At 30.3% G+C, this 104,666-nt stretch overlaps 1 protein-coding gene and 1 long non-coding RNA gene across 3 annotated transcripts; one reads left to right on the top strand and one right to left on the bottom strand.

Moving 5' to 3' along the window:
* Nucleotides 1-9,666: 9,666 nt before the first annotated feature.
* Nucleotides 9,667-16,786, bottom strand: LOC129960211 (uncharacterized). Its single transcript, XR_008783560.1, has 2 exons — nucleotides 16,572-16,786; nucleotides 9,667-9,863 (listed from the first exon to the last, which is right to left on the bottom strand). It is a non-coding gene; the product is annotated as an uncharacterized LOC129960211 (long non-coding RNA).
* An 81-nt stretch (nucleotides 16,787-16,867) lies between these two features.
* Nucleotides 16,868-100,053, top strand: LOC129960210 (7SK snRNA methylphosphate capping enzyme bin3-like). 2 transcript variants are annotated; one of them, XM_056073445.1, is made up of 5 exons: nucleotides 16,868-17,122; nucleotides 17,595-19,076; nucleotides 61,723-61,941; nucleotides 96,642-96,765; nucleotides 99,692-100,053. In XM_056073445.1, the coding sequence occupies exons 2-5, from the start codon at nucleotides 17,808-17,810 to the stop codon at nucleotides 99,955-99,957; spliced, it is 1,878 nt and encodes a 625-aa protein (XP_055929420.1). In that variant the 5' UTR covers nucleotides 16,868-17,122; nucleotides 17,595-17,807; the 3' UTR covers nucleotides 99,958-100,053. The 2 variants fall into 2 exon arrangements, with proteins under 2 accessions (XP_055929420.1, XP_055929421.1); XM_056073446.1 differs by lacking the exon at nucleotides 61,723-61,941 and having other exon boundaries at nucleotides 16,868-19,076.
* Nucleotides 100,054-104,666: the final 4,613 nt, after the last annotated feature.

Genomic DNA, 104,666 nt, shown 5'->3' with positions numbered 1-104,666 from the left:
TAACATGCTTACAATTTTAATACTTGCGCACAATTCTTTAATTTCCACTAAATTCATTTCAACGTGAAAGTCTTTTATTTTTTGCCCTTGGGAATTATTTCACATAAATTTTTCATTTTTTCTGCAGCAAACTTATACATAATATAGTATAAACCAGCAATTCACATTGGAAAAGTTATTATCAAGACTTGGATATGTCATCGTCTCTTGCTTCCCAATACCTCTTATTTTTGTGAGAAATTAAAAACAAATCTTCATTATACATTCTTTATGAAGAAATCCCGTGACACAATTCGTTATGTCATCAACGGTCTCCCAACAACCATTTTTTTTTTTTTGAGAGAGAACATTATTGTCTTTATAAGGAAATTTTGTGACAAAGTTCATTAGCTCTTAACACCGTATTGATTTGAGAAAATATTATGAAAGTTCATGATCCTTAGATATATCGCGAGAGGTTGTCTGCACCCTCTCCACCTTTCATTTTTCTCTTTTTGAGAGAGAAAAATCGAAAATATACTACTATTTTATTGAAGTAGTAGTATTCTAAGGAGAAAACCTCGACAGAGTTTGCAGCCGAAGCTGAAAATGTTTCATATGAAGATTCATAAATGCCATGTCTTCAACGGTCGTCAGTTTCCTTGCACTCATTTTGAGAAATGCTGCACAATAAAATTTTTGAATTTAAATGAAATTTAATCATTCGATATTTTGGCGTCATTATTAAAATGCTTAAGTTACACCAGCGCTTTTAGTAATTAACAAAGGGGCTGCGATTGCCTGGTGGTAAGATCTCGCCTGCGGAACCGGAGGGTTTCAGGTTCGAAACCTGATTCCATCGAAGAACCGCCGTGTAAAAGGGTCTGGTGGACGTTAAATCCGTCGGGGCCAAACGTTCTCTCACTAGTATGGAGTGGAAATTTGGAGAGGGAGGTGCCAACTCACGTGTCGTCCTCGTCGTCTGTCCGCGGTTCAAAATTACGAGGTCCGTCCCAAAATAGCCCTTGTGTTGTTTTAAAACGGGACGTTAATATAACTAGAAGTTAACAAATTATACGAAACAATTATTTTCTCTCATAGTTCTCTTTTATTTGTATATAATCTGGCATTAAGAAATATCTCAAATTTTAATTCTTAATCGGCATACATATTTGTAAATATAAAAATCTCTTAAAAAAATTATGCTAAAATATTTTTTATGAAATCAAGTTTTTCGAAAGTAATGAGGAATCAGTATCTCTCCCCAGATTATTATTTTTCTATAATCATAAAATAAGTATTAATCTTTTAATTAAAAATATATTTTTATCTTATTTGTCAAAAATCAGTTTTTGCTCTTAATTTTAAACAAATGATTTGTGTTTGAATTTACCCTCGCTCTACAGAGAAAAAAAATATCCAACAAGCGTATGTTTAGGAAGGACATTTTCAAAAATTGCGGGGCAAGAAAACTGCCGATTAAAAAAAAAAAAAAAAAAAAAAATCGATGAGTAAAGGTACAGCAAGAATAAAACATTCTTCTCCATAGGAAATGGCGGCTCGACAGCATCTCAGAAATCAGAAACACACACACAAAAAATCAAGAGATGCCAGGTAAAAAACCTATTTTACTCATAAATAACCGAGAATTTTTATTTCCAAAGTCATATATGAAATTTGTTGCATTCCAAACATATTAAACAACCAGTGTACGATATAAATTCCTTGCAGTTTTATCATTGGAAAATTATGTAAATGTTGAAGCGATACTGCTCCCTCCCCCCACACACTTACATCTTCGTCTAATCAGATCGATGAACGAACAAAAAATAAGTCCGAAAGTAAATATCAAAGATGCAATAAATGATCTGTGTTTTCATATGTGATAAATAATATGTATGTAAATAATATTTTCGTCAGAATAATATTTTAGGAAGTTACCCACATACCGTTTTTCCTATTCGAAGAGTAATCTCTAACGAAAAGAAGACTGAATATTCATCAAACCAGATATCTCTTTCTGTCGAGGCAGCAAGAATTGAAACCGAAGCTCAGAAACGGCCAATGATTAAAAAAGAAAATGAGAGAGCAAACTTCGGGATTTTTTTTTTTTTTTTTTTTTTTTTTTTTTTTAAGGATTAGTTGACCGAGCTCTAAGCCGAGTCTGCATTTTTCCAGCTGTAGGGCCTCTAGATTCAAACGAAGTAACGGTTGCTTTTGGCCTTTAAATCAATTAGTTGTGCGCGCAAGCCACTTTCATGAGTTGCACGACGGATAGTGCCGAATCGCATTTCTCCAGTTTGTCGCTTCATTATCTGTCTTATTTTTACATTTTAATTACTTCCTTTCCTTTTTTGTTTGATCATCGAACTTTCATAGTGAAAGAAATAAACAAAATTAACCGAACTCTCAGTGGGAAAGTAAGCAAATTCAATATAAAAAATGAAAAAGTAACCTTTCAAAATACTTTCAGGGAGGGCTTCAACTCTAAAGCTGTAATAGGCGAATCACCACCCTTCCTCATTTTATACCATTGACATGGGGGAAAGGTGTCACAAGTATGTGGATGAGATGTCTTATAAATAACAAGGTCATCGTTTCCCTTACGAGTAGAGACCATAGAAATGATCGGATCGTGTTTGTGATGGTTGTTAGGACTTCACTCTCAGTTTCAGCTTATGCTGTTGCGAAAACGGTCAGTCGGACTATTCAGGATGTCAGGTTGCTAACACACAAATGAAATTACGAAGAGTGAGCAGCTTTTCGCATACGACCTTGAGTGCAAAAGGTGGAGATACCAGTATTCAAAAAGACAGTCCCAAAACGAAAGGCTCGCTATGATAATTTTTATTGCTTCTTAGGCGATTCTCCGTTGCTTTTATTTGCGTCCGCGTTTTCGAGGATTTTTCATTTTCGGTTCTGGTTTGCACTTCTTATTAACACATTTTAAATCAGACTACTGCCGGCGTCCTGGCTTAGGGGTAGCGCGTCTTCCCCGTGACCTGGGTGTCCCGGGTTTGAGTCCTTGTTCGGGCATGGTTGTTCTCTCCCCTGCATTCTATCAATGAGGTATGTGAAAGAGCTCCCCTGTAAAAAGGGGTTGTGCAAGCGAGTATGTGTGTGTCATCTTCATACGAGCTAGAAGTCAGACTTCTGCCCTCGGGTGCTCAGGGGTCTTTACTTTCAGAAGCTATTGCACCCCTCTTTCCGTTGTAAAGCTGACACGACATCATCAAATCAGATCACTGATCAGTCCCCAAAAAATGTTAAGAGATACATTTTTTACCTATCTCAATAGTATTGGTGCTGTTTCATGGCAAAAAGATTGCAACTATTTTTTTGCCATGAAAGACTATAAATATAATAGATATTAGTTTGTGAAATTCGTTCTTATCTTGTTTGATAATAAATTTTCACTTTTTGTGGTTTTTAATATATTTAATGAAGCTAATTGCAGCTGATTGTTGTAATTAACAATATAGCTCATTCACTTATATCTGTTATATTATTTTCTCATATATCATGTCTTAATAATATATTTCATCTTATGTCAATATTTTGTTTTTTGCAGCTATGCGATTTTATATTTATCTATGTAGCTTGAAAAAATATATAAAACTATTGGAATATTACTTATAAATAACAAAAATACTTATATAAATAAAAAAAAAACCACAATTAGAATAATGAGTTAATTATATATTTTTTAAAACTTAAGGATTATTTTCCAAATCAAAATATTATTATCAACTATTCTTTTATATATATTTTTTTGCTTAGTATAAATGCACTTGGCAAATCGCATAGTTCAGTCAGTATGTTTTGCTTTTTTTTTTTTTTTTGCAATTAGTACATCTTTTTCTAATAGATTTTTTTTTTTTTTTGGTGGACGTGTCAAAAATGGTTCTTTTAGTAAATATATGAAGTATACAAAATACTTTTATACTATCGTTCACAGAATAATCTATCATGCTTTAAAAATATCTTTTCTTCATTAAATGGTTAAAAAAATGAAACTATTATGCACTAAATATTCAGTTATAAAAGGTTCAGGAAATAAACTACCATGTTTGAAAAAGTTAAATGGATTCTTTCAAATCTTAAACTATATAACACCAGCAATGACGTCGATTCGGTCGAAAATGATTTGGTTCATTTTCGAGAAGCAAATATTTCGATGGCCATTTTCTGACTAGCGTGAAAATGCCCATCATCCATTTCGGTGTATAAAAATAGGAATTAGACGGGCAAATCTAGAGATTGTACTAGCTCTCCTCGGTAATTTCCCCAGTGTTGGACGATTGGAAAAATTTCGACAATTTTCGTCGTCATCTTCATAGCTCCGGCACTCTGAAATATAACTAAACAAAATGCTCAATCATAGTTCAACTTCACTGTTATTACTGTAGCTATACTTGTATTCTTAATTTACCTCATCGAGCTTTTAGTTTGAACAAATTCTTCGTTCTGCAGATTATTTACCGATATGAAGTGACGAGAAATTTAATTTTCGTTTTCAAATATAAAAATATGTTATACTGAATGTAAACCCGATTGATGCAAGAATAAAGTTTCGAGTCTACTGTTAAAATATATAATCAGGGTTTTTATCCATTGAAATAGTAATTGCTGATAACTGAATACCAAAATTAAAGCAATGCATTTTTTAATACTTATTATAGTACACTATTACTATTAAAACAATTAAAATTACTATTAAAAACAGTATCATTTTATAAAACTAAATACATTAAAGTAAACTATCTACACTGGGAAAAAATTGATTGAATTTTAATCGTTATCTTTCAATCAAACTTTTTTTGACAGGATTCAGAATTATATCTTCTACAAGGACTGTTAGAATTATATGGACTACAAGAATGTTCTACAAAGAGAATTTCAGTGCCATATTTCTAATTGAAAGCCCCATTCACAGACACTTCTATTTTATTATTCAATAATTTTTTACAATGTAATAAAATAATAGATAATTTTATTAAAAAATGTTAGCTGCAGTTAAAAACATCTGCAGTAAGCTGGAGATATTTTTTAAGCATACAGTACATTTTTTTAAAGAAAATTAACACACACATAAGCAGCAATTATCTCCTTGTTGGTAACCGTTTGCATCCCCTCCCCCCGCCCATCGGCAGTTTCATCGGAATAAGTCTTCACTGCTTCAGAACGGTTCGGAGAGCTGGGTGTTAACGAATATAATAACATCTTAAGGTCAATAATAGAAACAACCAAGTAACTATTTAAGTCGGCAGAATGACTCATTTGGTAAAATAATCAAAAGGATAACAATACAACGTCGCATTTTGCCGATAATTTTTGGTCGGTCGATTAAGAAATCAATGCGATGGATTTCGAAAATGTTAAGTCAGTAGTTTAATATATATCACATTCAAATGCGGTTCATTTAGTATATAATTTGCACTACTTTTGGCAGAATAACCGACATTTTATTCACAATGTGACAGGCGAATAAAATGTCAGATTTTTGCTCACTGTTCTTTGTCTTTCGGCTAGAATCTTCAGGAATTACGAAAATTTGTTTTTATTTTTTTCCACTCTTTTGTTCATCTGTCGGTGGAACTGAAGAATTTGTATTATATATGAATAGGACAATACGGTTGTTTCCAGTTATTCTGAATTCATTAAATAGTTCCGAAAAGAACCGTCATTTTATTCATCCAGTTGTTAATTCCTCGGCAATGAATTTAAAAGTTTAAAAAAAAAAATCTATTATGCTTATTTAATTATGATAATTTCGTTAACTAAAATCTGGTTAACGGCTAAAGTAAATTTCATAAAACACAGGCAACTATCGTTAACACTTTTGCAATATGCTTGCTAAAATTTTAAGAAAGTTACTTTGTTGTCGTCAAAATATGTGAATTCATTATAAATAATTGGAGTAAGTAAATTATGTAAATGTAAATTAGATTAATTTAACAGTAAAATATCTTTTGCAATCTTATTTAATTAATCTGCGATTATTTCACTAATAAAATATTATCGGTTGCAACTGACGATAAAAAAAATAAGTCTATGTGATTGATAGCTTCGTAGCTAAAAACTAAAATAGTTTTTCCAAGTATGCAAAAATTGTTTAATAAATTATTATCTAAATTACCGTTAAAGTGCAGAAATCAGTTAATATGCAGATTAGCTAACTAATCTGTATATTAATGAGGGTGATCCGTTAAAATGCAAAAAATCGTTTTATTTCTCAAGTTACCTAGGTAATCTGCGAATTACCTAAATAATCTGGACATTACCTACTAGGCACTCTTTAAAATGAAAATAAAATGTTTGCTAGAAAATAGCAACCTTTCTGTACGCTTGAATTAAATGTTTATTTATTTTCTGATATCTAAAGAATCAAATTAATACAATCGAACAATCAACACATAAGTTGACAGAATCAATCATCAATCAATTGAAAAACTATAATACAAAGAATCAAACGGTTTAATGTAATATTACAACTAAGGAAATGAATTTGTGAAACGTATGATAAAATTATGCGTACTTATTAGTACAATCTAAAGTCTGGTGACACTTTGAATTGCATAGCAATTGGTTTTTGCGACAAATACACTTATTTGTGGTACATTTAGATTTTCAGTCATATTTTTTGAAACCCTGCTCTGTACCAAAGGGTTGTTTTATTGCGGTTTGACCTACAGATATTTCTACAGCAGGATATCTTCTTTTGTTAAAAATCTCTCTTTGCAAACACTGAATTCAGATCTCGCCTACATCTGTTTTAAAATAACCGTTTCAAAGTACCCATGTACCAATTTTTGAACTTTAACGATACGGAAGCCGATAATGCGCACATTACCTTGTTAAAATGCAGAAAACTTTTGATTCCGCACTTTCACGGAGAAAATCAGTTAATCTGCACATTAATGGCGCTCTAGCTTTAACGGTAACATCTAAATGTTTTAGATTCTACATTCAATATTATTGTGGATGCATTCCCTGATTGCATAGCTTTCTTTTTCTTTCAATTACTCTTCACGACAAAAACTGTAGAATTGTAAGAGTTTTTACATTTTGGATAAAGGTGTCTTAGTAAAAGTCGATTAAAATAATTACTCATAGTATATTTATATATATATCACATTGAGAAAAACCAATGCATGCAATTCGGGGAGGGGGGAAATCCTCATATTTTGGAGACTATTTAGCTTGTAACAGATCTGAGGGAAAAAAGTATTTAACGATAAGAAAACAAGCCTTAAAATAAAAACGGGTGAATTCAAATTCAAGATATAACTGTTTTTAAATACAATTCATTGAATTAAAATCTAAATATACACATATAAATTGCATGGGAAATCTAAAGTTTAAGTAGTTCATTTTTCATACCTAATTAAGCATTACATAAAAAAATAAGTTTGTATGTATATATATATATATATATATATATATTTTAAAAAATATTTTCTTCAGCCTTCTTAAAAAACAGTAACATCTTTTCTGCATTTTATATTGTTGGCGTTCGAACAATAGTTAATTTTTGTACGTATACTCGAGCTTATTGACTTCAAATTTAAAACAAATCTGAATTTCAGCTCATCGTTGCAATCCTTATTTAAAAATTCACTCAGGTAGGTGACAAGCTAAAAATTCGATTTTTGGCGAACATCGAATATTTTTTTAATAAATTATTCTGGATTTTGTCTTTTATAGAACCGTTTGAATTTTGTTTCCACATTCGTTTTACATAACCTTCATTATAAGAGCAAACATTCGTTCATTTAGCATGGCATGTAATCCAGAAAAATTGAATGCATTTTTTTTTTTTTTTTTTTTTGTGAAAAATACCTTGATACCGATTACACTAAATGACATACGAATGTGAAGCAAAATTAGAACAACAAAATAGCGTAGCCCGGTCTTAGAAGTGGAAGTTACGGATAGAAGGAATCATTGGAAATTGGAAAGGGTTTATAAAAATAAATATACAATTTATTTTTTCAGGGTTTTTTTTTTTTTTTCTTTTTTTCCTCGCGTTGACAGTGTCAATTCTTTTCATACAAATATATACCGTAGAAACATTATCCACTTTCAAAAAAATTAACTAAACAAGAAAACTTTGCGAATTTTTAGATTTAGTTATTTCATTTTATTAACTATTATTTTGCATATGCTATTATTACCCAATAATATGCATTTATAAATCAATCTAGTCCTGGTCAATAAATTCATTGTTGTTGTAATTGAAATATAAGTATTAAAAAAAAAAGAACGAGAAGAATTTTGTTAAATTCGAACCAAATTCAAAGTAGTTAAAAACTTATTCCACATCAAAGTTCGATTAAATATTTTCATGATCATATTACAACAAAGCAAGGTGATTTAATGATATAACCTGTGCTTCGATCTTTGTACTGTTATCCAGAATGAAATATAGTCATATTTTTTATATAATTAGATCTTAGAGGAAAAAAATCTGAGCAGTCTCAAAGAATAGACTCAAATATGAGCAATTTTTTGATGGCCAATAAAAGAAAAATTTTAACATTGTGAAAAAAATTAGGGCCAATATCTGATTAAAAAAGAAAACTAAGACAGTGAAGTATTTCACTGAGCTGATTAATACTTAATTGGCTATAATTAAATATGAAATTAATAATGAGTTATTCTGAAGCAAATTAAAGAAATTACGCTTGCCTCCCTGTCGGATTTCTTCGGCCCTCAAGTCGATAAATCTGTCGCTGCCTCTGAATACACAGGAGCTTTCTTTAAAAATAGAGATAAATTCAATAATAACATACTGAGGGAAGTAAATGCTTTAAGAGCAAAATACCTTTTTCTTTTTTACCTCTAAGATACTGCAGCTTCATCACCGCCATTTTTCAATCTTTTAAAATAAATCTTTCGGCATAAAAAAACAGCATTTTTGAATTTTTTTTCTTTTATTCAAAATGCGAGATTTTTTTATCAAATAAAAAAAGTACCATATATCAACACATTTTTTGATTACTTAAAAATCTAAATTTAAAATTTGCCCTTTAAAAAAACTGTAGTTACTAAATTATAAAGTATTTCATCTTTAACTTTATGAAATAAATAGAAAACAATATGTTTGATGGTTGGAATTGTACTTTGAATTTTGCCTGAAAAGGCATTTTTCAGAGCAATTTTTACTTATTTTTAATCAAAGTCTAACCAAGTGTTATTTTCATACATATACCAATCGTGTTTTGGATGTACGAATATAATGAAATAATTTATAGAATCTTTTTCAATATTAAAAGCAAAATTCTTGTAATGAGTTCAAATATTTTATCCAATCAAAAGTGATTCATGTAGTTAAGCAAATGTTATAATTACTAGACGGTAATTAAATGTAACAACAGCAAGATGATACTTGTATCAGAGTACGTACTGATTAAAAAATTAAGCCTTTTTTAAGCACCTTAATAATAATAATAATAAAAAATCTTTATACATGCACGCAAATGTAAATCTGCGTATTTTCCAAGCATAAGATGTTTTATGTTTTAGAATAATGCACAGTTTTTATTAATTTTTTTTAAAAAAATCAATTTTAAATGTATATTTTTTAAATTTTAATTTTCATTTCTGTATTTGCACAGCGTCTTTTACTGCAACATAAATTATGACTTTTTGGTTTTGACAAAAATAAAAATGAAAAAACTATCATTACCAAATAATAATAATTTTTATGAGATTAATAATAATAAAAATCTGTTATTTTTTCAACCATTCTTAAATTAATAAAATACCAGCTGATTTGGATGGTTGTATCATTTCTGAAAATGACGGCATTGATGTAGAACAGGTTTGGGCAGACTTTCCCAGTGTACGGGTTACTTCTAAGTTTTTCATGGTGTGGTGAGCTGAAAAAAAAGGTCTACAATATTTATTATAACTTACTAGTAAATACGAAATATGTACTTACATACATATCTACAAAAATAATAATACACCACAAATATAATAATATCAAATGATATATTTAATATCAAACATTTCAAAATACATTAGAAAATAAATCATTTTCATCTAAAGTTACTTTGCTGAGTTATAGTTAGTAGAAGACTTAATATGCACACACTCCGCCAATCTTGAATACCTCGATATATAGATACTAACTGCTAATCTTGAAATGGATTCTAAGTGGTTGTCTGTAAGGCGGGAACGATATGTTGTTTTAATTATATTCTCCGTTGAAAATGCAGATTCGCACAGGTAAATAGAGTCAAAGAACGATGTTAATTGTTATGCAACTTTTTTTTTTTAATTAAGATATTTTACTTCATCCATTAGATTCCAAAAGTTATTCTTAGATTCTGAACTATGTGCTTTTAAAATTATGTGATTTTAAAAGAGAAAACCTTCGTTCACCTCCGGAGATAAAGCGAATATATAATTTATATTTTCAGTTATTTCTTCCACGTTAACATTGCCAAATGGGTAACACATGAAAATAACAATTGGTTCTAATCTAGTAAATTCTTGAAAATGTCCCTCGAATTCGGAGTGAAGTTTTATTATTTCATCATAATATTTCTCCTTGTTTAATGTGTCTCAGTTTTTAAACAACTTGCCAGAAATATTTTTGAATTTTTTCGTTGGTGTTCCATAAATATGTTTCTATTAGTATGCGGGTCTAAGTAAAGGAGGTCATTCCAAAATATCTTGGTGGTCCACCGGTCGATCGCGATCGTCTTAATGCCCACTCCTTATGTAGAAGCATAGCATGACCAAACATTTTGTATTAAATTATTATATACGCAACAACAAATAAGATTCGACATGGCTGGAATAGAAAGAGTAAATTTCCTCTTGTGCTAACTCACCATATGCAGCAATCTAAAACAATTTATTTACAGCCTTATAAAGCTAAGAGCTGCTGGATGGCAACCATTATAAGATTGGAAAAACTGCCACAAAATAGAAGATAAAACAATGTCATGTTATAATTAAATTTTTTCAATCAAATTTTCTTAATAGAATAGAATTGAACGTTTCACATTTCGAAAATTTAACAAAAACCTGCTTTCTAACCTACATAAAAAAAAATAAATTTCATATTTTAGTTTTTAAAAAATTACGGAAAAACGATTGGATATTTTATGAAGAAATGAAAATGATTTAACAATTCCTAATTTTCATAAATAATGGAACCAAATCCCCGAAGTTAAAAAAGATGCCAGCTATGTAGTTAGGGGAAGAAAAAAAAAGCTAGGCGATATATTTTTGAAGAATACTTTTTGAAGCCAGCACAAGACAATATATCTCATTGCCACAAAATTTAGCCTACTCATCAAGTGAAGAAAAGTATCTTATTCAATTAACTGATTAAAAATTTTTACGTTTAAATTAAAGCAAAGAAATGCTTTTTTCTTTTCTTTTTATCATGATAATAGCGGTGAAATCACGTGACTCAACAATATGACGAAGCAGTGATATTGCTTTAAATTTAAGTTCAATAAGAATAATTCTTGCAAATTATGTCCAAAACTAACTTTTCAAAAATTACTAAAACTAAAGAAGAAATGCATTCATTCAAACAAAAATTGATATAAAGTTACTTTTTTAATCTTTGAGGCGGTATAAAAATAATTTTTGTATATGCTTTGATGTTAATAGCAGAAAATATTTATTTTTTATTAATAAATTACTATTAATATTTTTTTAAAAAAATTTCTAATTAAAAATCGGTTCTTAGCGGATATTTAATACCCAAGAAGCAACTTTCTGCCAAATTTCATGTTCTTCACTTCAATGATTTATACAGCGTACTGCTCTGTCAATCAGAACAAACCTTTAGCTAAACCTGTACAGAGAGACTTCATCGGAAAACAAAAATTCTATAAGGGTTACACTCAAAACAAAAATCTTTAAAAATAATAGAATTAGAATATTAAAAAATAAAAAGTTTCAAAAACTTTAGTTTACGTACCATTACTTAATATTTTTCAAAACATTTTAAGTACCAGATTCAACAGAATTTTTTAACAAATAAAAACTAAAACTCGGCGAGATAGGTCCAAAAATAATAATTTTTTAAAGAATGAGAACATTTAAAAAACGTACCCCGCGAAAGAAATCGCCAGCATTGAAAGCTTAATGGCTCCAAGTTAAAATTGAATTGCACTGGATTTTACCACCACACTGGAGATTACTACCACAATGAATTACAATAGAGTAAAGTAAAATCTTTTTAACAGATCGTTCACGGGATTGCTCCAAAACGACGTATTAATGAAAATGATGATCGAAAAAGCTTCCTATAAGCGTTTGTAGAGCACTGTCTCCCATGTTAAGTATATGTATCTCTTTGGTGTCTCAAATTCATCTTGCTTTATTCTTATTTTCCGTGATCGGACCAAATTGCGTATATTTCCTAAAGAGCAATTTAAAGTTTAAACGCTTATATTTATCAGGCATGACTAAAATAAATTCTCCGTTAATGTTAACAGTGAATTTATTTTAGAACGTGGCAAATAAAACGTTAAAAATTGAAATTTGAATGTTTTTCGAGTCGCAACATATACGACACAATACATATTTCGTATTGCTCTTTTGGGATAACCATTCCAGTATTTAAACAAAGGCGATGAAAGTGTTGAAGAAAGAGAGAATGGGGGGGGGGGCATTAATCGTTATCTTAATTATGAGTTGGCAATAGCGGATTTGTTTCACCCTGGATTACTTCCCATTTGTTGGTTTTCTCCGAAAAACAAACTCTTAAGACTATGTTTTCGATTCATCGTATTTTACACCTAAAAAAAAAAAAATCTCTATACTTTACGGGGAAATTAAGCATTTTATAAGCAGTCTTTTTCGAAATTAAGCACTTTTAAAACACATAAAAATGGTTTTCAAATTTAAGCACTTTTCATAATGTTACATACCATGTTGCACTGAATCTCTATATAGCAAGAAAGCATTCCGATTTTTAGTTCAAAAACCTTTAACTTTCACTTTTAAGTTCTGAAAGAATCCTGCAATAACCTTCACAGCCCTATAGTATTTAATAATTTCAATAAATCACATTTGGTAATACTGGATCATTTCATTAACTGACTACTCTGACCGTCCGCAGGCACACAGATAAAACTGAATGACTAGACCACCGCGACAGCACCACTGGCGGTAACTGTGGTTGAGTTCTAAGGGCCATCACAGGCCACGGCACAACTCTTCCCTAGGGAAGTACATCCCGTCATCGATGGGAGGTAGGTAATGCTGGGTCAAGGAAAAGTTTTCTTATATTTCACCAGCAGACAAAAAAAATTTTCATATATCTGTGCTGCTTCTTGTTATATTGGTTTGAAAAATAGCAAATGATTGAAGATTGAAATATGTCTTTTTTGTTTTATGTTCCTTCAATATACTTGGAAATTATTTCACCAAACTAACATTCCCTTGGTTAAAATTTTTTTAAAAAATTGATTTTCTTTTATAGTTTTATTTTTCAAAGAATGTAAAGAAACGCCTATTTGTTTATATATAATAAAAGCTGAAATAAATTGTATGAACAGCATTTCCTTATTTCTAAATAATATAAATTACATCTTGTGTTTCTTCTGCTGTTTCTAAAAATAAAACTACAACTTAATGATAATTGATGAACTTAATTACAGTGCTCTATATATTCTTATGAAGATTTTAATGGATAATATCTATGAAATGCAATTTATTTCCTCCAGCATGTAGTTAGTTCTCCCCTGATCTGATTGACACTGAATAAAGATTTTTTTTTTTTTTTCAAAACACATAAGGATATATTTATATGGAATGAACTAATATCAAAATAAGCTAAGTTTTAAAAAGTTGTTTACTAAATGATATAATAAACATTTATCATCAATTTCTAAAATGTTGATGTAATACAGATTAGACAAACTAATTATAAAAGAAATATACTATAACTGCTGCTGAAAAAGTAATCTTAAATGCATTAAAGAAAATGATATAAAATAAAATAGAAATCGATACTTCTAAACTATAAATTCAGAACTAATGAGGCAAAAAAAAAAAAAAAAAATCACATCAAATTATTCCAATTGGAAAATGCTTTTCTTAAAATAATCAAAAAATTGGCTTTATGGTCCACAGAAAGAAAAAAAATTCTAGCTATTATGAGCAAATATTCCAGATGTGCAGAACTGCCAGAATTTCGATTAACACTCGTCATTTGAAAATTGTCAAACATCAATTGACTTAGTGAATATGATTCTCGTTAAAGGTTAGCAAATTCTGAAACAGAATTTTATAACTTCATTTCAAAAACCAAAGTTTGTTTTCAGCTTTCAAAATATAATAGGTCTTCAGAATATACACACAGCTTAGCCTTAAAAAATATGGTTAAAATTCATCATATGTCTATATATATTACTGAAATCATTAATTTATTACATCATATATGTTCCAGTTGATCTTGAATAACTTTTTTCTGGAATATTATATAACTAGAACTGATCAACTTTTTATCAAGTATCTCTTTTGCTTAAGTTAGAATTATTAATAAGTAAAAACAAGGGGGAAAGTTTACAATTACAAACAAAATGATTTAAAAAATTAACAATCTTTAAAAATAATAATAAAATGTATACATAGTATGTATTCTAAATCACAATACTTTGTTTTTATTTTAAGAAATTATCAAAATCGCAGAGACCTAAGGAAAAGCAGCCCCCAAATTAGGAGACAGAAATGGTGAAAGTTGAGAGAAACAATAAGATGGGGATCCTACTACCATCCATTATTCAAGGGCCTTCAAAGTCTTTAGTTCTGGCTATGTTAAGCTACAATTTTTTAATCTTTCAAAAATTAAATGTTTTGGAATCGGGCTGTGACCCATGAGTAATTTACATTTAGATAAGGCATAAGAAAACTGAAACATGTTTCTAATAAATTATGCATCAATGAAAAGGGGGAAAAAATTCTAGAAATTTAATAGTAACTATGTAGGTGTAGAAACAAATATACAAGGGCTTTTCATTTCAGTGTGTCAATAGAAAAAAGATACATCTAGCTATTTTCCCATGTGATGTTGAAAAATACGATATTATATATATAAAAGCAATAATTTTAATTATGAACAGGAAGTTTCACTACAATTGTGAAGAATTAGTTTAAATTTATAGACTTTATATAATAGTACAAGGGACAAAAAATGCTTGATAAAATACAAAATTACTAGTAAAATTTTAGAAGTCATGTATTTGCATTTTGAACAGTTTTATTTCATATAATTTTGCTTACGAGAGTACTTTCAATGAGCCTATCCTCTAAACCATTGAATAAAAAAAAATTTAATACTCTATTTAACAAAAATTACCAAAATTTTTCATATATTATGTAAAAATATTCTTGGATGAGGCTTCTTCTTTCATATTTAAGGATAGGAAGGTTTTTACTTATCATGACCCAAATTTAGATAAATTACTACAATTTTTACTTTAATTAAATAGGCCATGAGTTTACAAAAACATTTAATTGAAGCAGCTCTCATTTATTTACTATAATACAAATGAAACAGAGATGATAGCAACTACATTTCAAAATTCTGAAAATTAGCATGTAATAAAAATTCTATAGAATTTCACATAATCCAGAATGTTAATGTGGTGCATATACATGTTAAAACATCATCAGTGTGAGAAATAGAACAATTTTGAATATATATATATATATATATATATATATATATATATAAATTAACAAGTACTTCACTGATGAGCAAAATTTTTAATAATTTCGTGATGTTCAAACAATTTCACTTAGCAAAGAAGTGCAATTTTGAAAATAATTATTCGCTACATCATATCAAAATATTACTCATTATTTTATTTTCCGCTTATCTTTGAAATAATTGCTAAACTTATTTTTCTTTTTGATAATGCAAGCAGTTCTACAAATTGCTGTGTTTGTATTTTTCTTAACTAATAAATGAAAGTTTAGATTGATCAAGCCAATGGTAGGCATAAGTTTTGTGATAAATACTTGGTACAGGAAGACTTTTTCAGTAAGAGCAACCCAGATTTTTAATTAAAATAAAACATGGAAGAATAATGCGATGCTAAACAAATACCTTATAATTCTCAAAACAATTTAAGAGCCATGATTTTTGAAATAGGATTATGAGTTAATTCAAGAGGTAACTCTAAATTTATGAATAAAATGCTCATTTCAAGCAGAATTAAAATATAAGAACCATATAATTAAACAAACGTCAAAGTAAGATATTAACTTAATTACTCCTCAAGCAAACCCACACCCAAATCTTTGTTTGAAATTAGGCATAGCTTTAATTACGTGACAAAGCTATTTTGATGCAAGATTCCATTTACATTATTCTAATAATGAATGCATGCAAAACAGAAACGTGACTATAAAATAGGATTATAAGTTAACTGATAATATAAAAAGATAATACAGTAGAATAGAATAATTCAGCACGTGGTTATGACAACTGTGGTATCATATAAAAATTAATAATAAAACTGTAAGAACTTTCTACTATGACATATACAAATTATAATATTAATTTTTCCCCATTAGACTTAGATATAAGTTTTTAATTAAAATACCTCATAGTACTCTTACGAATAAATTTCACAACATAAATCGTTTTGGTTCCAGACAATCATTTTGGCGATATTTGGCACAGGAAAGAAATGAAATGTACAGTTAAAGGAGCATTCCGATAGACTAACTATTGCGAGCAATAAAGACCGCGCCTAACTTAAGCAGATCACGTGGTTGAGATGGGACATTGGTATGTAGTTGTCGCATTTGAAAAACTATTTGCAATTATTCCAACAACATCATCTTAGTTCGTTAAGACAACAATAGATACCCAACTATTGCGCATAATAGTTGTTCTCGTAAATACGCCCCTTAAAGGAACATGAAACTACATTATTCCCAAATTTGGCGAACTTCAGCGAAAGATATAGCAACCTTTGTGTTGCCACCTAAGAAACGAACCCTTACTTCCGCGCGTCACCGCCAACTCCGTACTTAAAATTTGCACAGTTCCATTGAGTTCACATTTGCACCGTGCCCAGAGGAGGAGCGCTATTCGTGAAGAGAGGATCTAGGTAGATGTACGCGTTCCCAGACCAATCGGATTCATGTAGTAGGTTTTTCTCTTTATTTTAGCGCATTTGTTCCAATTACTTAATTATTTCGTTTATCAAAACTGCTTATGCATTAATGAGCTTACTGTAGTTAAAATTGCTTCGAACTTTTAATTTAATAATCATCCTTGCAGTTGCGTTGCCACGGCAGCCATTGTTGCTATGTACTCCTGAACGTAACACGTCATATCTACGTAAGCAAGTAAATAGAAGCACGTGAGGTGTGCCAATTTTGAATTTTGCTCCTTCAGTTATAATCCTTTAGTGAAATTTTTAATTTTTTTTTATTTATTTTCGTCATTTATATGGTATTTGTTTAAAAGAGCATTTATCTACTAGCTGTTAAAGTTTCTGTGTGTTTTGAAATTTTCTAAATAATCTTTGAGAATTCACGTACTGTTAATTATCAGCAATTGAATCTAGAAATGAGTTCTCTGAAGATGATTTTAACTGGTACTTTTTTCTTCTTAGCTTTTGCTGGAATTTTTTGTATAAATGAAGTTAGCTTCAATTTATTATCTACAAAGAAGCAGGAGAGTGTCTTGAAAATACTTTAAAATATTATATTTTCTGATTCATTACTATCGTGATCTTTTCTTATACATCTGAATGAATTGTTACTAATCAGTGAAAGTTAAATTTTTGTTTTTGTATGCATCTAAAATATTGTAGTTGTAAGCTGCGATGCCTTCAAGTCCAATTCATAAATTTCCATTGTCTGATGATTCTGCAAATAATAGTTTAGAATGTACTGCAAATATTTCTGATAATTGTGAGGAAAAAGGAAGTGCAAATGACATGAAGAGATTTACAAAATACAGGCTTAGTCAAGGCCATGCTTTACTTCGGAAGCAAGTTCAGAGACCAATAATTCTACATGCTACAAAAGGTTTTGGAGGAAGAAGAAGATATACATTTTCTGGTCAACAAGATAATAAACTTTTATATAAAAAACGCCGTCGATTCACCAGCATTGCTCTGCCGACTAAATTTCTCCTGGGAGGAAACAGAAATGATCCATTAAATTTGAGTAGTCTGCAAGATGAAAAAATAAATCAACAGTTAAATGCATTTTCACCTGCATCATCACCAATGCCTTTGCCAGATTGGCGGACTCAAGTGCAAGTTGTTATTCCTCAAAATATTTATGACCCTCTAAATTTAAATACTGGAGAGGATATAGAATTTAATTTGCTATCCTCTAAACCTCGAAGGCGACGAAGGCATCGGAAAGGTAAAAAAGACGATGAAAACGTAGAAGATGCAAATCAAATATCGCCTTCTGAAGAAGTGCCTCCATCTGATATATTGACCCTCTGCCATGTTTCTGTGGATGATCCCAATGGCAAAGATAAAATTTCTTCAAAAGTAGAATTTTCTGATGATCAAAACAAAATAGTTTCACCTGTTGTACCTCAAGGGTCTCCAGTTAAGACATTTAAAAAATCTGTCTCTCGAAGTATTTCGAGAGAAGCAGAAGAAAAACCATCTAAGTTGAACCAACTTGTGAAATATAGAAGTCCAAGATCAAGGGATCGTCAAAATGATACTATAAAGTTTAGAGTTAATGCTGCTAAATTTTGTTATGGCAATCATGTTGCAAATATTGCAAACTGGAATTTTGGAGATGACTTTGGTACTGATCCAAGATTACGGTTTTTTAACCAGGACATGTTTAGAGAGGCAGATGTTTTAGACATTGGTTGTAACACTGGCCAAATTGCATTACACATTGCAAAGCATTGGCATCCAAGGAAAGTTGTTGGCATTGATATTGATAAAAAATTAATAAATAAGGCTCAACGTAAAGTGCGTTTATATTTGAGTGAACATATTGCACAAGAAGAGGACTTTCCTGACTCCATGGCTGTGATGTATGGGCCTTTGTCTAAGCTAGTAATTTCCAAATCTAAAGCAGAGATGGACTTTCCAAATAATGTTACCTTTTTTGAGGTAAGTTAATTTAAAGTTTTAATTGTGCAATGATTTAATATATATTTTCTTTGTCTTATTTTGTGAAATGCATAAAATTGATATGAATATTGGAACTCGTTATCTTTTTAAGAAAGAACTTAGATTATTGTCAGTAGTTTTAATATACTGCTAATCTTTATTTTGAAGAGGGGGAAAATGAATTGCATATTTAAGATAAAGGGATGATTTGTTGACAGAGTGATCAAATGCAGATTTAATGTGAATATTTTTAATAGATATTTAATGCACTCTTATTCTGTATTATAAGATATATATTTGTAAATTAAATTTTGATCATTCAAACTTAGGAAATGAATTCGTAAAAGAAAATGATGAAATAAAAACATCTTCTTGATAATAGCATTTTTTAAATTTTTATTATGTAAAAGATTAAGCATAGAAATAAATGCATACTAGATTATATTATGAAAGGCTGTTAATTTAAATGCTTAAAAAATCATATCCGTTAGACAGATTATTAATGAGATGACCAATAATACTTGGTTGAATGAAGTACCTGATACTTTAATTTCTGTCATTAAGTACACGAATGTGTCATTTTTCAAATAAAAATGTGTGTGTTCATGAAATATTTTTTAAAATCCTAATGATTAGCTATAACTTATTTTTTTTTTTTAAATACTTCAGTCTCCTACTATTCTATATAGCTTTTTATTTATCAAAATATAAAATTGGTATATTATAATATGTGTATTAAATGATGTTTAAATGAAAGCAAGTCTGATGTCAAAAAAATTAGAATCTAAATTGATAACAGTCAACATTGTGTTTAAAAATTTAATTGATCTTGTGAATGACGAAAAAAACTAGACTACATATTGGGTTCGAGTTTGTGTTGCTTTTTTCTTTGTTCATTTGGTTCTGGCTAAAAAGAAATATTCAGTTTTGAAATGTTATATATTGATAATTCTTCAAACATTACTTTAAAGCAATTTTTAGTAATAATTAATGCTTAATTCCAAGTTAACATCTTGCGATATTGTTTTGCATCAAACCATGTAGCAATTTAGGTTAAGATTCTACTGCAATCATTTGATCTATAAGGGTACATATGATCAATTACTTAAACTAAATGTTGTTTGAAAATTTAAAGGTTGTGTTGTACAATATTATTTAAAAATAACTGCTCAATAGAGTGAAAAATGGCATGCATTATCAAAATATATAAGGATATCATAAAATATGAAACATTATTAAATATTTATTCTGTAATCAAATCAAAATTGCCTTGAATAAATGCATTTGCACCAATAAAATTTATTGATGGAGGATAAAGCTGTATTGCAGGTAAAATCTTCTCCTGGTAAGTTTGACCTAAGTGATAGCTATATGAAATCTAAATTAACCATTTTGTTACAGTTTTTGTCTCCCTTTAAAATCGCCCCCCCCCTTCTCTCTCTGTGTGTATACAATACAAAAATTGGTGCCAATTTCATTTTTTAGTTTTGCAGTTGATCCACAAAAGCTAATACAAATTGAGGAAGTCAAGGGATTTGGATGTAATAAAATACTATTGCAATAATATTGGGGTTTATGCTTGGTGTGTGTGCAAGAAAAGGTAAATGCCTTTCTCCCCCCCCCTCTAATTTATTTAACCTGTGGTGGACTGGATTTGAAGATAGTGGATACCAGGTGGGGTGGGGACATTCTTGCAGAAATTGAAAAATTAATATAATTTGTTCCCAATTTAAAAAGATATAGTATTAATTATCATATAAAAATATTGTACATATATACGGAAGTAAGGATATCAAATATAAATGCAAATTTTATGATTGAATGAATTTTTTTACTAAGTGTATAAAGTATTGACTTTGCATTATCATCTTAAGATTTTTTTTAAGCTTAAAATGCAAACTATCTACCAACGTCAATATTTCTAAAGAAGACTTCTAATTGCCCAATTAACAGCTCAAAAGTGCAGAGACACTGCTCATTGCTTTAAAACTTCACTTTTAATATTAACTATTTTTTTAAAAATCATCTAATATTTTTTGGTTGAAAAGCGATGAATATTATTCCCCCGAGTTCTCTGACTTCTCCCCTGCAACTGGACGTTTTTAATTTTGTAAATGACCTGTTGCAGTGCACTTGAGTGACTGATAGGATGCAGACGACTTTATAAAATTCCCAAAAGTTGTCATATGCTTTATCATGAAGCCTGCTTGGTATTAACTTCTTTAATACACATGCTGTGCGAGTGCTACAACTTTTGCAGTTATTGCCAATAGGATCCATTCTCGTCAGTTTTCAGTGGTGCCAGTTTAGTTTCATACCGTTTTGTTTTTAATCGTGGCAATTCTATAAAAAATTTTCTATGCTTAATTTGGAACAATGTTTCGTAATAAAAATCGAATCAATTTTATTGTCCCAGTTCCTTCAGAATGGTTATTATGTTACTCTTCTGTTAAAAACGTGAGTTCAGGATTTAATTCTTACTGTTAAAAAATTCTCTTGTGTGAATAAAATGCAATTCATCATTGTCTCACCAATGTTTAGTCCAATTTTTCTTTCTTTGTTCATTCAAATAAAAAATCTTTTTAGATAGTTAATATTATGATAGTTTTAGTTTTTAGTCGTGCTTTTCATTTGTGATTCCCCTTTTTTTAAATAATCTTTCTAGATTATATTTTTCTTTTATTTGTTATTTAGCGATTTTTGATATCCGGCTAGTTGGCCGAGATTGATAATTGCATAAAATATTTAATTAAAAATTTTAGTAGCTTCATTTAATGATTTCCTCAACAAATTATTTTTAAATTTCAAGTTTTACATTATTCTGTAAATCGTGCTATGTATCTCCTTAAATTTCTCCATCTTACCTAAAATGTGAGCTTTAATTTGATACAAAAATGATTAAACTGTAACTAATGCAAAAACTTTCTTGCGCAAGCTATTTAAAAACAGGTGAACCGTAAAAATTTCTAATTATTACTTAAAGTTAAACTCAATTGTAAGTATATTAAAATTTCAGTTTTTTTAAAAATTTATTTAAAACGAAATCTGCTCACCATGGTAAAACGTATTTTCATACCTCCATGATCTCCAATGGAAGAAAAACCCTGAATGAAATATTTGTAGCAACAAAGGAAACAATTAGTTTCTTTATAAAAATGAAATATATTATTGTAAAGTAAGCTTTAAAATGTTTGTCTGTTTTTAATTAGTTTTCAAAAATAACTGTACAGCAAATAAATTGGTATAATTGAATGGGTAATCATTTGAATTTCAAAATGGCATGTAATTCTCTTGTTTTATAAGAATTCTGCAATTATGGGAGAATAACGTTAAAAATTTTGATTCGTGATTAAGATAAAATATTATAAGGTTCATATTTCCATTTTCCAAAGTATATTTGTGCCAAATTTGGTAGCTCTAGGTCTAACGCATCCTTTTCCTGGACCGCCTCCTTTACAAAGAAAAAATATAGTCGTACGCCCCCTGTCCCATAATTGTTTATATCAAATATTGTTGTCTCTGAACCCGCTGCTGACTTCTTGGTAGATCTCCGCGCCCAATGAGGAAAGTACCGCCTCCTTTCTGAATCTATAGTCTAACGATATGTCCGGAAGAGCGACCACACACCTTTTATTAATAATGGAGATTTTAACTTTTTTTTTATAAGTTTAATATTAAGCTTGTAGTCTAAATTATATATGGTTATATTAAATTAAATACTAAATCCAGTATTAAAAGGTTGTAGTAATTAATATAAAATAGCTAAGTAAGTTGTATAATTGCAATTTAAATTCGTTTGATGTATATCCAAAAGAAAAATAATCGTCATTAAATATTATAATTTTTACATTATTTTATTCTGTAAAAAATTTAATACCAATACATTTTCTATTTATCTATTGTGTGTATGTAACCAACTCATTTCTTGTTTTGTAGCAATTAATTCTTTGAACTTAAGAAAAATTAAGCTGATGAATTAAAAATTGTTTGACTCAATTAATGCAAATAAGGTTTGCGAATCGAATGATTGCGAAGGCTGCAAGTGTTTAATATAGCAAAAAAAAAAAAAAAAAAAAAAGTGAAAAACACAAATTTTTAACTCCTCTTAAAAAAAAAAAAAAACCCACAAGATATGCATTTTATTCTGCTCATTAAAAAAAAAAAAAAATTTTCCTCCAATTGTTTGCTTCGAAAGAATCTCCAGAAATGCGTCTAAGGTTGAGGCCTCTTTGCCTTTTCGATAACACTGTAAAAATTATCAAATAAATGTCCCCAAACTCATAAATGTAAGAAAAGGCGTGTTGGTTCTTTTTCTCAAATTTTGTTTTGGTAATCAAATTAACCTCGTTCGGATTTTAGGGGTCCAAAGAAGACTTTACTAACTTGCCCTTCAACTTTGACAGTAAAATAATGCAGTTCTTTAAAAAAAAAAGAGAGAGAGAGAGAATAAATGTGCATCGTGTAGTCATCACTCGAAAGGACCACACACTTCAAAGAGGGGTTGCATCCCTTCTGTTTCGCCGCAGGACATTGGCAGTTGTGAAAATCCAAGAGGTCATGGCAGCCAGGCCTTGCACAGAACAGGTTGTGTGTTTGTACCAAAAATTTCTTGCTGTTTGGAATTTCCTTTTCCTTTATAAATTAAGTGTTCTCTGCTAGAGCTGATCTTCCCTGTTTCACACACGCCATCTTGGGAGCCTATATTGTCTTACGTTTAAAGGGCGATTTGCCTTTGGGCCAGTTGGCAACCAAGCCGCTACCGAATTTGACTAACAAGAGGAGAGTAGTCTTCCTTCCCTTACCGATTCATTTTCAAGATTTATGCGGACAAGGCTTAGGATTTCAACAGAGGTGATTTAAAGGCTATTCTGATAATTATTGCAAAACGCTTTTTTTTTTAAAATGATCATAACATCACTCTCCCTCTTTCAAAACAAACAAGAAACTTGCCCTGATTAAACGAAAAATTTACTTCATTTTTTAAACTTTTCTTTATATGCTTTAATTTGAATTTAAAGAAAGATAATGTGATTAAATTATCTTCTTGTAATTTCTGTAGGGGCGAAGGTTTTTTTTTTTTTTTTTTTTTTTTTTTTTGTGGAAGTTATAAATTTTTGTAGAAATTCATTATTTAATTTTGTAAAAATTAAGTAATATATTAGAAGCAGCTCATTGAGACAGAAATTTAAATTCATTTTACTGAATTTTTGCCCTGCAGGTGTTATGCCTTCGATTAGAATGACTTGAAATTAAGGGAGGAAAAAATAGTTGTACACGTATGTGACTGAGCTAAATCTCTTCCTTCGAATGTTCAAATTCTGTAATGTATCCTTTTTAGTAAACTGTTGTTGCTTGGTTAAATTTATGTATATTTCAAATTTCTGTTTATCTTGAACTTCAATGAGGATACAAATACATAATGTTTTGGGCGAGAAGAGACTGTATTCCCATCCCACCCCCCTCTACGGGGACCTGGCACTAACCCAGTGCACTCGGCCTTGAATCTACCCTTGCTTAAAAATAGTTTTCATCGATTAAAATGGTATGCTATTTGAATTAAGACGCCAGATTAACAAGTTTTAAATAAAACTCCTAACACTTTTTAAACAGTTTTGCAGTTTTGTTTACTTGCCAATTTTATTGAGCTAAATTTTTCTATCGGGACTTTTGGAATAAAATTAATGTTTTTGAGAAGTTAAAATGCACTCTTAATGAAATTAAATATTCACGTAAATGTAAGATTTTTTGATTGGATTGAAAAATAGATTTTAAATTCTCGGTTCATTCTCGATCTTCTTTGAATCGGCGTATGTTCCAGTGTTAAAATTGCATATTTTATAGAGATATGCATGTTTGAGTTGATTTCTATGTCTCTCATTTTGATTTTCTTTTCCAAAAATCCTGTGCAATATATTATAACCGTAACTTGTTTATTGTATTTTTTAAGATGAGTATTTCCTAAAACTAAGTATTTACAGTGCTTTCTACACCATTTTTAGGAATATTCAGATTATTCTATAGCAGCTGTGCATTTATTTTGGAAACAGCATATACTTTCAATTGTTTAGTTAATGTCGAGTCTAGTTTAAACAGCGAGTGACTTAGAAAGCTCCTAAAGTTCCTATACACTAAATCGAACATTTATCTTCTCCCAACAAAAGGTTTTTGGCAGTTCATTATATTTATAACTTACTTTACTACTAGTGAAAATTGCATAAATATTTTGTTCGGATAAAATTTAATATCAGGGGAGTCTTAATAAAAGTACAGAATGATTTTGATTTAAAATAGGTTTCGCATTAAATTTGTAGAGGTTTTCAAATGGTGAAGTTCAGATGCCGTGGAAATTAAGATTGTTATTAATTTTTCAAACTACTAATGTAATGCGATAGTGAAATATAGCTAATAATTGGCAGTTTTCGATAATTCATAAAAGTGGAAATTCTGTTTTTGAAACGGTTAAAATAATAATAATAAATCTTAGAGAAGTTATTGCAGTATTCTCTAAAACATACCTCCAAGAATATTGGCAGCCATCCCTGTATCATATATTCATGATTATAGTGAAAAAATGGAAATTTATTTTTACGAAATCTTAAAAATCCGGTTTCATTCATATAATTAGGTAAGTGTGTGTAAACCATTTGGCGTCTATGTTGGTTGCAGTTTTGAAATTATTAGTCATTGTTCTGTATGGCTGATTGTCTAGATTTTTTTTTTTATTGTACTTCACTGTATGTGTAGTATTTTTTTTTTTTTTTTCTAAATGAATAAAATTTCTTGCTTACGATTTTCACGTTTTGCATTTGTTATCTTAATTGATTTCTAATCTTTTTAATCAAGATTCCTGTAGATGTCTTCGCACATGTGTTGCATGTTCCGATTGAAAGAATTTTTCTCTTAAAATCAAGCTATTTATCTTGTTTATTAAGTGCATTTAAAGCTTGTTAGCAATTATAAATCCACAAATTATTTCGTGAATTAAAATCTTTTAGGATATATGTTTGTTACCAGGAGAATTAAAACGTTTTTGTTTATTCCGAAGTTTGTTGGATGCAAAATTACTTGACAATCAAAATAACTATGTTAAAACTAGATTCAATTGCTTGGTCCATTTTGTTCTTTCTACTCTTATAATTTAATTTTTTTGTAAACTTTTATTATTGATTTTATCTTTGTTTCCTGTTTCTGTTGCTGTCGTGTTTTATTGGATAACTTTTCTTTATGCCAACTTTTAAATTGTGTTATCAATTTTAAGATTTCATTCATTCGTATGTTCTATTCCTCATTTTCGCATGTTCCTTGTGTAGAATGAAACGTTAATGAAGGAGGGAGCAGTGTGCTTTGTACTTTTTTTTTTTTTAATTAATACATTGCCTTTGAAGACCTTATGATACTAGTTATCTGTCGCGTCATTTGTTGAAAATTTTCCCGAATTATCGTCGAATTACTTGATTTCAATTAATGGTTTGATTATATCTGATGGGAAAAAATTATTCGAAGCTCTTATTAGACATCTGATGATTCGTATCGAGATCCGAAGTGGACCAAGACATATTGTGTTTTTCACTTGTTCAGCGCTTTCTATTCGATGATCTATTTCTATTTAAAATTTCTAATTATATCTTGTTTTTGTATTGGCACAGCTTAACCAATTGCGTTAAATTAAGGTTTTTTTTTTTTTTTTTTTTTTGTATAATTCTTGGTAACAGACTATTTCTATATAATGGATATTTTGCATTGTGCATACAAATCTATAACTTAATCCCTTTTGGAATATTGTTTTACGGCATCATTCTGAATTCGTGATTTTACTGTGTTAGATAAATGGGATCGATTATATCTTTAAACCATGTAATTTGAGTGTATAGTGATATTTCCATCCTTTGAAATATGTTTTCTTATTAACATTTCAAAGGCAAGTCTATATCAACTAGTGATATTTAGAATGGTAAAATATCGTTTAATGTAGTAACTTAACAAATTGATTTGTTTACAAATCAAAGGAAAAGTCTATGTGAAGTACGAATTCTATAATATTAATATTGATGCTTTTTCAAATTTATTTGTATCTTGCACTTGTACTCACAAATTGACTACAAAAATATACTTGCTTCCATTCTGTGTTTCTTATAAGTTATTATGTTTTGACTTTCGAGAGGAAGGTAATTTGGCTTTGACTGGTAGCCACTGAAAACAAAGCCTCTTGCAGAAAACCTCCCAATGATATGCATTTTTTTTTTTTTTTTTTTTTTTTTTTGCTGTATCAAATTAGGATTTTGTATAACATTAAAGAACATATCAACATCTTTTCTTTTCTTTTTTTTTTTTTTTTTTGTAAAATTATAACGGATTAAGCAATTATAAGTTTAAGCATTTATGTCCCCTGTTAATTAATTATGGACGGATATTATTTATTAAATTTTTAAGAATTGGTTCAAAAAATAAAACGAAAAATACTGGCATTCTAATCTTGGAGTTTATGCAAAAATTTTATTTTTGAAAGTGTATATCGTAAATAAATAAAATAAAATAAAAAAAAATCCCTCTTTTAATATCTAGTAAATTTTATTTTGAATGCCGTACGAATTTAAATTCTTGGTTCTCCATATTTCCTATTTTAATTTTGACCACAAATTTTAAAATTTATATTGGTCTGTATGTCTATTTCTTTTACTTGGCAAAAGCATTATTTTCATTTTTAATGGTTTTTGCCGCTTTAGAAAAACTAAAACTTGGTTTTTTTTTTTTTTAAATATTGTTCTGTAACGTTAATTTTGGATAGTATTAGTCGTTTAAAATTTGATTCGAAATTTTCATTCAGTTTGTGTACTTTCCACTTTCACATTCGAATTTTATTCCTTGAAAATTATATGGGTAATAAAACTTAACGCGATAATTTTGAGCATGGTTTTAGTTCCCTTCTTTCTTTTCTCTGTGTATTATCTGTATTTCTTACTTTTATCCAAAGAGATATATCTTGTCGTAGTTTTTTTCCCCCCTTGATAAAGTGGAGTTAAATGGTGTTATTTGTTCAGATTATCTACACAAGATATTTGTATTAAGTGTTATCTATAAGTAAATTTTACTGACTTATTACGTAGATCTTCGGTTATTTACTGGTTAAAGTTGTACTGTATTCTGAAAAAGTTTGGAAACGTTTTATGCCCAAAGCATATTGAAATGGTGTAACTATTTCCTTTAAAAATTTCTAAAATTTTTAATAATTTGTGATATTTAATTAAAATTGAATTATGCTGAATCGCTTTCCATTTATTACCAATTATATTGAACCAACATCTATCGGTGTCCTACTAGGTATAATTTAATAATTTTTAATTCGAAAGTTTAAGATTTTGAGCTTAAACTACATGCCACTTTCGCCAAGGAAAAAAAAATGACCCTGTAGACCTTAACAAATAAATAAATAAAAAACCCTGAAATAATTATATTCGCGAAGGTGAAATCGATTGGTGATCGTGAAGTTAATTGTGGGAACAATCGATGGTAATATCAAAAAACGTTTTATAAATTCGAGGGATTATTTCACCTTGTAGATTATTGTTTTATTAAATTTGTATACAATTTGTTTTGCTTAGTCTAGCTAACTTTCGCATCAAACAAATATTTGGTGACATTTTTGTCTCTGTTCATTAGATAAATCTGCTTCGGGTATTTGCTTTGGGTCTTGAAAAAAATAAATGTAATTTTGAAATTATTCTTTTGAACAAAAGTATAATGCGCATCAATAAAATCGATCCAAATATTTACCTTCTTCCCCCCCCCCCCCCACTGAATCAGTCTGAGTTAAGAAATCCATATTTCATGCGATCCAAGGGTATAAGTAATGGGGAAATAACTTGATTTTTTTAAAAAAATTCAATTTAATTTGATTTCGCTGTTCGTTTCTTAATGCTTTAAAAAAATTAAAAATGTATTTGCAATGTTCAATTTAAGAAAACCATTTTTGTGTTTGCAAATTAAATATGCAACGATTGTTTAGTTTATGAACACTGGGTTACGATTTGCACTGGAATAACTTTTTACTACTTTTTTTTAATGTGCAAATTTGTGAACGAATGGTTATAAGATGGTAATTGTTTTAAATGAGATCTCACTCATTCCTCTTCCCCCCCCCCTCTCAATTTTTTGATGAAATTCGAATGAAATGCTGCGTTTATTAAAGTCTCAGTCGAATGGTTTCGTCATTTGTAGTCGTAGCTCATTTTGCGATACATGCACACAAATTTTCAGCATCTGTTGTAAAAAAAAAAAAAAAAATTTTCTAAGTGGATACGTTGGCTAGGTTGTCATTTTAGGCGAAAGGCTACGCATATTTAACAAGAAATGGGAAGAAACCGTCTTCTCATTTCTGCTCAAGCATTTTAATAACAATCTGCCATTTCCTTCCACCTATTGTAAATTTATACTCGGGCTGAAGATGTTTTATTTGTAGTAATATTAATAATGAAATACGTAACCTTCATTTGTCTGAATACGTATTGTATACACGTGCAATGCATGCAATACTGGTTGCTGCCTGATGATTATTTCAAAAAGGGAGAAAAAGTAATTTTTTACCCCACTCCATATTATGTTCAACGATTAACTTTACCACTTAAATTTAATTTTCGGTATTGCATTTTTTTTTTTTTTTTTTTTTTTGAGCTCGTTTGCTGTAAATAGAGCAAATTAATAAGGCTTTACATTGAATTAGTTTTTGTTTTTTTTCAGCATACGAAACTAATTCTTAGCTGTGCTATAAAAATACTTAGCGAAAAGGCCAGAATTAAATTTTAGAAGAAACAATCAGTAATTTCATTTCTGCGTACCTAAAGAAAAAGTTAAATGGTTTTTGAAATGTATCATTTAATATATGTTCGAACATTTTAATGCGGTAAACTCTTTAATTTTTTTTCATTGTTCACTTTTAATTAATTTAAGCATTAATTAATCAGAAATTGCGTATAATTTAACAAAATTACTAATCCTTAGTTCAACTTTTTAGACGAGTTCCTTTTTTACTAATGAGTTTACTTTCCTAATTTTAACCAGCAACATGATCAACAGCAGAAATTTTAAGCATTATTGAAAAATGTTAGCAACTAGGGCGTTTCACATGTTATCAATAATGAAACATGATAAAGCTTTCATGGCATTTGAATATTTATCATCAATCAAAAACGAAAAGCTGGCTGAATTATAATCTGTTCCATTTTTTTTTTTTTAAATTAGATTTGTAAATGAATTTTCGAAAGGTACAAAAACAAAGTTAATAGATAGTTGCAGTTTGTTTAAAATCGCCGAGAATTGTAAGCTGAAATGTAACATGTATTTAAAAATCATTAAAGAAATAATTATGGCTGAAGTGCTCTACTTACTTACTTTAGGGAAGAGCATGAATAGGATCCTTCTGAGCCAAAATATCAGAAAATGAGTTTTAAAAAAAATCATCTATGCTTTAATGAAAATTTTTGGTCATTACTTCTCGTATAAAGTTGTATTCAGAAACAGTATATTCCTGTTCTGTGGAAGGCTTGGCCAGTTCTGTGGTATATGCGCTTAGTCGCATTTGCACACTTCACTATTATTGGTATATGCGCTCACATTGCAAGTTTATGGAAACTTGATTGCATTGTCAAGAAAACTTGACCAACATCTAGAGGGACTACAGAGAATGCTTTTTTTTTTCCTCATTCTTATTGGAATAATTCGTGGAGGAGGGTCCTTTCTTTCTTTCTTTTTTTTTTTATAGGATATTTATAAATGAATTCATTTTTGCCTAGTGAAAATTGATCATTACTATTTAACCCCTGACTTGGAGTTGTGAAATTTCAGTGGCTCACGGTGCCATTTCGTCCCAAATTAATATTATTCTTCAGCATAGATTTTTATAAGAATAAATATAAATAGATGATTATTTGTCTTCAGAAATAACATAACTTATTTAACTCCCATGTTGGCTTGTCGGTGTCTATTTTAAATAGATGTTCTTTTAAAAAATGATTTCTTGTATAGGAAATTGACTGAACTGAATCTGTTCTTTTTCTCCTTTAGAATAAAAGTATTATAAAAATGATGAATATTTTAAAATTTAAATTTGACGAATACGAAATTTTAACGTTTAAACCTTTTTTTTAGTACATTCATTACGTTTTTTTAAATGGGTTATTATAAGAAATATTTCGGATTTTCGTTTAAAGTAATTTTTTTTTTTTTTTTTTTTACTTCAAGGTTTTTTTATCAATACATTTTAGACAACATTTGAGCTCGCTGGGAAACTTTAATTTAATTAATAGTTTCATAACAAAAATGGATTCTTTTATTTCGGGACAACTATATCATATGGATTTTTTTCGTCAAATCATTATTTGGTTGTACGGTTTTAATATCATTTCTTGTAAAACTGCGATTTATATTTGATGTTAGTGAACAAAATAATTCGCTTTTTTTATCATCTAAAATGCAATAAAAGAAAATATGAAATGAAATTTGAAAGGTAGGTACTAGAAAAGGCTATTTCAAATGGCAAATAATAAGTATAATAATATATATTTAAAGTATGTAAAAGTCGCCACAATAGCTTCCATTGTATAATTTTAGCAGGTTTAAAATTATCTGTACATTTAATCATTCATGTTAGAAAAGAAAATGGGTAAAGCATTTATTAATGATTGAAAGAAAATTTCGAAAATATAATTCTACCAAATGTCTTAAAATTATTAAAAATTGCTCTTTTTCTTAACTACAAAAAACTGAGAAAAAAAAAACTGTATTGCGAAGTCATATATTGTGATAATTAATTGTTTATTATTTTGTCCATTATTACAAGTTTCATTCAAAATATATTTGATTTTTTTTTTTTTTTTTTTTTTTTTTGTGCCTTGAATTATGAAGAATTCTGTATGATTTATTATTTTGTTGTTACAAAGATAAATAAAATTTCCGTGTATTTTTATGCACTTTTTGTATAGGCTGTATTATACAAATAATAATATTAAAAAAAAACTGCTTTGCATTTCAGCATGCCTTCACAGGAAATAATTTTCAAAGCAAATTTTTAAATCTTAAGAACTATTTACATGATGAATATAGCAGTTATACTGAAAACTGTCCAGTTTTTTTTCTGGAATATTATTTTATATTTTATAAAAAGAAAATCTCAAATAACTAACGAACAGACATCTATATAACACATTTCCGCTTATTAAAAGTTGGAATATATGCATTTGATTGTAAACTGAAATTTTCGCTGTGAATGGACATATGTATTGGATTTACATCTTACTTCCTGTAGTATAAATATATATAATCTAAGTAAAGAGCTAACTTGACTGTTTTATAAATAGAATATGTAGAGCAGATAGAGAACTGGAAATATTTACTTTTCGATAAGACTTTGTTTCTTTGACCTTTCTAATTTAGTTTTTGATGCTATGAATACTTGACTTAGATTGTTTTTTAATTAATCGCGGAATTTATTTTTAAAAGTCGCTCACGTGGCGAGTAATCAAAATCGAGTAATGCTGTCTATAACACGTCGAACGCAATACAAAGGGCTCCTTAATAAATTTTGCGAAAAAAAGCATAGTAAAGTGAATAAGATTTTATTTTTATTGGATTAAAAAAAAACATTGTTGAAAAAGATTGTTATTGAAAACCTAAAAATTGACAAAAATATTGCCAAAGAAACAAATGTAAATATTGATGGTAAATTGGAAAGGTTTTCAGAAGAGACGTGTGGGTTTAGCAACAGACATTTATAAAATTTATAATTTTGGTCTGTAAAATGCATTCTATGTATTTCTTTTCGTTCTGTTAAATGAATAGTTTGAGATTGCATAAATATTATGAACTTAGGAATTTAAGAATAAATGAATATCAGTAACATATAATTCTTTCACTTGCTTAAAAAAAAATTCTTTAACGATACAATTATCTTCTAGTACGTGCTGCTTCATGCCTACTAAATGGCTTGTTCTGTAGAAATTTACATCAGTTATTAAGATGATTGATTGCGTCAGAAATTTTTTTTTATTTCGTCGTCCAAGAGAATACTAGATCGATGGCTAAATAAATGAGTACTAAATGGATGATTATTACATTATCAAAACGAGTGATATTCAACATGCTTTTGAAGATTTTAGCTTCGATATAAATCAAATGCCTTGTGTTTCTTGGTTATCTTGGTCATTTTAATCAATCGAAAGTTTGTAAGTGTACTATCGTTGCATTTTATTAATTAAACGCTTGCGGTGGTAAAAAAATTCATAGGTGCATGTGTCTAAACAGTCCATTGTACTCGCAGCGAGGTCACACAAAGTATCCGATATCTTATAGAAATCGGAAAAAGATTTAGGTCGGAAATTAACTCATTTAGAAGACTGTTCTCCTGCAAGCTGTGTTCTGGCAAACAATCTCGGTCGACGGATCGCGAACGTCATCATTATTTCTGTGACAGTTGCATCCTGACATCTGTAGCACATCGTTGGCGATTCTGTGACATGACATTTCGGCAAGTGGTTAACTGAATTGTTGCTTATCAGCATCTAAACTGCAACGAAAACTCAAGACATTAATTTTACAGTTGTTTAGAAATTTTTAAACAACACAATTGATTAAATAACTGCTTAATTTACAGTTAATAAGCTATAACAGTATAATAGACATCACTCAAAGACATTCAAGTTGTCACTGACTTCGTAGGATCCTAGGCTGAGTGCTGTCATGGTAGTCTCGCCCAAATATTTTAAAAATCCCTCTTTTAAATTGTAATACATAATCCTAGAAAGTTTGAAAATATACATGCCTTTTTAAATAATTAAAAACGAATTTGCGAAGAAACAAATACTAAGCTGAAGAATCGTTTAAAATTAAATTCAAAATCTGTTTAGATTTTTGGAAAACAAAATCCCGGATTATATCTTCACTCTGCATTTTATCGTTTTCCATGCTTATTTGTGCTAATGTAATTCTGAGAAGCATCTCTTGTCAGTGTCGGTTCATTCTTAAAAGTCGTTCGTTTGCGATGTTTGTATTTACTATAATGTATTTCACTGAAAGATTTTAAGAAACTAGAAAAATGAGGGCAAGTTCATATAAGGGAAAGTTAACCGAACCAACATTTATTTAAAAGCAAACTTTGAAATTTCTTTTTTAGCTGTTTCATCAATACTCGAGATGAAAAATGTTGAATTTTTCAATACATTAAAATTCAGCAAACATGTTGCGATAAACTCGCTTTCATCGAACTAAATCAGTCTGGCCTAAACAAGTACGAAGGGACTTAAAGTAATTTTAAAAACAAATGCTGGTCAATTGTCGGAAAATGCATGTCTTTTCAGAATGAATATATTAAGAATCTCTTAAATTTCATTAAACTTCAGTACCTCGTTTTATCTTAATAATAAAAAAAATATTCTATCGTATCGGTATACATTTTATCCGATTTTGATTCAGTTGCTATCATATTTAAAATAACATAATCTCCTCATATATGTACGATACAATGTGTATGTGTTAATACAATATTATCTACACGTAATACTTCGGCCAGGAGATAACGCCTTATTCGCAAGTATAAAGTAGCAAGTAAGTATCTACTTTATTAAAAATATTAGCAATGATTTGTAGTTAATATTGTAATTCAGAGTACATGTAATTTAGAAAATTGTGTATAATTATTTTGATGAATATTCTTGTTTCTTTGCTGAATTTCTTTTAAATAATGGCGAGTTATATTTGGAACGTTGCCTAAATTGAGGTTTCTTCATAAACTTTATTCTATTAAATATTTCGTCCTAAAACAATACGGATTATGATTAACTCTATGAACCTAGATATATTATCATGTATATAGTTTACATGTAGATATAAGTTATTAAATATTTTGACAAAAGACTAATGGTTCTTACGCTATTTTAAAAAGTAGCGAAATATTTTATCTTCAGAGCGGGAAATTGTTTGACCTACAACTTACTATATATTTTTTTTAAATACTTTACCGATGAAAGTGTTTTTTGTACTTGTTGTTGCCCAAGAGTTACCGAACAGTTTTTGAAGTGGACAAACCTTGGGGCGTACAGGTCACAATATATTGAAATATGCAGACGATTGTATATGAACAACTTTTCTGATATTTAAAAAATACTCTTAGGAAATCGAGTACTAGTATGTATATGATATAGTTTTTTCTTATATTACAAATAGGATTGTGAAGGGAACGATGCCGTATCTTTCGGTAATTGTATGGAGCGCCATAATCATTTTATTTATTAACAAGTTAAGTTATATTTTTGGTTAGTTTGTGTATTTTTATTCCACTGCAAATAAGCTTTAAAGTCAGTGCAAATGCCTATTTATACTTTAAAAATCCATTTATCTGTTTAACGCTTATTCTGCTTATGTGAAAATATCCACTATATAGATATGTTTTCTTAGGTCTTCTGTGAATTTTTTTATGAAATATTCATAATATTACAAAAATGACATTTTTCAGTATAACATCTATATGGATTATGTGAATCTAATTTTTAGAAATTAGATGGGGGGGGGGAATTTAAAATCTTAATATTCCCCGATAAGAGACATGATGAAATAAAGTGTTTTAAAGAAAACTTTTATACATGACATAAAAAGTACACCACATTGCATCATATATAATATAAAAATTATCATATATGAATATAAATTTTATAGTGTGTGTGTAAAATATACTTTGATGAAACAGTTGTACAGTTCTTGAACTACTTTTATTCTTCATATTTTAAGAAAACAGTAAAATATTTCTATTTTATCATGATTCTTTATACAAGCCATGGTGAAGGTGGCGCAGTGAATCGATCAGAAAGCAGGAAAAAGCGGTTATGAGAAAGTATTCTGAACTTGTGTAGTTTTAGAAAAGAATTTGCCGTCGCAACCATTTGGTTTCGTGGAAAGAAAAATAACTGGCACAGCTTAGAAGTTATAGTGAAGCCAGAGTTCAAGTGAATAGAAAATTATTTTTAGAGCGTAAATTAATAAATTAACTAGAAATCCCCCCCCCACATACATGGAAGCCTCGTATGACAACTGGGCCCTTGTCATCTTAAGATTTTACGAGGATGGAACAATTTACTAAATATTTTTAAATATTTTAAAAGCTTAATTGGTCACCGGTCATGTCTTGAAACATTTATTTAATATGCAAAAATATAACAAAATAATTACAAATGTGCAGAAATTCAAATACGATAGTGTTAATAACATGAAGAAATAACAATTTCCATGTAATATTTTGATTTCAATAACATTTGTATGATAAATGTCTTATAATAATTTGACCAATTAGTTTAATGTGGGAAAAGATGTTGTTTACTAATGACTGTTTGATAATCGATTTTTTTTTAATTTACGAATTTGTTTGTTTTACTGGTGAGTAGAAACACACTGTAGTTTGGAATCGTGCGCGGTTGGATTAGGTTGTTTTGCTTAAAATTTTAAATAAGGTTTAAAAAAGCTTAATTTTATTCAATTATTTCTTTATCCACATTTATTCTGTGACAATCCGAGACATGAATGTTTACATTGAGAGGTCTGAGAATAGTTGGAGTCAACATTTTTTTATTTTCAAAATTATGTAAAAAAGGTTTGAGCAATGCATTGCATAAAAAGGGAAGAATGCTAGAAATTTTCTTTAGTTGTTACAAATATATATTTCGTACAGTTTTTCATAAAGTAAAAAAAAAAAAAAAGCGCAATTATAATTTGTAGAAAATGCGCGTTTTGTAATTTTGTCTGTCGATGTTATTTAATTAATGTATGACCTTCCATGTAACTGAGGTATCCACTTTGAGTCTTTTAAAGTAACTACCCCCCCCCCGCGTATTTTTCCATAATTTAAAAGTAATATTCAGCAAAATCCTATTTTTGAAAGTTGATTATAATTTTATGTAATTAAATGTTATCACTACTTCATTTTAGGAGTATTAACTATTATAATTAGCATTCTTGGCATCTTTATAATTATAATTATTGTTGATATTTCACAGTTTAAATAGCGAACATCTTTTTTTGCGCTTATCTTTCGAAGACTATTTTATAATTTTGACTGCATTTTAATCAATAAAAGAATGAAATGGATTTTTTTCTAATACATAGTATAAATTACAGCTTTGTATGGTAATAATAGCCAACCAGACTTATTAAACTGAAGGAAAAGTACAATTTCCGTCATCAAAGCAGCAGTTATATAAAAATTCTCCGCATATTTGATATATATATATATAATGTGTGTGTGTGTGTGTGTGTGTGTGTGTGTGTGTATAATATAAAAATCCACGAAATAAAAGTATTTACTTCAAACAAAAATCTGAATTTTTTTTTTAAAGTTCGTATTAAGTAATTCAAAAAAGGCGTAATCCTTTTCAGAAAAGAAAGCTTATAACTGTTAAAATTACGTATGTATAATTTTTTTTAATTCAGAGAAAAAGATGATTATCCCATGACAAGAATTCTTATTCATCACTCTTATCAGAATGAGAAATATACGAAATGAGAAATTCTGTATGAACCTTCTAATTGTTCGCCAAATTTTCACGCCAAAGGTAAGGTAATTAAGTTCCAGTAAATCTACTATATGAGCGAAATGCTGCTGAGTACATCTTCTCTCCTCCCGTGCAGATAACTTCTACCGCTCACTAGGATTGTTACATCCCTTCGATCGTTTCTTATCCTTTTTTTTTGGGGGGGGGGGCGCTTGATGACATAACCGGGCTTGATTTGCAACTCGATTAATTTTCGAACTACATAAAATTTAATCAGTGTTAAGAGGCTGGGGGAGGTGAAATGATGTTGGCATTTGGTACCAAAATTTTCAATTATGTATGCATTCATGCCAATTGCTAAGGATTTTATCGAAAATTACTTCAAACTATGAAATGACGGATAAAATTTCTTCTGAAACGAATTTTTTACTTTTGACGTTAAATCTTGATGGTGTTTGAAAATCATATATAGCAAATTTATTAATTCTACTATTTGCTATAAAATAAGATGCCTTGGAAAATGTAAACAAATTTCGGAAGATTTTTATTCAATCCTATTAATGTTACGTATTGATCAGTATTTTGTGTAATGTATATTTCTGATACCTGCAGATTTCTTTATAATATAAGTTTTTTCCCCTATATTTCATGTTTTTGAATTTTTTTATATAATCATTTCTAAGTCATCTAATAATAAATTACTTTTTTCTATTTGTTCAAATAAAATATTTTTCTTAAAAATGGAAATTTATGATTATTTAAAGTATGAGGAAATATATAAATGATCATAAATTCAAAATTTTAATTTTTTTTTTTTTTTTTTTTTTTTCTGTGTGTGTGTGTGTGTGTAAATCGCTTAACTTGTTATTTTGGGGAGGGGTGGAGCCGAATATTATTCTGAACAGAGCTGAAAGTCTCACGGTAAATAGTGCGGAATTTCCAGATGTTCAAATAAAGAATAAAAATAATTTTCTGTGTGAAAGGTGTCGATTTATCATTTTATGATCTTGCACTGGAAAGATTTGGATAATGGATTTTTTTATTATGCGCTTTTATTAAACATGGTTTGCTCCGTGTTTTGCGAAGATGCGGAATTTTATAATCAATTAGCCGCCTTTGGCGACCCGTTTGTTCTCTCAGGTTGACTCTTTAGGCTGTTAAATAATTTACAGAAAGCATTTGAAGAAAAAAAAAAAAAAAACCTGGTTTCAATTGAATCAGTTTAATTCATATTAAATAGTATGTATATTTCGAAATAAAAGCGCACGTGAAATTCTTATTGCCGAGTGAATGATAGCAAAAATATGAAGTTGAACGTTTTCAATAATGAGTTTGAATTCCATCATAGCATTTAAAAACATTATTATATATAATGCATCAGATCGAATTAAAAATATTATTAAGGAAAATATTCTCTGGAAATGAAATCAATATCATTAAAGTTTTTTTAGTCTTCAGATAATAAAGACTGTTTTTGTAAAATAAGTGGTTTAGAAAATATGAATATCAATTTCCGTAGGCAAGTTATTATAACTATTGTCCATCTGGTGACAATTAAGTTGTTTTTGTGCTCGATTAAACTTTCTGTTTGCTGATTTCTCTCCCTTCCCATTATATATTTCTTTCCTCTGATTGCACTTTTTGGAGAAATGGTGTACTTTTTAGTGACCACCTCCGGAATATTTCTAATATTTTGCAGCTTCATTAATTAGCTATCCGAAGCGTTGAACTCAATGCAATTGTAAAAAAAAAACTTTCAATGAAACAATCCGATATTTGTGAAATGGTTGTTTGCATTTGACTGTTGCCATTCGAAGTTGCCACCATAAGTAATGAGAGCGATTTCTGTGTTATGCATGTTAGCGTTTTATGTAGATTTTTCACTTCCTGATCTGCTAGAATTTCAATTTTGTACCTTTGTATATTGCGATGACAATATGCAACCTTAATAATTTCGGAATTTTATAAGATTTATTGATTAATTAATCTTTTTCTTAGCAATATCACTGCTTGGTAATGAATTCAAGAAAAAATTAGATAATTCCATAGTAGTAATGAATTATCAAAGTATGAAATAATTACTCTTCTTATTAAATATTTTTCTTCTCTTTCGTATTTGAAATACAAAAGTGCAAGTATTGTTATCATTAGCTTTAAATATATATATATAATTAAAATCAAAGGAGCGGTGTTTTTTAATCTTAAATTCAGACTTTTTTGCTCGAAGAGGTTTCAAAATCCGAAAGAAATGTACGGATGCGGTATATATGAGTACGTTAACAAGCTGGACGAATGAAATTTGTGCTTTTTACTCCAAAACTGTAGATACGTATCAAATTTTGGTCCAAATCGGTAGACGGGAACAGGCATTGTTCCAAAATGTGCACTCGATTTCCTTTAATATATGACCGCGTTCCGACAGCTTGTGGCCTCTACGGATATGGTCGTAAATCTGCCAGCTGACTCATTGTTGGATCACCCCTGTCTGTGGACGTCGGTCCAACAATGAGTCAACGTCTTTATTTTTTCAGAAAATTCAATATTTTCTTCTTATTTAGATAAAATCTTTATTTTTGATTTTCATCATTTATTTGAAAATTCTTGTTTCATTTTTTCCCCCCTTGCTTTGAGAACAACCTCATGAGAATGCAAAAGCTTCAATGTTTGTACATCAACGGAAGAAAATTTTATTCTTCTGTTATGCATAGAAGTAACAACGCATTGTGAGGTGGAAGAAGGTATTTGTGTGAGAGAGAAGCGTAAATATTTCTTTTATATTTTTTATATTGCAGTTGTATAAATGTATCTCTTATAATGAAATGTTATTGTTGTTAATCTTTAAACTTATCCATAGCTGTATTAGGTGAATACATTATTTTCTCAACGGTAGAATTTTCTTCGGAGAGTGGAAACTTTCTAACTGCCGTTTTTGGTGTTTCGTTGGGGGCGCGATGGCCTGGTGGTAGGACCTCGGCTTCGAGACCCGATTCCACCAAAGAACCGGCGTGCATGTGGGTCTGGTGCACATTAAATCCGTCGGGGCCAAATGTCCTCCCGATGGTGTGATATGGAAGTTTGGATAAGGAAGTGCCATATCAAGTGTCGTCCTCGTCATCTGACCGCGGCTCAAAATTACGAGTTCCTTCCTAAAATAGCCCTAGTGTTGCTTTAAAATGGAAAATTAATATAACTAATCTGAACTTGGCAATGCGCTTAAATCCTAACCCCCCCCCCCCACCATATATTTCTTAAATTTCATCGATTTAGTTAGCTCATTTAGATTTGAGTTAAGATCAGCGATCATCGTGTAAAGTAAAATGTGACTTTTTAATGTCTTTTTGTATTCACATTGATTTTTTACTTTAACTTCAATATAATTATTCTAGTGTAGACCAGTTTTTGCATTTTGGCGCCCCTCTGGCTGCTGCTCCTTTATGTAGCCAATACGATTACTCGAATTTCAGTTCATGTATCATTTGCATTTCTTTCAACTTACCATTCAAGTTAACTTTCATTGTATATTAGTGTATTGTTTGGGTCAAAGCTGCAGTATGGTCTTCTTTATGTAATTGCAATCGAATTATTGAGATAATTATCTTGGTTTAATTGCTGCGCAATGATAGTTGTTGTAGAAATGTTTCGTTTTCCATTTCGCATGGGAACATAGCTGAAGTGTAATTTATTCTTGTAACTAACTGCATTACAATCGGTTTCTTCTGTGTTTAATTGAATATTTCCACTAATTGTTTACAGAAAATAGTTTTAGTTTAATTTCAGCTGTTGAGATTAGACTTGATGTGGACAGTTCTCCTGTATGTGGGATATATATCTTCTTGATGATTTAGAAAAAAGAATAAGCCACTTTACAATTAAAGAAAATTGCGTAATAAATACTTTAAATGTATATTAATTTTTTTTTAAAGTTAAAACAATATATAATACACTTGCGTCTGTAATATTAATGCAGAAAGCAAACTACTGAATGTATCGTGTTTCTCGCACAAGTTATTTAAAATGCACAAGCCTTTAAACAAATATTAGAACAAATCTTGAACCGCTTTGGCTTGGTAGTAAGGTCTCGGCTTCGGAACCGGAGGGTTCGGATTCGGGACCCTTTTATACCGAAGAAGTTAGTGTAGGCAGGTCTGGTGCACTTTAAATCCGTCGGGGCCAAATGTCCTTCCGCTGGTGTGGAAGTTTGGCGAGGGGGCTGCCAGATCAGGTGTCGTCTTCGTCATCTGACAGCGGTTCAAAATGACGAGGTCCGTTCCAAAATAGCCCTAGTGTTGCTTTAAAACGGGACGTTAATATAACTAAACTCGAACTAATCTTGCTGCTTTTAATTCATAGATGTTGCATTAAATGACTTATTTTTTTTTTATTTTGTTTGTATTAAATGCATGTGAATCGCATTAGCACCTCTCTGATATGAATATAATTATGCATCGCATCTCTTCATAATTATATTCATATCATAAAATTTTCCACTGGAGACTGTTTTTCTTTGAAACGATTCCTCACATTCAGAACGCTCAGAAAATGAATTTTTGATTAATTTCAAGGGAAAACAAGGCGATATGTGCAAGAAAGAAGACGAGAAAAGATTGTAGAAAATTGTATATTATCAGCAATACATTTATGCATATTGAGACAATATTTTGTAACCAACTCGTTCCTTTCCTTCGTACGTTTTATTAGTTGACTCGAGTATTAGTCTTTCAATAGTTCTGAAAACGACATATTTAAAGATTATGAACCAAAAAGTATAAAAAAAATATGAATCCAAAATGACTTATTTTCATTTATGAAATGAAAATTAAAAAAAAAAAATTAACGAGTATTAAGATGAATGTTTATGTTTTTATATTCATTACTTTATCCTTTGCTAAGCCTCGGATATACCAAATGAAGTTCATTTCTTTATTTCCTATAAATAAAATGAGATTTAACGAAGTCTGACAAACTTTATATTTTATTATATCTGTTACCAACAGTGTATGAAAAGCAGCAATCTAGCATACTTAGGCATTTTACTGAATGCTGAAAACTGGCCTGCAATGTATGAAACAGTTTAACATTCTACTCCTCTTCTAGGCATTCTGTAGAATGGCAAGCCTACAAAAGTTGGAATACATCTCTGATGCAAGAAAAAGTGCATTCTTCCCAAAGTGCATGGTAAAATTATAGTCAATGATCGATGGATTAAATTAACATAATAATGAAACCTTACTAAAGATATTTCTGTTTTTGCTGTCGTATGTATTTAGAGGAAAGCAATAATGCACATGCATGCGCAAAATGTCGCCAAAATTTTTATCTTACTGTGGCCATGTTAGTAAAGATGATAAAAAAGAACATTTTTGCATTCTTTGTTTCAAAATCGAAAATGTTATATATAAAACTACTCGCCTGTGTTCAAAGACTTTATAAAAAAAATGTTTGAGCCAATTTTTTTTCCCGTGTTCAATGGTATTTATGCAAAAATTTAATAAAATATTTGTGCACGATTTATTATTTAAATATTCTTTTAACCGTAACATTTTAACTAGCAGTACATACTATAATCATTGATGTACTAGCACTTGATTGTCTAGAGAATGAACCAAATGTTCTAAACAAAGTGTATATGAGACTTCGGATATTTTGAAAAGTATTTTGATAATTGTTTGAAAAATAATTTTGGGAAAAACTGCATTTCGGAAAAAATAATAAATAAATAGGTTTAAGTTTTTGTTTTCAGTGAAATGAAAGAATTTTTCAGCTAAATACTTTCTAGTTTGGTAGGTTATTTTTTTTCTTAAACGCAATTCATTTTTTAAAATTTTCAATTTTGGAAATATTTTCTCTTTTAACTTGAAAATGCATATAAACTAACCTGGAGGTACTGTTATCAGTTAATATTTGTTGACTATATCCTTTAAATGCTCTCAATGCGTTTGTTAGAAATTACGATATCACAGGGAAATGAAGTTATTTTAACGATTCAGAGTGATCTATATTTGCAACAATGCCTATAGGACAAAAAAAAAAAAAAAAAAAAAAAAAAAAAATTCTGAAAGTATCCCAGAATAGTATTTGGTATATAGTAAAGGAAATAAAATAAAAATAATGAAAAACGCTTTTTAATTTGTACTGTTTGCAGTTTCATTTTCAGCTGTTAAATTCTATTGAAATATTTTTAATTTACTTTCTAATTGCTGTACACATTAAAACGGAAATTGTTTTGGTAATGTAGGAGAGGCTTTTAGATAAGTAATTTTTAAAATTTGTCCTGAGCGACGGTTTAATGTGAAGCAAGAATTTTTATAATTGATAAATTATATTTTGAAAGATATATTAAAAAACGGCAATCATCTTTTAACATTAAGAAGTCGAACATCTGCCTGTAATTCAGTATCCACTTCTTTTGAAATTATAAAATTTGATATTTATTCGTGCTAACTCAATCTGGAGAATTTGAATTGCATAATAAATTTGAGTGTTGCCTTTTGAATAAACTGATTTAGCACGAATTTTTATTTGAAAATGATCTTTGCATAAGCACAAATTGCGTAGTTTCGGAACCTGTTTTTCTAGGGCGACAGAAAATTTTGTTTAATGTGCGATAATTAGTTTCTGATTAAGTGCAACATTTACTCTTAAGGTGGATTGTAAAAAAATGTATATGGACTAATCGATTTAAATATTAAAATATCGGAAGTGTTATCTAAATAACTAGACATTTTATATTTCACTTGTTAAGAAGAGAGAGCAACCAAAATACAAACAATACATCATACCTACCGCGTAGTATGATACCTGGTGTACGTTTCTACCCTTTATTTTCAGGTACTACTTATTTCAGTTTTTTGAAGGAATCTACATCATCCCTTCTGTCTTGGTAATTGGGGTAATTTTTACTGATCATGCCTATGAAATTTCAAATAACACTTACGAGAAATTTTAATCGCCTTATTGGCCTCAGCATTAGACATCCTTTTAGATTTCTACGTGCCTTTTAATTCGTTAACAATTTGTTCACTTCTGAAGATAATTTGTAGTACAATTTATTAAAAATTCTAGGTATTTTCATTCAGATTTCATATAAATTTTCTAATTCAATTAAATTCGAAATCCTGCTGACTCTCTGTACGCAAACGAAATAGAGGGAAGTAATCTGGGCGGTGAAGCTATGACTTGCCTCGGAAGAGCGTAGAAATTAACCAGAATGAAGTTAAATAGAAGTGAGAATATTTATTCTGCTCAAAGTAGTCTTGGCACATGGCTGATTTTTAGGTAATCATCGCGAATCAGATGAAGGAGGAAGAGGTCCAATCACTGGAGGGATACGAGCGGGAAAAAGGCTGGCCAATGAGAAAGTCTTCTTTATTTTTCGAGTTGTTCGAAGTGAACACTTTGGAGGATGAATATAAGGTTGAAGTAAATTTGAAGAGATTTTCAGCTGACAATGACCGTTCATCATATTTCTCAGGAGTTCCATTCGTCTTAAGAAATCTTGAGGTTTTGGATCTGCATTCAGGAGCGCGTCTATAAAAATCCATACATTTCTTGTTTATTTCTTTAAAAAAAATCAGGTTGGGGAATTTTTGTAGGAATTCTTTAATTTCATTTAGGGCATGTAAGCATCATTTTTAAATTTTCTAAGATCTTGGCTTGTTTAGGATTTCGTTTGTCTTCAATGCTGTGTGTCTTGATTTTTTTTTTTTTTTTCAATTTATATTTTAAGCTGAAGTTTAAGCACTAATTGTTCTAGTTGCATCTTGCTGTAGTCTTGGTAAGGCTTTACAATATTTTCTGTCCACGATACGAGGTGTTCGATTTCTTTGTAATCTATGCAGTTTGATTTCGATCTTTCAGTTCAAGTTGCATAGAATACATTCAAGTTTCATATGGCAGTTTTTAAGAGATGGTGACATTTGGAACAGGTAAAGCAGATCATTTCGGGCTTTTCTGCTTTTGTTTAAATTTTTTGAGGAGGATTACATATACTATCGTAATTGAATTTTCTGATTTTGGGAAGAACGGGAGTAGGAATTTCTTTTACAGTTTTTCATTTGATTGATTCTTGTGACTTGGAAGTTTTCTTTTTCTTTTCTTTTTGGTTTTTGTATCCACATCGTGTTTTTCGGCCCGATTTTCAAGGCTTTTTCTTTAGGGAATTCATTAATTTCGTATACTTGTTTATTTTCTTCTAATAATTATCATTTTTTTATCATCAAAATTCAGCTCCATATTAATGTGTTCGAAAAAAAATTTTCTTGCTATTTTTTTTATGCTATCATCTTATACAAGGGCTGAGTTGAAGCTTAGTGTTACTCAATGTTTCCTTTCTGGAACGGTACTGTTGTTATCCGGGGTGGGGGCGCTGTTTGGCTAAGTTGTAGGTATTTTCGGTGCTTATTTGAAATTTTGGTACTTACTTGAAAAAAAATTTATCTAGTTTTCTTTACAGCCTTCTAAAGAAGATAAAGTATACACCATATTTCATTGTATTAGTGCATAATGGTGGCTTATGGTATGCTAATCTATTCTTTTTTTGAGTACCTATTGCAGCTAGAAACTGGCCAACTTCCAACATATAATGCTAGTAAAACAACAAATTTATTAACTCTCCATTTTAAAATGCAAAGATTTTTATCATTTTGGTCAAGTTCGTCCTATTCACCTCTTTGAATCTCTCTATCACTTCTCAACTTTTCTTGTACTCTTCTTATTTTCAGTTCTTTTGCTATTCATATTATAGATTCAATCTTATTTCATTACCATGCAATAAGTACAACTCGCCTTTCAATGAGAAAGAATCAATTTTGTTAAGTATATATTTGAAAACTTTATAAATATTTCTAGAATAAAGTAATATATAAATGCATTAAAAAGGGTCTAGTGCCCCCCCCCCCCGAAAAAAAATTTGGACTTCACCGTTACTACTCTTATATTCAGTCTAGAACTGAGGTCGTCATACGTGGGCTTGTATCTTTTTAAATATAATGCAGTTGAGATTTTAATAGCTCTAAATAAATGAATAATTTACATATTACAAATTTAACTATTATTAAGTGTCTTTTAAATGATTACGAATCCCCCCTGCATATTCTTGCAAAATCGGATAAAATGCATTCAGTATTGCGCTACCAAATATTAGTATCATTTTAAAGCTACTAAAGCCTTTTAAAGTTACAACTTTCTAGCAGTGAAAATATCAAAATAATGAATGGATTACATTTTATCGGGCAAAGAGAAGTCCGCATATGTGGGTCTTGGGAATGAACAGAATAATAGGCTTCTCGCCTGTTTACTGAAATCGCAAATATGAGTTTTAGCTTGTCCTTTAGGGCTGCAAAGCAGCGCACCCTAAAATTATTTCAGATGCACTTTCTTTTAAAAAAAAATATAAGTTACTTATTTTTCTATTCCGAAAGTTCAATGCTCTGTATTTACTTTTTCACTCGGAAATTCCGATGATCATCGAAAATGGGGGAAAAAACTAACGTGAAGAGAATACAGAAAATTAATCAACAAGCAAGACAAACCAAACGGGGCTGGTCGTCCGGCAGCTCATGAGACTCGCTGCCACTCAACTGATGGATGGTCGTATTCAAAGGAATGTTTTTAAGATGTCCAAGTTACAATTCAACAAGACCTGGCTTTAAGCTCGGGCATTTTTTTTTTTTTTTTTTTTTTTTTTCTCATTCGCATCCAGAATTCTCTTTTGTTATGTTGTTGTCTTTCCCGTCCTGCTTTTTGTCATTGGCTGCATATGAATTTTGACGTCGCTTTTTATTGCTTCGACATAAACATATTTGATTTATTGAATAATCATTCTTTTTATTAAACATCACTTTTAAAAAAAAAAAAGGTACGTAGATTATTTTCTAAAATATTAAATAGAAAATTTATATAAGGAGAGATCAAATGTTAATAATTATTGCATGTAATAAACGATAAATGTTGTAAATCTTCAAAAAATTGTACTTTCTAGCTTTCACCGAGCGAAAAATTTAAGATAGATAAAAGTACAGTTCTCGCTATGCCGGTTTGAACATTATTCAAATTTTTAAGCAAAAAAAAAAAAAAAAAAAAGTAACACCAAAAATTTTCGCAGCCATATTTATTCTATGTATTGTTGGTTACTGAATGAGGAAAGTACAGTATGTTTTCCAAATTTTCTCTGATGGCTATGATTCATTGATTTGTTGGTGGTGTGAATGGTTTACATCATGTTCTTGCGAAAATTGAAACACGACCATTCTGAAAAACATTTAATAAATGCAAGAGATGTAGGGATGCTTGGAACAAGCAAGTTTTATACTTAATTCCGTAATTTAAAAATTGTGGTTACTTTTGGGTAAAGTAGCATTTTTAAAAAGAATGTAATTTTTTGATAAATATTTTTCTTAGGACTGCTTTTTTCTGAGATGTCGCTTCTTCTTGCATTGACCATTTTGTGTATATCTGACACTGTTGAAAACTGGCTCTGCGATCTAGTCAAGTTGAGGGAATATGGTGCAACATGTAGAGATTGTGACTCTCTGAGTATAACAACATTTTGTGTTGTTTTTTAAAGCTGATCAGCGGCTATGCGCTTATTGCTTATAGTTAGAAGCCTGTCCATGTAAGACATTAACCAAGTTTTTTGGTTTGAACACATTTCGAATTGAACATCGTAATGTATAGAATCCTTCAAATAATTCTTTTACTGAAGTCTTTTCGTTAATGTTAAATTAGAAATGTGAAGATGTTAATGTGATGGATTTATCTGTCTGTAACCAACTGCTTTTGGTTATCTGTTTCTACAAACTCTTCCCTATTATTAGTATTATTTAATTTTTCTAACCATCTTTCGCAATATCTTTAAATATAAACATAGCAACCAAGAATGCATTGCAAATGAAGACGGTAGATGATTTTTGAGTTAGGGGTCAAAATTGCTTTCATTAAACGAATATAATTTACAGATAATCTGATCGTCTCGATTATCTGTAAATTATATTAATGGGTAGTACCCGATTGGTATCTGCTATTCATTCACCTTAAATAAGTTTATTTACAGGCTATTTTTTTTTTTTTTTAAGGACCACTAGGCTTGTACATTAAATGACTTTAAGCACAAAATAGTCTCATGAATTGTTTTGCTATCCGAGATTTCAAATATTTTATTTTACCGAGTATTTTATTCCTTTGATTTCATCACATTGTCCCGTTACGAACCAACCTTATCTTTTTTGGAGTATCCATTGAATTCCAGGCGTGTCAAAGGTCCAGTTATCATTTATCCAGGGAAAAAAAAAAAAAAAGCAACAATATTACGTTTACATTCCCCTTCCCTCTTTTTCAGTTTTATCTTAAGGTTTCGTAAAAATTACGATTTTATTTTTATAAGGAGAAATGTTTTTGAGCGCATTTTTCTTTTTCAATAATACAAGAGAAAAAGCACAACTGTTTTCAAATTTTTCGTGAAGTACATGTGTGGGTAGGTGGTGGTAATGAAATTTCATTTTGAAAAGTTTCCGAATTTTCTTTTATTATAATAAACTCTTCCCTCCTTCCCTTTTGAGCTAGAGGAACTGAGTTCAGGTAACAAAAAGTGGAAACCTAAGAAATAGACACAATTCGAGGTATGTGAATTGCATTGGTATCTAGTAACAAAAATGTTAGAAAAAGTTCTTTAATAATAAAAGTTTATTAATTATAATCGCTGCCGTAGTTTATTGTGAATTTATTCTTAATGATGAAATCATTTGTTCATTGACGTTTGTCTCATTCGGAAGCCACACTAAAGGAAGATGTATGAAATCGGAAAGAATTTCTCACTATTTCTCCTTAATCCTTATTGGTAATATAATTATGAATTCTAAATAATGTAATTGATTCGTATTGTATGTTGTATTTACAAAAAATAATTCTGTAAATATTCTGTTGGCCTGAAATAAAAACCAGTAAAGGAAAGGGGTTGCTCTCATTCAGAACAAAATGCGTTGTTTCGACGCGAGTCTATAAAGCAGTTTCTTGCCGCTGTTTCTTCCTTTACTTTGGTCATTTAAAAAAAAAAAAAAATAGAGCAAGATATATTAATCGCCTAGACAGTTGAGTAATAATGCGACTGAAATTTCAAAAAAAAAAAAAAAAAAAAAAAAAAAAAAAAATGCTTAATAGATGGACAGAAAAAGAATCTTTTACAATGACCGTTTACTTTATCTGATCAAAAATATCTGGACATTTTCGAATTAGCATATATTTCCGAATTTCCTGTAGAAAAGTTGAACAGACTGTTTTGAACTTCTGTATGTAAAAAGCGTTGTTTAATTTACGTTTCAACACGAAGGTCCGATTTCTAGAAGTTGATAAAGGGAAAAGAAGGTTAAAAAAAAACTTCCTCCATTCCATAAACAATGGATGATTTGAAACGTTCAACATTGGTTTTATATTGCTGTAGGTAGTATTTATATAAATTTTCTAAAAAAAAAAAGCATATTCTGGAAAATAAAGGTTTATTTAAAATCCCAAATTTTCCCTTAAATTGTTTGCTTAAAAAAAACTGCAGTTTTGAACCAAAACATACAAAAGTTCCAGATTGTGTAGCAAAATATTATAAAAACATTATATTTAAGTTTAAAAAGAATTCTATGAATATTCGAGGAAGTATGAATATTTTTAGTAAATTGATTGTGCATGCGAGAAAAGTAATATATTTTTCTTCAAAATTTCTTACCAGATGTAAGGCAATTTGTATATAAAAAAATATCAGATGAATGCCATTGAAATTCAGAAAGATATTGGCATCGCGAGAGTTCAATTTCATTTGCCATTTAAAAGAAGTTAAGTGACTTCCGCAAATTGATGTTTTTTAACTGCAGTTTTCGAATAGTTATATACCATAAAAGGTTAGATATATCAATAAGCATAGCGCCATTAAAAACAATTCAAAACTTCCTTTTATAATGGTCCTTATTTAGGGGCCTTAAAAGTGTTTTTTATCCAGATGCTTTCTATTTTCAAAGATCCCCCCCCCCTCACTCACACACAACAATCTTCTCCACGCTAGATCTGCCTAACCATGTAAACGAATTTTCTTTGAGGTGTCTGATTTTTCAGCTCTGGCGAAATGCCAATGAGTCCGGAGGTCGGTGTAAAAGGTTTTCCTTCAGTTTCGGGAAATACTGATGGTGTAAATAAACGGGACATATTTTCTCTACTTTTTTTTTTCTTCTCACCTACTCTAGGTTTTAGGACTCTTTTTAAAGAAAGGAGACTCTTTTTAAAGAATTTTTACAGTATTTTAAGCGCAATATAGCCAGTTTGTTTTAGCTATCAATCTCTTTTAAATAGTTATTCCACTGAAGGTCAAAAAAATCTTTACATCGATGATTTAAAAATTTTATTCTGTGCTCCCAATATGAAATTAGACGACAGGCATCAACGATATTTTTGAGATATCAAATAGGAAGAGTTTATCTCTATAAACACTAAAAAAAAATATCTGTATTTTATTTTATAGATGATCTCTTCATCCTGATCCAGAATTGTCCAAATTCATCCTCAAGATAACCATATATTTTTGGTTATATTTGATAAACGGTCATAAGAATTCTTTCCAATACTTCTTGGCGTGCAGACCGCTCATGTTTGCTTCGTGTCTATCGAAGTATCATCAGGTCTAAGATAGATTACGAAAGTGTCGTAAATGGCTTTGCTCCATCTTCTTATTTCAAACGCCTCAATTATTTCACCATCAGGCTTCAAGACAATGTTTGGAAGCATTACGAACGTCTCCTTATTATTTTCAAAATCCTCTGTTCATATAAACTATCTTTGTTGTTATATAGAAGAGAAGCTTTCTCTTTTGTTTTTTCCTACTTCAGTAAATCAACATCTTTTTCACAGGAAATTGTTAAAAGGCAGTATTTATATGCTCGCCCATCATTTTTTCCTTATTTTAGAATGTGCATGTGCAATACGTTTCCATATGACTTCCGTAACGTAGAGATCCACGCAAATTTTATTTCTTCCATATTTTAATCTTTTTGTGAGTTTTATAAAGTCTAGCTTTGATAGCTCTATTTTTATTTTTAAATCAACATCGACAATTTTGTAAAGCATAACCATTCTTCACGGATGGACTCAAATCCTTAAAATATGTTGGCTGTTCTTTTATTATTAGAGAACATGTTATAAGTTACAAACTCCACTCTTATTTCTATGTTCACGTCTGAAATCGCAGCTGTTTATTTTCCACTCAGATAGAATGAGTGACATAAAATTTGTAAATCTATTTTATGCATTGAGTCCACGAGTCTTTTGGAACCTTTAAATAATTCCATTGATGACAATCTATTTATCAAAGTTGGATTTCTGTCTATATTTACTTTCACAGGATTTCCGTATCTATATTAATGGGTACTTTCTCACGTTGCCGTTACAGAAAATAAAGTGGCAAAATCGGTTATAGAATTCTTACCCCGATCCATTCTTTATGCTGACATTGCCATTAATTAGTGGCTTATCTCAATGGTAAGAGAAATGGAACATGGAAGCAAATAACAAACTTTGTGGCATTAAGCTAAATATTTCCGGTTGGATTTTAAACTTAAAAACGGCGTAATGTCATTTTGACTTGACTTCGTATTGGGCATATACAATGTATGCAAAAATATACGCTTTTTGCCAAGTTTCCGTCAACTTGTAATAATAGGCTGTATGGTTTTCAAGAGACATCTGTTGCAGTGATTACCTTTTTTATCAGACGAAAAAACATTACCATAAAAAAAAAAAAACGCAACTTAACTTGTTTCTGATGGCACTTGCCATGGATAAGCCCGCTGATCCGAAGTCAGCGATTTAAGCCGAGAGAGAGCGTCTCTTGTTTTAGTAGCACCAACTAGGGTCAAGAGTACGATTTTGCTACTCACGCATCACATTTGCTTGCACAGCCCCTTTTTACAGGGGGGCGCATTCACACGTCTCACAGAAAGAACAGATGAACAACAATGCCTGAACCGGGACTCGAACCCTGGACGCCCAGATCAGGAGGAAGACGTGCTACCCCTATGCCAGGACGCCGGCGCAATTTAACTTCTTGTACTTGAGGAGCATTGGTATCTGGCATAATATTTAGTTGTGTTGTTGCTCGTCATTTTAAATTCGTGTCTTACCAACAATGTTGTCGATATATTTTTCTGAGTGGTTTTACTCGGTTTTAAATATTAGTATATCTGGCTTTAATACATGTTTTTAGTTTTCAACTCAGCTTATCTGATTTGAGAATCTTGCGACAGGTAAAAAAAAAAATCCTTTTCATTTCTTTTTGCTTGTCTAGGCAAGGTGAAAATAGTTTCTTTTTAAGTATAATTTTATGCATTCTCGGAAATGAATAAAGTTTGTTCTTAAGTTATTTCAGCTTTTTGTTGTTCTTCTGCATGTGGTTATTTCTTTATAGGGCATTTGTTTATTATATTTCAACATTATTATTCGTGGACTATTTAAATACTTTTACTGCAAGCAATTCTCGTGCAAAGTTTTTTTTTACAGTATGCCGGGAAAATGGGTATTCACTATGTTATTTCATTGTTGTATTGTGGACGTTTAAAAATGAATACACGGAATAATTGAGGATATCAGCAACATCAGCTCATTCAAAATATCGCCTATTTTGGAGGACTAGTACTAAAGAAATGAAAGTCAGAAACTGTTTTCTTGATTTCTGTACAAAAGAAATCTTTCTTAGAAAAGGAAGTTGCCAAATTGAGTCTAAAGCTAATGCATTTGCTGAACAAGCAAGAGACTTTTTTTTATGAACAAATTCTAATATATTGCGAAATTAATAAGTGAAAAAATTGCACAATGAAAAGAGTTGGATGGTAAAATTTCTGAAAAGAAACGGGAAAACTGTTCACATAGTTAAATTTGTAGAGTTTTATTTCGTAGATTTATTTATATAAGTTTTGAACCTTCTCTTTTCTTTTAAGGAATTGATATATTAATAAAAAAAATATTTCAAATAACTTCGCATCAATGTTTATGGGGGAAAAAATATTAATCAGTTACTGAGGATATTCTTTGTTTATAATTATATAAAATTGGATTCTCTCTTGTCCAACTTAGTGAATTTTATGAGAACACATAGTTTACAAATCAAACTATTACGTTAATTATGGTTCTTATCTTTTTTTTAATCTCGTATTTAAGATAAAATGTGACTTATACTAATTGCCCTTTTAGACTTATGCATAAGTTCGTAACCTAAATTGCAGTAAATTGGGTATAATCGAAACAAATTTTTTTTCATTGTTATTCATTAGTATTTGTATGAAAATTAGCTTCTATTATTATCTAATAATTCACAATAATTGAAATCACCCAGGCATCTTTATTTTGTCTTTCCTGCTGGTATGTCAATTACTAATATAATGTGATGCCATTTTTTGCGCCAAAGACGGCTGCTACTTTGAGGACGAGTTTTTGTAGGAGGATGCTTAGAAAAAGGCTGCTCATTAGTTTCTGCAGGAATTGCACGCATGAATGCTATGTTTCTGCCGGTGTTCATAAAAGCATGAGCTGTACAGAGCTGGTTTGTTGATATGACTCTTGAGAAATTAGACTGGGTCGTTTAGAGTCTCGATGCCATAAAATACTTTTGGGATGAATTGAAACAGGTAGATTGTAACGACCACCTTATATTCGGAGCTTAGCATTTTTATTTTTTTACAAGATCGGCGTGCAATTCCTGCAAAATTTTTTCTAAACTAATGTTTAGCCTTCCTCGTAGCTTAACGACCGCCTTTGCAGCAAAAAGTGACATCACCTCATATTGCTACGAGACTGACGCATTTGGAAGATGAACGAAGTATGGAGATGCCCTTAAGCTTTGAAATGTATTTAAATCGAGTTATAATTATTTGAACAAGATAATGCAAGTTATAGAATTTCTTATTAATGATGCCCGATTCACTACAATTTATGTTAAGTACGCGATTTATAAGTATGAAAAGGTATTTAGTATATTTCTGATCTTTTATAGAATTCAATATAACTATTTGAAGATTGAAATCAATTTGTGGAAATCCCCATGTTTTTTAACCTATATTAGAAATTCAACTTCCTGCAATGTCGATACTTCTATGAATTTCAATGGTATTCTACTGGAATTTGTTATAGAAGTTACCAGATATAGCTGGCTTTTAAATTTTGAGAAGTCAAATGTTATACTTCACACTTGCGTAATTAAGATTTATTTACTTAAAACACCAGTTTCCCAGAAGATTCACTGAATTCTGTTTAAATGTTAACAGTTTTTTAGTAGTTCGCAGCATATTTCGTAAGTTTTGCATTATAGATAAGTAACTACTTTTTTAAAGCAAAACTTAAGTGAAAATTTGAGGTTTTTAAAATAAATCATTATATCTTCCCGAATATGGTTGCTGTTTTTTCGAAAATGGATGTAAATATCGCCCATTGCAAAAAAAAAAAAAAAAAAAAAACCTACGCCGAAAGTTTTAAATCATTATCCACTGGCTGTCCATAATTAGAAGAAACTGTTGTTCATTAAGTTATGAAATTATGAGATGTAAGAAATAATGAAGCGATGGGAATTTATTTCGGCGAATTATTTCAAAAATCTCGCTGCCAGAAGCAATTTTCTTTTTAATGGCCTTCACATTTACGACTGGTTCTTTATTTAGATTTTACCATTGTCATACTAACACAATAACTCACACTCATTAAATTGCATAATCTCTAAAGTGAACTATAAACTTTAATTAAAACTGTTAAATATCGTTTTGGTTACACCTACTGCAGTTTCCACCGAACCAACAGTTTTCAACTAAACTTAAAAATCCTGAATGGAAATGGGTTATTGCACTTTTTTTGTTTGTTTAGATAGGGGGTGGGGGATCGTTTTTTTTTTGGGGGGGGGATAGTTTCTAAAAGTGATTTCAGAATGTCGTTACTTTTTTTAGTTATTATTTTTTGTTGAACATTTGTTATTTATACTTCAACATCACTTAGTAAATCGCCAGTAGTAATTTATTTAAATACTTTTTCTGCACGAAATTTTTAGGCCAAAAAAAGTTCTAAAACTTTTTAACAATATGTCGGGATAATGTGTTTAAATCACTGTGAGCTTTGAAAAATGCGTACATTAGTAGTTCAAGGCTTCCAGAAATGAAGAGTAAAGCGAAATGTTCATGGTGCTTCCAAGTTGTTACTTTTAGGCCATTTATTATTCTTGGTCAAAATATGAAAAATGATTAATGCCAATAAAATTCCTTTTTTACTTTCTCGTGTACGAAGTATTCAAAGGGAAAAAAAAAAAAAAAAAAAGCCATCGTCGGAAACTTTGAGCTTGATATTTTATCTTATCTCTATGCTGCGAGTTAGAAGGATGCAATTTGGTATGTTGTTTTAATACCAAATTTGTAGACTTCTGTCAAGTTTTTGTATGAAATTCATTGCTCGGATTTTTCTCTCCTATCTGCCAGAGTGCAAGTGAACACGATAATTTTAAAACGCGAGGGGCTATATCAATAAAATTTAGTTGATACTAGATCAGTATCAATTTTTGAACGAAATCTGTCAAAGATTTAATCCTTTGTACATTCGCATGCATATAAACACGATGATTTAAAATTCCAACAGTTTGAATGGATGAAATATGATAAATAGTTTTGAAGTTATAACCTTGTCAGATCTTCATTTTATTTCACCGGCCAAAAAGCATCCAAAATGCAAACTTGATTTTCTTTACTCTGTACCGCGATGCACAAAACGTTCATGTGCGGATAAAAATAAGATTCATGATCTGAAGATAAAAATCTGATACACGTGACTTTCATGCCCTTGCCTATTTTCCCAAATTATTTTGCGGAAGGAAGAGAACACTTTTATTGGGGAATGTGCGTGAAAGTCTCGGGGAATCTACTTCCCCGAGACTTCGCTTGTTGCTTTCACATTCGTTGCAGAGCATATTAAGCCATTTCTTCAAATGTATCGAAACTTTGCCTTTGTATGCATCCCTTTTTTTGCCTTTGTTGTTTTGTTGTTGCGAAGTTATTTCTTCTCTAAATAGCTATGCCATTTAATTTTTCGAATAATGAATCATCTTTTTAATTGATAAAGTAAATGCAACTGCAAGAAAGCACACATTTTTGGCATTTCTACATATTTACGAAAGAACTGTTCGATAAATTTGCATATTTTTCAAGCATGATTGTCAATAGTTTGTTTTTAAAATTTTCGAATATATAATGAATAGATCTCCAGTAAACTGTCATCAAAAAATATATTATTTTGGGAGAAAAAACGAAACGTATTGTGTTCTTGCATCAGAAAGGATAAATAGATCAGTGTAATGTTGTTCTCATCGAGTTCATATATTTATTTCGTGGAATATATTGACGATTCTTCATCTTCACTCGATGTCAAGAATTTTAATGTCAGAAAATGTGTTTGGATGCGTTTTTTTAATCTTTTTATATTTGAAGACAAATTTACAAAACTCGGGAGATTTTTCAAAATTATTTGCGTTATTTCTCATGAACATGCTTCTGATGAAAGAGTATTCAATATTTATAAAAATACTGAATTGTTAAATTTGAATGAAATATGTTTTACTATAGTCTACCATGTTTTTAGTATGACCACTAGAATCTATTACCAAACTTTCCGTTATGTGCGAAGTCTAATGAATTGAGGAAAGCTGTTAGTGAGAAAATTAAGCAAATTCAAAGAGTTTGGTGAAATTTCTTAAAAGAAACGAATTTTTATTAACATACTTAATTGGGATGATTTTTATATCCAAGCCTTGTTTGCTTATGTTCTTAACCTTTTCTTTCAAGGAATTGAAATATTAATTGAAATGGCGATATATATAATCTTAATATTACTAACTGTAGTTTAACCCTCAAATGCATATTGTTGTTTACATCCAGTTCCACTTAATTTTGTTCAAAAAACCCGTTGATAACCATAGACAATAGATCACGTATATTGTTGACATTATGTTTGGTGGGTAAGTTATATTGGTATTTTTTTACATTTGAATGTGGTGGGTGATGAAGTTCAGTATGTTACTTGAAGAGAGAGTTTCTGTTGTCGAGTTCCATATAAAGGAGTGATTTATCTAATTATTAAAAAATTACTTCTCATCTGTTGTCAGGTAAGCTATCAATGTTTGATGTTTGTATTTGAAAATTATACTGGATACAAGCTAGATTTTTGGGAAATACTATATGCTTCCAAATGTCTGCATACAACGTTTTTCAAAATATATATACCATATTATTATTTGTATTTTATTTATTTTTTATGTAAACTATGACTATTTTCCTATAATAGACAATTTTTTTTTTTAATTCAAGACAAATAATCATGCATTTAAAGGTCAATAAATAATTTTAGATATGCAATAAAAGCGCTTTAATAGGATTTTTCAAACGAAACGCATTAAAAGCATTTTAAATATTTATTTTAATTTTGGTGAAAAATATTCAGCAATTACTGTTGATAATTTATATTTTATAAAATTGGATACTTACTTAGTTACTATCCAGCTTAGTTCATTTCATCGTAATGCGTAGTTCTATAATCAAAAACTTAATGTTTATTCACAATTTTTTCTAAAGTGCTTATTTTTTTTTTAATAAAATTCCACGCACCCTGGGATCTTTATGTATTTTATTGCAAAATTCTTTATGATTGGGGGAGTATGTAATTTCGTCACTAGTTTGCTCCTGCCTCACTAAAGTTTCCCATTTTCTTGCGCCTTTTTAACTTTTTCAGAATTTATAAACCCTAATATAAGTGTATATATACTCGGTTTTTGAGTAACGACAACTTGCGAGTTTTTCCCCCGGAAACTCATCAGGAAACTTAATAATTAGAGCATTTTCGAAAGTTGATGTGCCAAAAGGTTATCGCCAAATCATAACAAGGATGACAGTAAAATCTGTTTACAAGTGCTAGTAAATATTTCAGATGGGGGGTGGGGGAATTGGCATTAACAATATGTAATTAATGTTTCTTTATTGCAATGAAATTGATCCTCTAGACCTACAAAAACCTAATCGTTTTTTCTGTAAGCTTTCTCTTCCAGATAGCAAAATTAGAGGAAAACATATTTTGTCGAACTACTTTAATAGTCACGGTGGCTTTAAAATCTCTTCTTTTTTGGACATTTTGCGTCCTGTAATATCTTATACTGACCTTGAATTGTACTTCCTTCCTCATTAATTATTTTAAATTCTTTCGTAATATTGTTTACAGAACTTTCGCTCACTCTCCTGGCATCACTGAATCGTTCTCGAACTGTTTGTGCTGCCGAGTGAAATTTTAGCTCGGAAATGTTTTTAAGTTCGATTTAAAAGATTTGGCTTGAACATTGTGCTCTTGGTCACTCCTAGTCACTGCTTTAAAATTATAACCTCTTTTAGAAATCATTCTATGTTTAAAGTGACCGATTGCCATGTTTTCTAATTTTTTTTTTTCTTTTGATTTACAAGTTTGATTCAACTTTATTTCGTTTTCGTGCAAAACAATTAGTGGTTTTTCTTTCCGAATAAAAATAATCTCTAAAACTACAATACATGGGAAGCTGTTTATTTACGTATCGTTCAATTTATTTTTTATTAGTTGTATGCTAGTTAGCTTACAGAATGTTAGATTTTTTTCATAATGTTTTTGGTTATTCTTAGAAGCATCAATGTTTTTAAAAATTATTCATAAGTCCATTGTTTTAATTTCAATTTTTGAAAAATGTCTTTTTTTCTGATATCGTGTAGAAATAGCGATACTTTAAAGGAGACTGAACTTAGTCGTTTTTTAAAAGTAGAGCTAGACTGGTGCAAGTTAGATTTCATCGTAATTTATATTTTTTATTTATTTTTCATTTTTATTTTATGCGATAGAAAACCTATCTATTCTTTAAGAACCTGCTCACGTATGAACGTTTCTTCCATCCAAAACATAGTATTACTCCGAGTCAGCGTAAACAAGAACAGCGGCAATAAATAAAATATTAAAAAAAGAGGGGGAAAATTGGCACACTGAGAGAAGAAAAAGCGGGCGATTTGATGTATCGTTTTCGTTCCAAAGGAAATGGAAGACCAGCAGCTTCTGCCTTGTGGGGAAGGCGGCACCGTCTACTCAAAAGATGACAGGACACAAGTTAGAGGAGATTGCATTTTTGGCGCTTCAGAAGTATACTTGTTCAAAAACAGTTCACTAGTCACGAACTGCTTAGCTTGAAGACATCCCCCCCCCCCTTCTATTATAATCGTACTTATTTTTTTCCCTGCCCTACCCTATTGGTTGCAACTAGTTCACTTGTAAAATGCGAAACTTGCAATCATTGAAGAATACATTTGCGACAGTTTTAGTTTTTCCTTTTTCAAAAGAAATCTTCTGGATTCATTTTGTTCTTTTCATCTTATAACATTCTTAATACTTCTCAATATCTCATTTGTTTGGGGAATTTCAATGTTTCTCTTATGAGCTGTAGTTTAAGCGGCATAATACTAAGTTATAAGAAATGTTTTTGCTAAAAATTTTTGCATAAAGAAAAGTGTTTTCTTTTATTGAAACGATCGCATTTTCATTGTAGAAATGTAAAATTACGTCTAAAGATTCAAGCCATATTATTTTTCAATCTTTATAAATATAGTACGAAAAATGCAACAATTTCTGTGAGACTATTTGCTTAAATCATTTCATGTTCGTTCTTTCCTTACTATCTTTTAGCCCTAAATTCATTTTTCTATTGGAAAGTTAACTTATTGAAGAGTAAGTTGTTAGCATGAAGTCAAAGCTTTATATATCGAAATGATTTTCTGTTTAGAAAGCGGTTATAAAAGGTTCATTATGCCCTTGTAATATATTGTTTATTATTTGACTTTGAAATGCTTAAATAAATATTTTAATATCATTTCATAACTTAATCTGTAAATTAAAAAAATAAAGTTAAAAATTTTGCGCTTAAAAAAAAAACTTTAATATTTTTTAAAGAAAATGAATGTGAAGAGTAAATGAAGCATTTTAATTGCCTTGCTAATTTTTAAAAAGTGATTATAAATTCGGAATTGACTTACTATATGCTGAATTCCCATTAATACTTATCTGAAGGTGTACTAAAAAATAATTGTTTTTTGAAAATTGCATGCTTATTTGATGATTTTTGTTGAAAAAACGTGATTTGAAATCTTAGTTTTTCTTAATTATGTTTAGAATTTCATTTTCATATTTGGCATCGGATGGTAATAGAACAAAAGAAATTAAAATTTATGAAACAAAATTGTCTCGAGTACAAACTGTTGATCAGTGTTATAGAAAATTCTATAACAAATAATATTTGATATGGCCTACTGGTATATTTATGTGTTCCTATTATTTTTTTAACCCTTTGGGCTCCACCGGGACATATGTCCCGCTGATATTTTTAAATCACTCAAAGGGATAAGTAATTGGGGAATTTATTGAAGTGCTTGTCCCAATAGTTTTCTGTGATTACATTCGTATGTTAGTGCAATTTTTAACTAAATTTTAGCAATAAAGAAATCCGAACGGAAACTGTATGTGCCATCAGTAAAGTTGCACTCTGCAAAAACTGTTTTGCAATGTATCATACATAGAAATGTCATGAATGATGTTGGATATGTAATTGGTAAGAGTTCTCTTGCAATAAAATTGTTTTAAAATATTATAAAAACTAGACCCAATTTCCCACTGTATTTTATATGGTCATCTCTGTATCTTTATATGGCATACATGTGCCCCATTAAAAAAAAAAAAAAAAAAAAAAAAAAAAAAAAAAAAAAAAAAACCCCACTGGGACACATATGACCCACCTCAAAAATTGCATCTATAGTTTTATTTTAGCAGAATATAGCTATTTATAATTTATTTGACCCATTAGAGCCCTAGATTATCTTAATTTTGAAAAAAAAAAAAAAAACTGGTATTGAAAGGGTTAATGAAATGTACTTTTCACATGTGTCTCGTTGAATGCGTGTCGAATGAAACTTTTGAAGGTTTCGTGTGGTGTGGACTTGCAGGGTTACTGAGGATTCGCTGTGGTCTGATAATTTTCGGTTAAATTTATTGTGTCTTTTACGAGCTCTTTTTTCATTATTTAGGCGAATTATGTTCCGGCCAAAGAAGACTATCTCGAAACACAAAAGCCCGAGTTCGATACAATTCTTTGTTTAAGAGTGACCAAATGGATACACTTGAATTTTGGAGACGAAGGTTTAAAAATGGCGTTTAAAAGGATGTTCGCACAACTGCGCAATGGTGGTCGCTTGATTTTAGAATACCAACCCTGGTTTACGTATTCTGCTAGCAAGAGAATTACAGTGAGTATTTTGCATCCGCATAAATTGTAGTGTTAGATTTCAAGTAATTTAAAAAAAAACAAACCTTTAGCTATTTTTTTTTTCTCATTTCTTTTTAAAAAATGGTTTCCAAAGAGATAGGTATTCTTTTAAAAAAATGGCGAGTGACTTTTTCGAACTTTGTAGTAATAATAATTAGTCACTTTTGTGATATGAATTGATAAATATGTATAATGCATGTATTTTTGAACATGTATGTACATCTGATGTGCGTATCAATTTGTATTAAATACATGTTCATGCAATACATGCATTTCTGTTATGTGAACGCAGTCATTATATATATATATATATTTTGTAATATATATAATATTATGAGTGCATCTTAAAAATATTTAAGCATAATATTTTAAGTGTGTACTTGCTTGTGTATATTGAAGTGCCAAACATTTAATTGCTATAGATCATTGTCTGCAATTTTTTGTTGTTGATTTAAAGAATTCTTTGAAGTAGAATTAGAAAAAAGTTATATTTAAATGTATTTTGTTTTATATTTACTTTACTCAAATACCATAATTTAACTAAAAAGAAAAAATAAATGATTTTTTATTTTTTAACATTTAAAAGGGATTTTAATAAAAATTGACATTTAACAAGATGAATTATTTTTGTTTTATGTAAATTGTATGTCATTATTGGAGCTTTGTTTATTTCTTGGGCCAAAATATTTGTGGCGGAAACAATTGGCTATCTTTTTAATTCCTGTTTATGAGTAAGTTCATATTATAGAAGACAAATGTATTTCCAACATTGATAAATTTACTATAATATTTTGGCCATATTTCCTTTTCTTTTTGAAATTGATCTTGTGTTTTATTTGAAGTAGTTTTTGAAGAAGTTTCCGCTTAAGCTTTTGATTTGGAGCTGTAGGTTAGTATAGTACTTATTTGGATTTCCTTTTTTCCCCCCTTCTAATCTTGACATACTCAATACTAAAAAAAAAAAAAAAGTCCTTTTGTTTCTTTTTATTTTTATGTAGGCTCCTTGCATTTGGTGAAAAGTTCTTTTAACACTTGATACATTAACAAAAATTTGCAGAACTGAATTAAGAATGAGCGTTACTTTGCACTTTTCAAAATTTCAATTAAGAATATTTACTAAAAATCTGAAAACAATTTTAAAAAAAAATTTTGATTAATTTTTTTTAGTTGAAAACAGTTAAAAAAATTTTTTTTTTGAGTTGAAATAAATGTCCATAAAAAAAATATACAGAATTTGTGTAAATGTATATGCTAGAAGGAAGGAGAGGGTATGTTTTGATGGCATTTTTCTTTTATTGAACAATTTTGGAATATTCTGGACTGACTTGTAGATATTAATCTCATTACTAAAAAAGAATGTATACTGGTGGACAAGTACTAAAAAACGGATGATAATAACACTATTAAGAAAACAAAATGGAAGGCAGGCTAATGTTTAAATTAGCACGAATCCGGGATTCAGTAAGTCGTGTAGCGCATATACAAATTTTGATTTGTCGAATTTTTTCTTCATATGACAGTGCTCATAAGAAATATAAAGAAATTGATGCCATTGTTGTTCAGACGCAGAGTTTAACGGGAAAAAATCAATTGATAAACTTGCAATATTCGGTATGTCTTCCCGATATCACTTTGATTTTACGCTTATTGTTGGCAAGATAGAAGAAAGGCGAAAAATTAGATGTCAAATCCCCTGGCAACATCAGTCGCAGTCATTTGGAAATCATTTCAAGCAAATGGAATATGTAAGAAACGTCACGGGAGAGGTGATGTTAGCAGTACGACGCCTGCAGATGATAGGTATATAGTGATATCGACAAAAAGAAACTGCCACAGTACGGCTAGTCATGTAGCAAATAGATTTCTTATTGCTGGCAAATGGATTTACCTAAAAACTGTGTTCAGACATTTGCAACAAGGGCTGTACACCTGCTGCCTTGCTGTGTCCATTCCATTACCCAGACGTCACCACACCACCCGTTTACATTGGTGTCGTCAGCATCACAATTGGAAGGAATAGGACTGGGCTTGCTTACTCTTCTCAGATGAAAATAAGCCCATTCTTTTGTCTGACGGTCTACGACAACTCATCTGCTGGAAGAAATGGTACTGCATATAATCCGTTAAGCATACAGGAAAGGTATCGATATCTTGCATGTAGTGTCATAGTAAGGGCTGGCATCATGCTCAGTGATCATACATTCCTTGATGTGCTTTCAAATGGGACTTTGACTGACGAACGATAGATTAATGATGTTCTTATGCCTCATGTTCGCATGTTCTGTGGTGCTGTCCCTAATACATTTCATGTCATACATTCATAAACGACAACGCAGTATGTTGTCGAACAGTCGCTGTCCAGGAGCGTCTAGAGAGCGAAGATATTCAACGTGTCGAATGGCCAGCTCGGTTCTCCAGATCTGAATACGATTTAAAAAAAAAATATCTGAATATTTTGGTAGAAGTCTTGCTGGTACATAGTGCACTCCAATGAACGAAAGACTCATCCGTGCACTGACAGAAGAATGAGATAAATTACCTTAACAGCTGCTGGATAATGTTGTGCAAAGCATGCCATGACGTGTGGAAATTTTCATCCTCCTCCATGATGGCTATATCTTATATTGACATCTTCCGCCAGAATATCTGCAAATGAAAATTCTTTTTTTCCACTTTTACGTATTCAACTCAAATGAACATTTTGTCTTCCGACACTTTTCAAACCCTTCTACATTTCAGAGCAATATAAATTATAATTATTGTTATACCCTAGCATTTAGGCAGTATTTAATCTCAATTTGTATCCAACCACGCTTTTTTTTTATATACAATACAGCCGTTTTGTGATCCGTACTTGGCAACTGTCCACCAGTGTATTAATATGCATTCAGTTTGTAACATTTCCTATTCTCCATTGATTATTGCAGTATTTTCTCTGGTTTTGGGCTATCAACTGTCGCATTTCTTTGCACTCTGAATTTTCAGATCTATTTTCTTTTTAATTAATCGTAAATTTTCTTTAAAAATTCCTTGGAAAATTGTACCAACATTAATCATTATCTTTGCAACTTAATATTGAATGTTGCTCTGGAATATGAAACTGTTTTTTTTTTTTTTTTTCCCCATATCGTAACAAACTCGTAAAATTAGGTGTTACTTATATTTACTTTATTCATCGCAAAAACATTTTTATTCAAAACATTTTTCAATGTCGTATTCAAGTGCTACCAAAAAGTTACATTTTTAAAAGCATGAAAGGGGAACAATGCTAGCAATAGTTTACTTAAGAGATGTCCTAAATTGTTTCATATCTCCCCCCCTTTTTTTTTATAGGAGTGCCTGTTTTAAAAGGGAGGAATGATGCGTTGCCTGATATATTGATGGATATATATATACAAGAGGGTATGTGTTATTGGGTAAATGCATAGGTTTGCATTTTTGCTAATGATATCTGTACGGCTGCGGATTTATATTTAAGAATTTGATTCATGCTCTTGCGCCAATTTATTGATTCATTAGAAAGAAATCAGTGTTGAAGAATTGCCAAAACTAGTACACTACCTTGCAGCCAAGAATATAGGTTTTAGATTTTTGAATATATTAATAAACAGTTGTGGGATAAATACAAATTTTCAACTGTGTCGATTAACCAAGCATATGTAATTTTCTCTAACATGTTAGTTTTTCCTATTTTTAACAGTTTTGACAGCTGAAATGATTCTTTTCTGCAGTTTGAAACATGAAAAAGATTTTTTTCCCTTGATTAAGTAATCATTTTTAAAATTTTCAGGTATTCCATGTGTTATATTTGATTTTAAAGAATATTTTATCATGTATGCAATATTTTCAAGTTATTTTATAAGCGTGTAAACCACTAAACCCTTCTTCATGCCTTCGTTTCTTTAAAATTCTTTTAAATGAAGTATGACGCATCTTTTGTATTTCTTCATACAATCTTTTAACGAGACAGTGGACTTTGAAATAAGCAAAAACGTACGAAAATGTGCAATTTTATTTTTGTTACATCACCAAAATATATTTATATTCAACTAAAATAGCATTATAAAATGTTATTCAATAAAATAAATATCTGAAGGGTTAAGATGAAAAAAAGTACATCTTAATGAGATTTTTCAAAATGATATTGTAATTAGATTTAAATATATTTAAAATGTTCTAGGTGTCTTAATTTTTGAAGAAATGAAGTGAAATTGATAATAAAGATTTCGGTCTAACATTAAAAGTAAATAGGGTATGCATTTTATGTTTATAGTTTTTTTTAGCTTGTTAAAAATCGATTTTAGTTCAGAAAAATATAAAATTCCTATAAAAATTCAGTAAGTGTGCATAAAAATATTCCTAAAAAAATTAGCATTTAATTGGAATACAAAATCATGCGTAGTTTTGTTCCAACTAAATTTACACTGAACAATAAAAAAAATTAAAAATTAAATCGCCTGCAATATTTTGAAATTTTTAAAAATTATATATATATTTTTAATTTTTTAAAAATATTATATTTCGATTTTAAAATGTTAAAGAAATTTGACGCACTTATATTTCAATACATATGCATCAAAAATTTATATATTTAAAATTTAAGAATTAGAATTTTTATAACCCTAACTAAATAATTCCCAAAAGTGTCTGATAGTCCACTGCCCCCTTAAAATATTTGACCATAGAAATTAAAACTCATTCGTGGTAATAAGTATCGACTATTTTCAATTAAAATGTCTTAAGAATTATACCCTACATATAAGTTTGAGTAAGTCTATTTAAAATAAAGTAAGCATTAATGTAAATTTTATGCAAGTAGATTTTTAAACTCACTGAAATCCGAATATGCATTATGGAGGGTAAAAGTTTTTCCTGAAATGAGTCATTTTCATTAGGCTTGTTTTTAGATATTGCGCGGTTTTTTTTGTTTTTTTTCGTATTAAACTTGTGTAAATCAGTATTGTATTTAATATATCATTTTTGCAAACAGGCATATTTCTATATTAAGATGTATTAGTTAAATTTGTTTTTCTGCTGGTTTTCCATTGTTTAAAAAGTATGGAAAGAAAAAAATAAAAACTAAAGCTTTTTCGTAATCAATTGTTTAAATCATCTGACTTTTCGAGTATAATTTTTATTATAATTGGATTTTTTCTATTTTTATTTATGTAGGCAATTTGTGATTCATTATTGCCGCATACTAGTGAAATATATGCATTCGAAATTTGCAGCAATGTGAGATTTTATGCTAGCTAAACTATTTAAATCTCTCCAAAATCGAAATGCTTTTATTAATATTTTTAGGTTTTCAGTACTTTATTATTTTAATCGTATGGGAAAAAAAACTTATTATTTAATCTTTTATCTCTATAATAATAATAATACAGAGATTTTTTTTATGCTTGTTAAGTTGCAAAATGATAACAAAAAATCGAACGTAGCTAATTTAAATGCATACAAAATAAATTTCTGCCGTGGCAGAATTCAAAATTGATTCTTTTATCTAGCACTGATTGATTGGCAAATATAGTTCAGGGATTTTTAAAACTGGAATTGTAAATGTTAATTTTCAAAGTAACAAAAAGTAGTTTTGTTAGTTAGTGCATTTTCTTCCTAATTTATAAAAAAAAATAGATACATTGTGATTTAAGCTACTGCATTAAAATTTAAGGAATTAATGTATTCAATTTTTTATGTTTAGTGTATATTGCTGCCATACTTTTATTTTGCTGTCAATTTTAAGTATATGCCCTCTTTTATACCCCTGGAGAAAAGAAAAGGGGGAAAAAATTTTGAAAGCCTTAATGGGATACATGCCGAATACAAATGAAGGTTGTGCTTATACAATACTTTTATATAAAAGTTCTCGCTCTTTTAATATAAGGGCAAGCAATTTTAATATTCTTATTAAAAATATCACCAATTATTTTCCATAACGATTTTATTGACTTCTTAGCTATTTTGGTACTACGTTAAAATTTAAGCTTTAGACTATAAATCTCGATAACTATTTCGACATCATATAAACTTTAAATGACTCTGTAATGAGCGAAGCAGATGTTCAGCAAGTGATGGCTCAGATGAATGTAGTGGGTGTAACGGCGATTCTTATCCAGCTTCTCTTGATTTCCGATAATGTCTCTTGCACTGCCTTGTCACGAGATAAACAGGGTTCTTCTACAGTGCATTTTGTTTAAACTACAAATTTTCTCTGTTGATGTTTGTTGTTGTCATTTGATTGGAGCGTATTAGCTTTTAAACGGTATTAATACCTCGGAGTACTGTTGTAAAGTGGAAGAGAGATTTGCCAGTGTCCTCGTGATTTATTAATTAGTCTAGTAACTTTTTGCGAAATATAGTTGTTTCTTCGGAACAATTTTAAAGCCAGGTTTTTTGTTTTACTCGCAGAGGGCGTATTTATGCCATTATCTATTGCATATCAAAGGTGGGACTGGGCGGCATTTAGTACTTATTTTCTATTTTCAAACGGCATTTAAATACAGCTAAGGTTTATATAATCAAATTTATCATTTTCTGTGCACCAACTGGCTAACCAATTGAAGCCACGATGACTTGGTCTGGACGATAACCGAATTTTATCATTACGATATATCATCTTGGGTAAATCGATATTTCAATATATCGCGATTTTATTTATATATTGCAATAATAAATTTTAAAAAACCTTCTTAGTATATTGATTGATTAGAACTTCTCCAAATAAGTGTGATTTTCGATAACCTTGCTAATTTTCGTTTGTATGATAAAAACATTTAAATAGAAAGTATTGCAATAGCATTTTGTTTCAGCTATGTCTGTATTTCTCAATTATCATTTAACTATTGCGATTGTAAGTTGCTAAAAATTAATTAAATATTTTTGCCACTGGGCGTTAATGACTTTTTCTGCAAAATATTTTTAAACTTAAAATACAACTCCTAATATTTGAAAAGCTTCGCATTGCTCTTTTCATTGTGCTATAAATTTCTCAAATTTCCTTTCTGTATCCTCGTATTTTAATTATGTCACAGAACAGCTGTGATGTTTAAAAATGGGCACACTTACCCAGATTTTTCACCATTGCTTGATTCTTATAATTAATTCTAACTTTAATTGCAACTACAACACAATTTCAAAAATTTCTTTAAAAACACTCTTATTCTAATATCTACATAACGGGGGAAAATAAGCTGAATCTTTAATCTTGATCATTAATAATGGGGGGGAGAAGGAAAAAACTAGGATGAAATATTAGTTGCAACAATGAAAACAGTTTGAGTTCTACTTCAGCAGTGAAAGATATTGTTACAAAATGCGCTTTAAAAAAAATTTAAAAACTGAAATTATTCCGCAAAAAATGGTGTAGCTGAAAAGATAATTTTTTAAAATTTTAAGATGATGATAAAATCGTTTTTTTGCGATCATGTTTTCGAAAGTAATTACAGAAAAAAAAACTCAATACTGCCTAATTTTTAGTTATTTAAAACTAATTAAAATTTCTAAAATTCTCACTGGTGCACATTATGCCTCCCACCCTCCCACAAAGTATATATATGCTAGGTTTTGTCACTGTAGGTCAAATGGTCGATTTATTCCTTCACTGCTATTTCTTGCGATAATTAAATTTCTAACGATGAATTAAATTATAATCCGATATTATTATAATTTAATTCATCGTTTTTAGATAGTTGTGATCGAGGCTGGGGTTAGCTTTCATGCTATTAGTCAAAATGATTTAGGAGGGGTAAAGTTGGCAATATTAACGTTTTAGAACTGCAGTAGAGAAGAATTAATCGTATCTAATGTATTGCTTACAAAGGGAGCTTAAAGAATGATAGAGAGTTCTAGGCAGTTCTAGGGTCTTTAGGTGATCACAAAGTGACTTTCCTACATAGATCCTCATAAGGATTACAAGTACCTACGGTTATCTCTCATAGTTTAGATTATGATTTCCTTCACATATCGTCAATTTCTCATCTTCGTATATGACTACAAGTACAAGAGGCGGAGATACCAACATTCAATCTGACTACTCCAAAACGGAAGGCTGACTATGGTAAATTTTTTTATTGCATCTTAGATGATCTCTCATTGATTTTTGTTTGTTTGTATTTTTTTTTTCAGGTTCTTTCATTTCCATTTCTGGAGTTGGTTTGTATATTTTTCTATTGCAATGAAATTAGGCCTTTCATCCATCAGTAATTTTTAAAGTATTTAACTATTTATACAATTTAAACTGTTATTTATTTTTATTTGGATCTACAAAAGAAAATATTAATTTAATCGAACAATTTAGTTTCCTTGTTTAGATGAAAAGTATTATTAGATATATTCATGAAGACTTGATTTTTTTTTTGTTACTTTTATCAGTAAACTGATTACAAAATGAGTTTCTAAAGCTTAACTGAACAGCAGGCATTTTTTTCCATGCTACGTCATTATTTGTTTCTAAGCAACTGTATGCAGGGCACTATTATTAAATAGGTGAAGTAGTTAACTACCTAGAAGCCTTAACATCTTTTTTTATGTGTGGTATTTTCAAAGTAATATAATATACTTATGTTTAAATTAAAATTACTTATGTTTTCGCGTATTCAATTTTAATCAAATTAAAATTAAATATCTTTCAAATATTAGAAAGCTATTCAAACACTATCTCTAATTAATCATTTTTACAAGTTCTACATTGCTATTATTGTACTTTAAAATATTGCTTTATAATTAATTTAGATAGATTTTAAAAACGTTACTTTTTACAATTTTGTATAAAATTTAAAAAATGTATTTTGAATTATTTTCTAAGCAGGATATTGAAACCAGCTCTTCAAAAATTGGCACATAATTTAAAAATCTTATTTCAGTATGTCAGGGTTTGCCTTATGAAACTACTTAAATGGGAATTAAATTTTAGTTAACGATATCTAGTGTAGAAAATTAGATACGAGAAAAAAGGGACAATTAAGTCTTGCATTACTTAAAAGCCTCTAGAAAGTTTAATTCAGTCCTAGTTATGATTGCTGCATTGTACTTCAGACGGAACCGATTTTCAAACATGCAGTTATTTAGTATTTAGATTTATTCGGCAGTTTTCTATCGAGTAGTTCTCCAAAGAGAACTCTTTCCACTTCTTTGACGTATAATATAATTATATTTTGAGAAGTGTGAATTTTCTTTTTTAATTTTTCTTTCTTTAAATACTTCCATGTAGATTGCAAAAATGTCTAAAGTTACTGGAATACTTTTGATATGCATTCTTCTTTTTGTTGGTTGACTGACCTATTTTTTGCACATTTTAAAACTGTTTTCATTTCTATATAAATTCGCTAAATTTCTAAATTTTATACTATTAACTTTCATATAAAAAATCTTTTTCTCGCTGTTTGTTTTATGGGTTCTTCCAAATCTCAAATTAATTTTTCATTTATTCTTCATAGTTTAATGCTTATGTCCCTTATATTAAGTAAAAATTGCTCTGAAATATTTTACTGGGCATTAGCAACTTTTTCCTTCTGTATTACTAATTATCTGTAAAGTTTACCACGAGTCTTCATCGCTAAATGCACACATCTCCTCCTTTCATCTTTCCTCTCACCCCTATTTTGTCGAATTAAACCCATCTTAACGCAAGCGCAAAAGCGCGCGGGGGGGGGGTTACAATCCATTGTCAAATAGTATCTTATCACTTCTCTTGATTGTACGATGCAACTTTGTATACACAGTCTAATCAGTTTCAAACGTTAGGAAGACATAAAAACAAAAACGTATACTATTTTGCTATGTTGGCGATATCTGAACATATAGTGGAGGCAATTTTAAAAATTTCTAGTAAATACCGAAAAAACGGCATTTAAACTTGTGAATACAGGTATTATAAAATTGTACAAATGCCTCAAAATACCGGTATTCGGTGTTCATGTATACCGGTATTGCAATCCCTAGTAGCAACTGTGTTCTAAAAAAATGAAACCGAAATTTCTGCGAGTTTCATTACTTGTTTTCTACTTCGGTTATAGTTATGGTGAGTTGCATATTTTTTGGATATTAAGAATTGGCATATTTCTTGGACTGGAAGAATATGGCGACTCATTCTTGGATTTTCTTCCGTGAAACAGGTTAGTCTTTCCAATTACCTTCGATAATTTTCATTGCAGGGTGACTGGGAACACATTTTTAATGTAATATATATATAATGTATATATTTTATGTATTTGACATAATTATGATATAAAATTATTTTAAACCTAGTAATGCGTCAACATTTCTGTCTCGCCTTTGATGTTTAATCAAATTAAAAACTAATATTTAAAGCAATTACCTTGTAATCTGCAAATTGGTTACTGATAGCAATTCGAAACAGTTTGATGTCAAGTACGAAAGAAAACGAGGAAACTGACGTGGAAGATGAAAAAATTTCTAATAGAGAAAACTGAAGATGATTTTGATTTTTATCAACAATAAATGGAAATTGCAGATTTTGTGAAAATTACTTATTTCAAATCATCCGCGACTGCTTTTTCTTTTCCCAACAAATATGGATACTCTGATTGATAACGTTAAATATGTAGATATGGATAACGTTGAAACGGAGGCTCATTATTCGTATATTTACAAGGATTTATGGAATAAATGGCGGTGAATTGGATATGATTGGTTTAAGTAACATCAATTTTTCTAAATCGAAATTTTTATGGTGTCGAATGACCAACAGTTCCACCAATTGATTGCAGTTTCCACCAATCAGATAAAAGCTGTATTTCTAGATTTTGTGGTTGAAGGAGATGACAGGAAAGATTTTTGATAAAGAGAAATGAGTTGGAGACTGGATAGTGCATTCTACTTGGAATGGAAGCTCTACTTTTTATACTAAATTGAAAATTTAATCTTTATAAAAACAGAAATCACTGAATATTATTAAGTTTCATTTCCCAACTTTTCCAAAACCGGAGATTGATTGTAAAGTACTATGAAATTGCATTATTAAATTATATGCGATAGTCCAAGAAATAAGGCCATATGTTTTCTGAAAAGCAGTAGTTTAACCCATTAAACGCCAAAACTCAATCATTATTTGTTTTCGATGCAAACAATACAAGTTATTATTTTGACCACTTATAATAGTAATTTAATGTAAAAATAAGGAAATTGCACTTTCTTTTAAAAATATAGGGTGTTGCGTTGGCGCAACGTCAGCGGAAAAGAAGTACGAATGTTGATCGTTATCACCGAGCACTACGCCGCATTTTCTTCACATTTTAAAAACTAGAAATTTTTGTGAGCTTATTAAAGGGTGTAAAATAGTCAAAAGACTTCTTGGAAAATTTTAATTTATTAAAAACTAACAAATAAATGTAGTTGACAAGCTTATTATGTAAGAATAAGGTGATATAAATCTCAAGTATGATATGCTTCACTACAATTGTGGTGTAAATCAACTTCACAAACATTGCAGCGATAAATAGTTTGGCTGTGGCAATACTTGCAACGTAGTCTTCTACTGTCTGTAGACTTAACAATAAAATGTCCTTCGGATATTAGTTTTGTAAGGTTGAATTTGCTCGGACGTCCTGTAGCTGATCTTTTCTTATTTATCTCACTATCCAAGGGCGTCTGTAACAGATGAAGCACAACCTCTCGTCTAAAATTAAACAGTGACTTTTTACTTCCTTCTTCAGAAAATCTTGATATTCTCCAAGCATTTGTTAGTGCAACATCGATGAAATTTGAAAATATCGGCCACCACCATCTTTTGCCATGGACCCTAATTCTGTTATTGGAAACAAAATTGTCACACAAATCTACACCACCTATTTTCTGATTATATTGCTCAATTCAGTGAGGTTGAGCTACTAATATTTTCTTCTGATTTTTAGAGTATCGAGAAACATTTTTTAGTGGTTCAATTCTTCCAAACGTTGACCCTATTGTCACAACAGAGTTGTCGTTGCACCGAACAACAAGCATCTTTTTGTTTTCTTCATATAAAAAAAAAATGAAAATATCTGCACTAGTTTTATTTTCTATGATTTGTTTGATACGATCAATTGAAGCTTTTTCTTCATTTTTTGGTTGAGGCCTATCAATAGGTTACTTTCTTGTCCATTATAATTCTTCTTTCTTCCGGTTTTTTTTTTTTTTTTTTTTTTTTTTTAAGCAGAACTTTTGGGAGGATTTAACTTCTTCTTTACATGAACTTCAACTTCCCCTGCAGTATCTCTAGGTAAAACTTCATTATCGTTATTTAAAATATTTTCACTACCTTCTTCTTCATCACTAGCATCTGCTGTTTCTGGAGGTACGACAACAATATCGGTCTGATCTGCATCTCCGTCATCGGAATTTTGTTCGAAAATTTTTTCCAAAGCTTCTTCTAACGTAAGATATCTTGTTCTATGCATTTTAAACCATAGAGGATAAAAAAGTTGCTACCAATAAGACGCACAGTACTGAAATGAAATATTTCAAGAAAGATAATAGTCTACCCCCTTTCCGCTGACGTTGCGCGAACGCAACACCTATTTTTACTTTCCCCTCCTTCCCCACACAAACACCTGCTTTGTGGAATGTACTGACAAAGAGTGAAATCGGCTAATGTATTTTACAGCCAAACCCCAATTTGTTTTTAATTTTTATTTTTTCTAAGAAAAAAACGAGTTTGGAAATGTGAACAAAAAAATGCTTAAAGTAAAACATCGATTATTAGGTGTAAAATAATTTATTTAAGTCAATTTTTTCACTGATTTGTTAGCAGTGCTATTCTTTAACATAAAAATGTAATTTATTCAAAAATTTGTTTAATCGTTATTTTTTTTATATTTATTTATATTGACCGTTGCGTCAACGCAACACCAGCGGTTAATGGGTTAAAGTAATTTGGAGCAAACAGTAAAATAAAATTCCAGCAATATATAGCATTTCTGGTCATTTTAAATATATTCTCATCAAATATATATTCATTAGTGTGCTTAGAACTCCACATTACCCGATAGTCTCTGACGTAATGGGGAACCTCAATCAGGAGTGCTCCTATATGCAAAGCTGATTAATAATTTCGGAAAAGAGGACATTACTTAATGACTTTACAGATTATGATAATGCGCTCATTAAAAACTAATCTTTACTAAATCTCATGCTATCATTTTAAATTGAAAAAAATTAAAAAAAATAAAAATGCCTGCGAAATTCTTTCCTAGTTATCGTAACTGACCCTATGATGCTTTCACCTGTGGGTCAAATCACCGGAAATAATTCCTTATAACGCAAGATTTCAATTTGTAGGCCAGTATTCATGACATCCGTTTTAACTGCAATACACGTATGGTATCCAGTACCGCCCCCCTCCCACTTGTCTTCCAAATTCTCGAAATAGGTTTTTAAGTCGTTTTCGTAAAATGTCTCTAAGCATAGTATCAAGTTTCCTTTTATTGCTCAATGAGAATTGGCAATTTTATTTATGGAAATGGGGGAAATCGCATTAATTCTTATTTCTTAAACTGCATTTGAATTTTTGAATGGAAGCTAACGAATAATACGAATTAAAAGAATGTAAATTTATGTAGACAAAATTAGTTTTCTTAGTCATTTCGCATAAGGTTTAGAGATGAGATCTTCCTGTATGAATAATTTCATGGAAACGGCGGAGAATATTTTTATATTTTGGTCAATAGTTTAGCTTGTAGAAATTCATTATGCCCAACATTGCGCAAGCTTGGGTGGGGATTTTCGACCCTTTCCCCCTTTTGCCTTCTTTAAACACGCTGTATTTCATTATTTAAAGTGCAAGTTCAATTTTAAGTGCAATATTTAAAGTATGATTACTTAATAATTTCTTTTAGACATCTTCGGATGGAAATTTATGAAGTGAATATAAAGCTAATGTGACAAGCTCGAAATTTTACACTACTGACAAATTGAAATGAGCATGAAAAAAATTATTGGAGAAATTTGAACGAATTAAAATAGCCTGGAAAAAAGATCTATAAAAAATATTTTATTTACATATTTAATAAAATTAGCATGATTTTTATATTCTAGATTTGTTTGCTTATGTTCATTTTTTTTCGTGAAATTGGAATACTAATGAAGCAGCGGTATAATTTTTTCCTTATTATTAACTCTAGTGTAATTTAATAAAGATATGAAAGTCCTTTAAATAAGATTTTTCAAACGGAGATTGCATAAAAATCATTTGAAGTAATATTTTAAGTGAAAAATATTCAATAATTATTCAGGGTATTTTATGTTTGTAATAAATGGGACATTTGGTTATTGCGCAATTTATTTCAACGAATTTATAGTTCTATAATCAAAAATACTGCGTTAACGTTGGTTCTTGTTTTTTCTTTTGAAAGTGCTTAAAAAGTACTTGTGAAGTTAATTTTTAAGTTAAAATGTGCCTACTCACCCTATCCTGGTTCATTTACGCTTAGCTCTTGGGCATTAAACTTGTATTTGTTTTTTAATAACTAAGCGCTTCGAAATTGCGCTTTTTTTTTCTTTCGGGAAAATATGTTAGAAATTCTAATTTTTTTCGAGGAGGCTTTTGATTCTGTCATCTAAAGTGCACGTGCTTTTGTAGTCATGCCGGGTGGGGTATTTCTCTTTTATGGTGTTCTTTCTTTTGTAGTGTTAAAATTTGTTGCGAATGTATTTTATTCCCGTCTAGTGTAAGGGAAGTGGTGGCCTGATGATAAAGTCTCGGCTTGGAACCAGAGAGTTTCAAGCTCGAGATCCGATTCTACCGAAGAAACGTCATGGAAGCGTGTCGGGTGCACGTTAAATCCGTCGGGGCCATACGTCCTCCCCCTGGTGTAGTGTGGAAGTTTGAAGAGGAGGCTATCAGTTTAGGTGTCGACCTCGTCATCTGTTCGCGATTCAAAATTTCGAGGTCCGTCCCAAAATAGCCCTAGTGCTTCTTTAAAAACCGGATGTTAGTAAAACTAAACTAATGATATAGTTCATCTGGCTTTGAAACTCAAAAGTGAAAGCAATCTAGTAGCAAAGCCTTTTGTATTCACTGGATGGGAGGAAACTGCTAGTTCCGTTTAATCGCAGGCTAAAAACACTTACGCATTTTATTTTTATTTTTTTCAACAAATGGTTTGTACGATGTTGAGTTGCGAGTAATGTCATGCAAGCCACGTTGTGAGACCCCCCCCTCTATAATATCTATAAAATTAGCAGTGGTCTCGTTTTTTTTTTTTGGAGGAGGGGGGGGGGATTTTATATTTCATATAATTGAATGTGTTTGCAAAACAATTTTTTCCTAAAAAGACGTCGATTAAAGAATTCTTAGTAATATTCAATTCATTTATATTTTAACATACTTTTTTTTTTTCCGATAGTTGTTGAAGTTCATGTTTTAACAGAGGTGCAGTTTTATAGCTAAACGAAATCAAAAAGTTTAGACGTCTCTTATGCTTAATTAACTACTTAGTGTAATATATAATACAGACTCTCAGGGTAATTAAGCGAAGCATGCTTGCCAAACTAGCCTGAGTGGTCTCCCTGAAAATTTCTCGCATGTTCTCCAGTAAAGGTCTTATCCGCCTTCCCTGCCATTGTGGAACTTGGATAAGGCCATAAAGGCCTTGCATGGCGCTGGTGAATAATAGTTTTGAAATATACATTTTTTTTTTACTTGAATCTAGTATCTTTACTGAATCTGTGGAGCGAATATGCAATTTGTATGTCTTTTTGAAACCAAAATTTTATGCGGAACTACAGCTGTAGCTATTCGATAATGTAGATGGTTAATCCTTATATAAATTTGGTTCAAAATTTGATTAGAATTTATTTTAGATGCTAAGTTTGCATACCAAATTTTATCAACCTCGTTCTTTACGCTTTGTAATTATCGAATCCACTTATATTGGAATAGCCAGACAGACTTCCTGATAATGGATTTCGTTTAAAAATTGGAAAAAATCTTCAAATTTGGTCGTAAGTCCATATGCCAATTTTCATATGTGTATTTCGGAGCGTCTAAAATGTGTAGGTTAATCAAAATCTCGATTTTTATGATTGCAATATTTTTCTTATACTTCGTATACGAGAAAATAAAAAGAGCTTCATCTGTTTGAATATTTCTCGACTTCTTCTAGAATGAGTTCTAAAATTAAATGTCCGCAATAGTGGGATCTGAAAAACAATACTCTAGAATGTATATAGAATACTATACTAAAGAATGTACTATAGAATACTATACACTGTGTAAAAAATGTAGAAGGACAGTGTCTTTTTGCCAATTAATATCTCTTATTTTCTCCTAACTACCAGATATTTATGCAGATTTAGTTTAATGACCCTTGTTTTCATTATAGGCAAAAATTAAACATCTACCACTAATATTATTAAGAAAATTAGTATATATAATTTCCGATAAAAAAAGTAGGACACTTACTAATATATTTAATTTAGTGAGTTGTTCTTTATTTAAATAGTGATTTTGTACTTTGTTTATCCTTTTCTGTCAAAAAAAATCTAATTTGTTTAAAAGTTACGTTGTTTCTCCGTTCTCAGAAATGCCTAAAGGAATACCTTTGAACGATTTGCAAAAAGGGCACATTTCCGCATATCAAAATGATGGTAAAGGTGTCAGAGAGATTGCTCGATTGTTGCAGGTGAGCCCCAATGCATTTTCAAACTTTATCAGAAATCCTTATAAAAATGGAAATAAAAAGAAGACTGGTAGACCGAAGAAGTTAACACTACGTGATGAAAGAAAAAGTGCTCGTGTGCTGAAGAAGAACAAAGGAAGTGTTTCAAAGGCAAGAAATCAAACAGGACTTAAGCATGTGATGAAACAAACAGTTTACAACTATATTAAAAGATCTAAAAATTCATTTTCAAAAAACGGAAACGTCATCCTAAGTGGAAACAAGCTCACATTGATAACCGTTTAGCGTGGGCTAAGGAGCACATGTCCTGGACTACAGAATGGACTTCTGTGATATTTTCCGATGAAAAGAAATTTAACTTAGACGGTCCAGACCGATATCAGCACTACTGGCATTGTCTGGGGACTGAAGACGAATACTATTCAACACGACAAATGGGAGGAGGGAGTTTAATGGTTTGGTTGGCTGTTGGATACGGAGGAAGGACAAGTCTGGTTTTCTTAAATGGTAGGCAAAAACATACAGACTACATTCACGTGCTGAATTCCGAGCTTCTTCCTTATGCCTCTGATATGGGGGGTGAAGAGTGGAAGTTTCAACAAGACGGAGCTTCCATTCACACCGCGACTGGAGTCAAAAATTGGTTCCTAACAAATAATGTAGATGTTTTACCATGCCAGCCAAAAGTCCTGACCTTAATATAGTGGAAAAAACATCTGGGCAATGCTAGTTCGTCGAGTTTATGCTGATGGAAGGCAATTTGATTCGCAAACTCAGCTTCGAGAAGCATTGAATGACTCGTGGGCCAATTTTTGTCAAACTGAAATTCAAACTCTATACAATTCACTTCCAAACAGAATATTTGAAGTTATAAAGGCCAATGGGAAGACCATTCCTTATTAAAGTCACTATTTTTTTCATTCATTATAATGTTGTCCTTCTACTTTTATTTACAAAGTTTCAAAAAAGAGAAACTATTTTTGTTGCCATTAATATTTTATGTTTGAACATCATAATTCTGATGTTAAAATTGTATTTTTGAAATATTTGTTAAATGTTTCTAATAAAAATGTTTAGTTAAAATAAAATATTTTTCGGTTATTGTTACAAAATTAAGTGTCCTACTTTTTTTACGCAGTGTACTAAAGAATGTACTATAGAATACTATACTAAAGAATGTACTATAGAATACTATATACTATCTGAAAAACAATACTATAGAAGTTACTATAGAATGGAAACTCCGAATTGGCTAGAAGTGTAACGAGTAAAGTTATGTAATTTAAATTTTACTTCCCCCCCCTCCAACTTTTAGTTCGAAAATAGTAAGAAAATTAACTGTTTGCCGTTGATTAAAAAAATTTTTTTTAACTTCTCTCTGTCTGTTTATTATAGATCTGTTTTTAATATTTAAATGGTTTTTATAAACAGTAAAATATATTTTATTTATGTTATGACTAATAAAATATATTTTACCAAAATTAGTGTATTACTGCGGATTGCACATACCTGCAAAGTGAGCAAATGTATTACAGAAATCAGTACAATGGTTGTGACTGGGAACTTTGTCACACGGGTTTACTCAATAGACAATGTATCGTGGAATAGTGCTTTTTCATTTTGAGAGGAGGCGAAATGACAATTTACAACATATCTAGAGGAACATAAGTTTTTTCATTTGAAACAAAAATTGCTTAAATCGGACCAGTGGTTGAGGCTGGATAATTGATTCATTGACTTTCCTTATTATTTTAATTATATGGATAATATCAATTGAAATGTACCGAACTGATATTGTGCGCAAATTTTTATATTATATTAATCTTATAACAAAATAAATTTGACAGCCGAAACTAATGAAAACTGTTATTAAACTTCAAAGATATTTTACGCTTAGCTAAGCTAGTTGTAAACCAAGGTTTTATTAAGCAATATTTTAAGCTATGTGAATTAAATTTATGCTAATAAGATGGACGCCATATGAAATGAAATCAATCAAATCATTTTTTATCGAACTCTTCACAAATTTGAATTGTCTGCCAAATAATAATCATAATTAATACTCTATTTTAAATAAGTAATTATTAGCATCTTCAAAAATGTTAAAGTTGCTCCTTAAAAGAATTTAGTATTAATACTCAAATTTTTATTAAATGAAAGTATTTATCCGAATTTTTCTTCAAATGTAATTGTAATGTTTAACAATTTTTATTTTTCAATTCCGCAAACTAAAACAACTAAGCTCTTTTAAAAGCAGGAAATATTCATATAATGCAAAAATCTCTTTAATATTCTTTTTTTTTTTTTTTTTTCCTCGTACGGGTTCAGTAAAAATTTAATCGGGGAAAATGAATCGAAAGGCACCCATATATTCGCTGTATTATCCTAACATCCAAGTCTTGTTATTGAAAAATTAGAGTATTATTATACAATTCCACCGACAAGTGATTAAAATTGTCGTTGAAGGCAACAATCTATACAAATTTTCAGCCATCGTGTTGATTTCTTTTTCGACCAACTAAAAACAGTCGGTAAAATGCGAAATCGAATTATTTTATAACCGTGTTATGTACCAGTCATACGGTTATGTCACCATGCGAAATTACTGTTTTAAATTACTGTTTGGATGAACGACAATTGAATCAGATGCCTAATATTTTGTCAATTTAACCTTGTTGACATCCTTCGAATTGATTTTAGTCGACCGATTAAAAACAATCGATAAAAATACATCTGATTCATTTGTCATTTCTCGTTATTGTACCAAATGTAGTACGAATTGCTAGTTGAATGACCGTCAAGTGAATCGGGTTTCAACATTCTGCCGATTTTACACTAGCGGCATCCATCGCTTTCATTTCTTAGCCGAGCGACTAAAATTATTCGGCAAAACAAAGTATCGGGTTCACTTGCCATGCCGGTTATTCTGACATTGCATTGCAAACTATAGGCTGGATGACAACTGAATCGGATATCCGCCATTCCGCTGATTTAACAGTCTTCAACCAGACAGTCAAATTTGGGGGAAATTCACATATTTCGAGTGTTTACTGTATTATAACTTGAAGATGGAATTTAAATTATCAGATTTTTTTGGTATGAAGTTTTCTATATCTCCTTCTAAAACAATAAAAAAAACTTTTACAGACGATACTCTTAATATCTCTACGACGGAAGGACATGATGTCTATGCCAGAAGGGGAGGCAATTTCTTTCCCATCTCCGCTCTCTTACTGTCGTTGCCTCTTTTTTTTTTTTTTTTCCCTTTAATTGAAAATGAATGGACGGGGAATGAAATTCATCAGACGGCTGTGATTTAATGAGGTTTTAATCGGGACTTTTTCCCACGGAGACCAAATCAGTCCTTCAGGCAGCTTTTTTATTTAATTTTGCACTGTCCGATTTGTGTTACTGTTCACTAAACTCTTGAGGAGGATCGCGGGACAAAAATTATTTCTTTAAGGGTATATCTTTACAAGGTGTTTCGGTTGTCCCTCATAATTACATTTAAAAAAAAAATCGAAGATTTTTCAGAAAATTCCTTCAGAAAATCCTTTACTTATTTAGAAAATGTAAATGTTATAACTATTGAAGGTATCGTATTTATATTTTTACAAAACCTACCTTCTGACGGAATCGGGCTGGCTTTCTAAACTGTCCTTTTAAACCATACATTTCGTTGTTTCTATGGTCAACGGGTACATCATTCAAAACAGGCTAATTTGGAACAGTTGTAAACTTGTTCTAGAAGTGCCGTTCCTGAACATGCGTCAGAAGATTGCTTGTCGTATTCCAAATGCTTCAACTGTAAACAACTTTGTCCGCAGTACCATATGGAGAGAGAGAGAGAAAAAAAAAAAAGTTAAACAAGACGTTTTCTTTTTCTGGTGCCTAGAAACTGTCTTTTAATCTTGAAGCAGTAAAATATTTTGCTTCTCATGACATTGGAAAGAACATGAATATACTTAAAATTTGCTATTAACTTAATTGGGATACACAAGTCTTGTTGAATAATTTTTTCTTTGGCCTCAAAATCTCTGTCTGCTGTCATATTTTCCTAATACTGCAACCAAAATTACATTAAAAAATCTTTTGATATCGAATATAGCTAGTCAATCTTCCAAGTTTGATCTGAAATGTCCGAAAGAATCGGACTGTTAAAAAAAAAAAGTTAGTGATAAAATTAAACAGACTACAGGGAAAATAAATTCCAAACGTCATCTATGGAAAGAATACTTTCTACAAACCTCTTCAAAACCAAGAGAAACTTCGAACGACGGTACCCCTCCCCCCTCTTTTTAATATGTGTTTATCTGAAGATAAGATTCCTACTAGCACCACCAATCATTTCTCTTGACGTTAAAATAGTTTTCTTATTTTATTCTCTTTATACTTTCTTATTCACTTGTATTTTATCTTTAACTGCAATCTGTCCTTTTCTGGAATGGTGCCATAATTCCAACCCATTTGTATCATTAACTCATTTATTTTCCTGTATGCTATCGTCAAAATACATATATATACACATTTTTGGGGGCATTATAGCTGGCATGCATATAAATTACATATATGAATTATGTATTTATAAAGCATATTAAATTTATGAATTCATTTACACCATTTTTAAAAATATTTTATTTGTTTTAAAAACACGTTCTAAGTAATACAAATATTTACTTATAAGGGACAATTTTTTCATTTTTCTTTGCAAAATGAATAAAAAAAAAATAAGCTGCTTAACATAAGAGTCGGTAAGCGGTCACAATCCAATTTCATCGTCCTAAAAATGACTGGTTTATCATCTGGCGACAAGATTAACTAGCACAGTTGTTGTATTAACCAAATAATGTTTCTTAAATCATTCATTTTTTTAGCAAGTACAGCTTGGCTACAGAATTTTCGGTGGAGTAACATTATTTGCTTCCAACTTTATGCAACTTCCAGGGGTGTTTGTGCTCCGGGGAAACCCCGGAAATTCCGGGGATCGAAGTTCAAAAGGAAGTAGGAATAATAATGAATTATTTATTTTGATCTGGGTAATTTTGTTTGCTTTTAAAGCAGAAAACGCAAGGTCAGTGTGTGTGGTGAAAACTTTTCCTTTCTTTCTCCAAAGGCAGTGATAATGCGTGAAAAGGGGGAAAAACTTCTTTTCTTCTTTTTTGTTCTTTCCTTATTGCGAGTTATGACTCATTCCCCCGGTTCTCGGACATTCTCTTCTGAATTCTTTTCGGCAAGTAGGCGCGGCAGAAAAAAAAGGGGGAGACTTCGTTCGACCAGATGTGCGATAACGTGACTCTGGGTTCAAAGGTCTTCTCTCCTGGCGTGGCGCCAATAAGTAGAGAAGGGGGATTTTTCGCCGTATTAGCTATTTGTCATTGATCGCTTCGCAACTTTTTTTTCTCCGCTGTGTAAAATTTTCGTTTCATTTATTGATGCACGTGCAAATTTTTCGTTTCGCTTATTGAAATATTTTTTTATTTATGTACGCAAGAGAATTTCATTTAGAAATTTCAGCATATGAAACAGAAATTACCCCTTAAAAATTCATATCTAATTAGTTTTACAGCATTAGATCCAGAGCTAAGAGGTAAAACCAGTACAATATTAGCTTTTGAAAAATTATCATCTTTTATGTCCCATATTTTTAGTGATAATGAAAAGTCAAAAGTAGAAGCTGAAATAAGGTTATACCAGAGTGATATTGATATTACCAAAGAAATGCTCTACACATCTGATGAAAGTGGAAATCAAGTCAAGTGTACAATTGATAAATATTGGTCTAAAGTTTTTAATTTAAAAGATGATTTCACAAATGATTATAAGTATCCTACATTGGCTAAATTGGTCAAAGCCTGCCTTAGCTGCTTCCATGGCCCATTAGTAGAAAGTGCATTCAACTTAATGGATACACTTGTCACTGACTATAGAACCTCTCTTAAGATTGATTCCCTAGATGCAGTGCAGACTATTAAATATGATTTAATGGCTTCTAAAGAAACCTCATGTGAAAAATATGGCTCAAAAAATCCAATGACTGATCCAATTCACAAAGATCTCTTACTGAATATGAACAGAAGTTGGAAAACATATCAAGAGGACTTAAAAACATGTATTTCAGATGAGTCACCTATAAAAGTCTCTGAAAAACCTTCTACATTAGCAGAAAAGCAAACTGCTTCTACCTCTGCATGTGCAGTTCTCGAGGAAATTTCTTCAACTGTAAATGAAGAAAATAAAAGTCAACCTTCCTGCAATTATGAAGTTCACCACAAAAGAAAGACAAGCCCACAAACATCAGAAAATAAAAAAAAAAGCAGCAGAAATTAGATAATTTTTTTAAAAGAATTAATTCAGGTAATTTAAAATATTTGCATAAAATGTAGTAGTTTATATGTTTGAAAATTTATGGTTATTAATTTTGCAAAAAAAGTAATTCATTGAACTTTTATAATTAGGTCATTCAATACTTCATAATTGTAATTTTTCATTTCTTCCCCCCCCCCGTTCTTGAAACTCCAAAATGCCGGTAGTAAGTCCGTAAAAGTTTCAGGGGATTTTTTGGGGTCCCACAAACACCCCTGAACTTCTCAAATTGACATCAATGTATAAATGTATCTTTGCAGGCAATGGATGTAAGGATATATTTACAATATCTCCTTACAATTTGCAGTTTACGTGTATTTCCAAATTAATAAAACAGTATCAAATAAATCTCTGTTACCGAGCCTTTTCTTTTTCTTGCTGATCTGAATGATCGTAGTCTCTTGTGAGGTTCAAGTGGCTAATCCCAAAGGTCAACAAATTGAGAATTTAATATATCCGGTCATAATGTTCATTTAATGTATGTTGGTTATAATGTTCATTTCGACTTGCCAAAAATTGACCATCTATCTTACGTGATGGGATTTTGACAGGATGATATCCATAATGTTAAATCTAATCCTCTAATTTTGACTAACTAGAAGTTCTCTTTAATTCTCCTTCTAAATATGTTTTTGACTCGATTGCTTTAAATTTACTTAATTTGGAAAAGGTACTAATAGTACGGTAATAAATATCACAATTGATGAAACTGACGGTCTGATCACCAATCTATTCATGAAGTTTCGCATGTTTCCATCACAGGTGCATCATATGTGTTTAAAACGTGTGGCAATCCCTGGTGAATTGCTAGATAGCAGGAAGTAGTGAAGGATTATCTTTGCCTTCGATTGTCAGTTATTAAAAATTAATTTTAAAAGGGTAACCATAAACTCTTTACATACATTTCCATCGACATTGTTAAAGTCAACCACAGGACTTGGAGATACAGTAGATTTATGATTAAAGATTTATGCCTTGAGCATGTGTGGGAAATCTTCCAATTTTTATTTCGACATTTTTTTTTTAAACGCAGAAGTTTTAAAATCTGTGTCTTTAAAGCTGTGCCGCAAAGCAGCGTTTTTAGTTATTTTGCTCTTTTTAAATTATAGCAGTTTATTAAAACTTACAAACCCATATTACTTTTATGTTGACAGTCTGTAAATTTCTTGTATTGAAAATTTATTTTAAGACAGTTAGCAGTTTGTTGTTCAAGGCATCGAACAATGGGTTGAAAATAATAATAAGACCTCTTGCGTTTACTTTTGACAAAGGAATTTGCATCCGGATCTTAATGGGATAAATTGAACTGGACTTTACTTCGACAGAAAAATTACTTTCGTCTCTATGTTATGTGTTTGCTACGAAATGTAAAAAGGCATTAAATATATTGAAGGTTCTGCTCGATACAAGTTGGAAAGTTGTTTACACATCAATGATACGAGTCTATAAAGCAGTTTTCTTCTACACTTCTGCCAGACGTTAATCCTAAGAATCTCGACGTGAGTTACCATTTCCTTCTTTTATAATGTTCGTGTGCCTTTCAGATATCATCCGTTATCATTTTGTTTGTTAAATACTCTGAACTATATCTTGAAATGAGGCGTCAAATGTAGAAAAATTTTATCTCGCAATTTTACCTGACAAGAATCACTTGCAATTTCTCCTGAAAACATTCCATAAATTACTGGATAGTCTTTCCCGTAGAGTAATGTTAGTAATTGGCACTTACGAATGCTTTGAACTATATTATAAATGAAATTGCATAATGTTAGGAGTCTAATGTTTGAGCAAATAATAATGAATATTTATTAAGACTAATTTATAAGCTACTTATATTATGTGTTTATAGCTAAACAGAGGTGTTTCGTATATTTCTAACTTTGTATAGAATTCAGTATAACTATTCAAAGATTCGTGGTTAAAGAATATCAATTTGTGAAAGAATCTCTCATAATTTCTCTTCGATAACAGATGAAATTCAACTCACTACGGCGTTGATATTTTTCTGAATCTTTATGATATTCGTCTAGAATTTTTATATAAATTGCCTTTATATATCTGGCTTTGAAATTAGGAAAAGTCAAATGTGGCATATTTCGTGCATGCCTAATTAAAATTTGTTTACTAAAATACCCATATTTCTGCGAATATTTATAGATTTTTATTAATACAAATAATATTTTGTATATCCTTGTTATATATTCTTTTGTATGTATATTTGTATTTTTTTGTATGTTCTTTTACTAATTGTACTTGTTTGTATATTCTTTTATTATTCAAATAATAGTGTCGTATATTCTGTGAATTTCATATTTATTTGAGAACAGCACTTTAGTAGCGAAAAAAAAAAAAAAATGCGAGGAAATATAGGATATTTTTAGAAACCTTTATATATTCTCGAACAATACGAACTATATTTATGAAATTGCACAAAATATTCCTCAAAGCAAGAAAAATCATTAAGTTTCAAATTAATGGTTTTGTTTTTTGTTTTGTTTTGTGTTAGTGTGTGTGTGTGTGTTTAATGGAGTTTACACAAATCCTTTTTTTCTCCCATCAGTAACCGATGGGTTCGTTAAATGTTCTCTTAACTTCATAATAAATGTGAGTGAAAGTTCAAAGACAATTCGTACAGCCTTTCTGGGATTATTCCACAAAATACGAAATCTGGAAGTGTCCCGATATTTTGAATCGCGCTGTATGTTATGAACTGATGGCAGACTTACTGACAAATTATCGCTCATTATTTATACTGATGTTTGGTCATGACACAGGGTTGTAGCTGACGAGAGATATGTAGATACTGATATTCTAGTTTATTAAATAAATGCACGTGTCTTTTTAATATTCATTTAACAAATGCTTCAACATAATAAACTTAATAAACATACACATTAGAATGATTAATTTCAACTCGAAGTAGCTTACAAGATTATTGTAAAAAGTGTTTTATATCCTTTAATTTGTAGCTGAAACATATTTGTTTGATATGAAGTATATGCAAAAAATAAATAAGAATAAAAGTCTATAATTAAATTCCAAATAAGTAGAATTTCAATTTATCAGGTTTCTACTTTCTTTTGTTTGCAGTTTTTTCAATATAGTCTTCGATCAAAAGTGTTAAATTTCCAAGATACCTTGATTGCTCTTTCCCTCCGCCCATTGATAAAATAAGAAATAATGGTAATTTCGGAATCGGAGCGAAATTGCAGGGTCTCCCCTCATTAACGTTATAGAAGAATAAAACTCGTGTAAAATTCTTATTGATCGAGAAACTGATGAACTACAGAAATCAAGAAATAGGCTTCAAACAGAAAGTTTAATCTAGCGCAAAAATAGACTTAACTAGATGGGTATTCTTTATTATTTGCCTACGGAAATGGATGTTCATGTCTTTCAAAACAGTTGTCTTACAGAATTGGTCTTTTTATTATCTTAAGACTCAAATTACCTTTCTAATAATGTCAATTGCAATTCCTACAATTTCCTCCCCTTAATTTTACTATTATTTAATTCAATTTTGATACATTGCATCCAACAACGTTTTTAATTATGATTGAATGCTTTGCTCGATGAGATGAATACCATTGCATGCTTTTGTGAGTCATGAACTCTACAGCAGGATTTTTTCTTCCGCTTTTATTTTGTACATTTTATATGTTAATTTTTTTAAAAATTTGCAGTAAACTAATTCAATTGAATTCATTTTTCTCAGCAGTATCAAATAGCAAGATAAATTTTTAATCAAGAAATATGCTCATTCCATATTAATCATTTAATAGACTGATGTCAATCTGGACGAAAAAACCGATCACCAAAGGCGGCAATTATAGATTTTTTTTTATTGGAAGAAAAACATTTTTGATTTAAAAAAAAATTTTAAATTCTATTTTTGAAGAAAGATTTAAAAAAAAAAAAAACTAATTTCATTGAATACTTACAATAAAGAATATATTGATTGTATGTATGTATGTATGTACGTACGTACTTTTCAGCAGTAGTTTCTGATAAAAGGTATTATACATTTTTGAAAATTTCATTTTGAGAAAAATGCTTTAAGGAAATAATATTTTCCCATTGGAGCATTTTTGCCTAATACTCTTACTGACCATATTTTTAATGTCATTTTCTGTTCTTTTTAATCTCTGTCTCTCTGTCTGTCTGTGCGTGTTTTTCTGTTTCTGCGCATGCTTTTAATATTCTGTTTTTAGCGAAGCGTTTTTTCTTTAGAATACGAGACCATATTTTAGGTTTTCGGTTTTTCGTGTTGGCATTATCATTCTGGTTTTTGCAAATCCCTGAAAATCGGTCGCGTAACTTTCACAATACAACTGGTAAACTATTTTTACAAATTTGACAAAGCAATTCCTCTTCTTTAAATTTGGATAATTGATCTAAATGTAATAACAATTTTTGCCCATTTTCAGTGATGATTTAATACTAAATGTATGATTTTTTAATTATCATAGAGATTAAAATGAAGCCTTTTTTAGAAAGGCAAGATGACAGAGGATTTGAAAATTATAAAAAACTTCAACTTACTATTTTTGGTTTCCGCCGCTAGTTGTAAGGTAATTTTTCAGCTCTTGGATTCATTGCACCTTTCTTTGGGATACCATTGTTATTGAATTTTTCCTGAACTTGTAAGGAAAACTGCAACTCACAAAGGAAATAAGTTGTGCCACAAATTTAAGAGATGTTTAAAAATAATATTTCCAGCTGAACGGAGCATACCCACTTTGCTGTTGCGAGTACATACCATGAGCAAATGGTTGAGAAGATATCATAGAAATCCCGCCGTTCCTGCGAGACATTTTTTGGATATACGTGAAACTGTTTATTGCTTAAGACCAACTATTACCGACAAACTGAAAGAGAATGAGTATAACTACGAATTAGCGTAATATCAATTAGAATACTTTTGGATTTCCTTCGGTGGGTTTTATCAATAGCACTCGGCCAAAAATTCGTTGACTTCTGATAACTAGCAGAATTCTACATTTCTATAAATTTCATTTGTGATCTTTAGATATATTGTTGGTCTCATCTGTTTATTAAAGTGTACATAATTTTTTTATTCACACCGTACAATCATTAATATTTAACTTATATCGTGCAAGGCACGTATATTATTTCAGAAACATTTAATTTTATGTTGGAAACTTTTTGTTGAACATAATTTTCTTGTGATATTATATTCTGTATAAGATATGTCACTTATCTGTAAAATTGCTTTTTACCTCGTTTTCAAGTGAAATTAGACAAATCGCTGTGCTAATGTTGAGAGTAAGGAGGAATTCTGAAATGTTGGCGATTGTAACGATAGCTTATGAAGTGCTAAAGAACTACATCTTTTTATTTTACTTTTTAAAAAATATTCATGAACGATTAGATGTATCCTTAATTGTATAAAAGTTAATAATGTTTCCGGAAATTTTCCGTTTTTCTTCAGATTATTTTTTATGCGAAATAATAAAAGGTTGGTGATATTTTTTCTAAATAAGTTTTGAACATCAAATTCCATTTTTGTACCTCAAACGTATTAGTTTCTACTGATCTTCCATGATACATGAAAAACATTTTTGCGTCACTCTTTGTCTGGCTTGATTTCAGAATTGAAATTCTAAAAGTTTCTGGAATCGATTACCGAAGATTTCACCCTTTAAGCTAAAGTACAATATGTATGCAGTGAACAAAATATTGTTTAATTTCAAGTATTAGTTTTTACTACAAAGATGTTTAAAAATTTTAATTTAATTTTTTTTTAGTCTTTAATTTATGATTTATTATTGTACATTATGGAATTTAGAAAATAATTTTTTTTTTCTCAAATTCATTATCAGATGGCACCATCAAAATGAATGGATATAGACAAATATATTTAATTGATTAATGAGAATGCGAAAATGTTAAAATAGTGAATTGTAATCGCGAACACGTAATCTTGCAATGTTCGAAACTCTGTCACTATTGGAAGTGAGTGAAAAAAAAAATAATTTATGAAAATCCGCATCAACAAATATGAAGCAAATCAAGATAAATAAGAGTTTTATAAATTTTGGTTTGTGCAATCTCTTCACGTCATGTTTCAACTAATGCGCAACCAAAACTTTCAAAATGCAATCCGTTTTTAACTGTATCAAGTGCACTTTCTGATAATGATAATTACAGAAATGCATTGTACTTTTCTTCATTCAATAACAATCATTGATTTGATTTTCTTACATTCAAGATATTCTTTTTTTAGTATAATATGAAGTTGTTTTATCACCAGGAAATTATATTTAATATAAATTTCATTTAGGACAAATTCTGTGGAAAAAATTAGGCATGCAGTGAGAAATTTTGAAACTGTACATGATGGAATAAAACATATACAACTGCACATTCAGTACATTTTCCACTTTATAATATAAAGTTTCTATTTATACCGATTTAAATAATTTCTGTGCGAACCGATTTTAAAATAAGTTATGTAGTTGTGAGAATTCGATTCCGAAGAAACTTAAGCCAAATTTGTATCCGATATTTGTATTTTAAAATAAGACAGAAAAAATCTAATATTTTTTGGTACACTAAACAATATGTTAAAGCTAATCGTCAAATCCAGTTGATTTTAGTTTTCCCCCTAAAAAAAAAATAAAGATTCTTCGAACTGTTTTAAAAATTGTTCTTTTACGATTGAAGCATTTCATAAAATACTTACGACGTTGTATCATTTATTTTTTATATTAATTTTGCGATTGTAAATATTTGATTATTTTTCTTTGGCTTTCCGTTTTTTTTTTTTTTTTTTTTTTTTTTTTTGTGACATGAAAACTATATATTTTGTATTCTGTAAAACCTAAATATGGATATCACTTTGACGTTGCACATTAAATTGTGGGAATACTTTTTAATCAAACCAAACCATCAAGAAAAAGCTAGCTTTCTTTGCTATTATGTATTTTGTCTTCTGTCTAAGAAAGTTTATATAAAGACTTTGCTATAATGCATTCGTATTAGAAATTTGCGATAATAAACACTGTTTTTAACCTCGTCGCATACAATGACGAGTCGAACTCGCACATGAAACTACTGAATTAATACTAAATTTTAATATTTTCACTTAATTATTGATATTAAGTAATTTAAAATGCTAAAATCACTTACAAACGCTTCAATATCACAAATGTTTTTATATTTTTATAGAAAGTAAGATAATAATAAGAAATATCCCAAATAGGATGTGTAATCTAATTAAGAAGTAAAAATAAAAATCGTAGGTCAAGCTCGTTTGTTACTACTACCCTCTGTTTACGGAGTTGAGTAAATGAAATTAACTGTGAAGTTCTCGTTGAATAGCGGCCAGTGTTGCTTAAAATCTCGTACTTCGTTAAGTTGCTCTAATTTTTCAGTATTTGTTATGCTCGAATGAGAAGAAAGCATAAACTTGTTACAATAAAGGGAGCGAAAGTTAGTGTTCTGGTCCATCTCTCAGTTTCAACTTATTTTGCGTTTGTTTATTCACCTGTTTATGTATTATCTTTCCACCCATTCCTGAAGTTTTTGGTCCCAACTTTCATGATCCAAACTGCCTTCGAATCGCATGAATCAATTGAAACATTATTGTATTACATTTTGATTTTCCGTGATTTTTGCTGATTCAAATACAATTCCTTTTAAAAGTGCGAGGTGTAAAGTTTTTGAATCGTGTTTATATCTACTTGGTAAAAGAAAAGATATTTCTACCAGATCATCACCTTAATCAGCATCTTATCTAGAGTATATATCATGAAGTAGTAGATAAGTACCTCGTTTTTGAAAAGTCACTCTTTCCGAAGGTAATTTTCTAGAGTATTTTCTTTCTTATTAGTGAAATGAATGATTTCAATTTGCTGAAAATTTGTTGCACTTCTCTTTTGATATTACTTTTATTCAGTTAACAGAGATTCTTTTATTCTGAACACAGATTTTGCTTTTTGTACATGCTAAGACATAAAGAGAGGAAAGTTAATTATTGGAACTTTTGCTTTTCTTTGTATCGAATAAAAATGTTTCTGCGACTTTTTTTAAAAATCATTTTTCTTTTAACTGTTTAGTTCTATGGAAACACAGTTTGAAGTCTGCGTAAGAAAATTGCAACGATTGTAAAATTCCTGAAAAATTTAACTATTTATAATTTATATTGATGAAATAGTTTTCATTGATCTGAAGTAGAGGAATTTTATGAATTAAATTGAATCATCGGAGAAGATATATCAATTTAGTCCAACGCTTGCCCATTTTGCTTTTTCGGATCATACGGAGGCCGCGGTGGCCTGGTGGTAAGGTCTCAGCTTCGGAACCGGAGCGTTTCGTGTTCGAGACCAGATTCCACCAAAGAACTTTCGTGTAAGCCGGTCTGGTGCACGTTAAATCCGTAGGGAGGATGCCAGCTCAAATGTCTTCCTTGGCATCTGACCGTGATTCAAAATTACGAGGTCTGTCCGAAAATAGCACTAGTGTTGCTTTATAACGGGACGTTACTAGAACTAAACTTCACATCATGTGATAATCCAGGCCTAATCTGGTCCTTCGTCATGAAATCTGAACTCTTCTGGCTCTGCTGTTGAAAACAGAAATTTTTTTCTGATACACTGTAATCAAAAGTATCCGATATTTTCAGGATTTACGCATTTCCCCGAATTTTTTCAGAATGGTGGCTAAATTGTCTTTGAATTTCAACAATGTAAAAAAAAAAAAAAAGTGCTTGAACTCGTGTTGTACCTTACGTTCCACACTCAATTTTGCCCTTTTCATTTTTGTACTAATTAGTATTTATAACTGCCATATTTATTCAAACAGCTCTTTAAATTTTGTTGCGGACATAGAATTTGATTTTGTTAAAGTGTTTGAATTTTAAACTTTAGAAGTAAATTATTGTGAAGAAATTTTGAGAGTTGAAATTAACACATTCGCTGCCGCTGGCGCGTCGCAGATAATATATAATTGTTACCAAGCCATCTATATTATTAGATGACACCTTCTCTGCTGCAGTTAAAAGATAGCAAAGAAGGGATCATCTAATGAGACAGAAGGCCTGGATATCAGGCTTGAACCGTGGCAGTGAACGTGTTAAAGTTATAATTATCTTCTTTACTAACATTTCAAATTATGCTATTTATTTTCAGTACTTCTTTCATTTTGAAATGCTTTCATGGTCTTTAAATGTTGGATAAATTTAACCGTAATGAAATATCATCGTGCTTGTTTAAGTAGAATTAATTTTAAGTTATTTTTGGTGCAGATGTTTTAAAATCTAAACCATAATAACCAAAGGCATGTTCATGTATACAGCCTTAATTTTACAGAAGACATTTTTTTTTTTCCAGTATTGTTGCATTTTGGCTAAATAAAATCGGTTGCGATCTACTTTGATATTAAAGAGGGAAATATTTGATATGGCTATGTGATAAATTGTTTGAGCCAGTGCTCTTTAGTTTTGATTCTGTGGAGTTTTATTTCGTGTTGCAACGCTTCATCTGAACATGGAGATTCTTTCTTCCTGCCCTCATCTGGGCAAATCAATTTTGAGACAAAGGAGCCTAATGTGTAAATACGATAAATATATATTGAATGAAAAATACAAGTAATAATTTTATAAAAATTCGTTATAAAGACATTTTGAAAGTTTAAAAAAAATATTTTGCTAATCCATTCTTGCTCTGTGCTATAAAATGTAGAACCAGTTAGCTTCCCAACTCTTATGCATTTACACGACTTGGGATTTCGTTTTCGAACGGAATCTTAATTTTTAATTTAACGAAACAAATTTCATTTAGCGTCCACTACAAATAAAATTCAGTGTTGAATTGTTATCTGCACAAATGCAAAATATTTATTTTGTCAGATAATCTAATTTTTAATTCTATTACTGTTTAATGTGTTTCATATTTTTAAGCCATTCTAGAAATACTTTTGAAATGGTAAATGATTGTATGTGCAAATGCTTTGTAGGAACAATATTGAGGTGAACCATCTTTGTTGGATATGAGTATCTCCTCTTTTCAGTTCCTCAGTGTTAGAGACCAACTAATTTTGTACTTATCCAATTAGGAAGTTAAATAGTGAAATAGCCTTTTATGTGAAAGAAGGGAAATATTTGAAATGTGAAGAAATAGCGGTGTTAGCGTCTCTGCCAAAAAAACCATTCTGGCACACTTAAGATGAGGGGGGTGGGAACGAATAGGGCATAATAGTTATTCTCAATTTTATTCTTAAGTATTGAAACAATAGTGATTTTTCTAAGTATTGAAGCAATAGTTTTCCCTTCCCGTCAAATGACTAAAAAAAATTGCAATACTTCAGTCAGCATTTTTTTTTTTTTTTTTTTACCAAACATGAGCAAACATTTTATCATTCTAAAGAAAGCAATATTTGATGCTTAATTTGCTTAGTAAGTGCAACTAAACTGGTATGTCTACTTAAATTTGCGATCTCGTATTAACCAAATTATCTTTTTTAGATCGGTTACAGAACCATTAAAAATTCTCATGGGCTAACTTTAATGTAATGAACTGTAGCAAACATTTCAACTCACGAGATTTACCATGTCAACAAACTTCACGAAAAATTATTTCACACCTGATACACATCTGTGTTCACTAAAGTTCGTTCCAATTTTCAACGAGGTAAAATTGGCGTACAAAGGAAGTTCTTTTATTACTCGAAAGTGGCTCTGTTTAATCGAGTAATTATTTAACTTTTCTCTGCGACTGGTTGGATTTTTCACTGATATGAGCTGTAACCAATTTTTGTAAAATTAATAGTAAATTCGAAAAGGATAGCTTCTGAATCTACAGTTTGAAGGCAAGATTCGGAATTGAATTCATTTATGTAATTTATTTTATATATGGCCTTTAGCTTTTGAGCTTATATTTTATACCAATATTTTTACTTAATTGTGGATTTGAAGATACCTATTTCCAAAATTAAGTAAGAATATTAGTATTCCTTAGAATATTTTTCTTCATGTTTGATATACGATGCTTTCAATTATGAAGCACTATTAAATATTGAGAAAAATACCACCCCCCTCCCGCTTTTCCCTCTTTTTTATTATTGTTCAAATGAATCGAATTCTTTTAAAATTGATTTAAAAGATTTTTTCTTGTGGTTTTCTGCTTTCTTTTCTATTTTGTAAACTTTTTTTTCTTGCATTGACGCCGATCTTGAACGTTTAGATATTGCATCATACTTTAAGTGTGTTGTATCTAGCAATTCTGAAAACAATTCGGTATCTACAGTTTTTGGATCATCTTTTATAGAATTTGCTATCTTATTATCTCTACCTATATAATGCTTTTGTGAGGAATTAGAATGTGAATTATTCGTTTACCTTATTATGCTCTTCAGTTTATTCTCGCAATTTTCAGCCTTTGCGCTCCATATTCTAAAGAAAATTAGCTCCTAGTTTTAATTAAGTTTTTAAATAACTAAGAATATTCGCAAAAGTATCCATACTTTTATTGAAATTGATTATTGTCTATGCTTCTTTGATTTTATGTTTTTGTTGTGTATGAACTTGAAGAATAAGTGCTGATTTGTCCTTTTATTTATTTTTTTCATTTACACTGGTGTGCAAAATATGATTTTAAAAATTTGTAGACCTTTTTATAATTTTTTTGTTGCTTTTAATAATATTAACTGAAATACTTATAAAATTTTTTCTTCTTTTTAGCCGGCTATTTATAAAACATATCAAGGTTTAGAAATGAGGCCAGATTCATTTTGCGACTACCTACTATCGGAAGTGGGGTTTTCTTCTTGTCGATTGATTGGAAGATCATATAATTGTACAAAAGGTTTGGAATTTTATTAATCTTCTTTTGTAGTGTTAACTAATTTAATATTCTTTTAAACTTATTTAGAATGACTTTCTATTCTGTTCTTGTGTATAATGCATCCTTTTTTTTAAAAAAAAACTTTTTTAATGCGATTTTTTATTGTTATTCATAATTATTTTGTAAAAAATGTGACCCTTGACGCTGGGACCTTTTGTACTTAGCTGTCATTATCCATCTGATTAATTAAAGTCGGTGAAATTTATGCAAGAAATAGTATTTTTTTAAATTGAAAATTATGTATACATTATTTGAAAATTAAAAACATCTCTTTAGTGGTCTCAGATTAGAATAAAAACGTTTTTTTTTAATTTGTTATTTTAGGTGAAAAGAATTATTTAATGCAGTTTATTTCTGTACATAATAACTTTATTGGTCCCCCTCCATCCCCCCTTTTTTAATCTTATCATTTCTGAAGTTCCTGCTGAGGAATAACTTTCTATGTAGTATTTTGTTATGATACAAAAGGAAGAATACTAAGCTGAGCTGTTCATTGAATGGTGATTTTTCCCACATAGATGCTAGGTCAAATGGTATTAATTTCTAAATCTGTACATCTAATCCCCTTTTTTTAACATCTAATCTTTTTTTAATGTAAATCCTTAAGAATTTTCGCCTCAAAAATAGTCTAGTGTTGCTTTTGGGACATTACAGTTTTTGCCATTGGCAAAACATAAGCCAACAGGAAATGTCTGTCTTGAAGAATTTGAAATTCTTTAAAGATAAATCACGTCAATAGCGTATCTAGACACTTCGTGACTGGTTTATAAATATTGCCCTTTTTTTCCCTTATGCCATTTGTATATTCATGCGTTTAACGCATATAGTTTCTTATTCAATGTATTACTGGGGGGAAAATGCAATCTAGACGATGCTGTGGTGGTTTACTAAATGTCGATCGAAAATCTGTGATGATGATTAACGTCGATTTTTTTTAGCATATTCCAAAACACAGAATGCTTATTCCTGAATGGATGGCGCCATTTTGATAATGACAGCGGGAAAAGCTTTCTCTTAGCGACGGTTACTGGAAGCACTTTTGCTGTCGCCAAATAAAATTCGTATAATTGTAGTTTCAGAATAAATTATTTCAGCTAATTGAATCAATTGCAGAATTCGTACTGTGCCATTTGATATGTATTATAATCGTCAAAATCAACCTTGTATTATATTCATCAAAAAATTCAAATTCAAGATATATATGAATTCTCACGCTTTCAGACCTTTTCTAGTCCGATAAACACATTTTTGAGATAATGTAGCTTTCTGTCCATGAGCAGGCTACCTTAAAAATGCTTTGAGCTGGACGGTGAAAATTTGATATGTAGCGTTTACACCAAGTTAGCTTTCTATCAAATTTTGAAAGAAATCCCATCAGAGGAAATCCGGCCGAATTCCTCAAGTGAACATAATACAAAATACAAGTGAACACGGTCACTACAAAATGTAAAGTGATGTATAAAATTAGTTCGCAACAGTAGCATTTGAAATGTAGATCCTTATCAAATTTTGAATTGGATCTATCAAAGAACTGACTGTCTGGTGTGTATTCTCTCATGAACGCAATAAATCTCAAATGTAATGACTTTAATTAATGAAATTTCTTTTATGATCTTGCTAATAAAATTGTAGTTATGTATCAAATTTTATTTTTCCTGTGACAAAAGGCTTCCACAATACATATTCGGTTTCCTTTACTATATTTTGAAGCACAAAACTTGAAGCGGTACTATAAAAATTAAAACCGGAGCATTTGTGTTGTTCTGGCCTTTGACTAAGATCTGTAATTTTATGTAGGTAAGGATAATACTTATATTAGAGAGTGAGTATTCGAGTAGGTTTTGGGGAGACCACCCTCAATTGTTTAAATTCTATTTGTCTCTTACAGTCCTCAGTGTTTATTTGATACGTTTTTGTGAATTAATGAGCAAGTATATGAACTTTTCTGGAAAATGAGCGGAAAGCAAAATGTAGTTTCTAGTTCAGATAATTAATTCGTTTAGTATTCTTCAAGGGCAGGGAAAAAAAATAGTTAACTCGAGGATTCCTTTATTGGAATTTGCCAATGTCTTAATTCTGAACGGTGCTTTACCGATTAATTTTTCGTTTACATGCAAGGTGAACGGAATTAGTCTAAAAGTGTTTACCCCCTAGATTGTATAAGAATTAAAGTTTTGTCTCATAAAATCTAGGGGTGGAGTGAAGGAGAAAGAGAGGGGGATAGGGCTATTCATTAAATATCATTTGAGTGGTTACATATAAGGGAAAATCTTCAAACATCTGATAGTTTCGTCTCTTCCTTTAAACTTAGCTATTTGAAGGAGTTTATCTTTTGAGATTAATTTTTTTCTCAATCATACTCTTATATAGATGGGGGGGGGGGGTATTTCGTATACATTCTTTTACTCCTTAGCTGTTTTTTCCTCTGTGGAATAAAATGACTCCAGTTTCTGGAATGTATTGTCTTATTGATTCTGCTAAAAATCCATACAATACACAAGTGTTTGGGGATTACGTTTGGGTTTTGTATCGAATTAGAGTCTTCGAATGATGAATTATCGCCTTACAATATAAGTAAAAATACGACGCGTGTCTGACGCACAGGTGGGATGCTTAAAGGCAGAGATGAAATTAGAGACTTGAGGATTCCGGAGCAGCAAATGAACCCTTCTAATTGTTTCTTCTAAACTTTACCACTATTGTTCCCTCACTTGAGCCCCTTTGGCAGTTTTGGCCCTTTTTGGGAATTAAGGTTAAGATTTTCTTTTTGAATAAATCTGCATCCCAAATTAAGTTTCTACTTGCATAGAATTGTTAAGTTCACATGAATATATTCATTGAAGATGTTATTTTAAAGTTTTGAATGTTCTTTTTATTTATTTTTTAGCTTATCGTCAAGAGATATTTCTTCTGACTAAAGGAAGTTACGAAGAAGAACCACACGTATTACTCGACCCATCATCCCTTCCGTATAATTACCACATGTGGTATCCAAGGAACGAGTTCGCAACGTACGATGAACATCCGCATGACGCAGGTTTTTCCGATTATGCCGAAGAAAATCATGAAGATAATGGATATTCTAATTATGACGACGAAAATGATTATGAATGTTATGGGGAAGAAGAAATGGAGCCAGACTTTGCGGAATAATTTATTTATAAAACTTCATTCTTTTTTCATTGTATAATTAACATGTAAAACTAATAAGGTGTATTAACTCTATTAAAACAAGGTGTTTTGGGTTTTTTCTTTTGTACTGTTTCATTTTTAATTTTAGCTCAATAATTGATATGTATTGTTAGCAGTTAATCGTCATATTATACCTCACATGTTACCATTTTTCTTAATTCAGATTTTTCAACATTTTAATATCTTTATTAGAACCTCGTATCAATTTCAATGGTTCTCTAACTATAGAAGGGGCAAAAGAGTTGGCATGCATTGGACGGTTATCTTGTATCTAATAACGCTAATCCTTACAATGCAACGTTGTAGTTATATCGCACAATGACTAATCATATTATATAATAAATATATAATATAATGTATCATTACAAGAAAGATAATTTCTGTTAAGAATTTTTGTAAGCTTTTGTTTTACGATTCGGATCGTAGTTGCAAATTTTATATATTTCTTTAGAATAATGAATTACTAAGCTGATCTAAATATATTTTAAGCTTGTAGCTTCGCTTTCAGCTTTCTCACTGACACCTCCCGTCTTGTATAAGGTTGTGGACGATCTGTCGAAGACACCTTTCACTTTGTCACGAGATGGCTGATAAGCATCGGTTTTTATGATTTCTTTATATAAATAAAGTATTTGCGAATGTCTTCACAATGCATTGAGCATCTGCGTATGCAGATACTTGAATGCTACTATATATACTAGTTGTAAAAGCACCAGTTAAGACACAGCTAATTACCGTCATAGCTAATGATAACTCATCCGGTATTCTATGATGGCTTACTATCTCGGCGGTTCCAGCTTCATCATCCTGTACCGAGTGTACATGTATATCTTCTCTCCCTGCAAACATCTGTTAAGATGATTAAACTTTAAACCCTGCCGAGTGGCATGATAAAACTCTTCAGTTTTGTGAACAACTTTCAGGGTGCAAGCTTGCCAAACTTCCTTGAGTTCTGCAGCAATTACGATGCGAAGTGTTTCGTTATAAATAACTATATCTGCTGATGTTTTTGTTTAATTGTAGAATTTTTTTATAATTGAATTAGAGTCCAAATGCAGAATTCAGCAAAATACTGTTTTAATGTTTATCTGCCTGGAGTATTCGCTTTTTGTCAAGAGTCAGAATTGTGAGGTAGTATATAACATTAAATATCCAAGTTGGTGACCCGTGAATTCAGAATTGCAAATGCTGTTTCAGTCTCAAGAAGTCTGTTAGGTTATTGCCTTACTTTCGCGTTGGTTTGAGCGATTACATTGTACGGTTTTTACATAGTTGTATAGTGTTTTTATGCATAGTTAATCCTGTGTTCCCTTCATTTTCATGAAGCCCTTAATAAAATGGGCGAGGGAGACGAAGTAAAGCTGGAGATAGCGAGACTGGCGTATTAGCCACTTTCGTTATCTACTGCAAGTGTACAGGTGCATCAGCTATAACAAGTTTTTGTAGTATTTCGGACCTTAGCGGAGGTGCATTAGGTCGAACAGGCCACGGATTTCGGTCGGTTATGAAGAGCTCGTGGCCTAACACAATGAGATAGTCATTGCCTCCTCTGTAGCGAATGATATCAAGCTTATGGGTAAATTAGGCAATATAGATATAGGTTTTGTGGTTTCACACCTCGAAGAAATGCTAGGCGGTCATTATACGAGTTTGCAGGTGAGCCAGATCGTCAACATCAACAGCTTGCACATCGTGACAATCCGTTTTCCCAGTATCTGCAGCCGACTGAATTTTTTAATCAAAAAGGATCACGTAGTTCCCTACTCCTCATTTGGTTTCTCATCAGCGTCGTTGATGATTCTTTACTGTATGTTTTTTTTTATCTGAACTGCAGTAATACCTTTTCGTTGTTGATGTCGGAAAACATTTGCCGTGTGGTTCAATTCTAGGAGAAATATCCGGTGAAGGGATTTTTCTCTGTATTTTTTTTTAATTGAAAAATTCTGATTGCTGCACACTTATCCTCGAATTCGAGAACGATTTCTTCAGTTGTTCCTGGGAATCCCTTAATTGCAAGATAACTAATCCTTTAATTATCTTGCCCCCCCCCCGGTTTTATCGGTTTCCATCTGCATGTTCTTTTTCGTCTTTTCTTTCATATGGTATTCTATTTCCGTGTGGTTCTTGTTCCATAACTTCTATTCTCTTGGAGTGGAGGGGTTCTGTGATGGAATTGTGATAGTTCTTTCAACCTTTTCAGTTCAATTGTTTAGTGAATTTTCTAGTTTTTGTTTACTATTTTCACTGTAAATTCTGTTAGGGAAATGCTTTGAAGCGTTTCTCATGAGGCTGTTATGCTGCTAGAGTTATAATTTGTTATGTTGAGATTAGATGCTGAACTTTCCCTACTTTGTTTGGCGTTGCATTAATGACATATTGCTTTTATAGAATCTGGATGATCTAACTTTATTTTTGTAATCGTTTCTTTGGGTACCATTTTGGCACCTAACCTGCTTTGGTTTTTCATATTGTGGTTCTTTTAATTTTGATAAGAATTGCGAGAGTTTTTTGAAATATGTCCTGTTATCTCCATGGCGGGAAGGAAATCTCAAAATTGAAAATTCAGTCACCTCAAATATGGCGAGCAGCAGCTTAAATACTTTTGACGAATATATGCCCAAAAGGAAAGTTGCCAAGGATTGCGCCCTTCGTTATTCACCCATCAGGCGAAATTCTTCGAAAAGTATTGGTGATTAAAAAAAACTTTTTTCCAAAAAAAAAAAAAAAAAAGTGAAAAGCAAATTCCTATTTTCGTTTTTTAAAAAAAAATCAACAAGAAAACACTGAAGGGGCAAAATGGCTATTTAAAAATATTAAAAACAGCGATCATCCCTTAATTTTGATGTGAATTTTAAGAAATTTTAAATCTAGAAACTAGATATAATGATACATGTTGTCTAATTTTTACAAGAGCAGTTGTTAATTTTAAAGTGCAGTAAAATGTCACGAGATCTATTAACATTACACCAATCTGTATGCAAATATTCTAAATAAAATAATCGAGTTTTTGCTGTATAATAAAAGGATTGAAGAAATATAGAATAAAATATAGAAAAATTATATGGCTTCAGATACTCATAATTTATATCTTTACTCAATTTTAATTAATGCATTTCACGTGATTTGTTGAATGATATTGTAATTAAATTAGTAAAATATTTGAACTCAAATATTCATACTCAATCCCTTTACACAATTTTAATTAATACATTCCGCACGATTTATTGAGCGTCAAAATTGTAATTGGAAAAATATGTAGCTTCAGATGTTTATAATGTTTTTACGCAATTTCAGTTAATACGTTTCAATTGATTTGTTGAATGATAAAATTATAATTAGAAAAATATTTTGGTTCATTTATTCATAGATAACATTTCACATTTTTTTAAATAATAAGAATGTAATCAAATGAGAAAAAAAATAGGATTTCAATTAATCATATGTAATGCTACGAGCTGTTTGGGGGAAAAAAATTGATAAAATAATAAAAAAGAAGAAATTAAAATAAAGATTAAAGTACAGTTTTTTTTAAACAATAATTTGTCATAGCAATACGATAGACGTCCTCCATACATATACTTTTTACATTCTTGTATGCGAAAGGATAATTTTTTAATGGTCAAAATTTTATCTCGACATTTTCGTCTTTTTTAGTCTCATTTTATCATCGTTTCCAAAAAGCACATTTCTGTGAACACGATGACTCAAAAAACAATGAATTGGAAGGTATGAAATTTAGCATGAGACCTTTACAACAAAATTGTATATTTCTCTCAAATTTTGAACAAAATTCGTCAACTGGAAATCTGCTTACTTGCGAGCTCGTGAGCATGAAAACTCGGAAAAGCTTCGAGCGAACATAATTGAAATATACTATTTGCTTTTATTGAAATTTACTTTTTATTATTATTTCTGTGAAATTTTTGCAATTACGCTAGAGCGTGTGCTCTACAGGAGGTAATATCTGAAAAGTTTCAAATCGATATCCGCATTATTTTTCGAAAAAATAAAATAATTCGGGGAGAGGGGAAAAGTGACCACAAGAACTTTTTTGAATTAACGGAACGAAAAAGATTTTTTTCTAAAAATGTTGCTTTACCTTTTCAAATAGTTTCTATGTTATCGTTATTCAGAAGAATGATAAAAACGCATTTTCTATTATCCCAAGCCATGGACCGTTACGCCCGCAAATATTGCTTTTTAATGGTTTTCGAGAATAGCTTTCTTCTAGATTTAACAAAGAAACTATTTGAAATTTTAGAACTTTTTTAGAATAAGATTTTTTTCCTCGAAAAGATAGAAGAATACTTACATTTTCATATGAGTTTTTTTTTTTTTTTTTTTTTTTTTTAAATAATGCATTTTGAAAATTTTGCATAAAATTGATTTCTGTGTAACACATATTTCAATAAAATTGCAAACATTTTATTCGAATTTCAAGGATAATCCATATATATATATATATATTATTTTCAGTATCCTGCGACGACCACTTTCCAGTGATTCCATCTCCCTAAGGGGTGAGACGCCGAAGGATGTGCGCAATTTTTTTTCTGGTGTATCTGAGAATTGTGTCGTTTCTGACCGTATTATTTTATTTTAATCCAGTGCACGAGTAATCCGAGTTTACTTTATTATTAAATGTGAACATCTCCTCTTTTCGTCATTCC

The sequence above is a fragment of the Argiope bruennichi genome, chromosome X2, assembly GCF_947563725.1.
Source record: "Argiope bruennichi chromosome X2, qqArgBrue1.1, whole genome shotgun sequence".
NCBI lineage: Eukaryota > Metazoa > Arthropoda > Arachnida > Araneae > Araneidae > Argiope > Argiope bruennichi.
The sequence above is the reverse complement of the archived record's forward strand: the minus strand, read 5'-3'. Positions and strand labels throughout refer to the sequence as shown.

Bases quoted from the DNA above. Each gene is read 5' to 3' on its own strand.
- LOC129960210 (XM_056073445.1), top strand. From the start codon at position 17,808: ATGCCTTCAAGTCCAATTCATAAATTTCCATTGTCTGATGATTCTGCA. The intron at 61,942-96,641 runs GTGAGTATTTTG...TCTTCTTTTTAG, and splicing joins CTGCTAGCAAGAGAATTACA to CCGGCTATTTATAAAACATA. The intron at 96,766-99,691 runs GTTTGGAATTTT...TTTATTTTTTAG, and splicing joins ATCATATAATTGTACAAAAG to CTTATCGTCAAGAGATATTT.